Raw genomic sequence first — 144,179 nt, 5'->3', positions numbered from 1 at the left:
GGCGCCCTGGGGTCATCGCCCTCTCTTAACTCTTTTATTGACGAACAGCCCTTCCACAGGTGCTTGGGGAGGCAGGGCCCAGGGCCACACTTCACATAATCTTTGATCCTTTACTGCCTTTCCTTCTCACTGTCTACTTTTCCTTCTGTCTCTGGAATCTCAAAGTCCTGGATTCTTAGGAGGGGATGCAGATAAGAGGCAGAAGAGGTTGTGGGGTGGTTAGAGAGATAGAGGTGGGTGGGAGGCAGGAACATTTAGTGGAGTAGTTGGGAATCAGGAAACATGAGTTTTTGCCTTAGAATTGTGGTCTTAAACAAATCCACTGATGTCTCGGGGGCCCACTGGGGAAAAAAAAAAAAAGAGGATTTGAACTACAGTTCATTGATTTCTTGAGCAAACATTTTTGAGCATCTCCTGTGTGCCTGGGATCCAGGGAGGAGAAAGGGCCAGGTCCTGCCTTTAAGGAGCTCTCAGTACAGCTCAGAGGGTCTCAATCTGGGGTCTGTGTATCCCTTAAAGGTCAAGGAATGTCTTCATGGCACCCATAAAACCCTTGCATTTGCACCCTAAATTTTATGTACGTTTTCTGAGGGGAAGGGTAAGCTGTCTGCTTTCCTCAAGTTCTTATAGGAATCCATGAGCCCCCAAACAATTAAGAATCCCTGGCTCTCTTGCAATTCTTCCCAAACCTCTGTCATTTGTGTCCCTTCTATCTATCATCTTTGCTGTGTCTGCATGAACCTGTGCATAATTTAATTTTTCTCTAAAATAAAATTGAATGTATGCCAGAGTATATCTACTTTAACAACAGTATTTGTAAAATTGTGAGTGTGGGTTTGATTAGCAAGATTATATCTATATAACTATATATCATTTATATATCTATATCCATATCCATACCTATCAACTTTAAAATAAATATTAATCTATTAAAATAAAGAAGTGCTTCTTAGTACACCTCCCCCAAATACTCTCCATTACCACCCAACTATATTTCTCGCTAGCAGCATACTTGGGGGAACACTGGTCTGGTGGGTCCCCCCAAATTGGTCCAGCTCAAGGCTCATTAGGAGTTTTCCACCACCTTCTATTTACCCGTCCTCTGTAACCAGTCAAGGGGGGGGGGTATGAATGTTCCCCCTTCCCCCTTTGTCTGCCTTTGTGACCAGACATTGTCTGAGGCTGCTGTCAAACCCCAGACTTGTCCCCAGACCCAAGCTGCTAGCAGGGGACCCCGAGTTTCCACCTGGAGCATCCCCTCTCCACTGCCAGGGCCTGCGCCGCTGGCCTTGCCTGGCTGGCTTAGGCGTGAGTGACAGGGCTGGCGGAGCTGGCAGTGAGTGGAAGCAGACCTGACACCCGAGCTGTGTGCGGCGCGCTAATTACACTGATGTGGGGTCTGGGCCACGCGGCCCTGTTGCTCAGAGGAAGGATGCGATGCAGGCCCTGGGAGCGCGCGGCACTACAGAGGAAACCAGGGAACAGCAGCACCTAGGCGCATCCATAATTTATAAAATGCCAGCAGCAACAAAGGCAGAGAGGGACCAGAACCAGGAGAACAGAATAGCATAAAGCTTTTTAATGGTCTTTTCCCATTAATGTCAGATGGGTGACGGTTTTTCAAGTGGGTGGAAGGGTTCCTAGGGCCCCTCGGTTCAGTCACAGAAGCTAAATGCTACCATTTACCCCTCCTCTGCGAGCTTTGTGGAAGAGCTTAGCTGTCCTTAAACCAAGGGTAATAGTTGAGGTTCAAGTGGGCATCTGATCCTTCCCAAAAAGCTGCCTGCTCTTTTAAAGGCGTTTCTAGCAGAATTGAAACTGGATTTGTTCTCTTGCGATGTCTCTTGTACATATATCACCGGCAAATGCAGGGTTTCTAACATCTGCAGAAGACCCTACAGTGCAGATCCTAAGAGCACAGACTCTGGAGCAGGAACTCACAGGCTGTGAGAGCTTGGAAAACTACTTACTCTGTCTGTGCCTCAGTTTCTTCGCCTGTAAAATAGAGAAAATAAATTATTGAGATGATTTGGAGATAATGTCTGTAAACTTCCCTAACAGAATATGAGGTTGTTAGTGAGCACAAAGCTTTGAACATTTTCCAAGAGTTTCCAAATTCAGTCTTATTTCCCCCCCCTCCCAGCTATTCGCATTCTCCCAAAAGTAACCACTATGCTAAATTTATGTCTATTTTACTCATGCATTAAACCATTGTTGTTGCTATTTAAGTATCCTTAAATAGCCCATGGTTTTAAGATTTGTCCATGTTGCTACATGTAGTTCTGGTTCATTTATGACTCTGTTGTACAGCATCCCGTAGCTAATTCTTTCATATATAACAATTAGGCCATTACAATTCTATTGCTTTACTCATGCCTCTTGCTCTGTCTGAATTTACCCCCACTCTTTCTTTTATGGACTTTTCACCTGGCTTTCTAGTAAAGAGACCATACCATGGCCTTGGAAGTGTCTTTCCCACTGGACCAACATGTCTTGGGTATAAGAAGTAGAAACAAAAAGTCCTTGACCAATACTTTCTTCCCACACACTTTCTGTAGGCAAGTTTTCTCTAAGAGTTTCCCTTTGAATCCAGGAGCTCCTTAGAATCAAGGATGACTGTTAAGGCTAATGAGGCATCTTGCCTATAAGCAGCCTGAGTCACTGAATACCAGAACTGGAAAAGCGATCTTACATATTAAGCAGGGAAAAGATTAAGTGCTCTCAGTTATATTGAAAAATAGCAAATCACAAAGCTGCTGCACAAATGTTTCAAGATCAAAGGAAATGGAAGAGCTCCATCCACTGAACTAAAAAAGGTAAAGCAAACTAATAACAACAAAAAGAAATATCCAGGGTGGCAAAAGGAACAGAAATTGATGCTAAAGCAGGTATCCACTAGCCTCCGATTATTGATCTTTAATTTGGATGCCAAGCTGACTCATTCCAGTGTGTATTAGTTTTCTGGGCTGCTGTAACCAAGTACCACAGACTGGGTGGTTTAAACAACAGAAATTTATTGCCTCACAGTTATGGAGGCTAGAAGTCCAAGGTCAAGGTGTCAACAAAGTTGGCTCCTTCTTAGTGCTGTGAGGATGGGTTCTAGGCCTCTCTCCTAGATCCTGGTGGTTTTCTGGCAGTCTTTGGCATTCCTTGGTTTGGAGATGTATCGCTCCCATCTCTGACTTCATTTTGGTGTTCTCTCTATGTACATGTAACTGCATCCAGATTTCTTTTTTTCATTAAGGACACAGTCATCTTAACTTGATCATCAGCAAAGACCCTATTTCCAAATGAGGTCACATTCACAGGGACCTAGGGGTTAGGACTTGAACATCTTTCTGGAGGACACACTTCAAGCAGGAACACAGTGTAAATTGTGTTCTTTTGATACTTTCCCAAACCAAATGTTCCCATCCAGTCCATGTTGGAGACTGCATGGGCCCTGTAGTCAAGGAGTTTACAGGCTATACAGACAATATTACTACAGCAGGACCATGCACAAGTATACCTCCAATAAGAAAATCAGATCTGTGAGAGCAATTTTGCAAAATCAATTAAGTTTGAAGATATGCATATCTTACCACCCAGCCTAGAGTCATGAGCAGACATGCACTAGGATGCTTCCTGCATCACTATTTAGATTCACAAAACCCAGGAAACAACCTAAAGCTCCAGCAGTAGGAGAATGGATAATCTATTATGGGGTTTTGTACAACAGATTAAATCAATGCACCAAAGCAGCATGTAGCAACACAGATAAAGTCAAAAATATATAGTATCGGTTAAGGATACTTACATAGCAGAATTAACTTTTTAATTCACATTAAGATAGTGGTTACTTCATAAGGGGTAGAAGGAAATGGGATGGGAGGTGGGTTCAAAGGTCATGTTCAGTGTAATATTTGGGTCTGGAACAAGTATATTAAAATATTAAGATTTATTTATTTGTATAATAGGTCTTTGGTTTTATTATATATTCGCTATGCTTTTCTCTAAGATTGAAATATTTGCTTGGTGGGATGAGAAGAGATAAACCAAAGAACTTATATGCATAGTCCATGGACACAGGCAATAGGGTAGTGAAGACCTGGGGTGGGGGGTAGGAGTTGGGAGGAGGGGCGTAAAGGGGAGGAAAATGGGGAATATCTGTAATACTATCAACAATAAAAATATATCTAAAAAAGAAATGTTTGCCGAAACCGGTTTGGCTCAGTGGATAGAGCGTCGGCCTGTGGACTGAAAGGTCCCAGGTTCGATTCCGGTCAAGGGCACGTACCTTGGTTGCGGGCTCATCCCCAGTAGGAGGTGTGCAGGAGGCAGCTGATCGATGTTTCTCTCTCATCGATGTTTCTAGCTCTCTATCTCTCTCCCTTCCTCTCTGTAAAATATCAATAAACTATATTAAAAAAAAGAAATATTTACTAATGAACTGTGTTAAGGAAAGCACTTTAGAAATCTATTAACTTTTTAAAAGTTTTTGCTTTTTAAAAGGTTCCACCTACATATGTCCACACAAAAAGTTGTACATGATTATTCATAACAGCATTATTCATAATAGCTAGAAAGTGAAATCAACTAATAAATGGATAAACAAATTGTGTTAAACCCATAAATGGAACACTATTCAGCCATGAAAAAGAACGGAGTACTGATGATACATGCTGCAACGTGGATAAACTTTGAAAACATTGATAAGTGGGAGAAGCCAGACACAAAGGGCCATATAGTGTATTATTCCATTTATATGAAATGTCTAGAAGTTCAGATAGAAAGTGGATCAGTGGTTGCCAAGGGCTAGGGGGAGTGAGGAATAGGGATTGACAACTAATGAGTATGGCGTTTCTTTTGGGAATGATGAAGATGTTGTAAAATTAGGTAGTGGTGATTGTTGCACAACTTTAGTATGTTTTTCAAACATACTAAAAGCCACTGACTAGTAAAATTTAAAAGGGTGAGTTTTATGAATTATATCTCCATGAAAATTTTGTTAGAAAGGCTTCACCTGTATGAGCAGAGTTCCTTTGATAAACAGAACTTTTTAGTACTTGGAAGAACTGAGTGCAATAGCGGGCATCATCCATAACATTCAAATGTTAAGGATGGCTGTCTCTCAGAGGTGGGATAAGGGGTCATTTTTTTCTTTCTTCTTTTTCAAAAATGTCTACAATAAACATTTTCTAATTTTACTATAAATATATATTTTTTAAGAATTGTTTTCTAGGGTGTTTAACATAGCTGGAGAGCCCAGAAATTTAAGAGCAAAATGTAATATAACTCCGAAATTCATTGGCTGTTTCCTTTGTGCTACGCACCATATATGGCTGTGCATTGGTCACTGAGACAAAGGCAAACTCTGCTTTACAAAGGTAAAGGGATTCAAACACATTAAGAAACATGCTCAAGGGAAGATATATCATGCTTTTAGCGACTTAGAAGTGTAGGCAGAAATAATATCATTCTGAACTCATTAGTCAGTGAGAAAATGGGTATTCGTTAACCTGACAACAAAACAGAACCGAATAACTCCCTACATCATTTACATGTGTCTTTCCAAAAACACTTCTCTTGTGCAAAATAGGCTTCCTGTTTAAGAAGACTCATATTTGCCTATAGCTTTTTTGCTCAGCAACTATTTCTCTAGGATTGAGTTTAAATAAGAAAGGTTTTGACATTTCTTTTTGCACACAATTAAGTGACGACTGGGATGCATAAAGGACCATTGTAGTCTAGGATAACAGTGGCGTGTGTGAAGTTATTTTCCACTAAAGCATTAGGATTCTCAGCTTGCTGCATGTGCCCAGCACAAAGGAAAGTGGGTATTTGATAGCTTTCCAGTTCCTCTGTCTAGGGATTCAGCCAAATGGAATCATCCAGACTCAGAACATACTTTGGGGTCTGAATTTTCTATTTCCGCCGTCTTCACTAATCAAATGAGCAGGTAAGGGAGGTGTGGAGCTCAGATGCTCCATCCATCAATGTCCCAGGCTGAATTTGGGAATTTCAAACTCTAATTTGGAGGAAGGGGAAAGATTGACTAGAAAGGTGGCAACAGCATGTTCTGCTGTAGTGCATGAAGATTTGTCTATATGTTTAAGCCTAGCAAGGGGATGGAGAATGAAGAGGCAGGTAGAAATCGTAGCCAAAAAAGGAGAGTTGCTGGAGAGGAAAGTCACACTGCAGACTCTTGGTCTGAATGACTGTTATTCAAGGCTCAACCATATGAGGTCTTGCTCCAGGATTTGAATCTCTTGGGGGCTATAGTAAATGCCCACTCCCTATTCCCTGTTCTGGCACCTCAGTTTTCCTTGGGGGTCATCCACTCCTTCTCTCTCTCTCTCTCTCTCTCTCTCTTTTAAATATATTTCTTTATTGATTTCAGAGAGGAAGGGAGAAGGAGAGAGATAGAAACATCAACGATGAGAGAGAATCATTGATCGGCTGCCTTCTGCACACCCCCTACTGGGATCAAGCCCGCAACCCAGGCATGTGCCCTTGGCCAGAATCGAACCTGGGACCCTTCAGTCCGCAGGCTGACTCTCTATCTACTGAGCCAAGCATCCACTCCTTCTCTTGATGGGACTATCAATCAAGGTGTCTTCTCTCTACTGGTCAAAGGTAAGTTTGTGACCCAAAATGGGCACATTGTACCCCAAGAGCACTACCCTTAAGAGATAGTTCTTATTAGTTCCTGCCATGTAGATGCCTCAAGATGCATTGGTTTCTGTTCTTTCTCGTTCTTTAGCTTTGTGTGCTTGTGTGAGCTCCTTCATAGCCTTTTGATAACCTCGCTCTACCCCAATGGAAAAATCTAAACATAAAATGTCCCCCTGGCATTTAGTCATAACCCCCAAATAAAATGGATAAGCACTTGCCAAGGCTGGCTTTTGTAAAAATAGTGATCCTTGAATTTCCCTTCACACGCACGTCTCTCTCCTCATCTGCTGGGCTCAGATGCCAGCTGTACGCTGCCATGGTCCGAGGAAGGACCTCTGGGTCTCCCCTGGCAGATGCCGCCACTGTTTTAGCCTGAGGGCCCTGCAGGCAGCCTCTGGCAACATTTTTAATTCAACATCAAACTTCAACTTGAAATTTGAAAAAGAGGGGAGAAATGACAAGATGTCAATGTCTTGGAACCTAGCAAGCAGGGCTTGTAAATGTACCCAGTCTGCCTTGCTCTGAGCTGGGACGCTTTTTGTTCTTTGTGGCCACTGAAAGGGACTGTACCCCGTTAAAAGGACCCTAAAGGATGCTAAGAGAGCTCCAAGGGGAGGCTGTGTCTCAAGAAGAGATTTCTAGTCTGTTCAGAGAGCCTTTTAAACAAAGGCAGGTGAAAAGCTGTCCAGGATATATTTTGACTTAGCGCTCAGATCCCCAACTACAGAGTTCAGGGGGTTAATGCTACCCAACTAAAGGGGTCCATCTTCCTGTGCACAGCAGAGCCCAATAAGGCACGAACAGGAGCTTGCAGCAAAGAAAGTAAGGTTTTATTTTGAGGAAGTGGCCCACACCCAAGTCAGGTGACCCAGGTCTCCCCAATGGCTTCCAGGAGACGGTTATAAAGGGAAAAGTCATTAATCATGCTGCCTAAGGGATTTAGGGTTGTGTCAGGGTCATGGTTTCTACTGATTGGTTGGTGCTAGGGCAGGGGGTCAATGGTCATTGCATCTGGTCCTGATGCCAGCCATAGTGTTGCTTCATCTGGTTTCGAGCCTTCTCTGGGCCTGGAGCTGAAACATGGCTGAGGCCTAGGTGTCATCTCTAGTTTGACCAGAACTCTGTTTCTGGGGTCCACAGACCTGAGGCTTTGTTCCTAATATTATTTGATGGCGATCAGAACCTCATTGTCCTGAGGGCTTAGTGATTAAGTAAGGGAGAAGGAGGCAGGCGAGCCAGGGTACTGGGTGAGGCAAGTTTAAATCAAAAGGAAAGAAAGGAGAAGAGGTCACCTTAAAGAAATGAAGCTTCTACATGGTTACACTAGTTCACCCAGCACAGTGATTGGCAAAATGTGAGCAGGAGTTCAGTATTAATCGCTTCCATCTGAACAGAACTTCACAGTGAATGGTTGTTTCGTGGTCTTATTGGACCCCTTCGCACCTCTGGGAAGAATACATTTTGCCCCTCAACTTACATATAAAGAAACCGAGGCTCAGAGATACTTAAGAGGTCCCAGCAGTAGACTCAGACTGAAACCTTGTTTTCAGACTTGAAGTCCATTGCATTTACCGCCACATACTTTAAAATGTGTGGGCACATGGGAACAATTTCGTGAATTCCTGACCTTCACTGCTCATTTGGTAGGTGATGAAAAAAACTTGCCTCTAGAATAGTGGTTCCCAACCTTTTTTTGGCCATGCCCCACCTAAGCATCTCTAAATTCTAAGGCTCCCCACTCCCCGTGACATATAATTCTTATTATTCAAAAAGTGAACTCCTATTTATGTGTTGGAAGCCTAAAAGGCCATTAACTTGGTCCAAACAAGCTTCTAAAAACATGGTATCCATGAAAGCAAAAAACAAAAAACAACAACAAAAGGACAGTTGAAGTACTGAGGAAGAAATCACTAAGAAATTGTTTTAAAAAAATAATAATATGAAGTGATATGAAAAAATAGCAAATAAAGTTTCAAAACATATACTAGAGAACTGAAATGCATAAATATGTCACAATATATATTTATATACTGTATATGAGGCCCCTAGAACCATAAGAAATGCAAAAAATTCACTGTTAGTAACTCATTCTCGAATTGCCCCCCTTAAAAATCAAATTGCCTCCCTGTGGGGCATGTGCCCATGTTGGGAACCACTGCTCTAGAACCAGGTATAAACTTGGGCATCACTTGGCTTCTGAAGGTGATAGACTAGCAACCCTGTTCATTGCATTGCTGGATAAAGATCTGATGTTCATTCAATTGTGCTATCCTACTGGCCTTCAGTGAAGATTTGGCAGGATTTTCAGGGACTGGAATTTTGGCAAGGGTTGTCTCTTGTTCTAAGTTTAGCTCTGTCCCCCTAGCACGTGCTTGACACAGTGTGACACTTTTTTTTTTTTTGTAAACAAACAAAATGAATGAATTTGAATCAGAGCTTTAGGGGAGGGACAACCTTCCTTCCTTAGCCCAGGCTACAAGTCTGATTCTCCATGTGGCTCACCTATGTCCCTCTCTGCTCCTCATCTCCTACCAGACTGACACCTTCTGCTGATTAGAACTTTGACCTAGAAATGAGTGGAATGGAGGGAAATGTAGGATAAAAGGCATGCTAAGAAGAGAGGGGTGGATAGTAAAATCCAAGATGCTACAAATAAAATTAATTCATTTGCTTCCCGATCTCCCAGAAAAGGAATGCATTTTCCCCTCGATTCTAGCTCTTTTGAACACTAAGTAGAAAAAGAAAAAATGAGAAATGGAGTTGGTTGTTGTCATTTCAAATACAAATGGGCATGTACATTTAGCCTTTATGGCCAGATGACTTCCACTTCCATTGCTCTGTATTTATTGGCTTTGACTTATTGATAGAACATCCTGGGGCCTGAAGTCCTCCTTCCCACAGAGCAAAGACACCATCAGCAATCCTTTCTCCTCTCAGCCCATGAATAATAATGCATATGATGATGGCCGTGTTATTATTATCATTTGGTATTTGGCCAACATCTTTCCCCGAAGTACTTAAAGCACTTTATAGGCATTGCCTTATTATTCCTCACAATACCTCCCTGGAGAGAGGGCGAGAACAGAGATTTGATTTCTGTTTCACTGAGAGGAGAAGCTGAGACCCAGAGCAATGAAGGGGCTGCTCCAAGGTCACCTGGAGAAACTGGGCTGAGGTTAGGAGGAGAAGCGAGGGCTTGTAATGGCTGTTTAAGGGCGCCTTCCCACCCGCCCCAAGGGAGAATGAATCCTTAGCTCATTCACTGAGTTGGAAGTGTAATAGGACATTAAAAGGGAAATTTTGGCCCTGGCACATTCTAAAGTGAGGTGCTGGAACAAGACACAAACATTTTCAAAGTAGGTGGCTGAGAAACCCCTCACTCACCTCGAGAGTGTAAAAGGGCCATTAGCTGGAGATGAGAGGATTTCTTTACCCCAAGGGGAGAGATGGGGGCTGTACTTTACCCCAGGCCTAAGGAAAAACACTTCAAGGAGACCACTCAGAGAGCTTAAAAGGAGTCCTTTGCTGCTCCTGGTGGACAGTGGACAGGGGTAAGCTGTGTCCGGGAACTCTAAGGAGCATGAGATTGGCTGGAGTGACCTCTGGTGCTGAATGAGAGGTTGAAACTTGGGAAATAATTGCTCTCCTAGAGTGTAATGAAGCAAAGAATCCAAGTGTTTCTTTCCCATGATCAGATATGACCATGTGTAAGAGAACGTCAGTGTGGGGCCACCTTAGATTCTGCCCGAAAGAACCAGCAGGGGAGGCAAGGGGACCTCGGTGGGAAAAAACTGGAAGTAAAATCTAAGATACTCAGAGACTGCGGGTGGAGACATGAGCAATTAGAACAGGAATTCATTCATTCGTGTCAAGGAAACTGAAGACCGTCTATATTTATGGGGGTCTCCAAAGAACCCAAGGAGAGAAAGTCAGCCTTCTACTTCTGCCAAGTCTAACATTAGCACGTTGAGTGAGAACTTTACCGTTCCTGTTACCTTTGCTTCCTCAGCCTGCCCAGCCCTGCAGGAGTTAGGGATGGGGGTGGAGAATTAGAAATATGTACAGAAGCCAATTAAATCCCATTTTTCCAACTTCAAGTCTAAGGGGGCAGGTACTGACAAAGCACTTTACATACATCATCTCATTTAATGTTCTCAGTTACCCTCAGACGTAGATTTCCCCTTTCTTTTCAGATGAGGAAACAAGCATGGGATGTAAAACAAACTTGCCTGTAGGCACACAGCTAGTTAAGTGGTGAAGCTAGAATTTTCCCCAGGTGGGTCTGACTCCAAAAACCTTGCTTCGGGGCCAGGATTTCCCCACCTTCAGAATCATGCTGTTGGGTGTTGCTTCAATGCCCAAAGTTCCTCCCAGTCACAGTGACACCTATTTAAACTTCTATCCTCTGCATGTCTATATCACAATCTGAAACCAACCCAAGTTGAATACCCTGAGCTCAGAACAGTGACTTGGTACATAGCTGACACTCAATAGGTAGCTCTTAATTGGCTGATTACACATATACAAGCGTCAGCCCGGCATCTACCATTTACTAGCTGTGTGATCTTGGGTAAATTATTTACCTCTCTGTGTCTCAGTTCATTCATCTGTGAAATGGATTAATAATGCTTCTGGAGGGCAGTGTTGAGGCTTGAATAAGCCTACCATCACTCTCCAAACCTTCAATAATTACTTGTTGAATGAATCACTAAGTCAAATGCAGGCTTGTGTTGTTCCTTATTCACACTTTTAAGCCTTATATTTCCAATCAGATTGGAGATTCCATACCGGTGGCGGTCAGCTCCCATCCTCTGTACAAGTAAGCGTTAGGCAGACAGTGCTGGATGGATACTAGAGCCTGTATGACATGTCTTTGCCATGGAACACTGCATGGTCTGGAAACTTTCCTATTGATGTAAAGAAGTGTATAGTCGGAGGGGAAGGGCGGAGGGGAGTGCATTTCAGGGAAGTGAAGTGAGGGCATGTGGCTAATACGGGGGCTCAAATTAAGTTGTTGGATGATTAAAAATATATGTTATGAGACAGTGCGTATCCTAAGTGGGTTATATAGAATCCCATTGAGTCCTCACACAACCCCATGAAGTAGACCCTATTATTGTATCATTTTGGTGTTATTTTTTGGCTTGAGGAAATTGAGGCCTTAAGTAACTTACCCAAGCTCACACAACTATCGTGGGGATGATGGTATCAAAACCCATTAACCTTTACTGGACCCAGGAAGTCTACCTTTAGTAATTTCTACTTCCCATCTCCCTTATACATAATTCCAGTGCTAACCTAGTGTGAGATTAATTGTTTACATGTCTTACCTATTATTTTGTAAGCATTTTGAGTTCAGAAACCATGTCCTCCTCATCTTTGTGTCTTTCCAGGGCCTTGCTCAGAGCACGTGCTTAATGCTTATTAAATAGCCCGTTGGCCAAATCTACATCCAAAATATGTATCAACCTGTCTGCTTCTCTCCACTGCACTGCAACTCCAGTTCATGTGGCTCACACCTCCCACGGGACACTGTAAACCAGCTTCCGACTATCTCTGCTCCCGTCCTTGGCCCCTCCAATCCCCACACTGCAGCTGCGGTGATCCTTTTATTCCATTTATAATGGAAATAATAATTTGAAAATATTAAACAATTGGGTCTCAAACAGCTCTTCTGCCATTGCAGCCTCTGGTAAGAGTGAGTGGTGATGTCAATCCTGGAGGAAGGAAAAAGTGATGCAGGGCGCCCACACCCGAGGAAGCGGGGAGCTGACCCCTTCCACTCCAGGGCGCTGGGGAGGGTTAGGAGTCAAACGCGGTGAAGCATGTGGCCATGTTGCCCCTGTCAGGTCAGTTGAGGAGAGACTATTACCTGGCTTTCTGATTGGTTCAGACTCTGGGAGGAGACCGCCTTACAGCATGCCATCTGGGCAAGTGTAGACCAGTTGCATCAGGGTGAAACTGATGGCATGACATGAGTCGAGTTAAATCACACAAAAACTCTGCTCTGGAGAGTATCCAGAATTTCCCCAGAGCTCTGTGGAGGGATGTAGCAGAGCTCTTTGGAAAGCTTTCTGACCATGGAAAAGCTGAGGCTGGCCCCCAAGCCCAGGGCTGAATGGGAGTCAAGGGCAGGCTGCAGGTGTGTGGCCCCAGCAAAGATCAGTGGGGCTGGGGTGTTGGAGGAGGGGGACACCACTAGGGAGAAAACAGGCACGCTCACCGGTTACCGTTTCCTGCAGCAGGGAAGTAATGAGAAAAGAGCAAGGGCCCGCTCCTGTTGTGGGGGCTGGAAAGGACTCTGCCACCCTCACAGGGACACACATGTAGGGCTAAGGACCTCCGCTGGCCAACTTCCCTTTCCCCTCAGGCCATCATGCAGAGGAAAAGGACCAACTCCTTCTGACATTTTCTGCAACTAAAACACAAACACTGAAAAGTCACGTTTTTGCTGGACTTAGGGACAGTGGGATCCATGCGGCAAAGTAGAGACTACATTTCCTTTACACATCTGAGTGCATTGAGTCAGGTTTCCAATTGCAGGTAATTCCCATGGCCTACAAGGCTCAGCATCATCTGGGCCATGTCACAGTCCCCCAACTCATCGCTGACCTTGCATCAATTCTTAGAGCATGAGAACCTCTCTTTCCAGCAGCTGTAGATGTTGGCGGCTACTGGTTCACATACTTATATTCTTGGAAGGCCTATCCTTGCCTGCAGAAAATGTCTTGGATGCCTAGGAGGTTCCAGCCCATCCCAGTGGTGGGTATTGGCTGACCAGTGAGGGAGGCATACCAGCCCGGCCCCTTGATCTGAGCAGGCCACCTCTGAGAGGCAATGTATCCGCAGAGCTCCCAGTGGCATCAGGTCTAGGCAGGCTCTCCTGAAACCCCGCCTTTGCCCAGCTCCTTCTCCTGCCCTGTCTTCCTTCTCTCCCTCTTCGGTGGCCCCCGCCCAAGTACAGGTTTCTTCTGAGGGCAATCCCGGAATAAATCACCTGCACGATAAATCCCACCTCAGCCTCTGTGTCTAGAGAACTGACCTAAGACAAGCCTCATGCACAGACACCGTGTTGGGCATGGGGGATGGAGGAGGGGAAACGAAGAAGAGAACAGAAGCTGCCACTGAGGCGGGGACCCCAGCAATGCCACCTTCCTCTCCCCCATCCTTCCCACCTGGATTCAGCACGCAGGTGCCACCGATGTGCCACTCAGAACCCCATCAATTATTGAAGCAGCTCTGGAAGGAGGGAACGTAAATGAAGATGAAAGATTCCAATGGAAGACAGGTCCCACTGCGTGGGGAGGACCTAAGCTATCATGTCTGGGAAAAAAGCATTTTAGTTTCCTGCCGTGAGAAAGCTCCAAATGCTTTGGCGGCTAGAGAAGCAGTTCTGACAAAGACAGGAGAGAGCAGGAGGGGCTGACGGGTCTTTTTCATCGCCCACTCACCCCGTTTTTGCTGATCAAGAAGCAGGTGCTGTAAATCTGCCAGCAAGGGGCTGAGATGGGAGCAACCCTCATCTCATCCTCCCTGTTGCTTTTAGGGGATGCAAAGGAGTGGGAAGCCAGCCAGACTCCAACTGTTAGGAAGGGGGCAGCCTCCAGAAGTGGGGGGACCTGGCCAGAGGGAGTCTAGCCCTGGTCCTCAGACAGGATAGAAACACTTGCATGAGATGTCAGGCCCTCCTGCATCCTCCTTAGAGCTATGTCAGGCACTTGCAGGTAAAGAATGAGAGGAACAAATTTAAGAATAAAATCAAAGCAGGAACACTTTACGAGTGTTTTCTATCTGAAACAACTCTCCCCTCTGTCTTTTGAGGTCTAAATGTCAAACAATGACAAGTATTTATTAAGAACTTATAATGATGTGGACACTGGAATAAATCCCAGCCCCAAACTGAGAAATGCTCAGATGTGGATTCAAACCAGCCCGGGAATCCAGGCATGCCAAGGACAGGACCTTGCATCATATGTGTGGGTGGGAGTCCAGATTTGTGATTCGGGCTCGATTGGGAAGCTGGGGAGATTGCTAACTTCTTGAGAGCTGGGGGCTTGGTCTGCCCTGTTCCTCACTGTCTCTCCAGTGTTTGGAATAGTGGCCTAGAAGGGGCTCACTCAGTAGAGGTTCCTGGGATGAAAGAATCAATGGGCAGATAAGTGTGCTGACTTCAGATTCAGTGGACAATCCAGTTCCTTTTCTTTCATGGGCAAGGTGTCTTGAGCCTTCTGAGCTTTAGAATCCTCAACTATAAAGCGAGAAAAAAACAGTATCCGCCTCCTAGGTTTGTTCTGAGGTTTGCACAAGCGATGATGTAAGCTCAGTGATTGACACAGAGGAAGTCCTGACCGATGGCAGGTACTGTCATTAGTAAGATTTGTATATTTCTTGTGGTAAATGAACAATAAAGTCAGGATTTTATGGCAATAAAACCCAAAATCCAAGGAGATCTGTGAATAAAAGAAAAACCACAACAGGGAAGCAAAATCCCAGTGTTCCTGACCAATTATTTAAAAAAGTGTCGGGGGGGGGGGGGCGGGGAGAGGCCATTCTTAGTTGTCAAGAAACCCAAAATTGTAACTTTGAAATAAAGGAGTCAGTAATGTATTACAAAATCCAATGTATCTATTTCAAAAGACTCCAAATTAAGTGATCATAAAAAGATCTTTGAGAAATACTATAAAGGGAAGAAAGCAAGTCTTCTAATTAGGTATTGTGTGAATTACATCTAATTCAAATCCAAATTTAATATAAATGTATTCACTTGTAAAAAAACCTGATGATGATTTAAAAGCATCCTATTCAGCTTTGATTTTAAAATGAAATACTTATCCCCGCACACAGATTTGATGTGATATGTCTAAGAGAGCCTATGAATATTCATAGCCAGTATACGATCTCCTTGTCCACATCCATATAACACACTTCATACCCAGGCTGAAAGATGCACCCTTTTCCCTCTGCAAAGAAAAACCATTAAAGCGGAATTGAAAATGGAAAAGCCAACAGTCCCTTACATGAAAGTTGCAGCATCCAGAGGGGCTGCCAGTCTAATAAATTGTTTGTTTAACCGGTTTGGGATGATAAGGTTGACAAGCCAACATGACGCTTAAAAAGGAAACCTGCCAAGGAGGCCGATATGCCTGGGGCTCCGCTGCCTCCGCTGCCTCCATCAGGCAGGACGAAATCCTCAGAAGCCCCACACGCTCTGCTGGAAGCAAAGGCACAGTTCGTTGACTGGTGTCAGTCAGGGATCTTGCCTAATGCCTTCTAACCGCAGACAATTCTGATCTTGGGACCTGGGAGGTTCTTTTCCACTTAATGCTGCATCTGGCTGCTCCATCTCTCCGAGGACCGCCAGGTGAAGACATCTCAAATGAGAGTTTGGGATCTTGACCGAGGATGCACACATTCACAGGTGTACTTCATTTTACTCACTAGCTGTGGTCCTCAAAATAGCTCACGTGGCCCTGACTGGTGTGGTTCAGTTGCTTGAACAATCTCCCATGCACCTAGAAGTTGTTGATTGATTCCCAGTCAGAGCTCATGTCTGGGTTGTGGGTTCGACTGCTAGTAGAGGGCGTGCGGGAGGCAACTGATTGATGGTTCTCTCTTATCGATGGTTCTCTCTCTCCCTCTCCCTTCCTCCTTCTCTCTCTCAAATCAATAAAAAAATATTTTAAAGTAATAGCTTGTGTGTTAAAAGTTGAATACTGTTTTCCAGGTATTATACAGTAAGAGAATCAATAGCAAATTCTGCTGTAAAATGCTTTTAGAAAGCTCCTTTCTCTTCTACAGTTATGGGGTGGAGTCTAGCAAACAAGGAGCACTCGGCAAATACTAGGGAGTGGTTTAGCAATGAAGTGCATGGCCTTTGGAGTCAGACATGCTACGCTGGAGTTCAGGTTCTACTGCGAAGTTGAGTAGCATTGTTTATCCTCACTAAGCCTCTGAATAGCGGAATCTTCATCTCTGTAATGGGGAAAATAATATCTGACCTCTAAAGGAGCTGAGAGGATGGAAAGAGCATGGGCACAGTGATACAGGAAGCCCTCACTAAATGTTAGCACTGGGTATCACAGATGCTCTTTGAAATGGGAGAGACGCCCTGCAGGTCCAGGCTGAGCCAAACCCGTGACTAACAGAGAATTGAAGATGGAGACCCTCCAGGCAGATTTGACTGCTCCTTCCCAGCCCCCAGCCTTTGCTTGAACCTCTATGAAAGCTCTTATTCCACGCTCCCCTGGTTGTCTGTCTTCCCATACACACCGAACTCTTAAAGGGTCTTTTTTAAAAAATATATATTTTATTGATTTTTTACAGAGAGGAGGGAGAGGGACAGAGAGTCAGAAACATTGATGAGAGAGAGACATCGATCAGCTGCCTCCTGCACGCCCCCTACTGGGGATGTGCCTGCAACCAAGGTACATGCCCTTGACTGGAATCGAACCTGGGACCCTTCAGTCCGCAGGCCGATGCTCTATCCACTGAGCCAAACCGGTTAGGGCTCTTCAAGGGTCTTAATGTTGTATCACTAGGGCCCAGCATAGTGCTTGGCACACGCTAAGTGTGGAATTGAATTAATTCAAATTGCAGCTTTAAATACACCAAGTGTGGTTTGGGGCATCAAGAAAAGGGAAAAGAAGACCCTGTATGGTAGGATTCTTTTATTGGTAACTACAGAAAGCCCCAATCTAAACTGGCTTACACACAGGTAACTGGGAAGTCCAGGAGTAGGACTGGCTCAACTGATGCCACCAGGAACTGATTTCTCTCCGTCTTCCTCTTAGAGCTGCTTTCTCTGGTTGACTCTACTCCAAACAGGCTTTTTGCCTCTAGCTAGCAAAATGGCTGCACAGCTCCACACCTAAAACTTTCCCAGATTCTAATCCTGCAGGAAAAGAATCAAGAGTATTTGTCCCAGCAGAAGTCTCATTGCAACTTTAATGTGGTCATGTGTCCATCTCTGAGACAATCATGATGTGATAAGTTGATTGGCTTAGACATGAGCTGTATACCCCTCCCTGAACTGGAGGTGAGAACAACTCCCCCTCAATCATGAACTGAGACTGGAGTTGGTGTGAGTTCTAAGGGTTGATACTTGTTTTAAATGTAGCTGGAATTTTGTTTTTGTTCATGTATGGCCAGGCCAACACATCAGGAGGTAATAGTCATTGAAAAGATAATTTGTCCCCGGCAGGTGTGGCTCAGTGGTTGAGCATTGACCTATGAACCAGTACACCAGTTTGACTCCCAGTCCGGGCACATACCCGGGTTTCGGGCTCCGTGTCCAGTAGGGGCATGTGGGAGGCAGCCGATCAGTGATTCTGTCTCATCACTGATGTTTCTATCTCTCCCTTTTTATTCCTTTCTGAAATCAATAAAAATACATTTAAAAAAAGAAAAGAAAAGATGATTTGTGACCCACAGTTCCCTAGAGGAGGGGACATGCCTCACTGTGCAGGGCCACATGGGAACACCAGGAGACAGGAGGCGAAACGTGGGTAAAAACCTTTATTGCTGTTTTCGCGGGAAGGAATGGGTGAGGAAGGATACAGAGATGAGCAGGTTTAGGATTGGATAATTTGAATAATTTCAGTGGGCTCTGGGTTACAGGGTTGGTCTCTAGTGATCTGGTACATGGCCCTGGGGTGATTAAGGTAGGGGGTAGTGTCCAGGACTTCAGGGGCCTGATAAAAGGGGGTAGATGGGGAATATGGACTCAGGATTGATTGGTTTGCATGTTAAAAGTGTACACACAGGCAAGTTGTTTGCTATTTCTAGGAATTAGATACTGCTGGGCCAGACTTTCCCCAGGTCCACAAGACCCCAAGATGTCAAAGCATCATAAAAAAATAGAAAATTAAAAACATGATTAATACAGTACTGCTTGGCAAAAAGCCACAGATATCGACTGCAAAGACCAACATCTAACCTAGGGATGTCATTCATTTAGCCATTCATTTATTCACTCATTCATTTATGTACTCGGTATTTGTTGAGCATCTCTGACATGCCACACACTGAACTAACTGCAAGGGACACAGAAGTGAACAGCCAGGCATGGTTCCTGTCCTAATAACCACAGCCATTGATCAGATCATTAAAATTCTTAAGAATGCTCAGTTCAGTCCTTCCAGGACTCTATCCCATATGATATGGGATCCAGTAATTCATTTATAAAGGCTTTAATCCACTTATTTATTTTACATTCTGGTGAGATGTTTGGCCTGGAAGTATATTCTGGGCCTCTGGAGGAAAGATTGGATACTCATAAATAAAAATCAGGACATGTATGGCATTTTGGAGATTACAAAATGCTTTAATCATTCTCATTTATTCCTCACACTATGCCCAATTCGACATTATTATCATCTCACTTTACAACTGGGGAAGCTGAGGTTTTAAAAGAGGGGAAGTGATTTATCTGAAGATTTATAATCAGCAGATGGCCAAGTCCAGTTCTCTTTCTTCTTTACTGGTACTTTCCAAACTGTGGGACCCCAGCAGCAGCACAGAATAGAGGATCCCAATAAATGACCTCACAGTGAGAAGTTTTTTCCATTTCATTTCTCCTTCAATCCTTTCGTTCTCTTAAGTATATCTTTAACACCTTTTACTTGCTAATCTCCCTCTCTCTCTCTCTCTCTCTCTCTCTCTCTCTCTCTCTCTCAACCAAGGAAGTACAGGACTCAGTCTAAGAACCTTTGGCAGGTAAACTAGATCTCGAATCTAATAACATTGTTTTGCTTTATTATCACAAATGATATTGTTTTTTTCCACTCATGCTTGAGATATTAAGTCTACTTTTGAAATAAATTTATTTTTGAATTAAAAAGTGTTGCTTTAGAACAAGCACTAAATAAGTAATAATATAGGTGGTTTGTTGGTATGTGCAAATCATGAAAACAGTATGCAAATGACTATAACCTGGGAGCACTGTGGAGACCACGCAAGTAGGAAGAGATTCCTGGAAGGGGTAGAAGGTTCCTCTCCTTCTCTCTTGCCCAGGGAGGATGAGGTCTAGGTCAGATCCTGTGCAAGTAGATGATGTGGTCACGAGCCTGTCAGATAGCAGTTCTCAAGTCAGAGTCCACAGACTGAGGCCAGTCCAACATATTGTTTTAAAATCCTTTGTCAGAGAAATATAAGGTCAATGTGTATGTCAGTGCAAGAATGCCAACTGTTATTTCTTAGGTAAGAATGACCTTTATTCTAGGATTATCTTCTGGGTTTTTTTGGTACAAGTGCATGGGTGCTAAAGTGCTCACTCTTAAAGGTGAGGGGATTAAGAGTACAAATTGGTAGTTACAAAAGAGTCACAGGGATGTAGAGTACAGCATAGGAAATATAATCAATAATCTATATATATAAAAGCCTAAGCAACTGAACAACCAAATGGTTGACAGGTTGCTATGACACTCACTGACCACCAGGGGACAGACGCTCAATGCACAGGATCTGGCTCCCTCCTGTCTGGATCGGGCCTGCAGGGATTGGGCAGAAACTGGCTATCCGACAACCCCCAAGGGGTCCCAGATTTCAAGAGAGCTCCTGGCCTCTAGTATTATAATAACTATGTATGGTGCCAGGTGGGTACAGGAAATATTGGGGGGAACACTTTGTATCTGACAGTCCAACAACTCTGCTGTGCACCTGAAACCAATACAAAATATTACTGAAAGTAAACTGTAAATGAAAAATAAATAAATAAATAAATAAATAAATAAATAAATACGTAAAGTCTCATTTTTTAGTGATTACTTGATGGGAGTAGATGGCCATTGTTTATTGGGTTATTCTAGTATCTTTACTTGGCAAAACAAATAGCTTGCAATATTAACAACCCCCTCCTCTCTTTCTTTCTAAGTATCACTGAACCTCTGTTCTAGGAGACTTCAATGGCAGGAAATAGCTCGCCTTCTATTGTTAGAGGAAAAAGGTATTGATAAACCCAGCATTATAACTGTAGTTACCAGCAATGCAAAGCAGCAAGCCATAAATCCTTCTTGAACCCAGCACTGCTGTTTATCATTGATGAGATCCTTCTTTCTCTCCAGTGTAACTAAATAAAGATGGGAGATTAGTGAAATAAGATAGCTGTTAAATTAAAGAGGGAAAAAGTTCAAGTTTCAAGGAGGTTGTTATGAAAACAAAGAAATATACAACCCCCCAAACTCCTAGGCCAATATGTAGCTCTCAGTGCTTCATAGACCATCTCACTTGAGCTGGGTGAGCTGACAGCCCATTAAAAATGACAGCTCCACCCTCTCCAGACTCTGACCATGGAAATGTAAACTGGTATGATCAGGCTAACTCTTTGACCTAACAATTCCTTTCCCACTCATTTGCCCAAGAAAATATCATCATTGGGCACAAAATATTAATTATAAGGATGCTCATCAAGAACATCACTTACAGTAGTGCAAAACTAGATACAACTTAAATATCCAAGAGATTGGGTAAATCATGGCACATTGCTACTCTAGAATACTATGTAAACACATTTAAAATGCTGTAAAGAATCACCCAATGCTGTGTAAAGATGTTACAGATCTACTGTGAAATGAGCAAAGCAAAAGAGTGAAACGTACAGAACGCTGGGCACAGTATAAACGGATTTTGATGGGAAAGGCTGGTAGACTACATCTGGATGGGGATGTCATAGGTGAGTCTCTTTCTTCTTTTAGTGCAAAGGCACTTTCTACAAATGTCCACAGTGAAAATGCACTTCTTCTACTTCAAGGAAAAAAAAAAGATTTCTCTAAATCAGGCTCCATTTAACCTGTTAAAATGGGTCGGCCACCACGCGCAGAAGCTCATAGGTGGGTATTTGTGGACCTGCGTTTTGCATTGCGGAAGTGCATCCCCTGGAACCAAAGAAAGACACTAAACCTCTCTGCAAACTCTTTGTAGATTCCCATCTGTGACTTCATAAATATTTGATGCAGTGGCCAGTCAACATCCCTGCATTAGTGGAACTTCTGCCCAGGAGCAACTGCACAGCTCTCAGCCACGAGACGGGAGTAAGTTAAAAAGCGTGTATTCATTAGTCACTTCAAAGGGTTTGGTTTTATTAGCTGGCAGTTTTGCAGGCTGGATTATTGGCTCTGCTGTCTACTGTGCTACGACCGGAAAACATACTACGGCGAGGGGGAGCCTGCTTCTTCCCTTCACAATGTTTTCTTTCCTTTGTGCTCACAGCCCAGGAGGCAAATGCGGCATGACTCACCCCCCTCCCTGCCCATTGGTTAAACAGCTGTGAATCTTGAGTTTAGGTCCTGCCCTGTAACTTCGATGCCAAACACCTGGAGTCTGGTGCCCCTGGATATAGTTTTGTAAAATGGGTGGAACACGTATTCTCTCTGTCCCTCCAAGATGACAATTGATAATTAAAAAGTCAGTTGCTAGGGACAAAATGGAGCAGGGCAGAGAAGGGACCTGAAATTAGCTGACATTAAACCCAGCCACAGGGGCTCTCGGAAAGGCCCGAGCAAACCCATTGCTCAGACATCAGTTTAGATGTCATCTCTCCCTGGAAGCCTTCCAGGATCCATCTCCACTGTCCCAGGCTGGTGCCCCTCCTCTGAGCTTCCGTAACTTCTGCGCTTTTCCCGAGAGAGCCCGGAGGCTGTCTTACGGTCACCCGCTGGCTTGCATCTCTCCCCACCAACCTGAGCTTCAGGAAGCCCACCCTGCCCACCACTGCCCAGGATTGTACCTGGCACGTAGAACAGTGTTGAATAAATATTTATTGACTAGAGTGAGTTTCTCTTGAAATTACTGCTGCAGAGGCCTTAGGCCATCAAATTAGAGAGTTTCTTCCATCCATTGCTTGATGCCCTTCCCCACCTAGCACTCCAAGCAAGCAGTTGTTCAGTCTGCTTACACACTTCTAATGACAGGGAGTTCACCTCCCTTCAAAACAGTCAGGGCTGCCCTAACCGGTTTGGCTCAGTGGATAGAGCGTCAGCCTGCGAACTGAAGGGTCCAGGTTCGATTCCGGTCAAGGGCATGTACCTTGGTTGCGGGCTGATGGATGTTTCTCTCTCATCGATGTTTCTAACTCTCTATCCCTCTCCCTTCCTCTCTCTAAAAAAATCAATAAAATATATTTTAAAAAACCAAAAATCCGTCAGGGCCTTGATCTCCCCTGAGGGTCAATAACCCCACCAAGGTGGCCACTGATAGCAGTTTAAGGCTCTCCCTTTAATACCAGAGGACCAGTCCTTAAACTCTAAGTTCTTGAACTCCAAAGGGGAACATGGAATCTCTTTGGAAGCATCATTTTTATTTGAAGATATGGAGGGAAAATACAAGGTGTCCCCCCAAAATGTATACGCATTTTTTTCTGATAGCTCAATTGATGTTTCTTTCTTTTTCAGATTGAACCCATTGGAATGAATGATTATTCAAGTGTGTATACATTTTGTGGACATGCTGTATATGAGAGAAAGAGAAAGAGAGAGGAGAGAAGTATATTCATGATGTTAAAGAAACAGTACGACTTGAAAAAAAAAATTGATCAGAATGTTTTTGGTCCAGAAAAGAACGTCATTAGTAAAGAACAAAAAGTTACAGGTGTTTCATCTGACCTATTCAAGTTGTGGATTTGCTGAGACTACTTTTGTTCCTTATTTTCATTGTTTCACTCAGTAACTACAGCTTCATTAAACAAAGAATTTTAATGCCTATTTGTGAATTGTATATCAGTCACATTTAGCAGAAGTGTGCTTACTTTCATTGTCTACAATTTAAAAAAATTGAAGCAAATCACCCTCTTGCATATGTTCTACTTTTTTTTCAGCCCTTACTTTGCTGAGGTCCATTTTAATATTTTGTGGTTCTGTTCCAATCTCAACTTGTTCTCATTCCCAATAACCTTTAGAATTAAAAGATAAAATGTAACCATATTTCAAAGGTTCCTAGTTTGCATATACTGCACTAAAAATGTAATTAAAGTAAATGTTAAAAGTAGTGAAAAATTAGCCCGGCTGGTGTGGCTCAGTAGTTGAATGTTGAACTATGAACTAGGAGGTCACGGTTTGATTCCCAGTCAGGGCACATGCTCGGGTTGCAGGCTCTCAATCCCCAGTATGGGGTGTGCAGGAGGCAACTGATCAATGATTCTCCCTTATCATTGATGTTTCTATCTCTCTCTCCCTCTCCCTTCCTCTTTCTGAAATCAATAAAAATATAAAAAAATATTGAAAAATTAAAATTATTTTTCCTATATAGTCTCAAAAATTGTTTTTATCCTAAAATATTCAAAAGTATCTATTAAAATTGAAGAGCAAAATAGAAATAAAAATGAATGAACATTAAAATTTAAACAAAAATATTCATGCCCTAACCGGTTTGGCTCAGTGGATAGAGCGTTGGCCTGCGGACTGAAGGGTCCCAGGTTTGATTCCAGTCAAGGGCATGTACCTTGGTTGCAGGCACATCCCCAGTAGGGGGTTTGCAAGAGGCAGCTGATCGATGTTTCTCTCTCATCAATGTTTCTAACTCTCTATTCCTCTCCCTTCCTCTATGTAAAAAATCAATTTTATATATATATATATATATATATATATATATATATATATATATATATTTAAACAAAAATATACAAATAAAGCTGTTAGTTTTAAAATTTTTGTTGTTGTTAATCCTCACCCAAGAATATTTTTTCCATTGATTTTTTTAGAGAGAGTGGAAGGGAGGGAGGGGAGCAAGAGAGAGAGAGAGAAACATAGATGTGAGAGAGACATATCACTTGGTTGCCTCCAGCACATGCTTCGGCCAGGACCAGGGATTAAATCTGTAAACCAGGTATATGCTCTTGACTGGGAATCTAATGTATGACGGTGCATGCATGGGCCAATGCTCTAACCACTGAGCTCGCCAACCAGGGCTAGTTTTTAAATTTAATTATATCTTATAAAATAGTTTTATACCCATAAAATGGTTTGCAATTCTTGCATTCAGTGTTCATTCATTGCTAGTGGAAAAACTGATACTATGCCTCATGCTTCAAACATGCTATGTCTAGCTTTAGCTGCTTTGGCTCAGTGGGTAGAGCATCGGCCTGTTAACTGAAGGGTCCCGGGTTTGAGTCTGGTCAAGGGCACATGTCCAGGTTGCGGGCTCAATTCCCAGGACGGGTGTGCAGGAGGCACCTGATCAATAATTCTCTCTCATCATTGATGTTTCTACCTCTCTCCCCTCTCCCTTCCTTTCTGAAATCCCTAAGAATTTATATTTTTTAAAAAGCATACTATGTCTAGACTATGTACAAAAAAGATTAAAAAATAATATTATTTAATATTGTAAAATGTCCTTTGACTGCCTGTGTAACTACTGCAAATACTGCAGTACTCTGAATACTTATAGGTCTACAAACTAGAACTCAAAGAAGGCAAGAAAATAGATGCTCAACACTCCTGGGAAATGATACTTTATTATGCAAGAATCTATAGCATTCATGACATTTGAGAGGAAGGATTTGACAAGTTAATTAATTTGTCTTTTCTCTTACCTAAATGCTTCCACAGCTCAAATTCTCCTCACACTCCTAAGCGGTGTCCTTCCATGAGGTTGGCAGCAAGACAACCAGAATTCTTTATCACATTTGGATAAAGTCACCTTTTGTTTGCAGGATGGAGGAGGAGGTGAGGAGAAGCATTTCTGAGGGGTGTTAGTGACCAGTGTAGATGTCTAGGGTTATGGCTGCTCTGTGTTAGCAATGGGCGCCTGAGCACAGAGGTTCTTTAATTAATTTACCTTTTCATTGTGTTAAATGGAATACAACTCAACGATTAAAAGTAAACAGATTACTGCCCTGGCCGATGTGTCTCAATTGGTTGAGTGTAGCCCCATGCACTGAGAGGTCGCTGGTTTGATTCCTGGTCAGATCACATGATGCCCAGGCAGGTGTGTAGGAGGCCACTAGTTGATTTGCAAATAATTCAGTAAAAAATAGCCCCACATATATGGAAACATGTACAATGAACATGTAACTACATGTTAACAAGTGGTGAATCTAGCTGAAGGACATTTGAGTGTTCTTTGTATCCTTTCTCCAACTTTCCTGTAGATTTAAAATATCCTATATAATAAAGAGGTAATATGCAAATTGACGATCACTCCAACACACAAGATGGCCGCCCTGTGTGGTCAAAGATGGCCACCCCCATGAGGACACAAGATGGCCACCACAAGATGGCCAGCAAGGGAGGGTAGTTGTGGGAGATCAGGTCAGCAGGAGAGGGCAGTTGAGGGGGACCACGCTGCAGGGGAGGGCAGTTGGGGTCAACCAGGCCTGCAGGGGAGGACAGTTGCGGGGGCGGGGGGGGGAACCAGGCCAGCAGGGGAGGGCAGTTAGGGGTGACCAGGACAGCAGAGGAAGGCAGTTAGGGGCAACCAGGCTGGCAAGGGAGGGCAGTTAGGCCATCAGGGGAGCAGTTAGGTGTCGATCAGGCTGGAAGGGGAGTGGTTAGGGGGTGATCAGGCTGGCAGGCAGAAGCAGTTAGGGGCAATCAGGCAGGCAGGCAGGCAGATGAGCAGTTGGGAGCCAGCAGTCCTGGATTGTAAGAGGGATGTCCAACTGCCCGTTTAGGCCCAATCCCACTGGGGTCCCAGATTGGAGAGGGTGCAGGCTGGGCTGAGGGACACACACCATCTCCCACTCCCCCATCCACTAATTTCGTGCACTGGGCCTCTAGTTTCATAATAAAGGACACGGACTGCAGGCAAGTGGTGACTCCAAGGCAGTCCATCCGCGGTAGCCAAGCTAGTGACCTAGGACCCGAGTGACCCGGCCTGGAAAGATGAGCTGTGCTATATCAGTCAGGATCCTTTGGCTTCAAGTAGCAGGATACCTGAGTCAATGCAGCCCAAACCGTAAGGCCACCTAATTATCTCATGTAACAAGAAGTCTAAAGGGAAGTGGCTCCGGGGTTGGTTAATTCGTCATCTCCGGGAGTTGCAGCCCTCCTCTATCCGTTTCTCTGTCATTCTCTCGGCTTTACTTCTTGGCTGCAAAATGGCTGCCACGGCTTCGAGTATCACCCCGAACAAAACTGAGAGGGAGGGATGGTTGTAGGTTGAGGCAGCCAACAGTGTTTGCCACAGGAGCCAATGAGAGTCACTTGCTCAGAAATCTGAGCCAAGAAACCTGGCCTGGGTTTGCTGTTAGCGGTCAAGCCGATGGGAAATGAGCAACAAGAAGTTGAGTTGAGGCCATGGCATACCAGCCAGGTACAAGCCGAGGTTAAGAGAAGAAAAACTCTACAGAGAGGGCGAGGGAGCCCTTTGGTAGAGAAAGGAGAACGGCATGCGTGTGCCAAGGTGGGTGAGCTTCCTTGAGGGTTTGAAACTGCTCCTTCAACTCCCTGGGTCCCTGATCTTTTCTGCTTGTGATTTCAGTTCCAGGCCACAGAGGATGTACCAGTTAGAACGCACTTGCCAATAGCAGGAAACAGAACTTTCCCTAGCACAAAAAAAGGAATTAGTTATAAATGGACGGGAATGCCTTAAACTACCCAAGGCAGGAAGTTTAGCCTGTCCTTGGGAAGTTCTAGAACCAGAAAGTGTGAGAACTAGGTGACATGTCTCTGCCTCATCTTCCATGTTTCTCTGTAGTCCAGTTCATTCTTGCCGCTTCAGTAAGATGTCGCTGCCTCCTGGTCCCATGTTACCACACATCTGCCCATACCTTCTCAATTTGCGTTAATGTTTTGGCCCCACAATAAACACATAGTCAGTCTCCCAGTCCTAGTTTCAAATTCCCAGAAGAATGAAAATAATAAAATAAAATAAAACAACAGCAACAAGAAAAAAAAATTGCCAGAAGAAAGAAGCTGAGAGACCCAGGTTGGGTCAGTTGTCCAATCTACCAACTCCGTAGGCTTCAGGTCACAACAGATGAGCATGGCTAGGAGAAAGGGGTCATTGACGCAAGGCTGGAAAGTTGCCTCAAAAGGTATCCATTAGATTGTTAAAACAGTGGTTTTCAAGATTGGGGCTGGGGGCCCTGGCTGGTAGCTCAGTTGTTAGAGCGTAGTCCTCATACACCAAGGATGCGGGTTTGATCTCAGTCAGGGCACATTACAAGAATCAACCAATGAATGCATAGATAAGTGGAACAACAAATCCATATTTCTCTCCCCCCCCCCCCCCGCAACCTTTCCCTCTCTCTAAAATCAATAATTTAAAAAAGATTGGGATGGGAAAGGTCAAATTCCCATTTTAGACATTTAGTGTCTAAACACATTTTTGGTTACCACAACTTAGGGAAGGGGTGCTACCTGTATCTAGTGGATAGAAACCAGGGATGTTGCTAAACATCCTAGAATGCCCCCACGGTGAAGAATTTTTTAGTACAAAATGTCAGTAGTGCGGAGACTGAGAAATCCTGTCTGCCTTTTGCTTCTAGTAACTGTGCTTCCAATCACATGGATCATCTTTACCCACAGAGCACAGAGCCAGACTCGGTAAGTCATGGGACTCAGTGAATCTATTTGTTGGGCAGAGAGTGAGTGTGAGGGTGTGTGGATGCTGGTCGCCTGGGCTCAATGTGTATTCTCAGGGAAGGAGCCCACTAGGGCAGGTGGTGGTGAAGCTCTGCCTTGGGTGGGGGAACTGTGAAACAAAAAGAGAGGATGGAATAAGCCGCAACAGATATAAGCAAAAAACAGAACTATACACACACACACACACACACACACACACACACACACACACACACACACAACTTGTTCTTGCAAGTGCTGAAAACACCAACAGCTGCCTAGCCGGTGCTTGCCCCCCTCCCCGCCACCCACACACACACCATAAGGGAGAGCTGTAAACTCTTAAGTCCCAAGCAGCTGCCGGCTATGACAGGAGTGTCCTTTTTTCCACACGAACTTGTCAGGCAGGAGGGTACAGGCTCCAGGCCATTGAGGTTCTTTTTGGCTTAGTCAATACAACATCTGCTTTTATTTTCCAAGGGGCATTGTGAGCCTGAAATATTTTTTTTAATAAAAAAATTTTTAAATATCTGTAAGTGGTTCAGAGCAGAGAAGGCTTCGGGAACAGGAGAGAAAGAGTTGGTAAAGCTGGCTATTTCCCTGAAATTCCTGATAGACCTGCGCCTGCTACTTGGCAAAGGGGAATAAGTTTCCTGGCATAAAGCCCAGGAATTAGATAACTCAGGATCTTTGCTGCCCTCTACCGATTATAATTAAGATGTGTTTAGACACTGATTTGAGAGAAAGAGAGAGACTTATCAGGAGATTGCTTCATTCCTTCATGTAGTTTTCGCATCACACGTTTACTGAGCTCACCCTCTGTGCAGATGCTGCTCGGCATTCAGTGCCGCGCTGAAAAACATAGACAAGGTCCCTGTTCTCATGGGACGGACATTCTAGCAAAGAGACAGACTATGTGTAAGTCAACAAAAAAGGAAAAATTTAAAGTTGTTCGAAGAGCTCTTGAAAACACTTAACAGGGTAATGTGGGAGAGGGGTATGTGGGAGAGGGGGCAATTTAAGGTAGGGAGGCCTGGAAGGTGACATATGAGCGGAGACTGGAAAGGTGAGACGAAGCCAGCTGTCCTGAAAGCGGGCCAAGGGCTTTTCAGGCCGATGGAGAAGTGGGTGTAAACTGTGGAGGCAGCAAAGTGCTTGGTGTGTCCCTGAAGCCAGTGGGGGAGCCGGGGTCAGTGTGGCTTGGTTGGTTGGAGTGTCGTCCTGTGCACCAAAGGGTGGCAGGTTCGATCCCAGTTGGAGTGCATATGGGAGGCAACCGATCAATATTTCTCTCAAAATCAACTAAAATAAATGAAAAGGTGCATGCATTAAATAAAGAAGTAAACCTCTAGAGGATCTTCATCTCCTGTGTGGATAATGGGAGGTAGGTCACAGGACAAGACCAGGAGACAGGCAGGGCTGTGTGGGAGTGGGGCTGGGCCAGGTGATGCTGAGCAAATGCACAGAAATGGATGGGCTCGAGGTGCCTCTGGGAGGTGCACCTTCAGGGCCCACTGATGGGTTGGATGTGGAAGACGGAGGAAAAGAGACAGCTCCTAAGGCTTCAAGCGCAAGAAAATCAGCTCTGACATGTGGTTGAGGAGAAGTGGCACCTGCAGGCCCCGTTCCTGGCTCCTGGCAGGCCAGCGGGTGAGGGCCATGCACCTGCGGGCTTTGCTCGCTTCCCTTCTGCGCAGCCTGGGTGATTGCCTCTGACAGGTCTCAGGGAGGCATCCCTCATAAAAGTGGCTGTAAAGCCTTTTGCTAATATGAAGCCTCCCATAAATGTCAGGGGCTGAGAATTACAGCCCCGCAGGCTCATAAAAGAGAGAGCGTGTCATGGCTTGAGGAAGCCACAGCGACTGTGAGGGCACCGAACTGCCTTTCCAAGCTGTATTTCAGTTCCAGGGAAGACGTGACCAGAGGAAGTGGAGTGCTAGCTGAGGCCAAAGTGGCTCAGAGCCTTTCTCGAAAGGCTCAGTGATCAAACGTGTCAGCACAGCTTCCCTTCACCTGGCCCAGGGCTTCTTCAAGGTGAAGGGAGACATATTCTGAGGATACCTGGCCTCAGGCAGCCCCTGAGTTTAGGGAATAAACAACATACTGTTTGCCACCTTTTGCAAGCCTTGACCCCACCTGTCAGCTAATTAGTACGCAGCACCCAGGTGTGCTCCCCTGCTCGCCATCTGTCTGGCAATCCTTTGATGCACCCCATATGTCTACCAGCCTTGACCCCAACTCCCTTTCTTTCTCCCCTTTTATTTCCCTCTCTCTTTAATACACATTCAACAGCTAAAATCCCCGGGATCCTATGATAAGCATGGCATTGTGCGGCGGTCCTGGAAACTGGGCTGGGGACAGAGAAATAGGATATGAAGACCCTACTCAGAAAAAGGTACTCATCTAGCGGATGCCAGCTGAATGAGTCACTTCTGGGAGCACATACACACTAGAAAAGCAGAACAATGACAAGTAACGGTGGCTTCATGCCGGGCACTGGCCACGACCATGGTCTCAGGTGGCCTCATGATAACCTCCAGAGGTGAGTACTATTGCCATTCTCATTTTCAGATGAGGAAACTGAGGCTCAAGGAGGTGGTGACTTTTGGAGGGTGACACAGCTTTCAAGCCAGGGCGGCCTGATCCCAATGCTGCCTGTGTGCATCTTTCTCTGGCCTCAGTGAAGATAACATGAGACTCCTAATCGCGGGGGGGATATTCTGCACGCTGCTCCCCCTTTCTGAGGCCATGCTGTCTCTGTTTTTCTAAGCGCGCTCTCTCTCTCTCTCTCTCTCTCTCTCTCTCTCTCTCTCTCTCTCACACACACACACACACACACACACACACACACACACACACACACCTTGATCCATGACCCCCATCCTGACCCTGATCCTCTGGACCTTAATGGCACTTCGACATTGAAACAAAACGATACCAACATTGTTACATGTTCATTGAGAAAGCATTTTCAGGGGCAAATGCCAATAACCCCAATAACTTCCAAGAAACTCCCATACATTTCTGGGTCAATTTTATTTTTTATTATTTATTTTACTGAATTTATTGGGATGACATTGGTTAATAACATTCTATAGGTTTCAAGTGTCAATTTTCTATATTATAATCTTTTAAAATTTTTGCTTTTAATTTTTTTATTTACTAAAATTATTTCTGACAGAATTCATTCTTCACTTAAATGTCAGGGTGAAGTTTTGAATCATCCAGCAGGTCTGTCTGCATTAAGTTTTACCGATTTTTACATTGTTTGTGTGAAGTTTCCTTTTTAAAAAAATCTTTATTGTTGAAAGTATTACAAATGTTCCCCTGTGACCCCTTTTAGCTTTCCCCTGCCCCTGCCCCTCTCTCAGGCTTCACCACACTATTGTCTGTGTCCATGGATGATGCATATATGCATACAAGTTCTTTGGTTGATCTCTTCCTACCCACCCACCCCTACCTTCCCTCTGAGATTTGCCGTTCTGTTCCATGCTTCTATGTCTCTGGATCTATTTTGTTCATCAGTTTATTTTGTTCGTTAGACTGTGTAAGGTTTCCTTAATGACTGTTATTTCAACCACATCTAACTTTCCTGGGTCAAATTTTGCAGATCTGCATTTGAAAAGTTGATCTTCAGTCCATTTTTAGTCAATACCACACTTTACCACATGCAATCATAGCCATTTTCAGTTTTAATTTGTGTTGATGATTTTCCCCCAAAAAATCCATTGTGAGTTGGACAGCAGACTAATAGTTTGTGTTTATTTCTCAGCTAACCAATGAGAAAATGGAGAGCATTTTATGCAAAAGAGAGGGCTATGTAAAGCACAGACAAAGACTTGTATGTGGAGAGATCAAGACAGCAAAAGGAGATCAAATAATAATAAGAAATTTCTATTTATCATAATGGTAACAGCTACTGTTTCTTGAACACTTACTATGAGTCCTTTTCTAAACACTCTATTTTTAAAAAAATGTTCTTATTGACTTCAGAAAGAAGGGAGAGGAAGATAGAAACATCAATGATGGGAGAGAATCATTGATTGGCTGCCTCCTGCAGACCGCCTACTGGGGATCAAGCCTATAGGCATGTCTTGACTGGAATCGAATCCCGGACCCTTCAGTCTGCACGCTGACGCTCTATCCACGGAGCCACACTGGCTAGGGCCTGTTCTAAACAATTTAAATGGGCTTATATTAATTTAACCCTCATAACAATTCTTTGCAGAGATATAATTATTATTTTCATTTTAAGATGGAGAAAGCGTGGCACAAAGATTGGGAAGAAATTGTCTCAAATCACATAGCTGATCAGAGGCAGATCCGGGATTCAAACCCAGGCAGTGGTGACAGAGAAGCTGTCTGTGTATACTGACTGCTCAGTTCTGGACACTGCAATGCCAGAACATCCTCTGGAACACAATAATGAGGTGAGTCAAATGTCCTTCCACCCGATGACTTTCTGCCACCTGAAATGCCCTCCACTGTGCCTGACACAATCATGCGCTTCCACTAGGGAGCCAGCCTGCCCCTCTGGGTCTCCTGGCCCTCTGCTGGGCTTCCAAGCATCTGAGGTAATGCCTGCCCGAATCTTATCACTTGTGCTTCCATTTTTGCTTCTTAGTCTTCCTCATTAGACCATAAGTTCCTCCAGGGTAGAAGTTGGGTGATATTATATTGTTTCCGTTTCTTAGTATAGGACCAATACAAATTAGAAAGGGCTATGAAAATTCTTGAGTGGATGACTGTGTCATTTCACTAATAGTGAATTCTACTAGTAGTGATTTGCTTTATTATTTGCTTTGGCCTAACAAGTTCTTCTGCATAAAGCGACTTATGGCCTTTCCTGGCAGTTCCCAAAACTTCCTAATTAAAAGCTCATGAGGTTTTGATGTTCTAATGCGAGTGACTGCAAGTGACTCAGTTTCCACATTCCTCCATTTCTATTTTGTTCTAAAAATCCTATAGTATCTGGTGATACAGAGCTTATTAACAAGGGAGTTTTGGATATGACACAGGATAAACTAAAGTCCAAAAGCAGAACAAGTCTCTCTAGAATATATGTCTGTGCTTGTAATTATAAACTTGTTCTATAATGTTAATAAGGAATCCCTATGTACTAACCCAAGCTGCTCAAGTCAAATTTTAATGTTGCCTAAATCTCCCCAGCCACTCCACACTCGATCCAATCAGTCACCTAGTTTTATTGATTCTACCTTTTAGCTCCTAAACTGTCCCCTCCACTCCAGTCTCACTGTTGTTTTCTTAGTTCAAGGTCTCATCATGGTCAATCTCAATAGCTTTCTACTGTCTCTCTAATTGAAAGCATCATTCTCTCCACAGTAAGAGAGATCATTTTAAAAAGCAAAGCTGATCCTGTCACTCCCCCACTTGAAATCCTTAAATAACTTCCTATCACCTACAAAATAAAATACAACCCCACCCACTTTTCTAGCCCCATCTCCTGCCACTCCCCTTATTGCATCCTTTCCTGGTCCTCATTTGCTTCCTCAGTTTCTACCTCCACAATGGATCTCTTTCCAAACACCATCACTCCTGTGTTTCTGCTTGAATTTCAAGCTGTATGGCATAAAGATTCAAAGTAAATGCAGTCATGTGGACTTGCCTGACTACCATTTAGGTGGCATGAGTTTAGGTGACTTGCTTACACTTTCTAATTCCCAGTTACTTCATCTGTAAAGTGGAGATAATTAGTAGTTCCATATATAATTGTCATGAGGAATTAAATGAGAAGTTCCATGTAAAATGTTTATATAGGCCAATCACCTAGTAAATTCTAGTCCTTGGTCTTGGCTAAGATCTGGTTTATCTTCTAGACTCTGTAACAGTGCCTTTTGTGTCTTCAGCAACTATGGCAGTTCCTGGTACAAAACTGGTGTGCATTAAATGTTTGCCAGATGGACAAGTAAATGGATTTGCCAAATGGACAAATTAATGATCTCTGAACCCAAAATTAGAACACTTGGTCTGATATGTTTGTATAATGGAGCAGAGTTCAAGTAATTTCTAAAATGGTGAGTTATTGCTATAGCAATAAAACATTTTTATCTCACCCCAACTCCTGAGACTGGTGTGGTGCTTAATGACATACTGCAGGTGTGGAGTTTTGTAAATTTTAAGAGACAGAGCTTTCAGACAAATTTAACTGAGGTTCTAGTCCTGTCTCTGCCACTAACTAGATATGTGGCTGTGAGGAAGCTAATAATCACACTCGCAGTGTTTCTATTTCCTCATCTGTGGGCAAAGAATGTTGGACCAGATGATCTTGAAGATTCCTTTCAGCTCTGCAATCAATTTCTTTTGTAACTTCTCAAAGTGGTAATTTGGGAAGATTGTGTATGAAAGATAGTATAAGAGACAATTGCATTATAATTAAGTACTAAATATTACCTTTACACAAGGGTTCCTGAGATATTGTTGTTTTAAATTTGAGAAACAGAAAAAATTTAATAGTATAATTTTAGATCTTGTATAAAATTAATAAATTTAAATTTAATAAGTATAAATTTAATCCTATATAATAAAAGCCTAATATGCTAAGTGTCCGACCATTTGACCATTCAACCAGTTGCTATGATGCATACTGATCACCAGGGGGCAGAAGCTCCAATCGGTAGGTTAGCTTGCTGCTGGGGTCTGGCCAATTGGGACTGAGCGAGACAGGCCAGACATGCCCTGGAGCCCTCCAGCAGTCCTTCCCCTGCCCCCATCGTGCACCGGTGGGGTCCCTCGGCCTGGCCTGTGCCCTTTTGCAATCCAGGACCCCTTGGGAGATGTCAGAGAGCTGGTTTGGGCCCAATCCCCCCAGGCCAGGCCAAGGGACCCTGCCAGTGCACAAATCTGTGCACTGAGCCTCTAATGAATTGTAAGAGACATACTTGTTAATAAAATAAGGAAAGAGAGAGTCCCACCCCCATTCAGTAAAAGAGTAGTGTTGACTTTACACAATGGATTTGGTTAACTGTTTATGTTAATAAACCAAGAGATTGTAAATGTTTTATTAGATATTTTGGGACAAATCCAAAGTTTCTGACAGTTAAACTAGTAAAATATAGTCATCTATGTTAATAAACCAAGAGATTGCAAATGTGTGATTGATTGTTCCAGAACAGGACAAATCAAAATTAGGGTAATCTTAGGGAATGTAATATCCTGTTAGATATAATCATATGGTATCCTATTAGGATAAGATTGTGGAAACAAAACATAGAAGGTCATCCTAGAGCAGTGTACTCTACTTTCTGGCACACAGATTCAAGGTGGCCCATGGAATTATCTTAAGGATCTGCAAATTTATGAGCTCATTAACTGAATCAGCCAATGGTGTCAATAATAAAAATTACTTCCTTCCTGTTTGTTTCCTATGGAGCAGAATAGAAAAGAACATATTTCTTTATTTCCTTCTGGCTAGAGGAGTAGGCTTAGCTATGTATGCAAGGAAGAGGTTCTTGGGTAAAGCAGAGAGTTTCCAATGCAAGGAAGGGTAGGCACAGATGGTCTAAGTGGAAGGTATTTCTCTATTTGGAATAGTAAATTATCAGGCTCGTGTGACCCAATGCCATTAAAAATTTAAATAAAAATAACTTACTGCCTTGTTCTGCTTTCAAGCATGTTGAGCTGCTTTCTCATGATTTTGTTTGCTTTGCAAGTTTGCCTACAGAGAGGAAAGGATATATGGTCCACCTGACAGTTGGAAATTTTTTTGGTAAATTAATAAACTAGCATTCTGGTTTATAGAGCTGGGTCTTTAGGTGCTCAGTTTAAAGTGAGTATCCTGGAATTTGGGTCCAGTCTTATTTATTAACAAAATCTATTTGGGGGACTGTAGAGCTAAGAGTGCAATTCTTAACCCCATGTATCTCCCAAGGTTGAGGGTTTCCTTTGAGAGTTTCTAGGTGCTCATATAGCTGAGCCTTTTCTAAGGACATCCCTGTGCACTGTTTGTCCTTATCAATGGGTGAGTATCTTGTCCAATCCTCTCATTTTGTAGATGGACAATAAGGCATACATCACAATATGGCAGTGGTTTCCACCCTTGCACTTAGCATCGTTGAGAACTAGCTATCTGGAAAATTAAAACATATTTAAAATCTCTTTACTTTTAAACAATTCTGGCTTCACTAAAGAGTTGCAAAGTTAGTACAGAGGTACTCTGCATCCAGCTTCCCTTAATGTGAACATAATTACACAACCATGACACATTCATCAAAACTAAGAGGCAATTTATTCACATTTTCTCAGGCTTTTACCCATCAGTGTCCTTTTTCTGTTCCAGAATACAATCCACAATACCACATTGCATTACATTGTCACATTTCAGTGGTTGCCTTAAACCTGTGACAGTTTAGCTGTCTTTACCTGTCTTCCATGACTCAGATGCTGACGAGTATTGAGCAGGCATGTTGTAGAATGTCCCTCAATTTGTGTTTGTTTCATGTTTCATCAGGTTTAGACTGAGGTTACGGGTTTTTGGAAAGAATGCCATAGAGGTGAAGAGCCCTTCTCATCACATCCTATCAGGGGTACATGTCATCGCTGAAGATGTCAACCCCAATCACTCGGTTAAGATGGTGTCCCCCAGGTTTCTCCACTGTACGTGTAAACTCTGCTAGGTAGGGTCACTGAGTTCAACCAGTGATATTGTGATTTATAGAAATATACACTTAGTGGGCCAGATTATTATGGTCTCTGAACACATAATAATCTGGCCACTCAGTATATATATATATATATATATATATATATATATATATAGAGAGAGAGAGAGAGAGAGAGAGAGAGAGAGAGAGAGAGAGAGAGAGAGTGGTCTCTGAACACATAATAATCTGGCCACTCAGTATATATATATATATATATATATATATATATATAGAGAGAGAGAGAGAGAGAGAGAGAGAGAGAGAGAGAGAGAGAGAGAGGCCCAGTGCATGAACTCATGAATGGGTGGGGTTCAGCCAGCCTGGCCATGGGGAGGGGACATGGGCAATTGGCCGGCCTGCCTGCTGGTCGAACTCCTGGTCGAGGGGACAATTTGCATATTAGCCTTTTATTATATAGGATATACACTGAGTGGCCAGATTATTATGCATTCAGAGATCATAATAATCTGGCCACTCAGTGTATACTTGGTAATTCAGATTGAGGAAAGAGTAAAGACAGGGAATATATAAAATGGAGTCATTTTAACCAAGCCACTAAAATTGTGAACATTATGAAGGTTGAGCCCTGAGGAAAGACTCCATTCTTATTCTACCTAGACCGGGAACTAAACTTTTTTGAACTCTCCAGTCCTGTGTCAATGCCTGTATTGGCGGCAAGAATGGCACCAGGTATTAGACCAGTGGGGTCAGGCTGGACCTTGGTTCAGCAACCTCAGTACTTGAGTTCTGGCTAGGAAAGAATTCAGAGCCAAGACTCAAACCACAAGGGGAAGTTTATTTAGAAAGCCACAGAGGTGGAATAAGAGAAGGAGGTAGAAGAAATGGGCCCAGGTAACAAGTTAAAGAGGCAAAAGAAGGGCCCTTGGAGTTTAGGAGAGATAAAGGTAAAGGTAACACCCTAGAGGAAAGAAGGGGGGGGGGCGGCGGGCAAGGCACAGGTGTGCTCCTGGGAGGGAGAGTTAGCTGGGTCCTCTTATAGGGCTTTTAAGGAGAGGCCCCAGGGGAGGATTGCAATAGAATATTCATCAGCTTTCTAGGTGGGTCCTTTCCAGGTTGTGGTCTACACTGATGTCAGTCATGGCATCCCTTGTTAGGTCTTGCAGCTTTTCTGGGCCTGGAGTTGAAATATAACTAGGCCTACATATATTTGATGCAGGTTGGAACCTCATTGTCCTGGGGGCTTAATGCTTAAGGGCTATCCACTGCCCCCCTTGGTTGTCCCCCCTCTAAAGGGGGTCTAACTCACATGACTAGCAACATGCCAGAGGAGGAAAGGTCGGGGGGCGGGGGGTCTGAACTGCATGACCAGCAATATGCTAGGGGAGGAAAAGTTACCCTGGGGGTGAGGTCCTTGTTTTCCCCGCTTTCTGCCCTGGTGACCCTCTGTACCTGGCCTTGTTCTGCTTATGTCTATCTAACTGCCTACCACAACTGGATGTACATCTGGACATATGTGAGTCCTTCAGAGGTTCCCTGAACCTCTCATATACATCCACCTGACATTCACTGCCCAGACCTCCAGGACATTTTCTGGACCACCTGGCATCCATCCGACTGATAACTGTCCTGAACCAATCCTAGGGCTAAGAATCAGGACGTACTTTTTACTATAAGAATGTTTAATTTTTCTTTCTTCTTTGGAGCACTTCTGGGTTTTTGCCCAGCTGTGTTCCCAGTATGCAAACTCCAAGACCCTTGAACAAATCTCTATTAATTTTTTTTTTTTTTTTTTTTTTTAGCAAAGCCCAATAGACTCTTTGAGTTTGCTTGATGAGATGACCAAAATATAGTTCTCATTTATAACTGGCTCACCCTGGAACTCTTGGAGTTTCCTAAGTGTTGAGAAGGAAACAAAGATGTCTTTTATTATGCGAAAATTCGTGCACTGCGGGGAGAAGGGTGGTCCCTCAGCCAGGCCTGCACCCTCTCACAATCTGGGACTCCTCAGGTAGGGTCCCTAGGCCTGGCCTGAGATCATGGCTTTCCCTCCCCTGGCTGCAGGCAGCTGGACCCACCCCCGCCGCTGCCACCGCTTGCCATCTGTGCAGCGCTGCCCCCCTCCCCTGCCACCAGTAGCCTCCCTCTGCAGGCGACAGGCTGGGGTGCGATGGCTTGGCAGCCTGGGCCTCCCTCTTTCTTTGCTGGGGGGCGGGGCCAGCCCTGCGTGGGGCCGTCTGCCTACCTGATTATCCCTAACCACTCTGCCTGCCTGCCTGATTGCCCCTAACCGCTTGCTTGGGGGCGGGGCCAGCCTGCGAGGGCCTTGGTGGTCTGGCTCTGGTCATTTCGGTCATGACGCCTCTGGCCTTTCATATATAGGATTGAGGAGTATTTTGGGAAACACACAGGGATGGAGGCTGGTTGCTAATGGGACTGACCATGTAATTAGAGGGTTGGAACTTTCAGTCCAATCCCAAAACCTTGAGAGAGGGGAGAGCAGCTGGAGGTTGAGCCAACAGCCAAGGATTTAATCAATTATGACTATGTGTCAAAGCCCCCATAAAAATCCAAGAGTATAGGGTTCAGAGAGCTTCTGGGTTGGTGAACACGTGGAAATACTGGGAAAGTGGCACCCTGGAGAGGGCATGGAATCTCTGTACCCCTTCTCACATACCATGTCTTATGCATCTGGTCCATCCGGCTGTTCCTGAGTTACATTCTTTTACAATAAACCAGTGATCTAGCAAGTAACATGTTTCTGTGAGTTCTGTGAACCATTTTAGCAAATGAATCAGACCCAAGGAGGGGCTTGTGGGAACCTCTGATTTATAACCAGTTGGTCAGACGTTCAGGTAACAGACTGGGTTTGCAAGTAGCATTCTGAGTTGGAGGGAGTTGTTGGGACCTCCCATCTGAGGTCAGTTGTTCAGAAGCACCCAGAGCCTAGGACTTGTGGCTGGTGTCCGAAGCATGTGTGTGTGTTGGGGTGGGGCGCAGGGCTATCTTGTAGGACTGATTCCTTAACCTATGGAATTTCATGCTATTATCCCAGAGTCGACATAAGGAACATCCAAACCTGTAGAAAATTTTTATGAGTTTATTGGAGCCAAACTGACAATTACCGGGAATGCATTGAGAAAAATGCTCCAGAGAATGGCAGTTTTGCCGTTTATTTCATACATTATAATCAAAGGAGGAGACCGAAGGAGGGTTACATGAAATCCCTTGGTGGTAGATTAGGGGGGCAGGAAAAAGCAAAGCAGGGGGACTTCTCTGGGATTGGGTTAAAAGCCAAATGGAGAGGCACATACTTCTTTTACATTGGTGGCTATAGGATAGCTAACAATGAGCATTTACAGCACATAGAGATGGTATGTGGGGATAATAAAGAGGGGTTCTGTAGTCTGTGCTCTGTTGGGAGGCTGTGCTCTAAGGGGTCTGGAAAAAGAGGGATTACTCTAATATTCTAAAGTTATGTTATTGTGGATGCAAGAAGACAATAGGTGGGCTCACGTTAGGTAAAGATGGGTCTTTGTCGAGAAAAATACCTGCCCAGGACAGGATACGCTCTGTGACTTGCTTTCAGTTAAGAGGTTTTCAGTTGAGACCATCCTATGTGGTTACTTCAGGTCTCTGAGATTGTAAGACCCACCATGCAGGCTTCTCCTGAGCTTGTCAGGTTTAGTATGTGACCCCAGGGTAGATAGTGTCAGAACTGAGTTGAATTCCTGGACACCCTTCTAGTACCTGAGAATTGCCTGTTGGTGTGGGGACCCTTGCCCCACTTCCCCCCACCCCCGCCCCATTCCCCCCGACACGGGGAATTAGATCTCAGGACTCCAATTTAAACTCAAGGAGAGGGAAATTAAGCTCTACCTTTTGGAGGAAGGAGCATCAAGGAATTCGTGGACATATGTTAAAACCACCATAGTATTTTATAGATTTTGGATGGGGATATTTTGTGCCTATGCAATACCCTGCTTTTCCTTGAGGTTTCACCTGCTAAATTTAGCATGCATCGGTAGACTTTGCCGCAGCAGTGATTATTGCGGTGTTTTAATGGTGGTTTTGTTTTCCTCATTCCTTCTACATTTATTTGAAACGATATTTTTAGTGGATATCTATTTGTACCCCAGTGTGTTTTGTGGCCTGGCTCCTCAACTTGGTCAACCTGGATAAGGCCTTCTCTTGAGAGTATCCTTTTCCCTTCCTTTTGTGGTCGTCAGATTTTCTGTAAGTTTTGGCATTTTAAAAAAATCACATGTACCATGGGTTTAAGACAGGCACTCAAAAATATTAGATGTTAAGCCTGGCCGGTGTGGCTCAGTGGTTGCGTGTTGAATTATGAACCAGGAGGTCACGCGGTTCAATTCCTGGTCAGGGCACATACCTAAATTGCAGACTCAATCCCCAGTGGGAGGCATGTAAGAGGCAGCCAATTAATGATTCTCTCTCATCACTGATGTTTCTATCCCTTTGTCCCTTTCTGAAATGAAGAAAAAAAATTTTTTTAATGGTAGTTGTTAAAATGAAAAGCCTGATTCTACATTTGAACCACTTCTCAGGAGTCTCTTCTAAAGAGTGACTTCATGGCCAAGATGATAGTAATTAGTAGCCTTAATCCAACACTGTTTTTCACCTCCCTTTGATATACCAAGTTTTAGGGCCTATAATTCAATTACCACCAATTGGGCAAGGATGATATTTGTTTTTCTGTTCTGTACAGCTATGCACGTTTTTAGTATCCCTAAGAGTTTTCAGGTTTTGCCTATAGGAAAATCCATTTGGTTTCTTAAAGGATACACTGAGTCCCTTTAATTCAGTTTTTACATTGATTCAATAAAATGGTTCACTGTAGGCACAGCTCAGATCATATATACATAGAATGTTTTGTATAGCTATTGAGTACAAAATATCTGACTTTCAAGGGCATGTTTACTAGTATGTGAGTAAACGATAGCAATGAAATAATAAAATGATTGTATACTAATCATATACATATGGTACATATCCTATATAATAAAACCCTAATATGCAAATCGACCAAATGGAGGAACCACTGGTGGAACGACTGGTGAAAGGACTGGTTGCTATGATGTGCACTGACCACCAGGGGGCAGATGCTCCCCCCATCCCAAGAGGGAGGCAACTGGTGGCGGCGATCGAGGGGTGGGGCTGGCCAGCAGGCAGTGCCAGGCCGCAGCCACGGCGGGTGCCAGCGGAGGCCCCCCATCGCCCCGCCTGCCGGTCGCCCTGCGGATGGCCCTTATCACCGGCCAGGCGTAGGGACCCTACCCTATATATTGGGAACAGTCTTTTAGATTTAAAAATTAAAACCTGGCAAGGCTACCCTAACACTGAAAAATAAAGGATGATGCAGCGATGACATGCATGGACTCTGGCTTGCACATTTTGTGGTCAGCCCTGATTCTGACACTTATAGCTGTGTGACAAATCCAATTATTTAACTTCCCTCTGCTTCAGTTTTCCACCCATATGATGGGGAAAGTGGTACTACTGCCTCAGAAGGATCATGTTATGTACTACTTTTTATAATCAGGGCAAAAAATGTACCTCCCATACAACAGCAAGATGCCTTTCACCTGTATGAAAAGTATGGTCACTGGTGCATGCAGCGTCCCGATTGAGAGAGGGATGTCCGACTGCCGGTTTAGGCCTGACATCCCCGGATTGCGAGAAGACACAGGCCAGGCTGAGGGACGCCCCCACTCCGGTGCACAGATTTCGTGCACCAAGCCTCTAGTATATGTAGATATACCTGCTCTATATATTTAAAAATAAAACAATAAGATATAAATATCTTAAAATATATATAGATATAAATAATACAATGAAAACCGAGGGCCTGGCGGGGCCTGGAGGAGGGGCCGGCACCTTGGCCAGGAAGGAGGTCCGACTGGAAACTATCAAATAAAAGACCTTGTATTAAATCTACAAGGAGTTTCTTCCATTCATTCAAACTGACATTCGTTTTCATCTTTTATATAAACACCATTGACTTGGTTTCTATAAAGTATTCATTTTGAATTTTTTTCCAGCAGTGGCGATTAGTTTGTCATGACCCATCTATACCAGTATTATTTTTGTAATAGTTACAAAACTGCAGGGCAGGACTTGGGGATGCACACCAATGTTGACAAAGGGATGTAACCTCCCACTCTTAGACTCCAGTTTGTTTGAATGTCACATATTTAGTGAAATTTCAACCATCCTTTCCTTTACCAATTAATCATGCTCAGAATTGTGTTCAGTTCTTATCACATATTATCATAATTGATTTTGAATATTGAACTGGGGTTCAATATAGCACGGTGTTTATTGAAATATAATGCACATATGCCCAGCTGGCGTGGCTCAGTGGTTGAGTGTTGACCTATGAACCAGGAGGTCACGGTTTGATTCCCGGTCAGGGCACATGCCTGGGTTTGGGGGCTCCATCCCCAGTGTGGTGCATGAAGGAGGCAGCCAATTAGTGATTCTCTCTCATCATTAATGTTTCTATCTCTTTCTCCTTCTCCCTTCTTCTCTGAAATTAATAAAAACATATTTTTAAAAATATATAATGCACATATAATAAAATTCATCCTTTAAATTATATAATTCAATGTGTTTTAGTACATTCACCAACTTTTGCAGTCATCACCACTGTCTAATTTTAGAACATTATCATCATCCAAAAAGAAGTCCCATAGGCATTAGCAATCACTCTCCCCATCTCCTGGAAAACACTGATCTACTCTGTCTCTAAGGATTTGCCTTATTCTGGACATTTCATAGAAATGGAATCATAATACAAAAAAAAAAAGAAGTGGAATCATATAATATATAGCCTTTTGTGTCTGGCTTCTTTCACTTGCATAATGTTTTCAAGGTTCAATATTACAGCATGTATCAGTATGTCATTCTTTTTTTTATGGCCAAATAATATTTCTTAGTATAGATATACCACATTTTAAATAGATTCTTAAGTTATTTGGACAGCTTGGGTTGATTCCACTTTTTGGCTATTATGCCTAATGCTGCAATGAACATTTGTGTGTGAGTTTTTGTGTGGATGTGTGTTTCCAATTTTCTTGCATCACGGTATTTAGAAATGGGGCGATGCTGGCACACTGCCTCGGGTTGAAGGCCAGGCTCTGCCATTCACAGGCTGTGTGAACTTGGACAAGCTACTTAACTTCTCTGTGCCTCAGTCTCATCTATAAACTGGCTATTCTAACTGTATATGAGGCCTAAAAGACACGGAAAGTACTTGGGGTGATGCCTGGTATATATAGTTAGGTCTGAGTAAATTTTATCTATTATTTTAATATTTTGAGCAACTTAATGATAGGGTTCATCTTCATTGTACCTTTGAAAACCCAGAACCTAAAGGTGTTTCTTTTCCTTTAATAAAAAAAGAAATAAATATTCAGAATTCCTTCTGGGTATCAGGATGTGCTAGTTTCAGACAAATGTATTTTGAAATTGAAGAACAGATGCTTGAAACTGTAAATTAGGAAGGGGCTTGCCTTCCCCAACTTACTTAATGCAGCACTTTATAGCACTCATCAGCCAGCAGCTAATTATTTAATACAACTTAGAAGATATTCATGTAGCTGGTAATATATTATTTAATAACATGGCTATAAACTGGTGATGCTTTAAAACTTCTCATTCTGAAAAGCTGGGAAATAGCTCATTTCCACACAAACTCTGTGGTTGGTTGTAGCTCTACTCAGATCGATTTTTGATTGGCTCACGCAAAGGAAATGGTCTCTGACCGAGCCAATATCGCCAGCGTGTGGTCAATATTCTCCACAATTGCCTTCCTGGAAGCCGGCGGACACGTGGCTACCGCAGGCTGGGCAGGACGTGGGAGGACCTAGTTCTGGTTACCGCGAGAGGGCGCTGGCGGTTCCTCGTCGCGTAAGTCTCATTTCCCATAAAGCCTCCGAGCGACCAATCAAGTGGCTGTCTCCATACCGCTTTCAAAGTCGGCGGGCCCTTCCACCAATAGTAAGGCAGATGCCGCCCTCAGCTCGAGGATTGATGGGAAGTTTCACCATTCATCTCATAGATCTCTGCTGTCTCCGCCTCTCTCGCTCGAGATTGATGACCTGCCTGACCAATAGAGCACGCCCGGTCGGCGGGTGGATGAACGCGGTCTTCTGTAATGGCGGAGCGTGGCGGGGACGGAGGGGACGGCGAGCGATTCAACCCGGGGGAGCTCAGGTAAAGGGCGCTGCTCTGTATTTCTCCTGGGCATGCTGGAGTCCCGCGGGTGGGCCTGCCGCGGGAATGCGGGGTGGAGGGCGGGCAGAGGCCCCGCGGCGGCCCGGGTCCAGGACCGCATGGGGCTGAAGAAGGGAGAAGAGGAAGGTGGCTTGAATGAGAGAGCCGGGCTGGGGCTGGGCCGCGGCCTCCTGTCCGTTTTCGGGGCGCTCCCAGCGGTTTTCGCGGGGCCCAGCGCCCCTGGCGGCTGCGGCCCCTTGGCCCGGCCGGACGTTCCCGCCTTGGGGCGACGCCTCGGCCGCATGCAGCCTCCGCCCCGGCCGACCTCAGCCCTGCGCCCGGCTGCGCGTCGCCGCGGGCCGCGTTGTCCCTCGGCCGTCCCTCCACTCCGCAGTGCACTCCCCGGAACCCCTCATTCCTCCTGGCTCAGCTTCTCCACGCCCCCGCGGGCCTCTGGGCTCTCCACGTTTGCCCCGTTCCTTCTTTCCCATATCGCTTGCTTTTCTTAACTGATTGTGGCCTTTCTTCCTTTCTCCAATTTTTTCATCCCGTATGGTATTTGTGACTAATAACAATAGCAGCGGCCGTTGTTCCGTCCTTGTATGTGTCAGTAAGCGCTTCCTTAGAGTTGTCTCCTTCGGTCCTCACATCCAACCTCGGAGTGGTTGCTTTTCTCATTTTGCAGGCAACAGACCAGAACCATCTTTAGTTAAGCCTCTTGCCCGTGGTGCAGGTGAGGAAACGGAGGCAGGCAGAAGTTGAGGCGGTAGAACAGGGTCGCGAAGGTGGAATTGTAGCTCCAGGAAGTGGCTTCTGACCTCAGGTAGTCGGGCCCCGAGCCTGCGGTCCCTATCACGCCTTTGCCCTTAAAGAGGTCAGTGACCTTTCGTCTTCTGGTGTCTCAAGGCCTGTGGGGTTCGTGATGAAGATTTTGTCAAGTAAAAGTGTCCTGGGAAAAAACCTTTAGTCAGGGAGAATAAAAAGAGGTACTAAGCTTTCTGGGTATTTGAGACTTTTTTTTTTTTCTGGATGGGGAAAATGTCATTTCAGATGTTCAGCTCCCATTCCGAATTGTGCCATTGTCAGCATCTGAAAAGGAAAAAGCAGGGGTTATGAGCAGTCTAGTAGAGCTCAAGATGAAATTGTGTCAGGAAATGGGGGTTGTTTTTCAAGGTTTTAGATTCCGAGTTGTCACACACAGAAATCCCTACTTTGGCAGGAGTAAAATCTTGTCTTACTTCAGAGAGGAATCTCAAATCCTTGAAACCCCTTGTATTCGCTTTGGTAATGAGTGATGAAGGTGCATTGCCAGTATCAGTGATAGGAAGGTTTATTGCTGGTTCTGATCTCAAGGTCACCTGAATTTATTTGGGAACATGCCTTTGCATTTCACAGAGTATAGTATCTTCAGCTTTACAATGAGTAGCCTTTTAGATTTTATTAACAAGACTGTAGACATTGATGCAAAACTGATTTGAGAAGGGCTTTAAATTAGGTGTTCCGTTGCAAATATTGTATGCCTAGCGCCTCTTGGGTTGGAAGTTGCTTCCAAAGCATGTTGTACAGACCATTATTTTAGCACTTTTCGTGGTTTAAGATAAATTGGCTGTTCATGCGGTCTTTCTGATGGCAGAAATTGGTGCTTAGTTTCCGTATATGTATCCTTTGTTTCATGAAGGTATCTTGTGGTGTGTCTGTCTATCCGTGTCTGGCAAATAAAGTATTCCGTGGCTCTGTGGTAATAAATGAATATAGGTGATTTAGAGGTGGTTTGCTTATTAGAACCAAATTTATTGTGTGCTATGTGACATTCACCGACCTAGGTGCTGGTAGTAGAGCCTTGAACCAGACCAAAATCCTTTGGAGCATCCATGCTAGTTAAGATTGATGTAAATTTTGAATTAAACTAGCCACATCAAATGAGTGGGAAGTGACTTATACAAGGTCACTGAGTAATTGGCAGTCTGGATTGGCCTCCCATAAGTCAGTAGCATCTTCCCATTTTGCTTCTCCTGTTAAAGTATTTGCAGTCTTGTCTTCACCAGTGCGGGATTGCACATCTAGATAGAGTACCTCTAGACGCAGTAGTCGGCAAACTGCGGCTCGCGAGCTGCGGTTTGCTGCTCTGTTGACTAATGAGTTTGCTGACCACTGGGATAGGGGCTTAATCACAGGGAACAACAACAGCCTGTAAGTATTGGAATCGAGAGTCTAGGTCAGTGGTCGGCAAAATGTGGCTCGCGAGTTGCAGTTTGCCGACCACTGCTCTAGAGAAATACATTTGTTCTTGTAAAAAAAAAATTGTTTCTATTTTTGCAAGTAGTCTTCTGTTTTCCAAAAAGGTTGAAAGTGGTAGGAATGCAAATAACCTGCAACAGACAAAATTTATTTGGAGATCCAAATGTTATTCATTCCTTTATGTTGAGGACTGTTAAGATAACTTTTATAGTTGTATTTGTATAGATCCTTTACCCAGGGCCTTAGTTTACCTATTAATACCTTATGACAAGGTACTTTCAGTCTAAATTTCCTTAATTGTAAAACAAGAATAAGATTACACTGGTGTTACCACTGACTAGTACCTAAAACAAGTTATTTTTCTGTGACATAGTTTCCTCTGTAAAAACGGTGCCAAACTTACCTCAATGTATTGCTGTGAGGATAAAAAGAGTTGGTGCAAATAATGTCCATGTAATCGTTCTTTGCATATAGGAAATACCCAGTGCTCACTGTCATTATTAAAACAATTTTTTCTTTTTTTTTAAAATATATTTTTATTGATTTCAGAGAGGAAGTGAGAGGGAGAGAGATAGAAATATCAGTGATGAGAGAGAATCATTGATTGGCTGCCTTCTGCATGCCACCCACTGGGGATCAAGCCCACAACCCAGGTATGTGCCCTTGACTGGAATTGAACCCAGGACCCTTTGGTCTACACTCTATCCGCTGAGCCAAACCAGCCAGGGCTTCTTTTTTTAAAAACATTATTTTTATTAACACTGTTGAAGATGTCCCCATTCCCTCCCCTCTTGCCCATCTCTACCCATTCCCTGCCCTCCCCCTTCTCTCTGGCCATCAAAACAATAACATTTGAGCACCCACCATCCTCTACACTGGAAAGCAGCAGTATACTAAGGGAAAACTACATATTAGTGGGTATAATACAAAAGTAAGCAAGTGAGAGGTTTCTTCTTAGCATCAATATATATAAAAGTCCAGCGACTGGAATGGTGGAACGACCAGAATGACCGGTGGCTATGATGTGCACTGTGGCAGCCAACCAGCCTGATCTGGGCCCCATAGACCCCCATAGGGGCGGGCCAGCTGGACCCCACCCATGCACGAATTTGTGCACCAGGCCTCTAGTTTATCATAATTTAAAACTCAAATTGGGTCCAGCCAGTGTGGCTTGTGGTTGAGTGTTAAACTATGAACCAGGAGGTCACGGTTCCATTCCCAGTCTGGTCACATGCAGCATGGGCTATGGGCTTGATCCCCAGTAAGGTGAGTGCAGGAGGCTGCCAATCGATGATTCTTATCATTGATGTTTATCTCTCTCTCTCCCTCTTCCTTCCTCTCTGAAATAAATAGAAATATATTTTAAGAAAACTCAAATTGGGTAATGAGCCAGAGAGGGTCTGGGAGAGGCTGAGGGTGGGAAAGGAGTTTGAGGAACTAAGACTGATAATTTAAAGGAGCCAGTTATATAATGATGATCTGGGGGAAAGCATTCCAGGCAGAGGAAACAATAAGGGCAGAGGCTTCAAGGTAAATGAACTTGAAGTATTTGATCAAAAAAGAAGGCTGGAGCCCTACTTGGTCTGGCTCAGTGGATAGGGCATAGGCCTGCGAACTGAAGGGTCCTGAATTCGATTCCGGCCAGGGGCACATACCTTGGTTGCAAGCTCCCAATCCTGGTCAGGTTGCATGCGGGAGGCAACCAATCAATGTGTCTCTCTTACATCAGTGTTTCTCTCTTTCCCTCTCCCTTCCACTCTCTCTAAAAATCAATGGAAAAATATCCTCAGGTGAGCATTAAAAAAAAAAAAAAAAAAAAAAAGGCTCAAGTCTGTAGACAGGTCAACAAGAGGCAGGTTATGTAGAGCCTGATAATAATTATAGTAATAGTAGCTACACTATTACTGACATTAATACCATTAAAACTTCCTAGTACTGTTACTATACTAATGTTATTGCAACAGTAATAAAAGCTATACTTAGCACTAATGTGCTAGATGTTGTTCCACATACTTTATTAGCTCATTTAATCCTCACTGCAGGTTCTGGTAAGTTGCCTGCAATGAAGCAGTGTGTGTGAAGAACTCGGCATAGGTACTATACATATCTGGCATCAGAAAATGGCAACTTTAAGATGCCGATGGAGGAAATTATGTGAATTCTGTCTCTATTTTAGTGGCAGACTTTTGAAAGACATTTAGTCAAATTGACAACAAAGTGCCTTTAAAAAAATGTTTTTATTGGTTTTTAGAGAAGAAAAGAAAGGAGAGAGAGAGAGAGAGAAACATTGATGTGAGAGATAAACATCCATCGGCTGCCCCCTACTGGCGATTGAGCCTGCAACCCTAGCTGGGAATCCACCTGGCAACCTTTTGGTGCATGGATTTGGCTGATCCAACTGAGCCACACCCGCTAGGGCCCAAGTGTCTTTTATTTTATAGGTAGAGCACAGTGCAAGGTTTTTGGGGGAATGAAAGTAGTGATAGTTAAAGTGGTTTAGTGTGTATTAAGTACTCTAACTGTTTCACAGAGATTATCTCATTGAACAGGGATATGAGATAGGTTTTATTTTTATTCCCCAGCTCATTTACATCTGAGTATACTTCAGACTCAGAATTATGTAACTAATTTGACTACAAAAGGCAGAGCCCTGATTTGACTTTTTCATCATTCTAGACTAGAGCCTAAATGTTTAACTTCAAGCTATAACTAGGAAGTGTGACTTTCCAAAGAAATAAGTACTGTTGATTTTTTTTTAAAGGGGAGAGGCAGATTCAAAGGAAACCTAAGATTAAGGTACATTATTAACTCAAGGCTGAAACAGAATATCTTTCCTTGATGGTTAACTTTGTTTCTGCACAAAAGGTTATTTTTTCAGTAATGGTAGCCATGTGTCTTTTAGGAATACATACAATTTGAGAAAGACTAATTATTCTGATATAATCCATACTCCTCTTTTCAGTCATTGTTTTTAACTTATACTTTGAGATAGGATCATTTGCAAATTTGGTTAAATACAGTTGGTATATGCATTCTGGATGTTTACAAACCCTAGTATTCTAGAAGGAAAATTGGTTCTTTATTAGGATTTTTTATGTCCGACTTGAACTGTGATATGGAAAATGTAGAAAAACTTCTAAGTGTAATTTTAAGCAGAGAGTTGAAGTGTGGGAAAGTTGGGAGGGCCTGGTGAGAAGAGAATATAAGAATGATTATCTTCAAATATACATAAAGAATATAATTGTAGCCCTAGCCCAGTGGTCGGCAAACCGCAGCTCGTGAGCTGCATGTGGCTCATGAGCCACAGTTTGCTGACCACTGCCCTAGCCGGTTTGGCTCAGTGGATAGATCATTGGCCTGGGGACGGACCAAAGGGTCCTGGGTAAGGTTATGGGTTTGATTCTGGTCAAGTGCATGTACTTGGTTGCAGCATGGTTAGAGGCTCTTTCCTGGCCTGGGCCCTGGTCAGGGCTCGTGCAAGAAGCAACCAATCAATGTGCTTCTCTCACATTGATGTTTCTGTCTTTCCCTCTCTCCTCTCTACTCTCCCTAAAAATCAATGGGAAAAATATCCTCCAGTGAGGATTAAAAAAAAAACCCAAAAGCAAAAACAACCCAGTGTAATTGCTAATTTTTTTCTTGAGCACAGAAATGTACATTTCATGAATAATGGAGAGATTTATAGTAGCTACTGGGAAGACTGATAGGTAGGTACTCAATTGACTATGGCAAATTATAGTAAAAACCAGAGGCCCGGTGCACGGATTCATGCACTGGTGGGGTCCTTCGGCCTGGCCTGCACTCTCTCACAATCCGGGACCCCTCAGGGGATGTCAGAGAGCCAGTTTCGGCCCAATCCCCGCAGGCCAGGCCAAGGGACCACACAAGTGAATGAATCTCTGCACCAGGCTGGTTTCAGCCTGATCTCTGCAGTCCAGGCCGAAGGACCCCACCGGTGCATGAATCCGTGCACCGGGTCTCTAGTATGCATATAAGATCTTTGGTTAATCTCTTCCCGCACTCCCTCCTCCCTCCTCCCCTCTGAGATTCATCAGTCTGTTCCATGTTTCCATGCCTGTGCATTGAGCATCTGCCCCCTGGTGGTCAGTGCGTATCATAGCTACCGGTCAAATGGTCACTTAGGCTTTTATATATATAGAAGATAATGTTTATAAGATTCTACATACCCTACTTGTGAGGTAGTGTAGGTACAATATCACCTATGTAGTTATTCATTGGTTCATTCAACAAATACTTATTGAGGCCTACTATGTGCAGACCTAACTATGTACAGGGGATGTAAGGATGAACAGGACAGACAGAATTCCTACTCTAAAGGAGCTTGCATACAGTGTTGGGTAGTGTTTAAGAGATACTTGCCTGCATTTGAATCCTGGCTTTTCCACTCAACCAGCTGTGTGGCCTTGGGCAAATTATTTGACTTCAACTTGCTTTAGTGTCCTCATGTATAAAATGAGGTTGATAATATATATCTCATAGGGTTGTTACGATGATTAAAGGACTTAAGAGCTTAGAGCTCTGCCTGACACATAGTAATTACTTTTAAGAGTGAATAATTTTAATTTTTTTAAAAAGCACTTGTGAGAGGGAGATAGATAATAACATGTAATACTATGTATCTGCTTATATACCATAGAGAAAATAAACCAGGGTGTTTTAGCTAGAGATTGAAGAGTTGGGTAGGGTGCAGTGTAGAGAAAGGCTTTCCGTTTAGGTAGAGAATACTAGTGATCTTGTAAGCCTGCTACCCTCTGCCCCTGTAAAAACTTTGTATTTGGAAGTAATTTCAAACTTACCAAAAGTTGCAAAAAATATAGTACACTTGGTATTAATATTTTACCTCTTCTGCCTTATTATTTGCCCGCATGCATGCTCTGTTACTCTGAACTGTTTGAGGGTAAGATACATATACCGTGGCCCTTTACTTTTAAATACTTAAATACGCATTTTCTAAGAATAGAAATATTTTGTCTAAATACAGTTACCAACTTCATAAATTTACAATGATACAGTATTTTAATCTATTGTTCGTATTCTAGTGTTGTCCATTAATCTTTAGGATAGGATTTGGTATAGAATTAATGTTTTGTTGTCATGTCTCTTTAGCTCCTTTACATTTCCACAGCCTGCCTTTGTCTTTTATGTATAATATCCACATTTCTGAAGAATATATCCTCTGCTTCCCCCTTTTAAATAGAACATTCCTTTTTTTGTGTTTGTCTACTATTTCATCATTATTAATTTGAGGGTATACATTCTTGCCTGAAATAGGTGATGTGTTCCTCTCATTCACATGATGTCCGTCTGTCCTTTTTAGATGATATTAATGTAGATCCACTGGTCAAGGTGTTGCATGATTTCCCTATTGCATAGTGTTTTTTCATCTCCCCTTGCAATCATAAGCAGCATGTGAGGAGACATTTTAAGATCATCTGGATATCTTCTTCATCCAGCTTTCCTTCTAGATTTGGTGTCCATTGCTCATTCTTACTGATTCACTTTTACTGTGATGGTTGCGAAATTATGCCTTTCCAACTTCACTTGTTCTTAAGGGCCTATTGAATTCGATGTAATTAGAGATCAGTAACTACATTTTTGTAATTTTGAGAAAGAAATTAATTCATTGTTTTCCCCACAGGATGGCTCAACAGCAGGCCTTGAGGTTTCGAGGCCCAGCTCCCCCACCAAATGCAGTGATGCGAGGCCCACCACCTCTCATGCGACCTCCTCCACCTTTTGGTATGATGCGAGGCCCTCCTCCACCACCTCGGCCCCCCTTTGGACGTCCTCCTTTTGATCCTAATATGCCACCAATGCCTCCTCCAGGAGGGATTCCTCCACCTATGGGCCCTCCACACCTTCAGGTAAAGAATATAGAGGTTGTCATTTCTTCATTGTTGTTAATGTTATATGTCAGTTTTGCCTTAAAAACTGCCTTCTTAGTTTCACTTTATAGGAAAATATAATCCATGTATTAACTTGTTGCTCCAAAAGCAGTGGTTTTGAATAGAAATTCAGAATGGGAATTTAGATAGAAAAATATGCTACATAGGAAACTAGGATTAAATAGAGTATTTCTTACCTGCCTTTATCTCTGAGAATTGTCTTTAGTAATCCATCTTCTTTACGGGAAATGAAGTTTGAATTTTAAATGTATAACTGTTTTAGTTAATGCTATTTATTTTTCTATTTTAGTATTTTAAAAATATATTTTTATTGATTTTAGAGAGAAAGGGAGAGAGAGAGAGCGCAACATCAATGATGAGAGAGAATCATTGATCGGCTGCCTCCTGCACACCCCGTACTGGGGATCGAGCCTACAACCCTGGGCATGTGCCCTGACTGAGAACCATGGCTGCCTAGTTCATAGGTCGATGCTCAATCATTGAGCCACTCCAGTCGGGCACTATTTATTTTTCAATGATACATTTTATCATTAAGTATACATACATATATATATATATTCTGAGCAATTCTTGCCACAAATGAAGCCTAGGATAAAATCTAGAACAAATGCATTTTGTAAGCACATTGTTTGAATTTTTTTCTTCCCTGGGGGACAGAGGGGGTTACTTTATAATTTTAGAAATAGAATTGTGGGATTTCTTTAAATAGAAAATTTTCTGATATTTTAACCTGAGGCACAGATCCCTCTCTAGTATATATAGACTCAATTACTGTCTGAAATGAGGTCATGAAGGTGGCCTCTCTCAGACATCTACTTTTGTGGTTGTACTGTTTTTGTTTGGGTATATATCTCTGTTTTCTTAGTTTATCCAGCCTATACTGTTCCAAAATCAAATAAATATAGTGATATCATCTATCTTCCATTAGTTTAGATAATCAAGAATGAACTCACTAAAAGTAGCAAAAGTTAATAAAGTACTACTGGAGTGATGTTAACTCTATTTAGATAGGGTCATATTTATGGAAGAGACACAGGTTTTAATACTTAATAATTTTATTGCCTTCTTAGTAATGAATAGCCCCTACCCCCTTAAACAAATTGTTAAAAAGTTTTATATTTTCTCTGAGATTAGAATAAGAAATAGATTTTTGACCTGTCTCTGGTATAACTTGTTACATATGAATTTATTCTAATTTGGGCCTTTAAGAGTTAAACCTACTTGCAGAATATTATAAAATGTAATGGACTGATGTAACCCTCTAATGGAAATATATCAGATGTTGTAATGGGATACTTTCCAATGTTGTGATGCTTTTCTTGGTCTTGATAGATAATTGGTGGTTTTACATTAAATCAAAGTGATATCCAGTTAATGTGCATTAGACATATTTGGGATAGATATTTTATAGAATGTGGGTCTGTGTGCTGATGCTTGAAAGACACTAAACTGATTATTTTTTTTTAAAATCTGAAGTATGGGAAAGAAAATGAAGTACAGTTTCACATTATTAGCATGGTGTTAGTTCCATTATCCAGATTAAGATGCTTTGGATAACTGAAATTTATTGTTGTATATTAAAGAGGATATCTTTTAATCCCCATTCAAAATCTGTTGTTGAAATGTTAGACCACTTGTCTGCTTTAGTAAGTAAGGTATAGTAGTTACAGTTGAATTGTGTGGCTCAGAATCTTAATGTTGTGTCAATAATCATTGAAAAATGATCGTGAAGGAATTATCAGAGATAGGATTGAATTAGTAATAGCGCTAGGAAATTAAAAAAAAATTGTAACATATACCGTTTAAATTCTTATTTTTCACTAAAAGTAAAATGGATAATTAATTTTACTATATCTTTTAAACTTAACTGATGTTCATGTCATTGGTGAGCTACTTATTGTTACTATTATTTGAAAAATAGAAAATGATGAATATTTTTCTAGCTAATATTTTTTTCTTATAGGAAAAAGGATTAGCTATATTTAATTTTTCTTTTTTAGTTGTTGCTATGTTACTTGTAAAATAATGTTTCTCCTTTGGTTGGTTCTTATTGAAGTGAGAGGTGGAGGCATTGGTGTGCCTGGTATTAAAAAAGATACAAAAGTCACTTACTTTCTTCTGAAAGTAATCTAGTGCCTAGTGTGTGAAATATGCAGTTAAAGTATAAATAATAAAGCAAAATTCACCCATAATGCTATTACCCAGAGATAACTACTAGATGTTGATGTATTTCTTTCCAATCTGTTTAGTAATCATCTTTGTTCCAGAGAAACTTTGCTCATGAATCCTAGAGGAGTGTATTTGAATGGACTGTAAAGCTAGTTTGGTTGCTCGTATAGTACTTCACTTTGGGGTAGAATTTAGTAATAATTTGAAAGGAAAAAAGATAAATATAAGTGACCATACTGTTCTTGTGAATTAACAGAGACCGCCTTTCATGCCTCCACCCATGGGAACCATGCCTCCTCCTCCGGGTATGATGTTTCCACCAGGAATGCCTCCTGTGACTGCCCCTGGTACTCCAGCACTGCCTCCTACTGAGGAGATATGGGTTGAAAATAAAACACCAGATGGGAAGGTAAATTAAAAAATATATTTAGGTTGTTAACTCCTTAGTGACAGAAGAGTAAAACTTAAAGAGTTCTGGCAGATTGAGATCAATGAGAATATTCTTGCCAATTAAGAATGAGCCTGGGGTAAGCAGGGCGTGGGGTACGGCTTGATGAAAGGCTTAGTGGATTGGACTTTCACGCTAGACTAGAATGCTTACATATCTGTTTACCTGTGATTCTGGAAGCTTGTATTTTAAATATGTATTATGGCTCCTCAAAACAACTCTAAGGTTTAGTATTCACTAGGAAGACTCACAGGACTCAGCATGTAGTTGTACCCACAGCTAAGACTAATTGCAGTGGAAGAATACAAAGCAAAACCAGCAAAGAGAAAAAGGTGATGGGACGGAGTCTATAGGAAATGAATCACAGGCTTCCAAGACTCCACTCTTTGGAAGCACATAGAATATGTATAGTTTCTCCAGCATGAAATTGTGACAACATACTTGAAGGGTTGCCTACCAGAGAAGCTCATCTAAGCTGGGGAGTCAAGGGATTTCATTGGGGACTGGCACCCTTTGCTTAGCACATACCAAAATTCCAGACTCCCAGAGGGAAAGCAGACATTTAGCATGAACTGCATTTTTGTGTAAACAATTTAGGCACAGTGAGCTGCTGTTCTTACCAGTTAGGGAATGGTGGTAACCCTCCCAAAATCCAAGTTCCCAGATGCCAGCCAAGGGTCAACTTTGCAAGCAGGGCTTTCTAAGGATAGCAGTATTAACTGCACAAAAATAATGTATGTGTTAAAAATATAGTGTGCTCATTATAGAAAATTGGAAGGGGAAAAGGGAGGGAAAAATTACCTATGGTAGCATAATAATGCGAGCAGCCAGTTTTGATATGTTTTCTCATATGTTTTATTTCCCCCAATAACTTAATTTTAAGGCAAAATATAGTTGCATTACCGGTTTTTAATGACAGTTGACAGATTCTATGATACCAGTGATTTTGCTTTCTCTGCAGGTTTATTATTATAATGCTCGGACACGTGAATCTGCCTGGAGCAAGCCAGATGGAGTTAAGGTTATTCAGCAGTCAGAACTGACACCTATGCTTGCAGCCCAGGCCCAGGTTCAGGCCCAGGCCCAGGCCCAAGCCCAAGCCCAAGCCCAAGCCCAGGCGCAGGCCCAGGCCCAGGCGCAGGCACAGGCTCAGGCTCAGGCCCAGGCCCAGGCTCAGGCCCAGGCTCAGGCTCAGGCGCAAGCGCAAGCACAGGCCCAGGCCCAGGCGCAAGCACAGGCTCAGGCTCAGGCCCAGGCCCAGGCACAAGTGCAAGCACAAGCAGTAGGAGCTTCCACCCCTACGACCAGTAGCCCAGCACCTGCAGTATCCACCTCAACATCATCATCCACCCCATCCTCTACCACTTCTACCACGACAACTGCCTCTTCGGTTTCGCAGACAGTATCAAGTGAGTACCAGTCAGCATGTGTTTTTATTTAGCAGCTAGGGAAATGGACAAGTAGGGACTGCATTCTAAAATGATCCTAGTGTTTCAGGTATTATCCTTGATGTTATTATAAAACATTTTTGACATAAGACTTTTGATTAAAGAAGAACAGAAATTTACATTAGTAGAAGAAATTATTTGCCCAGTTGCAATTCATGAAGCTAAACTGGGGAAGTGCAGTTAGCTATTCAACTTGGCTTACAGTAATGCTGGGTGCTGTGAGCTTTGCAAAATAAGTGGAAGTCTTGGTCCCTATCTTACAGAACGTCCAATTTTTCTAATTGAGGAGGCCAGCATAACGCATGTAAAATAGTGTGCAAAATTTACAGCAAAAATAGAAGGTGTAACAATTTGAGAAAACAGAGACAGGTCGGTGGATTGCATGGGTATTAAGGTTGATCATGAAGGATTTGTGGTAGAATTTGAGTAAGTTCAAAAGTAAGGAGAGGTCTCTTAAGTAGAGAGAAACAGCATAAAGTTAAGGAAATGAGTATAAGTGTAGTTTGGGGGATTGTTAAGGTACTCTTTTGAGGTGGGAAGGTTTATATTGGTTAATAAATTAAATAAGAGTGAGATCAGATTATGAAGAGTTTTAAGAACCAGGCAAATGGGTGAGTCAGGCAGGCAATAGGGAGCCTGTAGAAATGCAGTGTTCTGGGAGATTTTTCTGATGCTCATTTTTTGGGTAGTGTTGAAATTGGAAACTTACTAGGAACTTTTCAGTAATCTCATTTAGAGGTGAATAGATCCTATAATGGGACATAGGCAGATGAAATGAGGAGTTGAAAAAGAAGTGGTCAAAAGAGTAAGAGAATTTTCAGGTATAAAGTTACAGAGGCCCAAAGGTTAGATCTTTTCTAAAATATGAGAGGTGCTTAATAGCAGTTTTTAGGGATGAGAAAGAAGAATATATTGGTATGCTTAAAAGATTGTCATTAATATTTATACCACTACTTTTTATTTGTTGCTACTTATTCTACAGCTGAGATTGAGCCCCAGAATAGTTAAATAATGATTTTATTGTTTTGATTATTTATGGTAGTTATGAAAATACATGTCTCCACAAGGTTATTACAATTTGGATTATTTTGCTACATGGATAATAGACATGAGAATAAGAAAATAAAGTGTCCCTTTCCCCAACATTTTAGGGACTGGGGAATTATTAGTATATAGTACATTGTAAGGAATATGTATATGAGAGAAATTTAATAATAGAATCAAATTTGACTTTATTTTATTGATACAAGAAGTAACCTATAAGAATAAGGTAGGTGTAATGTGGAGGCAGTTTTTTTAAAGGCCCTACTTGATAATTTTTAGACAAAAGTGTACTTTATAGGAAGATAAATTCTCATATGGAAATATAACAGTGAATTCTGATATGGAAGTTAACAGCTAGCTGGTTGAGGGTCTTTGCCCTTTTATAGGCTAGTGCTTCTAAAACCTATGTGGCAAGGCAGAAAACTGCCTGCTTTTATGGGGTACCTGTGATGGTAATGGGAGAGGGGGATTAATAAAAGCAGTGTGGTTCTATGTGGAGGCTCTGCTGTTTTGTTTTCTGCCTTAGAAAGGAGAACTACTTTGTTTTAAGGATAATGGGTAGCCAAATACTTTATCCTATGTACATTCCATTTCTATATCAGGGTGGTCTTCAGGTCCATAGCTATCTTGTGATTATCAACTATTCTTTTCAGAACACTCCGATTTGTCATTTTTTGCACTCCCCTTCAGTGATTGGGAGGCCTTTATTCTAAGGACAGAATAGCAAAATCATGTTCTTTTTACTGCCTTGAAACATCAATTTTGATGTCTTTCTGAGTATTCCTGGTGTCTATTTTTATTTTACTAGATTCATTGTCATGCTAAAGTATTAAAATTTCTCCATCTGTTGCAGTCACTTATCTTTTTTAGTTGAGATCTGAGGCTGGATTAGTAATAAATTTTGAGACCTAGTGTTTCAGTTATTTTAGCAGATAGAATTAGTAGGAATTTATCTACTATAAAGTCCTAGCTGCCATTTTCCTAGTTTCCAATTAATTCTTTTATTGCCTTTATCCTTTTTCTCTCATAACTTACCGCCACTAATCAAATCAGAAAATCCTGTATCAGCAAGAGAAATGGGTTGAATTAAGTACTTTTTGCCATCTCCATTGGTATTCCTTCCACTTGAAATTTTATGCCTTTATAACATTTTATTTTCTGACTACAGTAATTTGTACAAAACTTTGATAATTATATCTATATACTATTACCGTAATATTTTTAAAAGATGTAATTCTGTGAACTGTAGTATAGATCTGGGAAAATGGAAATAAAAATTAAGGTATTTATAATTTGAACTCCAGTTGAATATAAACTCATTTTATCCTGTTCAAGTTTGTGAAAAATGCTGATAAATCCTACTTCTCAGAGAAGTTGGGAAGAATAACTAGATATATTTTCAGCCATTACAATAGATTACAAATGCTAAATGGTATGTGTATGGGACTGGGCAAATGTTGCATGTAATTTGTATTTTTCACAATGTTATAAAATTATATTAATATGATACTGTACCCTAAGGCTAGGTCTATGCTAGACCAACAATTCATTCCTGGGCCCCTGAAGATACTTGTTTGGCCCTGCTGTCTATTTAGCCAAGGTGAGTCCCTTATTAACAAGTATGAAATTGCTCACATCTTCCCAGCCTAAGTGAGTTTTTTCATTATTAGGTGCTGAAAAAAAGATACTGACAAATTTTGTTGTCAGTTGGAGTACCGGGTGATTTGTGTTAAACAGTGTGCTTTTCCTTAGAATAAAATATTAGGAAAGCACTGCTTTATTATATTTAATTTGATAAATTTATTCTTAGTTCAGTATAGGTAGAGTTTGACATTTTTCTTTATAACAAGAGAAAGATGAAGTATTTCTTAGCAGTGAATCACCAAAATGAATTTTTGTTTTGAAATTATATGGGTTATGAATAAATAACAAAAATGTTTTGTAATATTTGAGAACTGAAATTTTAAGAAATAGGAATTTTATTTTTAGGTCACAATTTGATTGTGAATGTAATTACTAGGGATAAAATGTTTTAATTTTGATATTTAAAAATAACATATTAGCCAAACCAAATTATCCTGAATTTCTCATTCTCTTGGTCTCTTATACTGGAAACCTGAGTTTTTTGTTTTTTATTTTCTTTTTTCTTTTAAAATAATTATAGAGAAACCCAAGTTGTTTTTTATTCCATTTGTTTCTATCCAGTCAGTCATTAGTTATTGCATTTCTTTTTCTCTCTGTTCTTTTTTGCTGGGACAATTCCAGATATGTTGAAATTGATTTTCCCACCTTTGTTATTTCTTTTCTTTTTCTTATGCATCTGCCAAGTTAATTCATCAAATGAACACTGATTATTCTTCAAAACAGAAACCTTAATTCAGCCTCCCCTGCCCCTTTTACATTCACGAAATCATACAAGTGATACGTGAATACATTCTTGTTAAAAATGCAAAGTCTAAAGAAGCATATGTAAAAAGTGAAAGGCATATATACACAGATGTAATGAGTTAATATATTTTGGTGTGCATTCTTCTAGATCATTTTTCTACATTTATATAAGTTCTTTCCTTCCCCTACCTAGTAAAATACATACTCCTTAGTCTTTTGTTCAAGGCCTTCTACTTTGTGCCTCTGGCCTACTTTTCCAGCCATAACTCACTAGTTCTGTTGGTATGCCTAGTGTTTTACTGGTTGACTGCTTGCCTTCTGTTTCATAAATAGTTCCTGGTTGTTTCCTAATCTTTGCTTTTATTTATTCCCACTACTTATTTTCTCTTCCCACTTTGTCATTTTCCTTGTTGAAATCCTAATCTATCAAGGTCTGCCATCACAGCATAAAATTTTCTATACCTCTCTGTTAAAAATGGTCTTTGGGTCTTGATTTACATGCCTATACATTTATCCCATTTCTCTTTGTATTTTAGTTACTTTTTATATTTCTTTTAACTATTTTCAAGCTTCTTGAAGACAGAGACCTTGTTACAAATTTCTTGCAGTGCATGGAATGGCCCTTAAATACTGACTGAATGAGTGAATGATGAATGAAGAGAGTAAAATGGCTTATGAAGGAGTGATACATATTTTTGTTTTATCTTTTATCAGCACCCACAACACAAGATCAGACCCCAAGTTCTGCTGTTTCAGTTGCTACGCCTACAGTTAGTGTTTCAACTCCTGCTCCTACAGCCACACCTGTGCAAAACGTTCCCCAGCCGCACCCCCAGACGTTACCTCCTGCTGTCCCTCATTCAGTACCTCAGCCAGCAGCAGCGATACCTGCTTTTCCACCAGTAATGGTACCTCCATTTCGTGTTCCCCTTCCTGGCATGCCAATTCCACTTCCAGGTAAACCAATAGATTATAACAATCTTTCCAGCTATGTTTTCATACTGTCAGTTAGTTTGTTCTCATGTGTCTGTTGCATTTGAAATTTGCCTTGAATCTCACCTGTTTGAAACGTTTTTGAACGATTCATGGCTAACTGCAATATTTTTTCTTCAGTTTTGATAAATGTCCTTTTTGTTGTTGTTTACATGTCTTAAAATCAGAGCCACATTTAAAGCTACACTCATTTTGGATAATGGCCTCAATGGATTAAAAAACAATTATCTTGTGTAAATATGTCCTAAATGCAGTATTTTTAAGGGATTGAGTCTATGAAGTTGAGAGAGCGTTAGTCATTGATAGGTAGGTAAAACAAGTTGAGTGATTTATTATATATTGTGCATGGTTCTGAGCACTTTACATGTAACTAATTTAATTTTCACAATCATGAGGTAGGTACACAGAGCTCATAAGTGATGGTGTTGGATTTGAGCCTGGGCATTTCAGATCAAAGTACCATGTTCTTAATAACTATGCTATATTGGAATGAAAATGTGAGTCACTTAACTGTAAAAAAAAGTATCTAAAATAGAAATCAGAAGTTTCCCTTGTAACAATTGTGAAGTAAAGTATAAACATTTAAACATTTAGATAATTATGGTGAATTCATGGTTCTGTGTTGTGTTTTTTTGTCTTAGGGGAAATCGTTACATCTAGAAAAGGAATGAAAAGATTGTGGAGTATAATTCTTGTATGAATTAAGCAGTGATAATGTTGGGCATCCTAATTTGAACGCATTTGCTGTTATCAAACACATTTAATTCTTAATCCGGATCTATTCTAGAATTATAGTTAAAAACTATGCTGTAGGTAAAGTTCACAGGGCTAATTTGTAGCAAAGATTAATAGAACATAGGGTTCTTGTCTCCCAATTTTACATTTTCCCCACTATCTGTCATTACCACTTTGTTGTACTAGCTTCTGTGTAAGAATAGGATTGTAATATAGCTGTTTCTTAGATTTATGCACATTTTAATTATCATTATTGCTCTATTGTTTTTTTCCTGTGACTACTTTGAAAAGAGCACTTTCAGAATTTCATCTTGCAAGAAAGAAACCAAAAACTTTCAAGAATTGATGGTGTGTGTTGTTTTTGTTTTTTTTTGGTACTTTTTACATGTTAACATAGTGTTAGATAATTAAATGCCCAGTATAATGTTTATAAAACCAAAAATGTTTTCTCTAATAGTAGGGATTACTTATTTTCTAAATTAAATTTAAAAGTAGCTGGATTAGTTTCTTCTTTGGACATACTTTTTGTAGAAAACTAACTGATAGAGAATAGCTTGATATTCTTGATAACATCTTGCAATCTTGGTCTTCTTTAGGGTCAAGGACAGTATTAAGACCAGATCCTGGATTCTGAGTGATGTCTGAGAGTTGGGGTTGTTGATTCTGTAGAGAGAAAATTGAGAGGTTGCATAACAACATTATTTGAAAGGCTATCATCTATGAGAGGACTTTCATTTTGCTTTAGGGCAGTGGCTCTCAACCTTTCTATTGCCGCGACCCTTTAATACAGTTCCTCATGTTGTGGTGACCCCCAACCATAAAATTATTTTCGTTGCTACTTCATAACTGTAATTTTGCTACTGTTATGAATCGTAATGTAAATATCTGTGTTTTCCGATGGTCTTAGGCTCTACAGCAGCGGTTCTCAACCTGTGGGTCGCGACCCACAGGTTGAGAACCGCTAGCAGGGTCGCCTAAGACCATCGGAAAACACAGATATTTACATTACGATTCATAACAGTAGCAAAATTACAGTTATGAAGTAGCAACGAAAATAATTTTATGGTTGGGGGCCACCACAACATGAGGAACTGTATTAAAGGGTCACGGCAATAGAAAGGTTGAGAGCCACTGTTTTAGAGGTTTTTAATAGGACCAGTGGGTGAAAGGTACAGAATAGCAAAATTCATTTCTATAGAAAGTGGAATTTTTGTCACAATAAAATTCTTTCAGTTATAGTTTCATTTTGATGTCATGGTCTTTCTTCTCTGACCCTACCCATCAAATGTTAGAACAGATGGTGACCATTTGACCAAATAAGGTGGTACCTATGAAGTTTTTAAGTAAAAGGCATTTAATAAATGGCAGACCCTAATGGCATTTTGTAGGTCAATTGGAAGAGAATTTGAGTTACTCTGTAAAATTTTGCCCAAGATAACAAGATTTTTTGGGGGAGGGAGCTAGTGTTATATAGAAAGTATTATTCATATTTATTTATATAACAAGGCATCTTTTATATTAATGTTCATACATTTTCTCATTTTTCTTTTAATTTGGTCCTCCAAGGTACTGTAGTGAAAAAGAAAAAGACTTACCTGGCCGGTGTGGCTCAGTGGTTGAGCATTGATCTATGAATCGGGTCACAATTCGATTTCTAGTCAGGGCACATGCCTGGAGAGCAGGCTCAATCCCCAGTAGGCGGTGTGCAGGAGGCTGCCACATTTCTGCCTCTCTCCCTTTCCCTTCCTCTCTGAAATCAGTAAAAATATATTTAAAAGAAAAGACTTGCTTTTCTCTTTTCCAAATCTTTGGTTTTATGTACAATGACATCTATCTCATTGTATATTATAGGAATTATATTAATTTGGCATTAAGGTGAAAAGGAGGGATTTGGATGTAATTGATCTTGGAGCTTTAAATGCTGCTGAAATAGCAATGTAGTTCTAAGGGGGATGGTTAAGGAAGGGGATAGTCAAACAAGAAGAAGAAAAAGAGGGGAAGACTTAGGTAAAATAATGGCATAAGAGGTGGAAATGGGCATGGTAAATTGGATTAGGATTTTTATCTCTAAAACTAAAATCTTATTTGGAATTTTAAAAAACTTACTGTCAGTGACACGAGAATTATCCAAAATGCTAAATGGAATTTTTAAATTTCCTAATACAACATAATTTGAGGATAGAGTTGTATCTAAGTTGAACAGATGCTCCCTTTATTTTGTTTTACTTTATTTTTTATGGACTAAAAAATGATTGATTTTCTTTTTTTTTTTAGAGAGAGAGAGAGAGGGAAGGGAAAGAGAAACAGTAATAGAGAGAGGGAAACATCAATTTGTTGTTCCACCCATCCATATATGTGTTCATTGGTTGGTTCTTGTATGTATCCTGACTGGGGATTGAATCCACAACCTTGGTATATTGGGACGATGCTCTAACTGAGCTACCCAGCCAATGCTTCCTTTTAAAAGAAGGTTAAATATTTAGATGTGGGGTTATTTTATGTCTTCATGATATGCATGTAATAATCACCCAAAGAGAAAACCTTTTAGCATGAGAAGAAACACGTGACCTTTCAGTGTAGTTTATATGTTGATAGTCAAATACAAGAGTGTTATATTGCCCTGATTGATATTTAACAATGACAGTTATGCCTAAATACAAATACAAAGAGATTTTATTTTCTTCTGTTTAAGTCATATAGTTAAAATTATTTTGGGGGGGTTGGTTTTGGAGAACAGTTTTTGTTTGTTTGTTTGTTTGTTTTTAATATATTTTATTGATTTTTTACAGAGAGGAAGGAAGAGGGATAGATAGTCAGAAACATCGATGAGAGAGAAACATCGATCAGCTGCCTCTTGCACACCTCCTACTGGGGATGTGCCCGCAACCAAGTTACATGCCCTTGACCGGAATTGAACCTGGGACCCTTCAGTCCGCAGGCCGATGCTCTATCCACTGAGCCAAACCGGTTTTGGCGTTGGAGAACAGTTTTTGAGAATAAGTTTATGTACACAGTAGGGCAAAAGTAGGTTTACAGTTGTGAGAATGTGAAAGTTTATTCTTGTATTATTATTTATTTGTATTACAACTGTAAATCTGCATTTGTCCCCCACCCTGTATTTTGGGATTTGAATTTCTAGTGCTGACTTAATAAGTTCAGTGGTCCTGCAGATGGCAGCATTTATACTAATTTAAACTTAATACATGTAACTTTTTTACCAAATGAATTTTTCCATTGCTTTCTTTAAGCAGAAAATAAAACTATACATATAACTTTACTCAGCATGCTTTTATAATCAGTGCTTTTGTTGTAGTCTCAGTTAATAGAAATTTTAGCTTTAATGTACTTTATTTAAAATAGTAATAAAGAAAAAGCACTTTTTAAAAAATTGGCAGTATTTTTGTGTGTGTGTGCGTGAACATAGGTACATAATATACAAATCCAGGGGTTTAATTTTTGTCTCTGAATTAGGAGAAATTTCTTTTCCAGTACTTTAGTGGGGAAAGAAAATAGTTCGTTATTTTAAATGGTATTGGTACCAAATTAGATTTAGTTTTTTTTAGCCAAAACAAATAGAAAATAAAATTAAATTCCCTATCCTTTTACTTTATCCTTTAGCTTTTTCCTTTAAAATATTTTTAATTCACTCTTAATTTTGAATGTCCTCAATTAGCCTTAGTTTTTCAGCTTTTCTTTTCATTCCCTTTTTATATCACCATTGTAATGCATCATGAGTCTTCATTCTTCTAATAACTACATAATTTCCATTCTTTAATACAAGTGCTACATCTTTAGCTGGCTTAAACGATAGAGGTTTCTGAAGCAAAATGGCCCATATAGTCATTAATGAGATGAAAGGGCTGTGTTTTCCTTAATGTGTTAGCCTGCCTTCACAGTGTTTCAAGCCCATGGCATTGAATAGGGCAGGCACTGAACATGGATATTTTGTCATTAGTTGAACGCTACCCTACTCTTCATCTTTGCCCTTTTATTTACAGTGGAATATTTGAATTCATCTCATATCCTTTTTTCTTCCTTTCCTTCCCACCTTTTTTGTCCTATCTTATCTTTTTCTATTCCTGCATGGTTATGCTCCAGGCCTCAGCTTGTGCATGTAGTTCCCACATAGAAGCAGCAGAGAAAGTGTCTTGTCAGTGTCATGCTGCATCTGCCTGTCACTGGTATCTAAGCAACAGCAGCATGGGTTTGATGTCCTGTGAGAAAAGGTCCCAGTGAGAACCTGTTATGTATATGTAATGAAGGGGCTTTCCTTTGTTGAATTTAAACTCTCTAGACTCCTTCACATATTATCACAGCTGGTTGATAAAAAGGTAATTGATGCTATAATTTAGAATTATCATTGAATTTGGCGCCACTTCCCACAAAATGTCAAACAAAAAGAAATTTTATTCCATTCTTGGAAATAGCATTCTAAATTGTAGTGGTAAATTATTTTCCTGAATCCCAGTGGTAGCCGACATACAATGGCAGCTTTCCAACATATGCTTGCTTATCCATTTTACAGGTGTAGCAATGATGCAAATAGTCAGCTGCCCGTATGTAAAGACAGTCGCTACCACCAAGACCGGTAATTTTTAAAACCATCTTAGTTTGTTTTGTCTGTAAGTTGGCATGGTAGTGAATGTTGTTGTTTATCCTTTTATTTATTTATTTTTGCCCAAGTGAGTGGATTTTTTTATATTTTTCTTTTTAATGAGCAGTATAAATGCAGTTGTCATATTTGGCCAACACTTGATTTTCCCAATTGCCTGTAGTATTAGCTTCTTTGGTTCACAAAAGCAAATAAGGTCAGATCACTTAATTTGTATAATAAGTGTAAACAACTTCATTCTCATATTCATAACATTTAATTTTATTTTTTGATGTGTGTTTTTAAGTTAAATATAAAAAAATCATTTCCATGTGTAAAGTGATGTGATTATGCTTGCATGCTAGTGAGTATTTGTGTGTGTGTGTGCGTGTGAATATTTGTGTGTATTGTATAAATTTACATTTTAAAGTTATTGAAGATAACTACCCAAAACCTAAATTCTAGTATAGGACTTGAGGATTTTTCTATTTTAATTCACATATTCTTAATAATATTATTTATGTAATATCAACTTTTTTAGCTATCTTGTAAAAATACAAATTCTGGCTTACCTTTTAAAACTTTTTTTTTTTTTTAAGGAAAACCCTAAACTGACACAGTTTATAGGGATATTTGACTTAACCACTTAATATTTAAAGTAGATTTGATAATAAACTCAGTAATTTACTTTAAGCTGAGAATTTTATTCATACCCTTTTAGATACCTTAGAATTAGAAAATAATTTTGTCTCAGGACATATACTCAGTAAATATGCTCATTGCATTTATTTTATTACAATTTGAGAAGTCCTTATAAAATATATTTCTGTTAATAAGTAGAGAATGTACCATGATTTTTATAATTTGTTATGTTGAGAGTTTATCAGAGGTGTGACTCAAATTTCTGACTGTTCTTAAGGTACTTCTTGGGTTGAATATATACATCTAATTGAATTTAGCCATTAGAAATGAACCAGGGAAGTAGATTTAAGTAATTAAGTCACATTTTATGTGATTTTTTTTTAATTCCAACTGGCTCATTCTTTATTAATATTTAATAGATTTAGCTCATATTTTAAAGTTTTATTTTGAATTGCAATTTGATACTTGGGTCTAACTTTTTATTCTTCTTCTTTTAGGTGTGTTGCCAGGAATGGCCCCTCCTATTGTACCCATGATACATCCCCAGGTTGCTATTGCAGCTTCACCTGCTACCCTAGCTGGAGCAACAGCTGTTTCTGAGTGGACTGAATATAAAACAGCTGATGGGAAGACATATTATTATAATAATAGAACATTAGAATCAACCTGGGAAAAACCCCAAGAACTGAAAGAAAAAGGTATAGTTTAATGACTTGGTGAGACATAATATAAACTATGATATTATAAATAGAAGGCTATTTGAAATTCTTAGTTAATTCCTTTCTAACACATTTGAGGAGTTTTCTAGTGGGATTATTTATTCTTACTGAATAAACATCTATTTTACTTAAAAAACCAGTTCATCTACTACATGTTTGTTCCATCATTTTTCCATCTGGAGAAATTAAATTATACCTACATATACAAATACATATTTTTACTATTATCAAGAATTGCATAATTCTGTTGTATAATTATTGATATCATTATTAAGATTGATAGTACTGATCAGGAAGGAATATTTGTATTGTATATATTCTGAAATATGGTAAAAAATTTAGGCCCTTGAAGTCTTGGATGAAGAAAACTCATAATTTTCTATACCGCAAGTTTGTTTCTGTTCCTAAGTATCTTAATATTTTGTCCCTTTTAGCAAAATGAATACTACAAATGATATATGAACGAACTGAAAGACTTTATATCTCTCTGAAATCAGTACTTCTTTTTAGTGACAGTTTCCTGATTGGCATAGCAAGGTATTTGAAGTTGAGCATTATAATAGATTCAAATTAATGATATTATAAGGAAGAACATTTTATCTTTATGGTTAGTAACTTCTAGTTATGGAATATCTTAACTGCTTAGTTTCTGAAAGCTTTTGGAAAATTACATCAAAACCATGGTGTGACATTATCTTAACTTTTTAAATAGAAAAGTTAGAAGAGAAGATTAAAGAGCCAATTAAAGAACCTTCTGAAGAACCTTTGCCAATGGAAACGGAGGAGGAGGATCCTAAAGAAGAGCCAATAAAAGAGATAAAGGAGGTAAAGGGCCGCAACCTGTTAGCATGGCAGCCGACATTGATTGTTGGGTACAAGTTACTTGTAACTGAAGAGTCATTTGAAATAGTTTTAGATAATTGTTATACATTTGATTTAAGAAATTTTAGTGTTCCTTGAAGTTTCTAATTCAGTTTTTCCTTTGAAAGTTTCATTAAACTACTTCTTATAGTAAATTAAGGCCTATAGAAAGGGCCTTAGACCAGAGCTCGGACCTGATATCCAACCTCCTGACTTCCAGACTGGTACGTGTTAAAGTTAGGAGTACAAATTCATATTTGAGGAATGTTCATTATATTTCATCTGTCCTGGCATGGAATGGTCTCCATACAGCATTAAAAGAGCTCTGGTTTTTGGAAACTTCCTTTATTTGGTGAGGGAACAATGGTAGTCATGTTTTATTAGTAAGGAAGTTAGCAAAAAGAAGGAAATGACCTTAAATGAAGAGTTCTTTAATTTTGTATACTGTATTCCCCATTACTGCTTCTAGCAGATGGTTAGTTAATCTGTAAGATAGGACCATCTGTTGTTGCTAGGATCTGCTCTACTGGAATTTGCCTGTGTCTAGAGGGCCAGGATTTAGAACATTGTTAAACACTAGAGGCCTGGTGCATGAATTCGTGCATGGGTGGGGTCTCTCTGGGTGGCCTGCAGGGATCTGGCCCAAACCCACAGTCCAACGCTAGCTGCTGCTCCTGCTCATCCCGGCCCCACTGTGCCTGCCGTGATTGATCAGGAGAGGCTCGCGCTGCCACAGTAGCGCTCGCCAACCATGAGCCCTGTGTCTGGCACCCTCCCAAGGGGAGTGGCCTGTGGGATCAGGCTGAAACCAGCTCTCTGACATCCCCCAAGGGGTCTTGGATTGCGAGGGCGCAGGCCAGGCTGAGGGACCCCACCAGTGGGCCGGGGAGGCACCATGGGAGGGCTCTAGGGCGTGTTTGGCCCATCTTGCTCAGTCCTGATTGTCCAGACCCCAGCAGCAAGCTAACCTACCAGTCAGAGCATCTGCCCCATGGTGGTCAGTGCATGTCATAGTGACTGGTCGACCAGTTGACTGTCTGCCCCCTGGTGGTCAGTGCAGTGAGTAGTTGAGCAGCCTTAGCATAACATTAGCATATTACACTTTGATTGGTTGTTCGGTTGTTCTGCCGTTTGGTCTATTTGCATATTACCCTTTTATTATATAGGATTTCTACTTAGAGTCTCCCCTTCCTGTGCTAGTAGCAAACCTCCTGTTGGTTGCACTTTGAGGTATTTGTAGATACTTGTATTTGTGGAACATTCTAGTAAACTTTTATGATATTGATAAAATGGGAGTAATAACATTTCCCATAGGAACCCAAAGAAGAAGAGATGACCGAAGAAGAAAAGGCTGCCCAGAAGGCAAAGCCAGTAGCTACTACCCCTATTCCTGGTACTCCATGGTATGTACTTGGTTTAATTAGAAAGTATTTATTTATTTATTTATTTATTTATTAAAATAGATTTTTATTGATTTCAGAGAGGAAGGAAGAGGGAGGAGAGAGATAGAAACATCAGTGATGAGAGAGAATCATTGATCAGCTGCCTCCTGCACGCCCCACACTGGGAATCGAACCTGAAACCCGAGCTTTTGCCCTGACCAGGAATCAAACCATGACTTCTTGGTTCATAGGTTGGCACTCAACCGCTGAGCCACGCCAGCCGGGCTGTTTATTTATTTGCCATACTTTTTTGTTACATGGTTTATCCTATAGAAAGAAAAAGTATATGTCAAATATATATTTTTATCTGCTGAATATTTTGGTTTTTGTTTGTTGTAAAACTCAGTCGCTGTGGTGTCTTCCTTCATGGTGCTTTCTGTTAATGTTTATTGTTCTTAATTATAGACTTGAACCCACTGTGAGATTCTAAATCTACTGTGTAGGGTTTAAAATTTTTTAAATTTGCTTTTGTATCTATACCTACATTTGATTATGTTTCTAGAACTATGCAAAATTGTGTCTTTTTATTTAATTGTTGAATAGTCTACTTTTTCTTTTGTTTGGTTTGGTTTTCTCTTTTTATATTTTTTAATCCTCACCTGAGGATATTTTTTCCATTGATTTTTTTTTTTTTTTTCTTAAGAGAGAGTGGAAGGGAGAGGGAGAAACAGAGAAACACCCAATGTAAGAGAGACACATTGATTGATTGCCTCCCGCATGCCCCGACCAGGGCTGGGAGCCTGCAACTGAGGTACATGCCCTTGACCGGAATCGAACTTGGGACCTTTCAGTCCGAAGGCTGATGCTCTATCCACTGAGCAAAACCAGCTAGAGCTGGTTCTCCCTTTTCTTTATCTCCCCACATCAGTGCTTTCTCTCCTGTTCCTGCTGCAACTTAATCCATATATAGTCCCACATTGCAATAAGCTGGCTAATAATCTGTAGCTTCCCCTCCAACTTGTTTATTTTGCTTTTTCCTCCTTGTTTTTGTTTGGCCCATCTTGCTCAGTCCTGATTGTCCAGACCCCAGCAGCAACATGTTTGTTCTATATAGTCCTACAGTTTGGATTTTGTATTTGCATCTATATGCTATTAGTGTTCTCCATTTCTGAATTTTCTACAAACTAGCCAGCAGATACAGAGATGTGATCAGATTCAGGTTTGATCCTTTTGGCAAGACTGGTTCATAAGTGATGATGTGCCTTTCCCTCAGGGTGCATCTAGGTATTTCTTTGTGTGATGTTACCAGTCACTGCTGATTATTTGTTGCCTAGATCAGTGGTTTTCAATGAGGAGTAACTTTGCCACTCCCTTCTCCCCATCCCCCCATCAGTGGATGTTTGGTAATGTCTAGAATCATATTTGCTTGTCATAACTTGGAAGGCATCAATAGCATCTACTAGTAACATCTAGTGGGTAGAGGCCAGGGATACTTCTTAAACACCCTGCCATGCACAGGACAGCTCCCTACAAGAAGGAATTATTTCGCCCAAAATGCCAGTAGTGCTGAATTGCAAAACCTGGCCTAGATCCATTAAATCAATAAGTGGTGGTAATGTGTTTCTATTATTCTTTTTCCAGGCATTAACTGGAATACTTAAGAAATGCTTCTTAACAAATTGCATAGGAAAGAAAGGATATACCAATTTTCAGAATAATGAGTTGGTTGGAGTATTACAAATTCATAGATTTAAATATATTTTATGGGGGGGGCAGGTAAAGGCATGTACTGGGGGTAGGGGAGGCCGGGGGGAGGTCAATGGGGAAAAAAATAAATAAATAAATATATTTTATGTTTCTATCTATTGCAGTTATTATCCTTCTTGATGTACAGTTTCTTCTTTGGTTAGGTGAAGCCGCTCAAGATTGTCTCTTGAGGTTTTTTTGTTTAGTTTTGTTACAACACTGTCTTTGATACCTTCCTTGCTTCCTTACAAGATGTTCTTGGCTTATCTCATATATTTCCTGTCTCATCTAGATTTAGCCATTTCTCCAAGGAGCACTAATTCCTGATTTTGTGGGAAGTGGCATTTATAGGCCTCTGTGGGATTTAGAGATGTTACTTTACTGAATTAGTCATTATTTTGTGACCTCTTTGGTAGACACAGATGGAAGATACATATATTTATTTATATATATTTTTATTGATTTCTTAGGGAGGGAGGGAGGGAGGAAAAAAGGGAGAGAGGGAGAAACATTGATGTGAGAGGGAAACATTGACTGGTTGCCTCCTGTACGTGCCCTGACCCGGGATTGAATCTGCACCCTGGTTTGAACCCATACCCTGGTTTATATGCCTTGACTGGGAATCGAACCTGTGACCTTTTGAAGCATTCCATTCCCTTTCCCACCCACCAAAAAGCCAACTATATGTTTTTCGTGCTTTTACAACCCATCTGAATATAGGTATTCTCTACTTTTTTAAAGTTCATCTTATGCATTTCGCCTTTAGAAAAGACCTACATTAGTACCTGTTTTCACTAACTAAAAGAAATCCAAAGAGGATTTTCGTTTTTTAAGAAAAAAGGCGAAAAGCAAAAATAGTGTTCAGTGTTTGTTTTCCAGCAGCTGGAATGGCCTCACCAAGTTCTTTCCCTGGAAAATACAGTCAGCATCTCAGCAACAAGCTGCCGTAGCTTTCAACTGTGTGTCTGTGAGCATCTGTAGGATTTGTTTTATGCATCTGTTAGCAAGATGTGTCCTAAGGTGTCAGAAAAGACACCCTCATAGGGGTGTGCCACAGCATAAAACTGGATGTAATTAAGGGTTTTGCTTCTGGCAAACAAAATAAAGACATTGTGCGTATCTTGAATTTTGGGTCTGGGAATGCTCAAAAATTTTTCCATAAATTCACTGACCTTTAATATTAATGTCTTTTGCCACACTTGGAGAGTTGTGGTTTTTTTTGGCCATTGTGCCTTCAAATTTTTTCTGCCCAGTATCCTCTGCATTTGGGATCCCAATGCACTGTATATTAGGCATTTTGACATAATCACCCCGGTCTTCAGATGGGATAATTATTTGTCTATCTTCTGGTTGACCGAGCATTTCCTCTATTACCACCATCCAGAGAAATTTAATTTCAGTTGTATTTTTCATTTCTTTTTTTTTTACATTTTCTATTTCTGTGCTGAGAACGCCTATCTTTTTATTCAAGTTTGTCATAAAACCTAATTATTTTAATTGCTGCTTGAAAGCCTTTGTCTGATTATTTCAACAATAGAGACTTTGTCTGATAATTTCAACATCTAGGTCACCTTGGGTTTGGCAGCTGTTGATTAACTTGATTGGCCAAAAAGACCTGGTTTCTATTGGAGTTTCAGCTGCCTGTGCTACTGTCATCATGCCACTGTGTGACTAGGAGCCACCCTCAGGGCAGAGGTTTGAGGGAGGAGAAATGGGAGGTGTATATCCTTGCAGTTATTTCTCTAAATTTGGACTCCTATATACTTTTTTTTAACTTTACAGGGTCCTCATGTAACTGATGTTTTTTTCCTATTTTGTCTGAGTTTCTGGTTGTAATTAATAGGAACAGTGAGCTGCAGTGGGCTACAGTGCCATAGCTCAGTCAGTACTTCCCTTTATTTTTTATGCTAGATGTAATCAGATATAAAGGCTTCATAGTAGGTTACATTTGAGTAATTCTGGTTTGGTAAGAAATATTAAGAAGTATTATGTAAAGCTATGGTCCTGTGGTATGTTGGTTAGCTTTAGAATGCTTAATTGCATTATTGTTGCCATGAAACACATCCTTTGTGATAGTTTAAAATGTAGCATTCTCAATTTGAGTGTGCCAGACCAAGTGTCTGAGCATTTTAAACTGATCACAAATTGCTTTGCTTTTCCTGGTTTTCTCAGTATATGAAACTGCTGTTTTAACCTTAGTCAGCTCTCTTCTAAAAGCCATATTTGGTTCCCTATAAGTAACTATTAGTAATATAAACATGTCCTTCCCCTCCACCACCACCATCCATTTTGCCAGGATGACAGTGAAAGACCTACCTATAATATGTGTTCCATAACCCAAGGTAATTATGTTTGAATCACTTCTTAGGTGTGTTGTTTGGACTGGTGACGAGCGGGTCTTCTTTTATAATCCTACCACCCGTCTTTCTATGTGGGACCGACCTGATGATCTCATTGGAAGAGCGGATGTTGACAAAATTATTCAGGAGCCCCCTCATAAAAGAGGAATGGAAGAATTGAGAAAGCTAAGTAAGTTTTAATTTAGGAATTTATCCCAGAATCTTAACATTGTTTTAATATTTCAACAGAAAATGTTGAGGATGTTTAGAAAATCTTTCTGTTTTCAAGGAACATAAGAAACTTTAGAAGTGGAAATTAGATTGCTATGCTAGTTTGAGTTCAGTGATAGAGATATAAAAAATAGAGAATTTGAGTTAAATTATTTTTTTGTAAAATATTTATATGTAATTTTTTCCTTCTTGTTCTTGTCAAGATTTCATTTAGTACAGGTTGTATTGGTACCACTGATGTTGTTCCATATTTGCTAGTAATACTAAAATGATCTTCAGTGAGCCTTTTAAAAAGCACCTTTTGTGACTAGTAATATATTTTCTGAAATAATCAAAACTCTATTTTTAAAACATGTTTACTAAATTTTTGTAGAATACAAAAACAAGATTTTGTGAACATACAAGAGGTTATTAGTCTTTTTAAGTAGGTGAAATTTAGGGAAGGGTAAGCCTTATGCCTGAGAATATAGAGACACGAAAACCTTATTAAGAGATTATCTTTAATCTACCTCATATTTAGGTAGCATTTTAGTATATATAATGACAAATATTTGTAAATAATTTTTGTTGCATATTTTTTATCAGTAGTTTGCTCTTGTATTGATGTAATTGTGTTTGTATAGAATCCTCCCATGTCGTGTAGAAGCATGATAAATGAATCACTTAATACATACTTCAGATGAAGCAAATGCTAATATATGTCATTTATGATGATGGAGAAATCTTCATAGATTGTGTATGTGTGGTAATAACATTTTCTGCTTATAAGGGATTTCTAAATCAGTCAAACTCGGCCTACCTGGTGCTAAAAATACTAGGCACCAGCTTTTCTCCTTCAGCAATATCTGTTGCATAGCTATGATATTGATAATACTTTATCACCATAGTGTTGAATCATGCCAAGAAAGTTTTTGAATCTGTTTTCAAATATGCAATCCATTTATTTAATAAACTAGAGGCCCGATGCATGAAATTTGTGCAGGGGCCTTGGCCCTGGTCCCCGCCTGCCACAGCCAGGGGCCTCTGCCGCCTCTGCCTCAGCCCACCCCCGCCCCCTGCGGCTTTGTCCAGAAGGAAGGACATCCAGTCTAATTAGCATATTATGCTTTTCTTATTATAGATATGTGCATCAAAGAATCATTTCAAAATGAAGTGAATATTTAATGTAAAAGGGGGGATTAATAGAGGAGGTATAGAATTACCATTCTTTGTTTAGTGTTTTACAAAGGAGTGCATGTCATGGGATGGATATTTTATATAAACAGTAATTTTATAAAAGTAGGTTGTGTAATATATGCATATAACTATTTTTCTTAATATTTGAAATACTTTTGCCAGGGCACCCAACCCCGACTATGCTGTCCATCCAAAAGTGGCAGTTCTCTATGAGTGCAAGTAAGTGGTCAATTGCAGCTTCTTTGTAATAACTGTTAGAGCGAGTATTGTGGTAGTGGTTAGCAGGAGTCACACTTAAATATTTCAGTTTTTGCTTGCTTATTTGTATTCTGACAGAAGTTAATTAAATTTTACCCTACAGTTAAGGAAGAACAAGAATTAATGGAAGAACTTAATGAAGATGAACCAGTTAAAGCCAAAAAACGCAAGTAAGTAATATTTACAGTTTATGTAAATCAGGTAGATTGTAGCTTTTAAAAGTTGATTAGGCCACATTGAGTTTGTGATTGGAGACAGATAATGTGTATGTTGTCAGGAGACAGAAGTGATGATTGTGTCTTAAGCCAAAAGGTTTTGCTGTAGAATGTAGAAATGGTGTGTGTCCTTCTGTTATTAGATTTACAAAAGATTTGGTTATTTAAATACACATTATGAAGCCAAATGACATTTTAGGAATTAGTTGGTAAGTTATTTTCAGATATTCATTAGGCCTGTGTTTTATAAAAAATAAACTTCCTCCCTAAAATAGACCCCAACAGATACCATTCCAGGAATCTCATAAATGCAGACTCAGACTTCTCTCTCTTTTTACATACTTGTCATTTCCCTAGTCCTGGAGTCTATAGTCCTTTTACCTGGTAAAGAGGGAACCCATGAGCTTAGAAAGTGTCTGAGAAGAAGAGAGTGCTAATAAGTAGAAATATTAGCTTGGCCAATGCTCTGGCATTAGATAAAATGAGTGTTACTAATTAGAAGGAGTAGAAGGGTGGGGTAGTGGGTGTTTGTGTGTGGGTGGGGGGGGGGATGGGACCATTAGCAGCAAAAAGGAAAATTTGAGGGCATTAGGGACTAGTTCAGGGGTCCTCAAAATTTTTAAACAGGGGGCCAGTTCACTGTCCCTCAGACCGTTGGAGGGCCGGACTATAGTTTAAAAAAACAACTATGAACAAATTCCTATGTGCACTGTGGGCCCGGGACGAGTCGGCTGCTAAGCAGGACAGGCAGCGGCTCCTGGCGGGCCGCATGTGGCCCGCGGGCCGTAATTTGAGGACGCCTGGACTAGTTTATCGTAGTCCTTATCTGAAAAGGACAGATTGAATGCAGCCAAATTATGGCAAAAAACAAAACATTAAGACAACCCCTATCAAGGGCATGTGTGTGTTGCTGTTTTGTTTTTTTTAAAATGTCTTTTGGCAACAACATTAAAGAAATTAAAATATTAAAGAGAGTCACTCATAATCAACCATACATTTTTCAGTTGACTTTTTAGTTCTTAACCAAATGTATAAGTATTTTCATTAGTTGTAATTAACTAATTTTGTATTTTTTTAAATCTAGAGTAAGATATTTGTTTTCTTAGTTATTATAAATGACTGTATTCTGTTTTATGTACCATAATTTTGGATATTCCTGCAATGTTAAACTTTTAGGTTGTTTTTAATTGTTTGTTCTTATAGACAACTCTGTAAGGTTTTTAACTGCTTTTATCAGGAGAATGTCAAAGAAGTCCTTTATGTGGATTGCCCGAGCTTCTCTATTTAGGTACAAAGCTAAAAGCCTCTTTTTCCTGGCTTAGTTTCTCTTTATTTCTTTTATTGAGATAGATAGTGATAGTTTGTATTGTGACATTTTCATTTAGTAATTCTCTAAAGGTTGTTTTCGTTATATTTCTTGGATTTCCTTTAACTCTATTTAAATAGTTCATAAATAAGTTATTATAAGAGGGTATATTGTTTAGCAAATTGCTTTTACCTGTTTGTTTTGTGCATATCTTATTAGGTCACAGACTATCTCGATAAGTTCCTACAGGTCACGGATTATGTCTTCTGTTTCTTTTGATTCATTCCCTAAGTTGTTAATTACCTCTCCCTTCCCATATTTGAGGGTTAGTCTTAGTTTCATTTAAATTTCCTGGGCTACCTTCACTTTGAATTTTCTGATGTTCTGTTTTCCTAATTCCCTTAAGTTTCTGTAGGGAATCTGAACCATTTTTATATTTAGCAGATCATATTTAAGAAGGAAGATCTGTTCAAACACACCCAACTACTATAGAATTACTTAATTTTTTTTTATTATTCACATGAACGGGCCTTCTTCATAGTGCAGATGTTTTGAGAGGTGACTGGATTTCATGTTCACAATCTCCCTTGAGTACCATACAGCAGCAGGGTTATCCTTAGCCCTGAGGTGCATTTTTGGAGGAAAAAGTAGTTTAGTCATTGATGAACAGTTGTAATTCCACCTAACTACTCCTGGGCCTATGTTGCTCTCTGGGACCTGTTCTTCAACTTAAATCTCAACTTATCACCCAGAAAGTGAGTAAAAAAAAAATGTCAGGTAGGTAAGGTATACATCTCACATATCCACTTGGCCAAGTTTGCAGATATTTTAATTTTATTTTCAAAGTAAATATTCGCGATTACTAAGACTTATACTAACTTTTATTAGATTTAAAAAATATTTTATGCATTTATAATATAAAACAGTTTAGAAAATGCTATTTTTTCTATATCATTTCAAGAACTAAAAGTTATATTCTGTGCTGTTTAATTCTAAACGTAGAGTTTGACTGCAATGTGAGATAAGTGGTTTTTTGTTTTTTAAGTAAGGTAGTTCATTTTGTATATCAACTAGTCAGGGAGAGCAAAAGTATATATATTCTCTTACAATGTAGCCATTGTAACATTAGAAGCTTATTGTAACTTTATTATTAAAATGAAAGTTGCTTGTCCCTTAGAATTCATTAGATACCCTCAGTATAATTTGTTTTTGCCAAAAATATGCTCCTCAGTCGTGAGTCTTGAACATTCCATTTATTTTAAGGTTTTAGTAAGATTTCTTATTAATATTTTGTCAGTTGATGCCTTATCTTTTATTTTTTATAGGAGAGACGATAATAAAGACATTGATTCAGACAAAGAAGCTGCAATGGAAGCTGAAATTAAAGCTGCCCGAGAAAGGGCCATTGTCCCTCTGGAGGCCCGAATGAAGCAGTTCAAGGACATGCTGCTAGAAAGAGGGGTCAGAAAACAATCTTTGGGGGAGATATTTCTGTTTTGTATAAGTAATATAAATATGTCTTGCTAAAAGGTCAAATCTAAGGTTAGTGCTCATGTTGTGGGGGGGGGAGAAGGGAAGCCTATCAAATTACTGTATCTTTTCACTCATCCATTTTCTTGGCTAATTATATAATGTTTAACTTAATGCCACTTACTGTCCTTTTAAGTACAATTGATATTTAACATTTATTGGGTCATTAAATTTTGGTGAGTAATTTAAGACGAGTATTAACATTGCAGAATGGCGGACTACTCAGGATAGGTAAGGTATATACGATTCTTCCTTTAATATCTTCATAATGGTTTTTGGTTAAAGGAGAACTGGTACTTTATGATCTTATTATTAACGAACCTTAATTGAGAAGGGATTTCTTTTGGTTATATTCACAGACTCATTTGAATAACTAAAATTGTGCAGTTTTAAATTACAATGTTCACAAGATTGGAGCAAACATGGGAAATTAAAATACAGATCTTCAAGGCTTTTTCTGAAGTACTGATTTTAAAATGTCACACAGTAGTGGCTATGTTAATGAATAATTAGGTGTGTCTTATTTTTATATAATACAGAAATGTTCAGAGCCAATTAGTGTGGAAATTTGCTATTACTCACCTCCCACTGCTTGTCATTTATTAGTGATGGAAAATTCAGGGTGCTTTTTATTATGTCTCCTTTTTAAGCAGATGTCCTGTAGATTTCAAGCAAAATTATATGACCTTTATGTTTTTAGAGCCAACTTACTTATGAAGGGCAATACATTTTTTATGTTAAAGGTGTCTGCTTTTTCAACATGGGAGAAGGAGTTGCACAAGATAGTTTTTGATCCTCGGTACTTACTTCTCAACCCTAAAGAACGAAAACAGGTAAAAGGAAAATAACATTATTTTAAAAATGTATTATCACTTACAAGTATAAATTTTAAATTGTAAGGAATAATGTATCATCTTTTTTCTTTCCTTTTCCTAAGACAGTGCTTTAAAAAACTACAGTCTCATATCTTAGAACACAGTCATCCTTTCTCTGTGTGGACATTTCTACCTCAGAAGTACTTGAATATTTTTACCCTAATGGATGTAGCTATTGCCTCATGAACATTTTATCCTTATGCCTCATACAAACTGAGGTTATATCTAAGAAGGTTTCAAAATTCATTTCAAATGCATTTATTAATTTATTAGCTAAATGATGCAAATTTGGAGTAGAAAAATAGCAAACTATAGATGAAGAAAAGGGAAAAAAATGACCACTTAAAGTTCTACCTAACAGGCAGGATCAGCATTGAACACTGGTTTATAGCCTTCCTGGCTGATATGTACTAATATGCGCGCGCGCGCCAGTGTGTCTTCTGAACAGAAAATACTTGGAGGCATGTTTCTGTCTTAAACACACTATACCCATCAAGTTCACATCTGAGTGGCATCTCTTAAAATGGACGCTTCATTGCCATTTAATCCTGTGATGATTTAGTAACACATATCATCTCAGGGTGATTGCTTCTTCCTCTAAAGTATTGCATACTTCCAATTTCTATAATTTCTGAATTACCTGGATTACCCCAACACTGATCTCTCTAAAGTGGTGAGTATATTGAACCACTGGCTGTAAGTGCTCTGTTGAGCTAAAAGATTTCATTTGATAACAGTAGTGCCATCTTTCATATTTATAACTTAATGGTTGGAATAATTCTATACACATTTTGTATCATTCTGCATGTAGGTCTAGTTGTAGACTTTTTTTAAATTTAATAAATCTTTATTGTTCAGATTATTACAATTGTTCCTCTTTTTTCCCCCATAGCTCCCCTCCACCTGGTTCCCACCCCACCCTCTGCCCTTACCCCCCACACACACTGTCTTCATCCATAGGTGTACGATTTTTGTCCAATCTCTTCCTGCACCTCCCAAACCCCTTTCCCCCCGAGAATTGTCAGTCCACTCCCTTTCTATGCCCCTGATTCTATTATATTCACCAGTTTATTCTGTTCATCAGATTTGATTTTTAGATTCACTTGTTGATAGATATGTATTTGTTGTTCATAATTTTTATCTTTACCTTTTTCCTCTTCTTCCTCTTCTTAAAGAATACCTTTCAGCATTTCATATAATACTGGTTTGGTGGTGATGAACTCCTTTAGCTTTTTCTTATCTGTGAAGCTCTTTATCTGCCCTTCACTTCTGAATGATAGCTTTGCTGGGTAGAGTAATCTTGGTTGTAGGTTCTTGCTATTCATCACTTTGAATATTTCTTGCCACTCCTGTCTGGCCTGCATAGTTTCTGTTGAGAAATCAGCTGACAGTCGTGTGGGTGCTCCCTTGTAGGTAACTAACTGTTTTTCTCTTGCTGCTTTTAATATTCTCTCTTTGTCTTTTGCTCTTGGCATTTTAATTATGATGTGTCTTGGTGTGGTCCTTTTTGGATTCCTTTTGTTTGTGGTTCTCTGCGCTTCCTAGACTTACAAGTCTATTTCTTTCACCAGGTGGGGGAAGTTTTTGGTCATTATTTCTTCAAATAGGTTTTCAGTATCTTGCTCTCTCTCTCTTCTTCTGGCACCCCCATAATTCTGATGTTGGTACGCTTGAAGTTGTCCCAGAGGCTCCTTACACTATCTTCATATTTTTGGATTCTTTTTTCTTTTTGCTTTTCCAGTTGGGTGTTTTTTGCTTCTTTGTATTTCAAATCTTTGACTTGATTCTTGCGATCCTCTAGTCTGCTGTTGGATCTCTGTATATTATTTTTTATTTCAGTCAGTGTATGCTTAATTTCTAGTTGGTCCTTTTTCATATCCTCGAGGGTCTCGCTAAATTTATCAGCCTTTTCTAGAAAATTCTTGAAAAACCTTATAACTGTGGTTTTGAACTCTATATCCAGTCTTTGCTTTCCTCCATTTCTTTCATTTGTGACCTTTTTTCTTTGTCTCCGCATTTTGGCTGCTTCCCTGAGTTGATAGAGTGGCTTTGTGTGCTAGGTGTCCTATAGGGCCCAGTGGCTCAGCCTCCCCAGTTACCTGAGGTGGACACTCTTGGTGCACCCCTTTGTGGGCTGTGTGCACAGTCTTGTAGTTAAGCCTTGATTGTTGTTGTTATCACTGGGAGGAATTGACCTCCAGGCCAATTGGCTGTGAGGATCAGCTGTTTCTACGCTGGGAGAACTTATGTGCTGGAGATATCCTTATGAGATAAGACTTGCAAAAGCCTCTGTGCTCAGCTTGGATGGGGCGGAGTCTCAAGGTGGAGCAGACAGCATTGGTTTCCCGTCAGCCCTGCCCTAAGAGGCCCCTGTGTCTCAGTGTCCCATGGTAATCGCTGCAAGCACCTCTGAGAGAAAGCTGCCCTCGAGTTCCGCCTGCTGACAGACAGTCCGGTTCTCCCCGAATGAGTCTGGGTCCCCAGAGTCTCGCCCAGAACTGGAATTCAGAGCAGTTGGGAGCTTTTGTCTCCCTCCCGCTTGAGAAAGCCAGCTGTGCACTCAGTTGCCAGTCCTCTCTGTGCACACACGCGTCTCAGTACCTCTGCCTCCTGCAGCTCCTCTGAGTCTCAGTGTGCTTTTCTCTTTCCTTCTAGCTGTAGAATTTCCACTCAGCCAGCCTTCCTGTGGTTCTGGATGATGTCTGTTTTGTCTTTTAGTTGTAGTTTGAAATTGTTGTGCAATGCAGCAGTTTAGGTGTTTACCTATGCTGCCATCTTGGTTTCACCTAGTTGCAGACTTTTTATGAAAAGAGGAAATTTAGAGTGTGCCAGACATATTTTAGTGCTTATAATAAAGACATAGCTTTCTAAATATATTTGTATCATCTGCATTTCAAGCACAGTAGTCTTTAAAAAAACTAAACAAAACAAAAACAATCGATTAGTGTGATGGTCTCATTCCCACCTGAGTTATGGCCCTATCAAAACCATAATTCTTAAATTTGTAAATCAACCTTAATTCTTTACTTGAGACCCAATGTACATTTCAAATCTATCAGCAAATCTACCTCCATAAGCTCATCTAACTCCAACTCACTAACACCCTAATCCAAGCCACCACCATGGTCAACTTTCATCATCTGTGTAACCCCTCATTGAGCTCCTTGCTGCCTTCCATTTTTGCTCCTCCAAAGTCAAGTTTTTTTCCCTACACAGCAGCCAGGCTACTTTTGAAGTTAAGGCAGTATTGTTTTGCTTAAAATCCATTTTGTTTAGGATAAAATGAAACTTTATTATGGCCTATAATCATCTACATATACTTATGCCTGCACATTTCTTGAAGTTCTTTTCTTAAATTTATTCATTCTAGCCACATTGGCCTTGATATGCCTTGAACAAGCCAGTCAGGTACATTCTGGTACTTTTTATTCCCTCTGCCTGGGAATTTTTTACTCCAGATTTTTCATGCAGGTACTTGTCTAAATGCCTTCTGATCAACCTATCTCCTTGCCTTCTTTACTATCGTCATAGCATTTATAGCTCTTATTGTCTAAAATTATCATCTGTCTCTTGCTTCTGCAGAATATAAATTTTGTGAGATGAGGAATGTTGTCTTGTGCATTGCTCTAAATGTAGTTCCTAGAACAATGCTTAACCGAAATATCCTTGAAAACTTCAAAATTTTTATGACTTAAAACTTTATAGCACTGATTGTGAGAGTTTCTGAGTGAGTGAAATTACAAGTACATATTCTCATGTTTGGAAATATTTTGTAAGTTGATGGTGTTACCTCTTTACTGGAGTTACACTTAAGAAGAGTAAAAGTATTAAGCATTCTTTTTTTTTTACTCCTCACCCAAGGATATATTCTTATCAATTTTAGAGAGAGAGGAAGGGAGAGAGAAACAGAGAAACTTGGATGTGAGAGAGAAACACTGATTAGTTGTCTCCTGCATGCGCCCTTGTGGAGATCGAATCCACAACCCAGGCATGTCCCTGACTGGGAATCAAACCCACAATCTTTTCAGTGCACGGAATCGTGCTTCAACCAGCTGAGCCACCTGGCCAGGGCAAGCACTATTCTATTTTAAGTAAAAACTCTTTTTAGAATTCTTTTCTTACAACTGGAATGTAAGAAATGAGAGAAAGAAGAAGTTAACATTTGAATTTAATATATATATTTTTCAGTTCTTTTGTGTGAAATATTCTCTTGGGAGTATAAAATCAACGAGTAGCCATTTAAGTGCTAGATTATATACTTGCATGTGATAACTTCATATCTCAAATTTGTGCTTTGATTTGAAAAACCTAACAATTTCATTAAAAATGCTTCAGTGTAGAATTACATCTCTTTCAGTTTTGTCTTTTTTAGTTATCTGTAGATATACACACACACACACACACACACACACACACACACACACATATCATTGTGAAAGACGTGTTTTATGTAATTATTACCATAAATTTTAACTTATGATTTTCCTTATTTAATCTTATTTTTTATTGAATTTATTGGGGTGACATTAGTTAAAAAAAAATACAGGTTTCAAGTGTACAACTCAACAAAACATCATCTGCACACTGCATCGTGCGCCCATCCACCCCAAGCAAAGTGTCTTTCCATCCATTTCCCCCCACCTTGATCAGGCACAGTTTTGTTTTGACAGATTAAAATGTGTGACATTTTTAGAAAATAACCAGACCATTTCTGTACAGGATGTTAAGCTCTGGTTTAGGGAGAAGTTATGCTAACATTTCAAAATTTAAAATAAAAGTATTTTCATATAGTGTATATTGCTCCGAGTTGTATGAGTGACAGTGTTATAGTATGTTAATACATTATCAGTATAATTACTCATGATTGTCAACTGTCCATCTAGGCCACTGTTTACTGAATCAGTATCAAATTATAAATTGTATTATATTGATGTAAGAATCAAATAATGGAGATCTGTTGAAAAGGGAAAACTATTCCCCTATACACTGAATACTTGGACATCAAATGTGTACATTTTTTCCCTGAACCATTCAGTTCTCCAGCACCAGCGTGGTGTCCTGCAATTAAATTGAATTCTGACACTGTCTACGAGGCGTTAGCATCAGATCTCACAGATTAGATCTCAGTCCTATAAGACTCCAGTCGCAAGTAGTAGGTCTCTTTATCTTGGCTGCATTTCAAGGGTTCCCGCGACCCTCTCTTCAGGTTTATTAATTTGCCATAACAACTCACAGAACTCAGGGAAATGCTTCCTTCTTTTGATTGGATTTTTCTTAGTTAATCCTCACCCTGAGGATATTTTTCCATTGATTTTAGGTAGAGTGGGAGGGAGGGAGAAGGGCAGGGGGGAGAGAGAGAGAGAGATTGATTTCTTTTGATTATATTGCCCTAGGACAGCGGCAAACTCATTAGTCAACAGAGCGGCAAACCACGGCTCACGAGCCGCATGTGGCTCGTGAGCCGCAGTTTGCCAACCACTGCCCTAGGAGTAAGCACTTGCCTTAGGTAATAAGCACTTGCCTTTTACTGAAGTTCAGTAGTGGCAGTGCCCCCAGATAACGTAAACTTGGTGAGGGGGGAACCTAGTGATTCTACCACCTCCTAAATAGCCTTATTGTGGCGGTACCCCCACTCTCACTTCCATGTGTGTCTGGTACCACTAATTCCTGAGCTGTTGAGGATTCTCTTAAAAAAAAAAAAAAAAAAGTTCCTTTTTCCTCCCTTGCTGCTTGAAGATCAGCCTCATCATGAAAGACAAAGTATCTGAACCAAGAAGTTCATGCATGACAGACTACTTCAGCAGTAACAAATGGCCATTGACATCTTTCACCTGGGGAAGACAACGGTACCCAAGAGAAATCCAGGAGAAATTAGCCAAAATGTGTAAGGACACACCAGATGTCATCTATGTGTGTGGATTTAGAACCCATTTTGGTGGTGGCAAGACAACTGGCTTTGTCATGATTTATGATTCCTTGAATTATGCAAAGAAAAATGAACCCAAACATAGACTTGTAAGACATGGACTGTATGAGAAGAACAACTCAGGAGAACAGAAAGTAATGCAAGAATGGATACAAGACACTGGGGGGGAAGAGGGGGGGCAAGTAAAGGCATGTACGGGGAGGCCGGGGGGAGGTCAATGGGGAAAAAAAAGGAGACATATGTACTACTATTGGTAATACTTCAAACAATTTAAAAAAAATAAAAATAAAAATAATAACAAAAAACAGAAAGGAGTAAATAAGATTAAAAAAAAAGAAAGTAATGCAAGAACAGAATGAAGTCAGGGGGACAGCAAAGGCCAATGTTGGTGCTGCAAAAAGTGAGCTGGAGATGGGACAAGAAGGAGCAAAGATTATTCAGTGGCTTTATCTGTGGTGATTGTGTACTTTTTTCATGAGAGGATTAATAAACTAAGAACTTAAAAAAAATATTTCCTGTTTTTCTTTTGAGTATCTAGTGATTTTAATCAAAGTTGGTAAATTCTTGGTCTTTAAGAGATTGTTTTTCATTAATTCCTTTGTTTTCTTGACTGCTGGTTTTAGGGTCCGCTTTGCCAAATCCCTTACCACTTGTCCATCTTTTCATCTTCCAGAGTTTTTTCCATTTTCCTGTTCTTGTGACTTTAAAAAAGGAATTCCTCTACTGTCATTTAATAGTATTTGTCGAAGGCAGGAAATAGATGTGTATATTCAGTTTATACTTGACTATACGTTATTAAGTGGGGAAAAATATTATACAATAGATGTAAGGCATGGTTATTTTGGTGAAAATTATATCTTAAAGAGAAGCACAGAAATAAAATTAAACTATGGATTCCATACTGTTAATGTTTTATCTAGAAGGGATTTGGGAGGATTGTTATTTCTCTTAAACATTTCTAAATTGCTTGAAATTTTTTAATAAACATGTATTCAATTTGTAATCAGGGAAAATTAAGATTAAAGGGGCTTTTAACTTTTTTCTATTCTGGAAGCCTAAGCAGAGGGCTGTATGCTTCTGTAATACTGTCATGTCAGCTGAAGCTTTAAAATGAGATTTGCTAGAGATAATCTGCATATACTTGATCATCTATATTTTCTTATTATAGATTGGACTTAGATAGGGACTTAGTGTGTTTGTTTTTTTAAATAGATTCCATAGTTTGTAGTTAAATTACCTATATGAAAGACTAACTTGTCAAATTGGTTTATTTTTGTGATAGGTTTTTGATCAGTATGTAAAGACCAGGGCGGAGGAAGAACGCAGGGAAAAGAAAAACAAAATAATGCAAGCCAAGGAGGATTTCAAAAAAATGATGGAAGAAGCAAAATTTAATCCAAGGTATGTGGTTCATTACTGTCAACTATCAAAATATGTGTGTTTTCTCTTAAGATCAGCTAAAAAATTTTAAATACATAAATGGTCATTTGGAGATTTGAATATAGAAAGCTTATTTGATCATTGGTTTCTATCTTTCTAATGTTCATTCCTAATGTATTTCCTTGAGGAATCCCTGGAGCGCTCTGAGAGGCATTGGTTTTCAGAAGGGCACTTTTGTTTTACATGTTTTCCTGTGGGAACAAGTTTTCTTCTATAAAAACTGGTAAACCATAGAAAAGATGTCCCTGTCTTCTTAGTTTTACATACAATAAATTGCAGAGCAGGGACATTATTTTGATTGAAGTGGTGAAGGGACCTTTCAGTTTTCTAAGTATCTAAATTATGGTTTTGTCCTATGTCTTCAACTAATTATTAATATGTATTTAATATATGTAATGGGCTGAAGAAAATGAGACATTTTAAACTTATGTCCCTAGCATTATAATAGCATCAAGTATTGGTTATTTTTTTGTGCTTAAAGATTCGTGTGTGTGTGTGTGTGTGTGTGTGTGTGTGTGTGTATGTGTATGTATGTATAAAGTGCTTGTGTGTGTGTGTAAGTATACACACAACACACACATATTATCTCATTAAATCTTTAAAACAACCAATATGATTTAGGTACCCATATCATACCTATTTTACAGATAAGGAAAGTAAGACATAAGCAAGTTAGGTAACTTGCCTAAGTGAATGTGGGATTTCAACTAGATTCCAGTGTTACACCAAAGAGTCCAGGCAGGGACAATTACTTTCTTATTTATGCCTTAGATGTGGTGGTAGGTGGTGTGAACACCTCAGAACATGGAGCATTTCTGAAACTCTAGGGCAGATTAAGAGAGTCTCAGTTAAGTGGCACTTTTTTTTTTCCTTCTAATTTTATTATTTATTTATTTATTTATTTAAATTTTATTGTTTAAGGTATTACAAATAGTAGTACATATGTCTCTTTTTTTTTTCCCCCTCACTGACCTCCGCCCGGCCTCCCCTACCCCCCCAGTACTTGCCCTCGTCCCCTGCCCCAGTGTCTTGAGTCTGTTGGTTGTGCTTATATGTAAGTGGCACTTTTTATAAAAGTTCATCTTGTTTAAACAGTTATTTTTGTCAGTGGAGTGGTGTTGTTTGAGAAAGTACACTTGGGATTACAATTTTATATGTGAAATATGAAGAGAACACTCCTGTGGCATTAACACAAATGTCAGAAATAAAGCCAGTAGAGGAGTTGTGGCTGTGAAGCATGCATACTCTTCAGGGGTGGTAGAGCTTCAGACTCTCCAGTGGGGCTCTGGCTTTTTCTTAATCCAAAGGGTGAGTTCGTGGCTCACAGTAGTTGAGACTGGGTTGTAAAGAACATTTTTGGAGGCAGTTGAGGAAATTTGAACATGGACTGTTAACACAGGATAATTAGAGAATTAGTAATTTTCTTGAGTATTGTGGTTAGGGAGCAAAAGGATTTACTCAAGAGATGTATGCTGAAATATTTATAGATGGAGTCCCGTAGTATCTATAGCTTATTTTCAAATGATTCAGCAAAACATAACTACTTATTAAAACCCTTTATGGATCCTGGGAATAATTGAGACTCCAAACGTGTTTTCCTTTTGTGGGTTTGATGAATGAAGTCTTGCTTTATCTCAGTACCCTCCTGATGTTCTTTAGGAGCAGATAGAATTGTTATTGATTGGAATTAACTTTCAGAAAATAAAGCCATCAGGCACATAACTAGACATTTTAGCACTTGGCTAATTTTGCTGTATTGCTATATCATTACATTTAATGCTAGCACAAAGATTAGGACCAATTTTGATGAAGTAGCAGAAAATGAGGAATACTGTCCACTGACCTAAGTTTCTCTTTGATTTGGAAAAAAGACTAGTGCCACAGAATTCTTTAGTAGAGTCTGTAGATACAAAGCCTGGAGTTTGTTCCAAGGGAAAGAATGACGGGAGAATTACTTAACTTTAGTGCCTATCTCTTCTATGTCTCTTTTCTTTATAAATAGAGATTTCAGGTCACCTCTTGTTCATTGTAATTTTCCCAATCCCTTACCACCAACCACTCCACCCCTCTCCTTTTCAAAAAACCCCACAAAAAAAAACAAAAACTCTTACTCATATATCACTGCCTCTGAAATGGCTGTCACTGGCTAACTGCTTTTCCTTTATCCAAATCAACAGCAGTTTTTCTACCTCTTCAATTGTCTGTTAGAAAGTAGTGCTTTTTAGAGTTAAGAGATGAGTCAAATAAAAACATTTCCATGGGAACTTAATGCTAAAACTTCATTTTAGTCTGTTCTGATAAAACATATTAATTATTTTACTTATAAGCAATATAAATAAGTTAAAATAATTGAGTTTTCATTTTTACATGTTAATTTTACATATTTAAAAAGGTTTATTTTTTAATCATAGTATTGCTTTTTCTAAAATTATAAAGCAAGATGCTTGATTTATCATGAAGAGAAAAATATATTTAATGGATAACACGCTATGCCTTTTCTGGGATACACTTTTATTTTACCTTAGAATTTCATTATGGTCATGTATCCATTGTTCAAACCAGGTTTATAATATATCCTTTTGTTAAATATGTTGAATTAATGACATTACATATTGTAATATCAGTTCCATATAAAAGATTATCAAAATCTGACTTTGGTTAGCAATGCTTAAAAATAGCAAATAGCAAATGTTAGCTCTGAGTGGTGTAAATCTTCAGTTGATGTTTCAGATTCTGAAGTTAACCAGCCAGTTTTTTCTTTATAATTAAAGTCTGTAATCTTTGTTTATTGCTTTATTTTTTTCCCCTCTAAAAACATTCTAAATATGGGAATGTTTATTATAAGCAAATTCTTATATAAGGTAAAAGCTTCAAATACTAAAATATATCCAAATACATGAAAGCTTTAAAAATACTTTTTATCATGGAGAAACTTATTTTTTATACCTACCTTCATTAGCGCTCATTCACTTCATCTTTGTATTTAGCCTGCTTGGTGTTTGCTTAGCTTTTTGGATCAATCCATTTTTGGTTTTCATTAAATTTGGGAAGTCTTGGTCAGTATTTTTTCTGCCCCGATTCACTTTTTTCTCTTTTAAGGTTCTAATTATACATATATCAAAGTGTTATAATCTCACATGCTTCTGAGACTGTTCTCCCCCTCCCTCCAATATTTTTTCTATACTATCCTCTTCTGATGAGATAATTGTTACTGCTCTAACTTCTAGTTATTGACTATTATCTCTACTCTCATGTTAAGCCCATTAAGTTAACTTTTCCTGTCAGTTTCTTTTTTATATTTTCCATATCTCTCTGCTCAGACTCCCTGTTTGTTCATTGACCATGTTTTCAACTCTTTGAACCTCCTTTTAATTCTTTCAGTATAATTAGTTTGTCTAAAACATCTGGGTATCTTGGGTTTGGCTTCTGTTGGCTTTTAAGTATTTTTCTATGGATCACATACAAAGAAATGTATATTTAGTGATTTTTTTTTTAACTTAATCCTCACTTGAGGATATGTTTATCGAGTTTAGAGAGAGGGGAAGAGGAATGGGGGTGGGGACAGAGGAGGGGGAAAAGAAACATTTATCTGTTACCTGCTGTATACGCCCCAACTGGGAATCAAATCAGCGGGGGCTGTTTAGTGATTTTTAATTGAATATTGGAAATTGTGAATAACGGGTAGAGGCTCGAGTGGGTTATTTTTCTCTGAAGAATATGAATTCTTGTTTTAGCAGGCAGTTCAATTATTGGTGCATCACAGAAATTTTAGGTTTGATTTTATGCTTTGTTAGTGTGTATCTCAGAAACTGAAAAATAGTTTTCTTAACCTTCCAACTTTGTCTCCCTTGTGAATTTTTTTTTTTTTTTTTTTTTAGAGTGGAAGGGATGGAAGAAGGGGGAGGGGGGGGAGGGGGGAGAGAGAGAGAGAGAGAGAGAGAGCGCACTTCTCAGTCTCTAGCCTCTCTCTTTTGCTCTTAACCACGTAGCAGCTTGGTACAGGAGTGGTCTTTTTCTGCTCTGTACAGCTTGGCCTTGGCTGGGGACTCATGGGGAATCCTATGTGATGTTCTTTTGGGGCACCCTCTCTGTGGCTTCTTTCTCTGGCATTTAGCACCCAAACTCTGATCTTTGCTGTTTCTACCATTGTACTCTGCTTGAACACTAGCTCTTAGTACCTTGGAAATTGACCCAAGGCAGAGGGCAATGGGGCTTACCTCAGCTTTATTCTACCTGTTGTCCAGTGCGTGAAATCAGTTGCCTTGTGTATTTTGTCCTGTTTTATAGTTGCTTATGGAAGAAGAGCTAATTCAATAAAAGGTATTCCATCATGGCTAGAAGCAGGACTTGGCCTCCTCTTAACTAGGTTAAGTCTCTTGAAGCCCACACATTCTTTGCTTTCTGATGTGTGGATCTTTCTACCACCATTCTGATAGTAAACAGATCTCTAACCACATTTTCACCCTTTAGCCCTTTGTACTCCTTTCTGTAGCTCACTGTTCAGTGTTTAAGCAGATATTGGGACTCAGTGTCTCTTTGGCACACATTCTTGCTGGAAAAATGGTATCTTCTGCTATTCCTTTCTACAAGCAGAAATAGCTCTGTCAAAGTTAGCACACTTGCCATTTTGTTACAGAGCAACTTTTAGTGAATTTGCAGCCAAGCATGCTAAAGATTCAAGATTCAAAGCAATTGAAAAGATGAAAGATCGAGAAGCCTTGTTTAATGAATTTGTGGCAGCTGCAAGAAAAAAAGAGAAAGAAGATTCGAAGACCAGAGGTGAGAAGGTAAGATGGTTTTCGTTCCAGTGGTGTGATTGATGGGAGTGCGAATAGGGAGGGACTAAGCTGGTGCTGTGTTTCTTGTCTCATTCATGAGCATAAGTAGTAATAGGACCCACATTTACTGTTTAGCCTTTTAAATTGACTTTGATAATTATTTATATGTGTATATTCTATCACTTTCCATAATGCTTATTTTAGTAGCTTCACTAAACTACAAAGGGTTGCTTTAAATTTTATTAATACTGAGATGCCAGGTAAACCCAGAACTGGTTGTTAGGCTTATCTGTTCACTGGCCAGCTAAGTGCCTGCTAAGATTCCAAGATTCTTTATAGGTGGTAACATTTAAGTTTCAGAGCCTTCTTCATCTTTTTTGCCCTCTAAAAGCATTTTAGTGACTTTCTAATCTTTTAGTAAACATGTCTTACATATAAATTATTGCTTATCAGAATTAAAGGTCAGCTATTAAAGATTAATGAATTTCAAATGTCATTTGATAGCAGTGTCGGGAGTGGAGAGGAGCTCACCACTGGGGAGGCCGACGGGTAGGGAGATGGCACCAGTGGTGTGTGAGCCATCAAAACAAGCAGCCACTGCTCTTAGTGTCCCTGTATGCTTTGTGCATGGAGGGAAAACCTCTGAAGCCTAATCATTCTTGACCTTTAGAATTGCCTCTTGTTCCAGGAAGTTAAAACACTACAAATTCTATTAAATGTTGTTAGGGAGGTAATACCACTCTTGTTGGGAAGAAGTATCTTTCATTGAAAATAGCAATGGTATTAGATGAAATAACTTTTTTTTCAGAAATAATCTGAAATTTCCTGATTTATTTGGTTTCAAAAGTATATTTTTCCAAAATTATTTCAGTATTAATATTTTTTTGTAAAGCCATTATGCTTTGCAGAGAAAATGCAAAATTAGATTCTACTTAAACATTTTATGTGTTGTGTTAGAAATATGTTAATGAATTGTTTGCTACTTTTGACTTTTAGTTATAACTTATTTGATTAAGGAAAATCAAGTAAATAGATGATTGATATTGTATGATTTATATGATTGCTTTTATACAAACTGAATGTTTTTCTCTCTGCATTTGTAACTAATATTTTTTCCCTAAACACTTTTTTATGTAACTATTTTATGTATTCTGTTTTATAACAAGTGGTAGACTTTACAGTTTTTTGTTGTGTGACCTGTCAATCAGTTCAGTCTGACAGTTGTCAATCACTGATACGCTAGTATTATGAGATTCTCTAGTGAGGAAAGAATTGGTATCTCTCTGTGTGGTGACTTTAGCCTCCCGCAGTTCCGGTACTTTACATTTTTTTAGTCTTTTTCCTTATAAAGTGATTACAGTTGTGCCCAGAATGTGTTAATTAAAATAAGAAATTAAATAGACATTACTTCTAAATAACCCTAATATATTCAGCTTTATTTTCTTGTGGTTGTAAAATTTTAATTCTTAAATTATAGGTTTGGTTCTGTACCATTACTAAATTTTAAAATAAAGTAAAACTTTCTCAGCTAGCTTAAAGAATGCATAATCAATTACTCACTAGGCCATGAAAGCAGAAATCTTTAAAGTAAGGGTTTAAATATAGTATTATTAAATTCACATTCTGAGAAGTGGTTGGTTAATGAAGTTTTATCACATTCTTCATGACTTCCACTGTAGATTCTTATAAAGTATATTGTTTATACAGTTTTTTAAAATCACATTTTAACTGTGTAATTGAAGAGTAAGATCAGTACCAGTATCATGCTGATATGTTGGAATTTTTCTTTGTTCTTTGGATTCTCTAATCCAGTGGTTGGCAAACTCATTAGTCAACAGAGCGGCAAACCGCAGCTCGCAAGCTGCATGTGGCTCGCGAGCCGCAGTTTGCCAACCACTGCTCTAATCGAATCAGTAGCTGCATAGTAAAAATTTAAAGGTAACTACTTGCTGAGCCAAAAGCCTGTGAAGGACATTGACTTTTGGTGAAATACTGTTATCTCCTTCAGTAGGCATTTTCAAGCTGAAGGTTACAATTATTTTCATGTAGCCTTCACTGGTAAATTTCAATTTTATTAAAAAATGCCCTCAAACTGTGTTTTTATTAGGTGCACTCCCCCGCCCCAGTAGCTACCCTCACATTTTTATTTATTATAATTTATTTATTACTGTAGCCAATTTTTATAAAATTGTGGTTCAAATAATTTACTTTTTGGAACAACACATTTGAAGTTATACATAATGGAGTTAAGTCTTTTTATGAAATTTGCATTTTCTCTCTTTTCTATTTCAAATTTCCTGCTGAACAATTTAAATATTTTTATTACAGTACATCGTAAGGCTAAAAAAGACTATTTTTCCCTATTAAACAGCTTAGATGGGCAGGCACTTTCATATTTGGAAATAAAGTTTACTTTGGCTATATATCACACATTTAGAAAACTTTGATGATTTTGACTTTATAGGCTTTGTTTTTAATATTTGAAAATGATTTTAAGTTCATGTAAATTCCTGTGGCTTAGAAAGATTCCTGTTTGCTACAGCTTGCATGTCTTTATTTAGCATGAATTTTACAAATTTTGCCTTCTAGTTATAACATGCATTTAGGAATTTGGTGTTTATCATCTCAGATACAAAGTAGACAAGATGAACAGTAAATTTATGTTATATCACTACATCAAGTGGTTTCTTTATCACTGTCTGCAAATGCTGGGTTTATGATCCAAACAAAGCCAAGAGCCACTACTGAAATCCACAGCTGATTAGTTCTTGACTTTTTTTAAATTCTCTAATGTAGAAACGGTTTCTTATAATTTTACAAGTGTTTTCCAGAAAGGACATAAACCTCCCTTTCAATCCTTTAATAGGAGAAATGAGATTATAGGAGGAAATGAGAAGGTTGGAATAGGCAGAAAGAATGATTATTTATTTTGTGCCCACACGTTTAAAATTCTGATTCCATTCCTAATTTATCATTCCCTTGGTCAGGAGGGAAGACAGCATGCTTAATCTCTATGAGGAGAAGAGGTTCTTGACATGGTCAAAATCCTCTGCTGAAAGCACTTTGGCTATCTTGATATCTTTCCTGGGAGGAGCACAAAATAATTTAGATGAGCCTAATTTTAAAACAGATCCTCAAAGGATCATAAAATAAATGTCTCATTTATCTCTTTTCCTATTTAATATATGTAAGTATATATATAAATACAGTTTGAGATAGGGTTTCTAAGTATTGCATATTTTGATACTATAATACCTTTGATATAATATTACTAACTTGGTACTTCAGTTGTTAAGTATGTTACTTTGTTGACACATATTCTGAGTTGTATAATGGTGAAGGCATGCATGTTTAATGGCTAAAAAGTACAAAAAATCTGAATGCAGTTTTTTTTAGTAATGATTATAGAATTTCTATGTTGGTCATAATTAATTATTTTTCTTATATATAAGGTTAAAAAATACCTTGCCCTTTTTTAAAAAACATAAAAATTGAACTTATTTTTTTGTTTTTAGATATTTGATAGTTTCAGGTTTGTAATAAATAAGACTTGCTATTTGTGCTCAACTGTTTCTAAATCCTTCTATTAGTTTTAACAAACAAAAATTTTATTCATCTACTTTTTAAAATAAAGCATTCTTACCAGCTTTATGTTAAAGTATTTTACTATAGTTTATAAGCTGATTCTTTGCTAAAAGTAAATTCAAATTCACATTCCTTAATTCAAATTCACATTCCTTATGAAAGATAGAAGTTCTGAGATCAAATATTATAAACAACATAAAAAGTTTTTCTCTATATTTGAATAATTTTATTAGAGAACATGATTTATCTTGAATTTGGTATATTTAAAATGATAGCCTATATGTGTGTTGATTTTTATATTTCATGGAAGAGTAATTCTGATATCCTCTTTTTACTAAAACTTACTGTATCCTGAGTAAGTGCATTTAAAAAGTTAGTCTTATTTTTAAGGTAAATGAACTTTTTTTTTTTAGTTGTAAAATTTAGATATGAGGAATTTCTCATTTTTTTCCTTCATCTTGTTTTGAAATGTAGATTAAATCGGATTTCTTTGAATTATTATCTAATCATCACCTGGACAGTCAGTCTCGATGGAGCAAAGTAAAAGACAAAGTAGAAAGCGATCCACGTTACAAAGCAGTGGACAGTTCATCAATGAGAGAAGACCTTTTCAAACAGTATATTGAAAAAATAGCCAAGGTAACCATTGGGCTGCTTACCCTTTAACCATCCTATATAATAAAGAGGGAATATGCAAATTGACTGTCACCCCACCACAAAGATGGCTGCACCTGCAGCGGAGGCTGAGTTCCCGTAATGAGCCTTAATGAGCAATCAGCAGGGACCTGAGGCTGCACCCACTCCCCCTACCCCCGTGGGGCTTGACAGGGTACCTCAGACCGCACCCCCCACCCTGGGGCCAGGCCAGGGACCTCAGGCCACGCCCCCCATTCCAGCGGGGCTTGATGGGGGACCTCAAGGTGCGCCCCCCCCCCCCCCCCCGCCCCGGTGCTGGGCCGGGGTACCTCAGGCTGCTCCCCCCACCCCGGCGACAGGCCAGGGGACCTCAGGCGGTGCCCCCCCCGCCCTGGTGCCAGGCCAGGGGGACCTGAGGCTGTGCCCCTCCTCCCATCCCACTCGGCAGGGCTTGACAAGGGTGGGACCAGCCGGGTCTGGATCTAGCCCAAGTGGGTTGGTGGGGTGGTCCGGCCAGGTCTGGGTCTCGTGCGATTTTGAGGAGCACGTGGGTGGGCGGGAACTTGACTCTGGGTCCTGTGGTGTGCCCCAGACTCTGACAGGAGGAAGATTTTCATATACATTTTACTAATTTTCTTTCATCTCTGACAAATCTATTATAGAGAAAGGGAAAATAGCAATATTAAAATATTTCCTCTAATTAATCCCTTTTTAATGTGCACAAATTTTGTGCACCGGGCCACTAGTGGAATAATAAAATCCTTAATTGCATTATAATGGTATTCGCTGCTGTTTGGGGGTTTGGCATTTTTCTTGTTGATATTCTTAATATAAGAATCTAGTAGTTGATTTGGAAATGGGGTACAGTGTTTAGATATACAGTATTCTTGGTAGGTTTAAAATTTTGTATTTGAAAAACTTAGTTATTTTGTGGAAACATTTTGATACAGTTGATAAAAAGGATAATGTAATTTTACTTTTACAGAATTTAGACTCAGAAAAAGAAAAGGAGCTTGAAAGGCAAGCCCGCATTGAGGCTAGCCTTAGGGAACGAGAAAGAGAGGTTCAGAAGGCTCGGTCCGAACAAACGAAAGAAATAGATCGAGAGAGAGAGCAGCACAAACGGGAAGAAGCTATCCAGAACTTCAAGGCACTTCTGTCTGACATGGTATTTATTGCTTCACTATTTTTGCAGTAAAGTACTGGATGTTAGAAATCCATTACATTACCTCATAGTGAGCATTTTAATATTCTTTAAATTGACTGTGACGGATACAATTTGGTAAGTTATTTATAAACTGTTTTATAAATATATTAGCCCTGTTGGAACAGGCAAACCCTAGTATTTAACTTTTGCAGAAGTGAGATCATTTATTTATATGAAAATTCATAATCTTTTAGTGTCAAAGCTTTATTTTTATTGGTCTTGATAAGTCATCTTAAAGTCACACTTACAGGCCATAGTAAGAAACAAGTGTGCTGAACAGAATTTACCTCTTAAAAAAATTTTTTTTTTTTAATTTTAGAGGAGGGAGAAAGAGAGAGAAAAAGAGATAGACATTGATCGGTTGCCTCGTGTACATACCCAGACCAGGGATGGAACCCACAACTGGAATGCGTGCCCTGACTGAGAATCGAACCCAGGACCTTCCACTGCTTGGGACAAGGCTCCAACCAATTGAGCCATCCTGGCCAGGGCATAATTTACCTTTTATTTTTATTATTTTTTCAATTTTTTTTTTTATTTTTTTTATTTTTTATTTTTTATTTATTTTTTTTTTTTTTCAGAGAGGAAGGGAGAGGGAGAGAGAGGGAGAAACATCTCCGATGAGAGAGAGTCATTGGTCAGCTGCCCCTACACGCCTCCCACTGGGGATCGAGCTCGAAACCCAGGCATGTGCCCTGACTGGGAATCAAACTGTGACCTCCCGATTCAACCATTGAGGCCATATCACCAGGCTAATTTACCCTTTTTGTTGATGATTTAGAGTCATCATTGTATGACCAGTTATTGTCCCTATATATGGTATGAGACGTAAGACTTGGAGGGGTGCTGACTCCAGGAGATACCCTGGAACTTTCTTGAAAATACTTCTGCATTACCCAGGGTTGTTGAGATAAGTGGAGTATGAGGTCCCTGCAGAGAATACCCCAGACCACTCTGCTGTTCTATTGGTTTTTTCCCCTTTGTCGCCATCTTTCCTGCTGTTTCTGTCAGTGGGGCTCTTCAGATCACTCCTGTCTTGTCTTCAGATTTCTTCCCTTTGTATTTGAAAAACTTCTGCTGATCAGTTTTTAGTTTCCTTTGTCTCTTCTCTGCACAGAGTCATTTCCTCATTTCTCTCCCTGCTTCTGTTTCCCCCCAATTCATCTTGATTGCAACAACAGAAATCTTTGTAAAAGGCAAATCTGATTTTGTGACTCTTCCCTGTGCTTGCAGAAGGTCAAGGTCTTCCTCAAATTCAGTCTCCTTAGCATAATATAAAAGACTGTTCATTCCTTGACTGCCTTCCCCCTCCATATTACCTTACCTGCTTTGGTTTCCTCTCTTGTCCCCTAATTAGGCTCTAGCCTTGCTGAACTTAACCTTTAATGAACCATACTTACATTTAACAAATCCTGCCATTGCTCATTCCATCCTTCCACCTAGGGTGCTTTCGAACTTCCCACCATGGTGACAGATCTCCTCATTCTTCAAGAACACACTCAGAAATACCTGTCTGAGGCTGATCCAGCCCCTCTGGGCACATCTGATCTTACTGTTGCTTTTATTACTGTGCTCAGCATAGACTTCTGCAGCGCTCCCTACATGTTACTGCAGTTGTTGGCTTTCATGCCTGTCTTCCCTAAAAAGAGTGAGCCCGTTAAAGGGATAGCATCTTATTTATTTTGTATTCCCGGTGGCAAGCATAGTGTTTACCTGACACAAATTTAGATGCCTTGATAAATGTTGGTTAAATAAGTGTTTTTTGTATTTTTTTTCCTTACCTTTCTGTCTTTTCAGCCTCCAAATTTCTTAGCATTGGCAGCAGTGTGACTTAACTGCTAATGCCATTACCAGCATTGAAGCATACCTTTCTGCTGGTTGGTGAACCAGCGAGCCCTGTCTGGTGGTCTGTTTTCAAGTCTTCTTAACCAAGTTAATTCTTGCTTATTCTTGGAAGTGTCACTTCCAGTATGCAGTTGATAAATCCAAATTTTAGCTCAAGATTTGTTGAGTGTTTTTTGTTGTTTTTTTCCTTGAGCTGCTACAATAAAGCAATGTATTTCCTAATTTATTCATCCATCTCTTCTACTAGAAGTTGGTAAGATGTTAAGTAGAATACCTAAGTACTACTAAAGTGATTACAGACCATGGTTGGTGGGAGATAGCTTCTCTTCTTCCTTCTCCACTTCTAAACCAAATTTGACAGCTTAAGTGAGGTCTGAGAGGTAAGTTTTCTGGCCCAAAGAAGCAGATTTTCAGTGACTTACTAAGGTGATGTCACCATCAGCTTTTATTTTTCAAATGTATGATTCCTAAACAAAGGAGCCTTTCTTGTTGAAGTGTGAACAGGTGGGTCTGGTGTTAGATACAGATCTCTGTTTCAGGTTCGTTCTTCAGATGTGTCCTGGTCAGACACTCGGAGGACCCTCCGGAAAGATCACCGCTGGGAGTCTGGATCCTTGTTGGAGAGAGAGGAGAAAGAGAAGCTTTTTAATGAACACATTGAAGCACTTACCAAAAAGAAGAGGGAGCACTTTAGGCAACTTCTGGATGAAACTTCTGCAGTAAGAGTTAATTTTCCTATTCTAATCTGCATGGATCTTTGTTAATCCCAAAGTATGATTTTTAGTGTCATGGTCTTTAGATCCATTACTGGAATTCATAGGCTATGACACTTCTGTGCAGTTTTCTTTCTTTTTTTTTTTTCTTTCTTTGCAGTTTTCAAGTTCATATCTGCTCCTGTGGCTGTTCAGAATTCCTTAGCTGTGTGTGATCATTGGTCCCTCCTGATAATTGATTTGATAAATTCCTTCTTTTGCCCCATTTTCAATTTGGCACCATAGCCCCCTTGTTTGGCAGTGTTTACACTCTTCTGTCCAGGTTTTGCTCCTGTTGGCCTGCTCTGTAGGTAATGGTTTCTTCAGAAGTTAGGTATTGCGCCTGGAGATAGAGGGTTTGCAGGTGATTGTCTTAGGCCACTTGGGAAATGTGTCCATGAAAATAACTCTTGTGGCATGAAAGCTGATTCCCTGTCCCTGACTAGTCCAGTTATGCTTGGGAGCTCGCAGGGCAGTGAGTAGTGCTATGTGCCATACATGCTGCAGTCTGACCCCTCAGTAAAAGTGAGCCGTATTTATGTTTTTATTCCCTTGTCTTTTTAAAGATTACCTTAACATCCACATGGAAAGAAGTAAAAAAAATCATCAAGGAAGACCCTCGGTGCATTAAGTTCTCCTCCAGTGACAGGGTAAGAGGATTTTGAGCTTTTTAAGTGTATGAGGAATTTTAAGTTCATATTTTTTTCTTGCATGAATATATTAACAAGACAGCACAATGGAAACTTTAAAAAAAATCCTTGGAGTTAAAGCTATGTTTTGGGATTTAGAGATTTAACAAAGCCATAGGGTTTTGGGTGTTGTTTTTTGTGGTTTTTTTTTTATTCCCCCCTGAGGGAATCCTTCAGTCCATTACATCGTGATCTCTAGTTCTTACATGCTTCTGAAACTCGGATGGAGGAATTGCGGATGTGGGAAGTTTGTAAGCTGAACCTTGCTCTGGTGCTCTCTAACTCCTGTTTAGGAACAAACTCAGTTGGGGTCTAAAATAGTGAACAATGTCAAGAAAAGTGTTTAAAAAAAAAATCGATAAGCTCAGCTGATGTAGCTCAGCAGTTGAGCATCTACCCAGGAACCAAAAGGCCACCGGTTCCATTCCTGGTCAGGACACATGCACAGATTGTGGGCTCAATCCCCTATGGGCATGCAGGAGGCAGCCAATCGATGATGTTTCTCTCTCATCGATGTTTCTTTTTCTCTTTCCCTCTCCCTTCTTCTCTTCTCTAAAAAAATCAATAAAAACCATCTTGGAGTTCCACTAAATAAACATAAAAGAAAGAAAGAAAGAAAAGTGTGGTTTACTGCAGTCCATTTTATACCTTGGACTTTTATTTGTATTTTCTTCCCACCATTCATTCTCCTTTCCTAGTTTGTTTCTTTAGTAGAGTCCAGAAACCCACAGATCCAATATTCTTTTTTTCCAAACCCTGTTAGGTTATGTTTGGGATGTTTGGATCACAAAATATACGGGGCTGGGTTAGAGTGGTAGACTGATAGCTGAGAGATCCAGTGTCAGTTTCTAACTTTTCTGATTGTTTAGAATTGATGATAAAGTCTTTTTTTTTTTTTTTTTTTTTAGCCCAAAAAGTTTATACCTATCATAACAATTACTAGAAAAGCTAAGTGCTCAGTATAACTAAAGTTCTGAGTGTTATGGTTGGTGTATTCATAAATTATACCACGTAAATGTTTTTGTACTTGAAGATATAAATACATTCTACAGGAAATACACATTTCTTTATTTCTTAAAAGTGTCTGTCTACCACTTGAGGTTCTTGTGAAGATTAAAAGGAATAGCCTCATAAACCCTCAGCACAGTGTAGCATATAGCAAGCCCTCAAGTTTTACCTGTCACTAATATATGGTTCTGCAATCTTGCTTTCTTTTTGTCTTAAAATGCACATGGCAGTTTTTCTATTTTTTTTTTTTTAAATATATATTTTATTGATTTTTTACAGAGAGGAAGGGAGAGGGAGAGAGAGTTAGAAACATCGATGAGAGAGAAACATCGATCAGCTGCCTCCTGCACACTCCCCACTGGGGATGTGCCCGCAACCAAGGTACATGCCCTTGACCGGAATCGAACCTGGGACCTTTCAGTCCGCAGGCCGACGCTCTATCCACTGAGCCAAACCGGTTTTGGCCAGTTTTTCTATTTTAATGAATGTTACAGGAACACAAATAAATGTACTTGACCGCCTTTTTCTTCAGAATTTTCTGGTTTACAATGTGACTTACACGTTTCTAGTTTTATAAATGACATTAATTTTGTAATAAGTGGACTTTTGTTTTTCTTCTTTCTAATCTTACTTTCTTTTTTCAGAAAAAACAAAGAGAGTTCGAAGAATACATCAGAGACAAATACATCACTGCCAAAGCCGACTTCAGGACGCTTCTGAAAGAGACCAAATTTATAACATATAGGTGTGTGCAATGGAATGTTTCATGTCAGCAGTTCCTGTCTTTACTAGTTCTTACTCGAATGGCCAAGGCATACTTTGCATTCACACACATATTGACATTATTAACTTCTAAGGATAAGAAGAAGCCAACTTTTATCAAAGACCAGAGACAGCCAACCCATCTCTACCTTACTTTTTTTTTTTTTAAGAAAGGGCCCAGATGCCAATTCTTATTTTGTGTTACCCACCCATCCAGTTTTTTAAACAGACTTCTGTTTTTACTTCACTGCTTTTTTAGAAGTGCCCCAACTTTAAACAATCCTTCACTGTCAGTTGTCTTTACCTCCTCTGAAGACTACTCAGTGTTGCTGAACACTTGGAAGCTTGAAATCATCCAAGCTCAGCAAAAACATTTTTTCCTCAGAGGAAATCAGTTTGCTGGATAGTTTTAAATAAAGATTTTAAATGATAAACTCGGAACTTTAAAACAGGATTTCACTGTAGCATGCCCAGTTGACCCCACCCCAGCAGGAGAACAAGTTGACATTGGTTAGTAGTCTGTGCAGGAAACCGTTGTTGGTTCATGCTCCAGCTTTTCCTTTAAGAGAAAAAATTGAAGCATTTAATGAAGGGTGTGTGCACGGGAGGCTAGGTAGTGCTGAGGGTGTGGTTTTTAGGTACTTTGTCATTGGATTTTTTGGTCAGGATCCTTAATGTTTTGCATCAGCTTGGGCTTTTAAATTAGATGTGAAGTAAGACTTCTTTCTACATTTTTGTAGTTAATTTAGTGAAAGATGTGAAAGTGAAAGCTTGTGAAAGATGCTGGGATTGGCAGCCCCGCAGACTGAAGTCCTCTGTTCATCCACAGAACAGGTACAGCACGGGCAAGATTCACCCACCCACCCTCAGCCCTGGTCTGGAGGGACCACCAGTAGGGGTGGGAGGGTAATTCAGCTTCTGAGGCCCTTTCACTCCCTGGAGTCTTTGCTGAGGCAACTTACAAAGGTGACCACTGCAGTGAAATTTTTCTTAAAAAAAAATTTATAAAGTGGAAACACAATTAGGAACTAGATGGACATTTCCAGCTCATATCTGAAAGGCCTGTGAACAGCAGTCAGTCATTCTTGGACTTCTTTTCTTATTTCAGATCAAAAAAACTAATCCAGGAATCTGATCAGCACCTGAAAGACGTAGAAAAAATTTTGCAGAATGACAAACGGTATCTAGTACTAGACTGTGTGCCAGAGGAGAGGCGGAAACTGATCGTGGCGTATGTGGATGACCTGGACCGCCGGGGCCCTCCGCCCCCTCCCACAGCATCGGAGCCCACCCGACGATCAACAAAATAACCCTGCATACTCTTCCACGGGGGTATCTATTACTTCAAAATGCTTGCATGAGCCAATTTTCAGGTTTTTTACATGTATGTGCATTAGTCAAACTATTGCAAAACCATCTGACGAACAGAAGGAGAAGCATTCGTGAACAGTTGCTGAACAGAGAACACTTTGGAAATATTTATGCTTTTCTTTGTGTGGCATGACTGACATACATACTCAAATATAGGCTGTCTCTAGTAAATCTAAAATCTTGAAGCTAAAAATCATCCTTTTATGAGGTGTGGAAGTCAGTGACTTTTGGTGACGTTCTTTCTAGCAGTGTTATACATGCAAGACATAAGAGCATTTGTGGTTTGAACTTGCAAGATACAAACACCACAGACTCCCAAAAAACGTAGGTTGGGGTTTGTTTTGATTTTGTTTTCCAAAGCGGGTAAAAGAGAAAACACTGAAAATGGAATTCTTATCTTCCAGAGGTTAAGATTATTATAATGGACATACTTTTACCTTTGTCTCTAAAGAACACTTTAGTTTTATTTGTTCACTTACGAGCTTTGATTATCCCCTCTGAATTATAGGCCAAGTCTTGTTTAGCCTAAGAGAAGATCTATTTAGGAATTTCTTCTCAGGTATGGCGCCACGGTCATAACTAATATGTTGGCCAGAATAGAACTGGTTAAACACATTCACCATTAAGTGATCTTTATCAATATTCTGGATTAGACAACAGATTACCTTTTTGGGTGTTCCCTGTAAACTGTACTCCTGTTTGAATGTTAAACTTTTGTTTCTAAAGTTTAATTTTAAGATGTTGAATGTTCAGTTTATGTATTTGAACTACAATAAACCAACCCTTTTTCTATATGTGGATTGTATATGATTGTTACATAATTTATAAAAAATTTTTTTAAACTTGCTCTTAAAAGCAGCAGCAAATGTAATTTGGTACAAAAAAAGGTTGACTTTAAGTCTTGGGATATCACATAGTTTTGAAAGGCTTGAATATAATAAATTATTTACAGTATAAAAGGGATGGGATTTGTAAAGAACCATTTTGGTGCTCAGTCTCTTAGCAATATCTTACCGCTTTATAGCAAGAAGCTGCTTTTTGTGTTCTTGTTTTTGCCTTTTATATGAAAGGATTTGATAGTTAATGCTTCCGGCGTCCTTTCAGTGTGTCAAGCACACCATGCATGGAGCTTTGCCTTGGATGCCTCCCAATTGCTCTGCGTAGCTTGACCACCCAGTTTAAAAAGATCCTTCTGTTCCGTTCCTTCATAGGTTCCTAGTGTCAGGGTACCACATAAATAAAATGTCTAGAAAAGTGTGTCAATAGGGTAATTATTTTGTCTGTTAATCTTACACATACTGTGATTGTAGCAAAACCTAAAAAGAGGGCGTACCAACAGTCTGCATGTATATGTTCTGTGCGCTGCACAGCACACACGTAGACACATTGTCATCGGGGCTACTTAGTTCGCAGCCACAAAACGTGCATGAACCCGGCATGTAGTGGCTGGGATTATTTCACTAAGGTCTTAACTTGTAAAATGGCTAATTAACAGGACTTTTTCATCTTTTTCCTCCTCTTTTTTTGAAGTTCATTTTTATAAATTTATTGAGTGATTTTTAAGTTCTGTGAGGAGTGAAACGGAAGTGTTTGACAAAAGGAACACAACTAGGATAGAAATATGACTGTCCTGCAAAGGTGGAACTTGTGCAGTGTTTTTTCATTTCCAATTCCACAGAGCATTTTTCTGTTTCTCACAATAGGGAGGGTGAAGAAAATGGTCTGGTGATATTTCATTTTCTACTTTTGTGGTACAGTATTTGGGATTAAGTGTTCATCCAAGTAGCAAATCAGACTCTTCTATGCAGATTTCTTTAAGGAATCAAGTCAGGACTCTGTGTGTTCAGTACTTAATGAAAGGGTTGTTGTAATTACAGTTTCAATATCTGCAACTGGATTTGCTGCTTATCAGCAAATTCTTTAAAAGGTAATGATTCAATTTACCCTGAGAACCGTGTTAAGGTCTGACCTCCCCCTAAAACCCATTGTGCCAAATAATGATTTTTGAAAGGAGCATTCAAGACAAAGACTTTAATTCTCCAAACTATCTGAAGTGAAACAATGCCTTTTATTTTTGTATGTTAAAATATTCAACACTGGAATCTTACATCCTACATTTATTATATATAATGTACATAAAAATCTTCAAATAGTTCATCACAGACAATCTTAAAGGTAATCCCAGTGTATAACTATCTTATCACAAAAACAATATTTTGGATACTTAGGTTAAATTGTAATTTGATCATGTGAGCCTTAGTATAAAATTTGTAATGAACCAAGTAAAAAGAAAACAGCCCTATCTTCTGTGTTAAAATAAACCATGACCATTTGTACCAACAAAAAACAAAAAATCCAGACAGAACATTTTTCAAAAAATAAAAATTCCATCCACAGCATATTTTTTTGTATTTCAAATTCTTCATTGCTTGCCCTAAAGACAGTTTCCCCCACTGAGGGGATCCTTCAGTGAGAATACCCCTGAGTCCATTACAGAGTAATCAACAACCATGGATAAACGTCTGTGTTTCATAGAGGAAGAAATGCATCATAATCATGTCTTTTGGGGTGTGCTTTAACTTGCTGTGAAATGAACAGTCAAGTTATACTGTATGTTGGGGAACACAAAGTTTAATTTTACGGCTTTTCTACATTGCCCTTGTGTGTGTGTTTTTCTTGTTACTCTTGATCATCTTTATAACTTAAAAACAGGCATTTAAAAAATATATTTTTACTGATTTCAGAGAAGGGAGAGGGAGAGATAGAAACATCAGTGATGAGAGAATCATTGATCTGCCTCCTGCACGCCCTCTACTGGGGATCAAGCCGGCAACCCCAGTATATGCCCTCTTGGCCCAGCACTCTGAGGCATTTTAAATGTTGAGCAGGGTTCAAGTTCAATGTTATAGGTACATTTAATGCCATTTAACAAGAAAGTTTGTCTCTATCCTGCTTTTATAATATTTGATTACTGCCTTCAGTAATTAATAACTATATCACTAGACGTAGCTTACATAGTTTTATCTTGAGAGAAAGGAGAAATTGGGAGGAACAGATTGATTTCAACTTGCAGAAGAGTAACTGTCTCCTGTATTTGGGAAGAATCGATAATTGGGAAGAGAAAGGGGTAGTTTTTTAAAGTTTCTCCATATCAGAATATAGAATGTCATAACTAAGCTGCTAAAATCCATAGACTTAGAAACTGAAGACTCACCGAGGTGGCATTACAAAGATCAACAAAAGCAGGTTTTAGTGTAAGGTGAAGTTTGAATTTACTTAAACTTGGCTATGATTTGAAATGAGCCCAAAATCGAAATAAGTGATGTTCTTTAATCTACAACTTCAGTTGTTTTCATCAAGTAAATGTACTTATTTTAAGCAAATGAAGGTAACTCATTGAAATATATTCATTAACATGTTAAAGAAAAAAATTTCATTACATGGATGTGGATTTTGAGCTTTGGTTATGTGACAGGGGAAGTGAGGGCCAGCAGGCTCAGGAGGAAACTAAAGGAAAGGCTTCATCGTTAGACCAGTTGCACTCCAGCCGGCAAATGGCTGGTCCCTAAGAGAATCCAGTGACACAGCCCCTGTGAACCAGGACCACAGAGCTGGGCTTTTAGTCCCTGTAGTAGAAACACACACAACACAATCCTTTGGGCAGCCAGGCATTAATTCTGAAACATAATTACTGCTGCTACTGTGGCGTCCTACTTACCCAATTGCACATTTTGAAAATGCAGACTGTGAAGCAATTTTTGTAATTCCTAAATGTAATAATTTTATGTTTTATATGGTAAAGTCAGCCATATGGATCAGCAGCAGTACAAGTGAATACAGTAATTGCAAGTTAGTTTTGCTTTGAGACTTATTTAGCACAGTCTCCTGTCTCTTGATCTTCATGCTCCCAGGGGATAGGGTCATTGTCTTGTTCACAAGGGTTTGTGTCCCTCTCATGCCAGAACTGCTCTACATCGGGGAGGATGGGCATCTCTGCCTTCTGGCTTCTCTCTCTTCTGGAGGCAGGAGAGCCAGTTTTCTCTTTCTCTGGTATGGATATTGGGGACTCTGGAGAGGGAATATTGTCAGGAAGGGCCTCCGAGTCCCCAGCTGGAGGTTCCTGAGACTCTGCAGCAGCTGCGTGCTTTTTGGTTATCATCCATTTCCATAAGCCTTTCAAGCTTTCCTTGAACTCCCCTGACATCACTAGAAAAATGAGAGGATTTGATGATGAGATGGAAAACATCAGGACTTGAGACAGGGCGATAAACCCCTGTGGTGGGGCCGGGCTGCCAGCCTTCAGGTGCCACATCCACAGCCAGGCTACCCATTCAGGGAGCCACAGGACAGCTGAGGTGATGGCCATGCTGAGCAACATCACCGTCAGCTGCTTGGAGCGCATCTGGTTCCTAAGATGTCGGGTCTTAGTTCCTCGTCTCTGACATTGGCCATAAGCCCTCCAGAAATAAAAGCTGGCAAAGAATAACGGCAGGCAAAATACCAGGAGAGGGTAGAGCTTACCAAAGATGGACATGAACACTTCGGCCACCGCGGGCACATCCACGAGGCACATTTCCACACCTGCGTGAAGCCTGGTGGTGCTGAAGAAGCATTCTGGCAGGGGTAGCAGGCCAGCCACGGCCCAGATGGCCGCCAGCACCGACCAGATGGTGCAGCTGTGGATACTGACTTGCTTGGCTGGGTCCCTTGCATACATGAAGCAGACTTTGGCCATTGCGACGGTTGTCAGGCTCTTGGCTGCCATGCACGTGTGGATGAACCAGTCAGAGGATTTGCAGACAAACCAGCCCAGATCCCAAACACCTCTGGCGTATGCGGTAGCTCGGACAGGCGCAGAAAACAGCAGGAGAGAGAGATCCGCCAGGCTGAGATTCAGAATCAGGGAGTGGATCAGGGATGGCTTTCCCTTGCAAGCTCTGTGAAGGAGGATGCCAAGCACACACAGGTTCCCCACGAAGCCCACCAGGCAGACGGCCACCAGGAGAGCCGGGACGATGGTCCTCCAGTCCTTGGAGTCAGAGGGCAGGTACCCTCCGGCAAAGTGGAGGTGAGCAAAGGACACGTTCATGGTGCTGGAGTTGGAGTCTGCAAAGGTGGCCGCAGGCATCACCTTTCCCATCCAGCGCCTCCTTGCAGAAGTTAGCTTCTCTGTGTCTTTTTGCCTTGGCTCTTCTACATAGGAAATAAATACGCCGCCGGCACTGTCCAATGACACCTCTGGACCCTCCCCTTGCTTGTCTTCTGAGAGCAGAATGTGGGAGAAGGTTGGCTAAGCTGCATGGAATGTACGTGGACTGGGCTGAATGGCAGGCAGCAGGGCGCATGGTGGCTGCTCATTGGCAAGTCCAATATCAAAGTGTCACTCCATGGAGAAAACCCCATATACCCATAAATGATAAATGAGGAGAACATACATGGAAGTGGGGTGGGTTCCTGGGGGGTCACTAGAGCCAGTCAAGGCAATTATTTTCAACCAGCTGTTCCTAAAATCCTGACCGCGGCCTGTTATTCAGTAAACACGACATCTGAACTACCAGGTCCTTGAAACCAGAGCACGAAAGCACGCACCGGAATCACCTGGAGAGCTTGACCCTGCGGATCAGGTGCGGGTTAGAGCAGAGTTCTTTGCTCTTAGAATGCTGAGCAGCCTTCTGAGACTGTGATTGGAAAACAAACAAACAAAAAAAAGGAACCAGGGAGAGATTGTGGCTTAGAAGGACCAAGCCAGAGGGCAGTACTAGGCAGGGAGAAAGGAGTCAGAATGCTGAGACTCAAAATTTGTTGCCTCTGATGCCTGATTTCAGTGCCCTAGCAATAGGGACACACCCCTCCCTTTTCATCCCCCTCCCCCTCCCACACACACATGCCTCCACTGGGTCCCAGGCTGCTGTTCCTGACAGGGACACCACCCATAGTGGGAATGCCAAGGGGTACCCCTGCAAACTCAAAAGTATTATTAATAAAAAGGGGAAATCGGAGCCACAGACATTTAAAAAATCAATTTAAGTTACAAGGGACTTCAGCCAGCTTAATCTTTAAAAGAACCCCGACCAAGCAAATTGGTGGCCAAGTTTTTAAGTGGCTTCTGATAAAAGCAGCGCTAAGTGTGAACCGCTTTACCAGGTCTGGGCAAAGCTTACCCTGGAGCTGGGTTCCAGGGAAAGGTGAGCGACACAGGCAAACCTCAGAGATATATGGGGTTCCGGTCCAGGCCACCGCAATAAAGTACCGCAGCAAAGCAAGCCTTCATCTTTTTTGCTGGTGGATGGTCTTGATTTCAATTTGTAAAACGTGCAACATCTGCCCTGGTCTGTGTGGCTCAGTTCGATTCCTGGTCAGGGCACATGCCTGGGTTGTGGGCTTAATCCCCAGCAGGCAGCGTGCAGGAGGCAGCCCATCCATGTTTCCCTCTCACACTGATGTTTCTCTGCCTCTCCCTCTTTTTCTTAAGTCAATAAAAACCTTTTAAAAAGTAACATCTGTGGAGCATAACAAAGGAGGTATGCCTGTAATAATCATATATCGAGTGAGTTCTAAGTGCCCACCTCCGTGCGAAGTGTTCCACGCATTGAATTCCCCCGGCATCTGGAGAGGGTCCTGTTAGCACCCCTTCTAAAGACGATGACGTTGAAGCAGAGAGAGGCGAAACAACTGGCCCTGGCGCTGAAGGTCACAGGGCTAGGAGGTGACAGAGCTGGGAGAGGGCCCCGTGGGTCTGATCCAGGGTTGGCGTCGGTCAGCCGTCTGCTATCCTGCCCACTGAGGACAGCGTGGACTGTGACTGTAAGCACTGCAGGTGGAATTGCTCTATTTCAGTTCGGTGAGCATATGGTGAGCCCTTGGGCGCCGAATACAAAGCTGCGAGCCCCTTCCTCCTCTGTGCCACGCCCGACGCCGGCCCTGGGAACCCAGTGTGGTACCGCGTCCGTTCCCTTGAGGACCTACAATCTCGTTGGAGAGATGACCAACCGAGAAGGTTCCAGGACAATGCCACCAGAGTCCTGGCTGCTGGTGCCTGGCAGAGGGGCACCTGGAGCACACCGACAGCTGGCGGGGAGAGCCAGGCAAAGGCTTCCTTGGAGCATGAAATGGGAGCTGAGATCCCGCCATGCGCCCACCTGCTCATCTCCCCCGGCGCCCTTTTGGGCTCATCACCGCTGGGTCCTCAGGATCCCTGCATTCATCACTCGCAGAACACAGCTGCTTCTCATCCGAGACGTCCGCAGGGCTTGCTCCAGGTCTTTGGGGGTTGACCTTTGAACCGTGCAGGTGAAGCTGGGAGAGGGGCGGGGCGGGGCGGTCGGCGGGGCCTGGCTGACCAGCTGCGGGCCCTCGGCGTGGTGGGCACGCGCCTCCGGCCACGTGGGCCGCGCTCAGGGAGCCTCGGTTTGCGGTCGCGCTGCCCTCCCTCACGCCCACTCGCGAGCTGACAAAAGGCCGCCTTGCACGGCTGCAGTTTCCTTCTCCGCCGGCCTTGCTCCGCCGAGGCGGCCTTTCCCCGTGCTCTTCATTGGACGACGTTACCTTGTTTTCGGGGACTATCTTGCTGCGGCGCCTTCCTGAGCGGCGTCTCCCTGGCAGTCCTCGTCCGGTGCCTTGGAGTGTGGTTTCGGGCTGCAGGTGCGAGACAGCCCATCTCTCAGGTGAGTGTGGAGTGGGTCTGGCTGCGTCTGAAAGGCTCCTCCTACAAGACAGTCCCCTCGGTCCCCACCCCCTTTCTGCTGTTGGGTCGGTAGCTCTTTTTTTTTTTTTTTTTTTTTTTTATTGTTTGAAGTATTACAAATAGTACATATGTCTCCTTTTTTTTCCCCATTGACCTCCCCCCGGCCTCCCCTACCCCCCAGTACATGCCTTTACCTGCCCCCCGCCTCCCCCGTGTCTTGTATCCATTGGTTATGCTTATATGCATGTGTACAAGTCCTTTGGTTGATCTCTTACAGCCCCTCCCCCCCCCAACCTCCCCTGCCTTCCCGCTGTATTTGACAGTCTTGGGTCGGTAGCTCTTAAGGCCACTTGTAGGGAAGATGATGGAGGAGGATGGATTGTGCTGTTCGTTACAGAGCTCAGCGAGTCAGGAAACATGGGTGATGATTTCGTCCTGTATTTAACACCGGGGCCATTTACTATGTGGTTGAGTATGTTCCCAGACTCCGTGGCCATCCTGTGTACTTCAGATGCCACGGGTGGGGCTCAGGGGATCTGAACCCCGTCCCTGAAGGATGAGACTGAGAGCTGGAAGGGGATGTTTGGCGTGTCCGGTGGAACCTTGTTTTCCAGCTGTGGCAGATGCTCAGGAGGTGTGAGTGGCTGTCCTGGGTCACTGGCTCCTTGGTAGCAGGGACCAGCTGGGCTCTGCGCGTCTGGACCGCCAGCGTGGCGTTTTTTGTTCTTCATGTGGATTTGCACCCTTTTCCTGCGGGTTTTTGCCTTGGTAGTAACGTATGTGTTGACTTTGAGGAGGATAAAATCTGGACGTAGGTGTGAAGGCCCCTTGGAAAGCCAGAGGATGATAAGAACACGAGTAGGTAGCTGCATGGTGCCCGCTTATGTAGAATTTGCAACTTTCTTGAAAAAAGAAATCACGGTTCTATCAAAACACAGCTGTGGTCTATACTGTGATGCATTTCCTTTTTACCCCCCCCCCCCTCTCTTTAAATATGGGCCCCGAATGGTTAAAACCATGCTTTGGACATAAAAGCCCATCCCTGGCTATGCTGTCTTGTTTTTGTGGGCCGCCGTTTGCTGTGGGTCCTTACTGAGTGACATGTGCCATCATTTAGAGAAAAACGTAGGTTTTTTTAAAAAAAATCAAAATTCCATTGGCTCGATCACCTTGTGGAATACTGTTTTCCGTTCTTTTAAAAAGCATCTTTATTGAGATATAATTCACATACCAGCATACAATTTTCCCATTTAAAGGTCCAGTTCAGTGGTTCGGGTTCTTAATCTTTTCACATTGTTGCCCATCCTGAGCGGCGGGTGACGTAATCCTCTCGCCAGTGCTGCTTCTATGCGGTGCCCGCCAAGTCCGGCAGGTGGCGCGGCATCTGCCCGTGTTTCCAGCCTCCAGGACGGGAAGAGTCTGCGGAAGAAGACCCGCAGGCAGGCGGGCTCAGTGTGAGTCCCTCGCGAACCTGCTGTCGTGGCGGCCCGTTAGGAAAGGAGAGTATATGGCCCTCCCGGAGTCCCGACTTTGCCTTCCTTTCTAAAATGGGAGAGGCAGCCCCTGCCGGCTATAGGGTTGCCTTTCATGTTTATTCTTAGGAGGGGAAAAAAAGTAAATTGTTTTCAATCATTCCCCCTCCCCCCGCCCCCAACAAGATACCATACTCTGACTCTGGGAAAGAAGTTTGGTTGGAAGGGAGGGAAGGCCACAAATATTTCAACCTGTGTACAAAACGTTTGTTGATTGGCTTTTCTGCCGAGTGCATTAAAACAAACAAAAAAATTAAGACTTTTCAATTCCTCATTACAAATCCTTGTTGGAAGTTGAGGAAATTCTGAATTGTTTCTTCTAAAACTACCTTATGCATGATTTTACCTCTTCAGTCAGTAGTAGCAATTCAGAATTGAAATATGCAAGTTTGAGATATTCTCACAAAGCATGTGTATATGTTTACCCTCATAAAACATTTTTAAAATTAGGCAGAGGAGGTGATAATGCCATCATTTTGTAGAAGAAACCCAAGCACCCAGAGGTGTAGACTTGCTGGGAGTTACAAGGCTGACCAGCTGCCGGACTGATCTAGACCCTGGGTTTCTGCTCTGGTTCCAGGGCTTCCCCAGGTCAGCCTCCCATTGGCAGTTGTGCTCAGATGTCCTGTGGTAGTCTCTATTGCTGCTGTAATAAGTACCAGGAAGTCAGCAGCTTACAGTCCTGGGGAAGAAAAGCCCTAAAATCAAGGTGTCGGCCGGGCTGCATTCCTTCTGGAGGCTTTAGGGGAGAATCCACTTCCCTGCCTTTTCCAGCTTTCGGAGGCTGTGCCCACTCCTGACTCACAGCCCCTTCTCCACCTGCAAAGCCAGCAGCACAGCATCTTCTCCTCCCCCCACCTCTGCTTCCCTCTTCACTTCTCCCACTCTGACCCTAGTGCCTCTCTCTTATAAAGGACCCTTGTGACTACATTGGGCCACAGGATAATCTCCACATCTCAAAATCCTTATCTCAATCATATCTGCCAAGTCCCCTTTGCCCCGTAAGGCAAATATTCACAGGTTCCAGGATTAGGGCGTAGATCTCTTGCAGGGGGTAGGGGAGGGGACTGTTATACTGTCTCCCACATATTCTAAAAAAGTTTAGTGGTAGTAAATTTGGGAAATGCTGCACTAAACAAAGTAGGATAGGACTTCTCTGTACTTAAAGAATAATAATTACTATAGCTTACATTTGTTGAGACTTTAGTATTGCAAAAGCACTTTGCTAAATTTTACACCTGTTAATCTCATTTTGTTCTCAAGACAATAGCGAGGTGTTCTGTTTCCATTTATCAAATGAAAAAAACTGAAATTAAGTAACTTTCTCAAGGTCCTACCACAAATAAGTGGCAAAACTGGGTTCAAACTTGGATTTCTCTGATGCTGGAGTCTGAGTCTTGGAGATTTGTGATATTAACATTCTGATAGGTAAGGCAGGGGGTTTAGGATGCAGAATTTTCCAGATTAATTTAGCCAGGATCATAGCATCCTACCCGGCTAGTGTTCTTCAGAAAACTTTATGAATGATAAACTCGGTGGCCTTTATAGCAATGTTCTCCAGTAGAACTTGCTGTGATGATGGGAATGTCCGTAGCTGCACTGTCCAATCGGGTAGCCACGAGCCACACATGGCTACTGAGCACTTCAACTGGGGTTAGGACAACTGAAGGACTGAATTTTAAATTTTACTTTTTAATTATCTAAATTGAAATACTCACATTGGACAACACAACTCTTTATTCTTCCACATCTAATGTTCTAGTCTAGCCCAGGCCCATGTGGCTACTTTACTTTTGAGCCCAGTACTGTATTTGATAACTAATAATTTGAAGAATGGTTATTGAAAGCTTTAGAAAATACTTCTAAAAAGGAGGTGCCTTTGTGGTGGGAGATGATGTAAAACAGGAGTCACTAGTGGGAGATTGTAGACCGTTGAGTCCTAGACTTTGATGGAACTGTGTGGGGTGTTGGTTAGAACCTGGTAAACACCATTGAGGATAGATGTTCCATTTAAAGAACTGTTCAATCATTTAACAAGAATCTATGAAGCTGTTCTAGAAATTGTGGGAAAGTCAAGGAAGTGGGACTAAGGACCTGTCAAGTCTTTGAAGCCACTATTTGGGGGAAATAACATGTGCTTTGGTGAAAAGATCATCCATAATGCTACATAAGACTATTCCCTGGGAAACGGAAAAGCAAGTAGCAGGTTAATGACTGTTAATGGCCAATAGTGTCCACACATGTATTCAATCTGAGGCCAAAGCTCAATACCGGCATCAGGTAAATGGGGTGCCTGTGTGTTTGAAGCAGTGTTGGGTGGAATCATGGTCCTGTTTTCTGAGACCCTGCCCATCACTTATTGCTGAGGCCCTCAAGGTGCCTCCCTGAAACTCTAGGACAGTGGTCGGCAAACTCATTAGTCAACAGAGCCAAATATCAACAGTACAACGATTGAAATTTCTTTTGAGAGCCACATTTTTTAAACTTAAACTTCTTCTAACACCACTTCTTCAAAATAAACTCGCCCAGGCCGTGGTATTTTGTGGAAGAGCCACACTCAAGGGGCCAAAGAACTGCATGTGGCTTGCGAGCCGCAGTTTGCCGACCACAGCTCTAGGATATACAAATCACAGAGGAATCAAGAAGAGAGTTTCAAAGCTCAGGAATGGCTGCACGGGAAAGGGGAGATGGGATACCTCTCAGATATCTCTATCTGTGTATTTTCAAATACTCTTTATACATGTCTATGATTTTGAAAAGCTCCCTCTAGATGCAATTGTAAATTTGCTTTTTCTTTTCATATGCTGTCATAAGGAACTCTTCCGTGTTGTCAATAGATCTACATCTTTAAAGCAGCTGTTGAGGGTTCTCTTGTATATTTGCAGGGACAGGGAGGGTTGTCCTTAGGCAGCCATGTCACTGTCTAAGCCAGGCCATTGCCATTGCCTTGGGTATATTCTTTAACAATTACTGTTTAGAAAAAGCCATCCTTGCCTATGCACTCCAAATGACACCGGGGATAATTGGCATTAAATCTTGCTGCAGTATTTTGTATTTGTGTTATGTGGGCACAGGGATTCCATGGATAATTGGATTGTATTAAGTCCTTGCGTGCTTCATGTGACTATTTCAAGGTCTGTCCCCAGTCAGTTCTGAGCATTTCCTTGCAGGAAGTAACTGAGTCAAGTAACATGACTAAGTGAGTGATAGGTCTGGAATTTGAACCCAGGCTGTCTGGCTTTGACTCTTGGCTCCAAAGCGTTGACCTGCTTCCAAACTAGGCTTTCTTTCCAACAACTGTAATGCTACTTAATGAGTTATCATTGGGAGGTATGGGACTAGCCCTGGTGCGCGGTGAGAATGTATAATGGACATGGTCTGTGTTTCTGATGTGGTTATTTCTCATGTTATGGACCAGAATCCAGACATCTCCTCATTGGGATCTTATAATAAGCTCTGCTTACTATAAAAAAATAATTTAATATTGGGTAGATACCCTTCCATTTACCTCTCTATGTGTATTTACAAAAATTACATACATTATGTAATTTTGAATGGGATCCTACTAGATTCCATCACAAATGAATGCACTCACTTTTTTTTTTAAATATATTTTATTGATATTTTTACAGAGAGGAAGGGAGAGGGATAGAGAGTTAGAAACATTGATGAGAGAGAAACATCGATCAGCTGCCTCCTGCACGCCCCCCACTGGGGATGTGCCTGCAACCAAGGTACATGCCCTTGACCGGAATCAAACCCGGGACCCTTCAGTCCGCAGGCCGACGCTCTATCCACTGAGCCACATCGGTCAGGGCTGCACTCACTTTCTTGCTGTGCAGTATGTGTATTGCAGTGGCCTAAGAGACTGCTAGGTTTGGGCTGTGTGGAGGTGGCCTACAGGGAAGATGAGGCAGAGCGCTGCTCGAAGTGAAGTCAATAAATGTTATAAAATCCCTAATAATAACTTGCCCTTAGAATTAATATTTGATCTATTTCCTGGAATCAGACAAGTCCTAAATTTTATTTTTGTCCTTCTTAAACAGTTTTTGTTTGCCATAAGGCCTCCACTAAGGCCAAATAGTTTTTATTTCATTTTGACACGCTTAATAATATCTGTTGCTATTTCCATTGTGTTATGTTTGAGACCTATACTTCTGGCCACCACCTGCAATTTTATTTTTCCAGTTCTCATCCATTTTTATTTTTAATTAAAAAAATTTTTTTTATTGATTTCAGACAGGAAGGGAGAGGGAGAGATAGATAGGAACATCAGTGGTGAGAGAGAATCACTGATTGGCTGCCTCCTACATGCCCCCTACTGGGGATCAAGCCCGCAAACCCAGCATGTGCCCTTCACCGGAATCGAACCTGGGACCCTTGAGTCCACTGGCCAACGCATATCCACTGAGCTAAGCTGGCTAGGGCTCTCCTCCATTTTTAACAATATGTTCATGCAATCGCACAATTGCACAACTCTGAGACTCCAGGTGAGAGGGAAGAATTGCTTAGCAGGCAGCGCCCCCTGGTGACGACTCAGAATACCAGTTGTTCTGATGAAGTGTGGTGTTCCAAAGGCAGTTTGTGGGTGCCCGTGACTCACAAGCAAAAATACAGGTTGAATGAAGATTAGGAACTTTTGTTGAATAGGACGTGGATAAATATACTTTTAATTAGGAAAGGATATTTGAGTATAGATAGAGGAAAATGAACACAGAGATTAAACAATGGTTTAGAATGCCTGTGAGGGGTGAATCTAAAGAATGTGGATCAAGGACCAGCAGCTTGGGCACTGCTGGGGAGCTTGTCAGAAATGCAGAGCCTCCAGGCACCCCAGACCTCCTGAACCAGGACCTGCATTTAACAAGAACCTCAAATGATTCACCTGCGCGGTAGAGGCAGAAACGCTGGTGTGCAGCTTAGTAGAGCGGAAGTGTTTGCCTCATGGACTTAAGACTTAGAACTGGGTGAGGATCCCAGCTCTTCCACTTACTGGCTGTGTGAACTTGACCAAGTAACATTTCTGTGCCTCAGTTTTCTCATCTGTAATCGAGGAATAATATCAGTGGATCCCTCAGGGGATTAGTGCAAGGCACGTGTCACCACCATCCTCGCGGACATTAATGAGGGCTTGCCACATGCCAGACACTGCTCTCAGCAGTTTTATTAATTCATTAAGGGGATAATGAAGGCTACATGCCGGGCACATGGTAAACGCTCTTCCAATGAAAAAAATGATGGGCTGTGATGATGATCATCACTATAAAATACGGGCTTTGAGCGAGTTGAATGGAATGGAATGCCTCCAGTGAACAACTGAAGGCTGTAGGGTTGGCAAGTGGAAGTGGGGATGCTGAGACCTGCCGGGAGTTTTGAGGGCTGAGTTCGGAACCCTTGACCTACTCTTTTGATGGGCGATGCAAAAACAATTATTTAAGATAAAACCCGTTTTCAGAGAGCTTGCTTAACCTTGTCAACAGCAGGAAGAGGTTTAAAACAGTGGCTCTCAGACATTTTGGTCTGAGGACGCCTTTACACGCTTAAAACATTATTGAGGACCCCATAGAGCTTTTGTTTATGTTGGTTCTATCAATATTTACCTTTTTTGAAACCAAACCTGTGAAAAATGTAACATATTAGTTTATTTTAAAACTAGAGGCTTGGTGCATGGATTCATGGACATTGAGAAGAAATTAATTAGAAGAAATATTTTAGAGGCCGGGGAGGGATGGTGGGAGGGCTCTAGGACATGTCTGGCCCATCTCGCCCAGTCCCGATTGGCTGGACCCCAGCAGCAAGCTAACCTACCTGTTGGAGCGTCTGCCCCCTGGTGGTCAGTGCGTGTCATAGCCACCGGTCTAATGGTCGCACGGCCGGACACTTAGCATATTAGGCTTTTATATATATAGATAACAATAATCAACCCATTACAGGTTACCTTAAATAATCGTTTCATAAGAGATAACTACACTTTTTAAAACAAAAATAATTAGTGAGAAGAGTGGTATGACTCTATGTTTGTGCAGATCTCTCTAGTGCCTGGCTCAGTATCTGCTTGTTCATTCAGCCTGAAGCCTCACTCGTCAGGTAGCCAATAGAAAACCCCACCGTACACTCATGAGAGAACGAGAGCAAGAAAGGAAAGTGTGTTTTAGTATCATTAGAAAATAGTTTCGGTCTTGTGGGCCCCCTGAGAGGGCCTCAGGGACTCCCAGGACACTGGTGGTTTAAAGGTTTAAGGACACTCTTTGTAAGCAAATATGTGTAGTTGAAGACAAACTATTATTACATTAAGTAGCTGCTTAAAGGGACCGAGCTTTGGGGGATCCCAAGATGTACTTGATATGCACGAAGCAGAATTTCTATAAGAATTTTACTCTCCATTTTTGCTCATTTGGATCAGTCTTACCCACCTGTAGGTTTTGTTGTATTTCCATAGGAGTGTTTGATTAGGTGCACTTGGCAATTACCGTTTGATTTCCAGTTCAGCTGCAAAAAATTGGGCATTTTGCATTCTTTGGCTGTTGCTGCTGCTAGTTGGGAACGGGGTGATTAAGTTGCAGGTGCGATCAAAGAATTGCTTGGCTTTTGAGTCCTATTTTACCTACTGGAGAGAAGACAATTGTGGTAAAAAATAAAGCAGCCATCTCTTTAATTGAATGTAGGTCTTTCGAAATAGAGCTGTCGGAGTGTGTGAAGGGGGAGTGGCTCTAAAACCTTTGCATGCAGGTAGGGATGTCCTGGGAGGCGTTGGTTTCCCTCAGCTGGAGGGTGGCACTTTGCAGGAGCCCAGTGACAAAGAGCCTCTTGTCTTGTTCTGGGCTCCCGTGATGGCTCGTGTGAGCGCCATGGGTGACAGAAGTTCAGCTCATGGAAAGTTCAGGACCAAATTAATATGCTTGAATCATATTCAGAAATATGGTGAAAAATGATTTTATAAGCTATTTTGGGGAAAAAAAATAAAGCTTTGTTATGTAAATGAAACACTTCTGAATTCTCTTCACAAGTAAATTGAAAGCATAATAGGAGAAATCTGTATTTGATGTTGGGCATTCCTGTTCACTTTTTAAGTCATGGTCTGTTAAAGTCAAGTTCAGTTTGCGTTTCTTGCATACGTATCATCTGAAGCTGGGAGGGGGTCAGGAATCTGGGGAAAGCGAATTTTGGTTTTGAGTGGCTGACCTTTTTGCAGGTGGTAACAGGCTGGAGTAATTTGGTAGTTGTGTGCAGTTGCGTGGAACTGCCAGCAGAGGGCGATAAAATAAAGTATGTGCCTTGTAGATGGTATAAAATGTGGTGTGACCTGTGTGCATTCAAATAGGGAGATGGTATGGGTAGTGGAGACCTTCGTGAACTGGAGAGGGTTTCCAGGTCTGAAAGCATCAGCTTGCACTCCGTTCTAGCTGATGGCTATTTGTGGAAGAAAGCCCCAGTGTTGCCTAGTGCTCTGATTTTTTTTTTTTTTCAAGAGAAGAAAGCATTCCAGATTCTCTGTGAAATGCTCTGATTTGAAATATTGCTTGATTTCTTTTAAAGCATCCTTCAGCGCCCCACCCCTGCCACATTATTTAAATTTGGCCTGTGGTGTTCCAACACCCATAGAACCCCAGGATTATAAATGACCAAGACTTACTTGTTTTTATAGAAGGAAATTTCTGTAGTATTTCTTTAAAAGGGAGGAGAGTTGTCTAGCTGGTATGGCTCAGTGGTTGAGTGTTGACCTATGAACCAGGAGATCACAGTTTGATTCCTGGTCAGGGCACATGCCCGGATTGGGGGCTGGATCCCCAGAAAGCGGCATGCAGGAGGCAGCCGATCAAGGATTCTCTCTCATTATTGATGTTTCTATCTCTCTGTCCCTCTCCCTTCCTCCCTGAAATCAATAAAAAATATTTAAAAAATAAATAAAAGGAGAATAGAATATTAAAACAAAGGTGGAGTGGCTTTAATATTTCAAGGGAAAGTCATGCAGTCTCCCTGGCGATTAACATTTCAAGGTGATAATACATTTTTGTTTTGAAATCCTGAGGTAGGAGTTGACCTGCCTGGTAGACAAGAATTCCTCTTCAAGCTACAGCTTAGATTTTGAGTACTTACAATAAGTATTTGTTATCAGTGTTCACGGTGAGCCCATCGCTGGGGAATGACACACCCTCCAGGTTTTGGGGAATGTTTGACTTCTCCACATTCTGCCTTGTTTCCCCCTGAGTGACGCAGGGGCAAAGCGAAGGTTGATCTTGCCAGAGACATGGCAACAGCCCACGGAGTGGCAGGTGCTTTGGGAAGAGACGGGGTAGGAGGTCAGATCCTGGAGGGGGTGGTAATGGGCCTTAAATAAGAGGAGGGCGGCCCTCTGCAGGGGCAGGCGGCGGAGGTGACAGATGGGTGCAGACACAGGGGCGGTTTTCCCCATTTCGCGGTGGCAGCGCCTGTGTTTTGCTTGGGGCCTGTAAGTAGCAGGGACAGGGGGGGGAAGGCCGAGAATTAGGATAAACCCGGTTCCTCTGGAACAGCAGAATTGCTGGTCTGGTTAGAAGCCTGTTTGAAATCAGGGGTGCTGACTGACAATGATACCTGTCCCCCGTCCAGGCTCTGCGGGTGTGGGCACAGAGGATGTGGATGTGGGGCTACTGAGGCCTGGGGGTTTGCCAGGTCTGGCAACCGGCGAGCACAGACGTGTTGAAAACAGGAAAGGCTGCTCTCCATGTTCCCCCATCGTTGACTCGTCTGGGGTTTCTTGCAAATAATCTGAAGCTGGTGCAGATGAGTTGAATATGGACTTAAGATCTCAGTGACATGCCCATATCCACCGACAGCTGGCTGATTCGCTTCCCATGCCTGTCTGAGGGGGAACCTATGACCAGCACAACACGTTAGTCCTGGGCCCGGGGCCGGGGCAGGATGGACTGTCTGGCATCACTCGCACCACACAGCATCATCGGCCACACCCTGACCTCTCCCTCCCGACTCAGGACAGTGACCACGAAAGAGAAAACAATTCCCTGGCAGGGCCAGTGCCTGAACCCACTCTCCCTTCTGGGGCCTGGAGATTCAATGGCTGCAAAGCCCTGCCACTGCCTCAGCGGGGTCCTTTCGTGGGAAGGAGCCAGGCTTATTGCCTGCTGGTGGTGCCTGGTGGTCAGCCCACAGGTGAAGTTTCTCTGGAGGGGGTGCCCAGCTGACAGTCCTAGTAAGAGCCCCCCGGGGAGGTGACCGCTGGAACGGCCTGGCCCTGACGTGGGGAAAGCAGCTCCCTGGCCCCTGAGGCCCTGAGCCCCACCAGCCGCTTCACCAGACCCTCTCCCTCTTTAATTCAACATGGGTGTTTCCCCTTCGTTTTAAAATCCATTTTTAGATTTGTACAAGTGCATGAATGAATTCTAAAACATTAGATACGAAAGAGCTGTACTTTCCTTGGACGTCTCTCTGTAATTGCACTCCTCCCCTGCTTTCCCCAGAGATGGCCGCAGAAAGCAGAGCCGTGTGTCTCTTTGCAGATGGCTGGCTCTTCCCACAGGATGACTCAGGACCAGGTCTGGCTGCACAGGCTAGGGATGCCGTCCCCGATGCAAACAGCCCAGGGCTGGCCTGGTGGCTCCCTGGTGTCCATCAGGGATCCAGGCACCAGTGCGCCATCCTCTCCACCTTCACGGTCACCTCCTGGCCCAATACTTCCAACTTCCTGTCCATTAAGTAATTTTACCACGAACCTTGCTTCTAGTTTTGAATGTAACTGTCTATTTTACATCCACATCTTGGTCGCCGGTGGAACAGGATTTGTGTTAGTCACAGAGAAGACCTTCGTGTACCGAGGGCCAAGACTGAGCGTGAACGTTTATTGAGCACTTACCATGTGCTTGGCATGCTCACGCCCACAGATCTTTCCCTGTGTCGTCGTTGCCTTTCTCGAGAGCTAGGCACTATCCTCTCACTTCAAAAATGGAGGAACGGACACACGCTTGAGGTTAGGTAAGTTGGCCAGGGCTGCACAGGTAGGACATGGTAGGGCTGGGGTTCGGACCAGGCTAAGTCTGTTATCCATCCGGAAATATTGCCTATGCCTGTGGTAGTTTAACATTTTAAACACCGACCATTGCTGAGTCCCTCCATATGCAAAGCACTCTGATAACAAGATGTGTGGATTGGGAGTAGGGGCAGAGATCAAAGAGTGAATGGAGAGGGGCTACAGAGTTCTTATGTGCAGCCCAGTCATTGCCTTCAGGGCCCAACTCCGACTTCTCTCTTTTTTTTTTTAATGTATTTTATTGATTTTTTACAGAGAGGAAGGGAGAGGGATAGAGAGTTAGAAACATCGATGAGAGAGAAACATCGATCAGCTGCCTCCTGCACACCCCCCACTGGGGATGTGCCCACAACCAAGGTACATGCCCTTGACCGGAATCGAACCCGGGACCCTTCAGTCCGCAGGCCGACGCTCTGTCCACGGAGCCAAACCTGTCAGGGCCAACTCCGACTTCTTGCTATAGCCCCTATCAATAGTGACCTTGTATTCTGTAGTGAACACAGTGTGCTGTGGGGATGCTGGGGTGGGAGGGTCCCTTGCCGTGGGCAGAGGTGGCCTGGGGCAAGGCCTGGAGAACCCTAGTTGAAGCCACCATCTGCAAGAGCCTCCTAACTCACCCCCTCCTGCCTTTGTCCCTCTTGGCACTCAGAGTGATCTTTTAAAAATGAAATCAGCCCTAGCTGGTGTTGCTCAGTGGATAGAGCATCAGCATGTGGCCTGAGGGTCCCAGGTTCGATTCCGGTGAAGGGCACATGCTCGGGTTTTAAGGCTCAATCCCCAGTAGGGGGCGTGCAGGAGGCAGCGGATCAATGATTCCCTCTCATCATTGGTGTTTCTATCTCTCTCCCCTCCCTTCTGTCTGAAATCAATAAAAATATATTTTAAAAAAAGAAAGAAAATCAGCTCTGGCCTGTGTGGCTCAATTGGTTGAGTGTTGTCCCATGCACAGAGAGGTCGCTGGTTCGATTCTGGTCAGGGTACAAGCCTGGTGGCCCGATCTATCCCCAGTAAGGAGGCAGCCGATTGATGTTTCTATCTCTTTCTCTCCCTTCCTCCCTCTCTCTCTCTAAAAAAAATCAGATAGTGTCACTGCCCTCTAACTACACTGATCTTCTTGCTAGAATGTGCCCAGGCAGGCTCCTACTTTCTGATCTCCACCTTTGTTCTCTCTCTAGAATGCTCTTCCCGGAGATCCGCTCGGGGCAGGTTTGGGTTCACCTTCAGGTTGGGTACATGTTCTCTCAGGGCGGTGTTCCCTCCCACGCTCCTGCTATCCCAGGCCAGTCACTCAGCCGCTCTCCCATGACCTCCGCCAGTCCCCTCGGGGTGCTCACTTGGGAGCTCTCGTGCATCATGCGTGTGTTTGCGGTGCGTTGGGCCTGCCTGGCAGAGCCCTTGTTCACGGTGGCATCCCTGCCAGGAACAGGGTCTGGCACCATAGAGGAGGTTGTGTGAATGGTGAATGCATGGGCTCTGGCCGATCGAGGTTTAGTTTACTTGCAAGCTGGTTCCTTGGAGTCTGCCTTTTCCTTTGTGGCATAGAGGGAAATGATTATATAGTAAACAACGGTTATGTGGCTAAACTTGTGCTAACTGCTTGACCTCTATAATCTCCTTCCAAGCGCACCATGATCCCACGAGGAAACTGTTGTTCCCATTCTGCAGATGGGGAAACTGAGGTAACTGGCATAGTCAGGACTTGAGCCTAGATCTGAGTTTCCAAAGCTCACGCCCTACCCACTGCCGAGAACTCAGTGTTTCTAGCAGTTTCCTATCTGAGACTCTAGGCAGCCGGGTTCTTTAGAGATCCGCATGCAAACAGTAGCCTCGATAAAAGCCAGGAGGGTGGACAGGCTGAGTGTGTCGTCATGGAAACACCTGGGAAACACTCGGCACAACATTGTTCCACCTTTGGCAGAATGAAATGACTCCCTTCTCCCTGGTGTTTGGATCCCGGTCAGTCAGCTTTTTTTACTTTTTTAAAGAAAAAGCAAGCAGAGCCGTCCTCCATTTTCTTGGTTCCTTCATAGTGGGTGGCACAGCTCCCAGGTTGCCCTTTTTTGCCACTAAATTAATTTTTTTAGGCTGGCCTGGCTTGGCAGGAGATCACACATGTTATGTCCGTGTATTCAGAAAGTGGGTAATTCATTTGTTAAATGAATACTGCAATTATTAATTTCAGTTTATCCTGCTTATTGGGAACAGCTGTTCATTAACATTTATTTAACTGCAAATTTTAGAGCCAAACTAATTACCTCCAGCACACAGCGCTGTGGTATCCTGTACAGAGAGAGAATCCTCTCCCTGCCCCCATGCCAGAATAGAAAAATGGCCCCTCTCCAGGGTGCTATTCTGCAGGTGGCCAGGTGGGGGCTCCCCTCGATTGGAGCTTAGATCACATGCTGCAAACTGTCCTCAGGACCAAAAAATGCTACCAAGCACTCCAAGGCCAGAGAGGCAGAGTGTCCCCAGGGGCCAGGCAGGCAGTGACAATGAATGAAATGGGATGGTCTAAGGACTCACACAGCCTTATTGGTCTGTGTTTGTTTCTGTTCTTTTGATCGACATATTGTTTAGAGAAATCTTTCTTTACAGTAGAAAGGTCTGCTTCAAGCATGGTGCCAAATGGACATTGACCCTCAGCCTGGAATTCTAGGAGACAGCAAACTGGAGAGTGTGTGATGGAGGTGAGGTGGGGGCAGGGACGCTGCCTTCCAGAGGGGCCAGTGGCGATTGGGAATGTGGGCCCCAAACGGTCAGCTCTTCTAATTTTTCAAGAGAAACCAGATATATGGGTTTTTATATGAAATCTCCCAAATCTTAAACATTAGCTCAAATGTTAAAAGAATACATAGTATATCATAAAAGAAGACATCTGTGGGCTACCCATTGGGCTTCTGGATTAAAGGTTTCCCAAGATCTGTGTTCTCTGTGGGTTTCAGTTCCTGTGAGGTCTGTAGCTAACTTTTATGATCCACACTTTAATATGAATTCAAACTATGCAAGAAACACGAATCCAGTAGGGAGTGTTGAAATAGTAATTTTCACGTAGGAGCCATTTTGCTTTGGACCTCTCTTCTCTCTCTCTCATAAAGAGATCTCCAGTTTCAGTGGGCGTGAGGGTTACCCGGGGCCCTTGTCAAAAAGCAGATGCCCAGGCCGCTGAGATTCTGACCGTGTGTGTTTGGCCTCTGGCGGTAGGCACACCTGTGGTTCCGATGCTGAGGCTCTATGGCGCACACTGTGAGAATCTGTGCTGGATCTTGCGTTTTGTACTTAGTGTCTGTTTCCATCACCTTCTATGTTCCCATCCATGACCTCCATCACAGGGACCAGAGGTGAAAAACCACCTTCTCCTGCTTTTTGGTTAATAGGATTCTGGATGACAGTTAGGCTCTGGCAAGGACATAACCTTGATATTTTTAAGGTAGAAGGGATGCAAAGAGACCGTTCCTCCCCCCTCCCCCTTCCCCGGAGCTTTTTGTGCTGCAAATATATGTGAAATGTTGGCAACAGCCGAACTCATGTTCACTGCTTATTCTTAGTGTTATGGGCTGAGGAAGCGGTGGCTTCGGCAGTGTGGTAGCCATGGAAACAGCATCTCACTGACATCTCACTGGCAGTAATAGTTCCGGCCCTCCGAATTGTGGCTGTGGGAGTTTATAATCTAGAAGTCAGAACCTGCTTCAGTCAGTATAGGTGAGGTTCTGCTGGGGTAACAACCTTCAGATCTTGAGTGGTTTATAACAACAAAGTTTCATTTCCTGTGTGTGATACTTCCCCACTGTGGATTGCCGAGGGGCTGAGCTTCGTGTGTCTTTGCTCTAGGGTCTGGACTGCTGGGACAGCCATCAACCCAATCTTTGCTGGGTGCCATGACAGAGGGAAGAGATGTGGAAGGCCATCATGCTGGCACTTACATGCTCTGACCCGGAAGCAATACATGTTATTTACTCTAAAAAATCAATGGTCAGAACTAGTCACAAGTGCCACCTAACCACAAAAGGGTTAGAAAGTGCTCCCAGAAGATGGAGAGCTGGGAATACTTGGTGAATAGTACTTATGACACCCACAGGAGCCTGGAGGCAGCCTTTTAAATTCCATTCAGCTAACTCTTCCAGTGATTTTGCAGGCATATAAGCCCTGAATTAAATCCCATCCTTCTCAAGATATCTACAGTGGGTTTTGTTTCCTACACTAAACTCTGACCAGTAACTAAACATTACCTTAGACCTATTCAATCTCTTTCTCTCTCTCTCTACACACACATACACATAATCTTGAAAATGCTTAATCCCATAGTATTCTCATACATGGAGACCTCGCCTTAACATTGTCCATTAGTTAAATGCTATTGTCTATGTTCATGTAACTATGGGGTGTATGCCACCCGCATTTCCAGACACCTTCCACTCTATCCAAGACACCTTCCATGACATCGCTCTGCAGAGATGTCCCACTCTCCTGGCCAGCCAGCACAGTATGATAGTTAGAGGATGGCTGCTGGAGCTGGGATGACTGTGTCTGAATCCCAGCTCTTCCATTTCCTGGTATTATGACCCAGGCAAATTTCTTAACCTCTCCATGTCTCATTTTTTCTCATACAATACCTGGAGTTAATACTTTCTATCTAATAGAAAGTATTAGAGAATGGAGACTGGTGTATGCTCAGTAAACTTTAGCCAATTACACACCATCCAATGGTTAAAAAATGTGAGACATATAAAGTACAATAAATGTTGTTTTTTTTTTGGTGGCACACAGACCTAACATAGGTAGCATTGAACTCATACAGGTATAAGCTCTTTCAATTCTTTTTATCTTTTAAAGACAAAATCCTGGTTAGTTGCTAGTATGTCTGTTACCAGCTCTTTTAGAATCACTAACAGGAGTTGCACAAATAACTGAAGTTTAAAAAACCCTGATCCTGCCTGGATGGTGTGGCTCAGTGGTTGAGTATTGACCTATGAACTAAGAGGTCACAGTTCAATTTCTGGTCAGGGCACATGCCCTGGTTGTGGGCTCAATCAACAGCAGGGGGCATGCAGGAGGCAGCCAATGATTCTCATCATTGATGTTTCTCTCCCTCTCCCTTCTGAAATTAAAAAAAATCCTATCTAATAAAGAGGGAATATACTAATTGACCGTCACACCCTCACAAAGATGGCGGCACCCACAGCCAATAAAGAGGGAATATGCTAATTGACAGCCACGCCCTCAAATATGGCAGTACCCAAGATGGCGGCACCCAGGCGGGTCTGGCCGTTCCGCACACCTGCCTTCGAAGTCCCCCAGTCCTCTCAGCCCCCCAGCCGCCCAGGGCTGGCCTGAGGCACAGGCAAGCCTCAGATGGCAGCTGCCCAGCTGCCCAGGGCCACCTGAGGCTCAGGTAACCAGGGCCAGCCAAGGCTTGCGCTGCCGGCAGTGGCAGCAGCAGAAGTGTGATGGGGGCATCGCATTCCCCTGATCGCCAGGTTGCCTCCCACCCCTGAGGGCTCCCGGACTGTGAGAGGGGGCAGGCTGGGCTGAGGGACCCCCCCTCCAGTGCATGCACTGGGCCTCTAGTATATATACAGTATATTTAAAAATAAATAAAAAACTCTGTTCCAGTCCATTAGCAGACTCCTGTAATCACTCAGTTTGCAAGCTGGTCTATAAAATTATGTAGCAACTTCAAGGAAGAATTATTCATACCCATCCAAAGTAGCAAAGAGGCTCAAGAGAGTGAATGTTGTCCCGGCTGGTTTGGCTCAGTGGATAGAGCTTTGTCCTGTGGACTGAGTGGTCCCAGATTTGATTCCAGTCAAGGGCACATGCCCAGGTTGTGAGCTCTGTCCCCATTAGGGAGCATGCGGGAGGCAGCCAATCAATGCTTCTCTCTCATCATTGATGTTTCTATCTCTCTCTCCCTTACACACACACACACACACACACACACACACACACACACACATATGTAGTAAAGTGAATGTTGATCTAGAAGCACCTTTCTGAGGCTGATTTCTAGATTAATAGGTCTTGCTGAATTTTTCTAGTTTGCTCCTAGACACATCCTAACCAACCAATTAAATGAACCCTCCCCATTTCCCTCAAAGCTCAGCTCTCTTTCCTGTCTTCCTTCTTTCTGTGAATGGAGCCACCATCTTGCCGAGCGAGTTTCATATTCCGACTTATTGGGAATGGTTGCCTGGAAGGAAAGATTCCTGAACTCTGAGAAGAATTGAATGGAGGTCAGTCATTATTGTCTGCCCAGGGCTCAGGGTGAGCAAGAATTGGTCAACTTGGTCAATTCTTCAGCTACAACTAATCTGGAAGTTCTGTCCCTTTTCTCTGACTTTATTTCCTCTGTTACATCTCCCTGAGCTGTATTTCTTCCCTTTCCCAGTAATCCAATTTCTACTCCCCTCAAAGACCCAATGAAAACCCTATCTTTCTTTTTTTTTTTTTTAAGACATTTTTTAAAAAGCAGTTTTAGGTGTACAATAAGGTTGAGAGGAAGGTACAGAGATTTCCCACATACCCTCTGTCCTAACATAGGCTTGGCCTCCCCATTATTAATATTACTCACCAGAAAGGTACATTTCTCACCAAGGACGAATGTACATTGGCACATCACATTCACTCAATTCTGTTGTACATTTTGTGGGTTCGGACAAAGTATATGCCATGTATCCATCAGTTTATCACAGAGCGTTCACTGCCTTAACAATCCTCTGCCTGTTTACACATCCCACCTTCCCCACAGCCACTGATATTTTTATCATATTCATAGTTTTGCCTTTTCCAGAATGTTATATTGTTGGAATTATACAGTATGACCTTCTAAAAAAGTAGCCTTTTGGGATTGGTTTCTCTCACTTAATAACATGTATTTAATGTTTCTCCATGTTTTTTTCAGGTCTGTATAGCTCATTTCTCTCAGTTCCAAGTACTATCCCATTGTCTGGATGTAGCAGTTGATCTGTTCATTCACCTACTGAAAGACATCTTGGTTGCTTCCACGATGTCTTTGGTTGGCAATTATGATTAAACATCATGTGTAGGTTTTGTGTGGATAGAAGTTTTCAACTCCTTTGGGTAAATGCCAAGGTGCATGATTGCTGGATCCCAGGGTAAAAACATGTTTACTTTTGTAATAAACTGTCTTTGAAACTTTAGAAACTGTCTTCCAAAGTGGCTGTGCCAGTTTGCATCCCCTCCAGCAATAATGAGAGTTCCTGTTGCTCCGTATCCTCATTAGCATTTGTTGTTGTTGGGGGTTGTTATTTTAGACATTTGTAGTGAGCCCCATTTTTCTTGACCCAAATAATGAGTCTTAGTCATTTTTGTTTCCCACACAATGTTGAGTCCACAATAATTGCTAAATAAATGCTGAATGGATGAAAGAATATGCCTTCTCTCGTTGCACTGAGCATCCTAGATGTTTTGAAAAGCTATTTATGCAGTTTTCTTGTCTTCAAAAGTAGGTTGGGTATTATGGAGGGCAAGGATGAGCCATTATTCTTATTTGTATAATCTTCATTATCTTGTTCATAGAGGCTTAAACAAGTGTTTGACTTGAGAATTTGTGTGCTTTAGATTGTGGGCATGCCAGGGGTGGGTCTGTGGACAGAGTCTGAGTCGGTTTCCCAGCCTGTGGTTAACAATGATGTTCAGAGACCTTTGCATTTTCTAGGAAGGAGTGGGGTTACGTAAGGCAAGCTTGATGACTGCCAGACAAATACCCTCCTTCCCACCTGCCCCATCCACTCTCCGCCCAGGTACCTATTCACAGTCGTTGGGTCTCAGCTTGTTTGTCACACCTCCTTACCCCAGTAGCTTACTCTTCTGATAGTACTGGTAACTTTCACCACTTTGCATTTCTTAATACAACCACTCTTTTCCTTCCACTCCCCGAGGTCCCTGACTGCCTTTGCTCTTCATTGCATCCCAGAACTCAGCACGGTTTCTGACATATAGCTGGCACTGAATGGATATTGTTTGGATGAAGGAATGACTACCCAGCATGTTAACTTTTAACTACATTTTAATTAGTTAATCCCCATTGCCTAGCATTACCACTATCAAAACTTGGATTACAACTTTAGGACGGGTGAAAGATTTGGCATGGGGGAAATCCTATATAATAAAAGGGTAATATGCAAATCAACCAAACAGCGGAACGACCGGTCACTATGACGCGAACTGACCACCAGGGGGCAGACGCTCAATGCAGGAGCTGCTCCCTGGTGGTCAGTGTGCTCCCACAGGGCTCATGACTGGTGAGTATAGGGGCGGTGGCAGGACCCTCTCCAGCCTCCGTGGCAGCGCTAAGGACGTGCAACTGAAGGTTTAGGCCCGCTCCCCGTGGGCCTTCAGTCAGACATCCCCTGAGGACTCCTGGACTGCGAGAGGGTGCAGGCCTGGCTGAGGGACACTCCCCACCCCCAGTGCATGAATCCCTTGCACCAGGCCTCTAGTTTCTTTTTTTTTTTTAATTTAATAAATCTTTATTTTTCAGATTATTACAATTGTTCCTCTTTTTCCCCCCATAGCTCCCCTCCACCCGGTTCCCACCCCACGCTCTGCCCTTACCCCCACCCCCCGACTGTCCTCATCTATAGGTATACGATTTTTGTCCAGTCTCTTCCCGCACCCCCACACCCCTTTCCCCCAAGAATTGTCAGTCCACTCCCTTTCTATGCCCCTGATTCTATATATTCACCAGTTTATTCTGTTCATCAGATTTTTTTATTCACTTGATTTTTAGATTCACTTGTTGATAGATATGTATTTGTTGTTCATAATTTTTATCTTTACCTTTTTCCTCTTCTTCCTCTTCTTAAAGAATACCTTTCAGCATTTCATATAATACTGGTTTGGTGGTGATGAACTCCTTTAGCTTTTTCTTATCTGTGAAGCTTTTTATCTGCCCTTCAATTCTGAATGATAGCTTTGCTGGGTAGAGTAATCTTGGTTGTAGGTTCTTGCTATTCATCACTTTGAATATTTCTTGCCACTGCCATCTGGCCTGCATAGTTTCTGTTGAGAAATATTCTGATAGTCATATGGATGCTCTCTTCTAGGTAACTAACTGTTTTTCTCTTGCTGCTTTTAAAATTCTCTCTTTGTCTTTTGCTCTTGGCATTTTAATTATGATGTGTCTTGGTGTGGTCCTTTTTGGATTCCTTTTGTTTGGGGTTCTCTGCACTTCCTGGACTTGTAAGTCTATTTCTTTCACCAGGTGGGGGAAGTTTTCGGTCATTATTTCTTCAAATAGGTTTTCAGTATCTTGCTCTCTCTCTTCTTCTGGCATCCCCATAATTCTGATGTTGGTACGCTTGAAGTTGTCCCAGAGGCTCCTTACATTATCTTCATATTTTTGGATTCTTTTTGCTTTTCTAGTTGAGTGTTTTTTGCTTCTTTGTATTTCAAATCTTTGACTTGATTCTTGCAATCCTCTAGTCTGCTGTTAGATCTCTGTATAATATTTTTTATTTCAGTCAGTGTATGCTTAATTTCTAGTTGGTCCTTTTTCATATCCTTGAAGGTCTTGCTAAATTTATCAGCCTTTTCTAGAAAATTCTTGAAAAACCTTATAACTGTGGTTTTGAACTCTATATCCAGTCATTTGTTTTCCTCCATTTCTTTCATTTGTGACCTGTTTCTTTGTCTCCACATTTTGGCTGCTTCCCTGAGTTGATAGAGTGGCTTTGTGTGCTAGGTGTCCTATAGGGCCCCGTGGCTCATCCTCCCCAGTTAACCTGAGGTGGACACTCTTGGTGCATCCCTTTGTGGGCTGTGTGCACAGTCTTGTTGTAGTTAAGCCTTGATTGTTGTTGTTATCACTGGGAGGAATTGACCTCCAGGCCAATTGGCTGTGAGGATCAGCTGTGTCTATGCTGGGAGAACTTATGTGCTGGAGACACCCTTATAAGACAAGACTTGCAAAAGCCTCTGTGCTCAGCTTGGATGGGGCAGAGTCTCAGGGTGGAGCAGACAGCATTGGTTTCCTGTCAGCCCTGCCCTAATAGGCCCCTGGGTCTCAGTGTCCCTCGGTACTTGCTGCAAGCACCTCTGAGAGAAAGCTGCCCTCGAGTTCCGCCCACTGCCAGACAGTCCAGTTTCTCCCCGAATGAATCTAGGTCCCCAGAATCTCGCCCAGAACTGGAGTTCAGTGCAGTCGGGAGCTTTTGTCTCCCTCCCGCTTGAGAAAGCCAGCCGCGTACTCAGTTGCCAGTCCTCTTGGTGCGCGCGCCTCAGTACCTCTGCCTCCTGCAGCTCCTCTGAGTCTCAGTGTGCTTTTCTCTTTCCTTCTAGTTGTAGAATTTCCACTCAGCCAGCCTTCCTGTGGTTCTAGATGATGTCCGTTTTGTCTTTTAGTTGTAGTTCTTCTCTAGTTTCTAAATAATGGTGTACTCTACATTACAGTAACCTTAAACCCAATACTAAATTTTCTATTAATGTCACTAAATTTTACCAAATACCAACTATGGTTTCTTTCTTTAATTTCTTTTACTGGGATGGCCCTTCTGAGCCTTCCAAGGCTTCAGGTTCATCATTTGCAAACCATCATGCACCTCAATTGGGAGGAAGGATCAAGCAATACAAAGTCAGCTTAGGAAAAAACAAAACAAAACGAAGTCAGCTAAGGACTGCCAGAGGTAACACAACACACATCTTTAAGAGAATAATCCTCTTCTTCCACAATATCTGCATGTGTCAGGACCACCGTTTCCAAGGTCCGATTTCACTTTTGATTTGAGCTCTCAGCCATCGACTAATATGACTTGAACTTATGGTGAGAATTCTGCCCTTTAACAAAAAAAATCCCCACTGTACACAGCAGAGAGATGCAAAGATTTAATGGCCACATCAGGCTTCATTTTCTGCGGTTACACTTGGCTAATGGTTAGACTTCAGCTGTAGTTTTGAATCAAACGATGCGCAAGCATACCCGTATCCTTTTTAAATGACAAGGTTTGAGCCTGTGCATTAACCTCAGGAGGACCGAGGTCTGTCTTTCCTCTACCTGAGACTGGAGGTGGGTCATCAAGAGGGAAGAACCTCCTGTGCAGGAGCTGGCTGGTGGGGCAGGGAAATCTGGACAGTGGAAGGGAGGCCCTGGCATCACAGCAGCAGTTCTGCTGGCGATGGTCCTGCGTCCAGGCTGACAGTGATGTCAAGGGTAGCTCCCCCGTGGCCTTGTATCCTTAGCTGTCCTTCCTCAGAGGCATTGGCCTCTCTGCTCACGGCCTGTCGTTCCGCCCTCTCCCCAGGATCCCTCATCATGAACTCATCTAAAATGAGTCTATTTTTATCATCTGCCTGTATCATCCCTGGTGGCCAGAGCAGTAGCTGCTAAAAATACTGCCAATTATAGCAATAATAATAGCTGCCATGTCTTGGCCATCTGCTACGTTCTAGTAGGTTGCTAGAGGATTTCTGTGTGTTCTGTGTTTTATTCTTCACCACCATCCTATTGTCATAAATATTTCTCGTTTGGGGGAGAGTTGTCCTTGTGCATATCATCATGTGACTCTCCCTTGTGTCGGGGGCTCCAGGCAGTGCCCAACATCCGGGGTTCCACAGCGTCCCTCTCCCTGCCTCCAGCAGGCAGGTCAGCAGGGAGGCACTCATGTTAGATTATTTGAGTGTGAGCAAGAGACAGAGGGCAGAGATGGGGCAGTGGGCTGTGTGCTCCTGCCAGCAGCACTGTAGACAGACTGACTGCCCCATCGTTAGAGCACGGGGTGGGGTGGCGGGGCTCCCACTGACCCTCCAGCTGTGCACATCTGTGCTTCTGTTGATTCTTCCTGCTTGCAATCAAGCACGCTGTCACACCGATGAGCTGAGTACCGTTGTTATCCCTATTTTACAGAGATGATACAAACTTATGTAAACTAAGTAACATGAGCACGGTCACGTACGAGTATAGTGCCGGGCTGGGACTCAGATGCCGGAATCTGATCCTTCCATGGGCTGTCCACAACCAGGCGAAGGGACTCGGGCCTCTGCTTGCCTGGTCCGTCAGACGTGGTCACAGCACCTGAGAAAGACGACAGAACGGCCTGCTCTTCAGAAAGGACATGACTAAGTCTTTTCCTACATCTGGCAAGATAAGAGCTGCCTTGATTGTCTTTACCTGGGTTCATCTATTAGATGTCCCCCCTCTTTCTTTTACTCCTCTTTTCCCCTTTTGATGCACCAAAGGATTGAAAACCCACGAGTGGTTTTAGTTTATTTATTATTTTTAAAAATACATTTTTATTCTATTTATTTATTTATTTATTTATTTATTTATTTATTTAAAAATATGTTTTTGTTGATTTTAGAGAAGAAAGGATAGGGAGAGAGAGATAGAAATATCAATGATGAGAGAGAATCATGGATTGGCTGCCTCCTGTATGCACCCCACTGGGGATGGAGCCTGAAACCTGGGCAGTTGCCCTGCCCAGGAATTGAACCAGGACCTCCTGGTTCATAGGTCGATGCTCAACCACTGAGCTACACCGGTCAGGCTCATATATGATTTTAAATATATATATATTTTATTGATTTTTTACAGAGAGGAAGGGAAAGGGATAGAGAGTTAGAAACATCAGTGAGAAAGAAACATCTATCAGTTGCCTCCTGCACACCCCCTACTGGGGATGAGCCCACAACCAAGGTACATGCCCTTGACCGGAATTGAACCTGGGACCCTTCAGTCCACAGGCCGACGCTCTATCCACTGAGCCAAACCGGATAGGGCTGTTTTTATTGATTTTAGATAGAGAGGAAGGGAGAGGGGGAGAGAGAGAGAGAGAAACATTAGTGGCCTCCAGGCAGTGCCCAACCTCTGGGGTGCTGTTGTTATCCATATTTTATAGGAGAAAACTATTCGACGGGATCAAACCCACAACCTGGGGATGTGCCCTGACCAGGCATCAAACCGGCGACCTTTTGGTGCACGGGACGATGCTCAACCAACTGAGCCACACCAGTCAGGGCAACCAGGAGTGATTTTAAATTAAACACTAATTATTTTCTTCCTCAGAATTTAAGGCTCCAATTAAGAGAACAAAAACACAACTGCATAAAACTTCATCACACGTGCCCCAAGACAAGAAGCCGCCATAAGACAGTGACGCACTGGAAACAAATCACATGCATTTATCAGTAAATGGGGTCGTATATGCTAATGGGTTCGGTTTGGGAACGAGAGGCCTGGCTGCATCAGGCTGCTTAAAAGCACAGCTTTTTACCAGGAGCAGTGAAGGACACACTCGCAGTGCCTGTGCCTGCTGCGGGGCCCACAGGAGCAGCTGCACGTGGGAATGAATGTACTTGGGGAATGAGTTCTGCAGAGCTAGGGCTGTGAAGGGCAGGGGCTGATGGAGACTCCCAGAAAGGAGGCGACGCTGCCCCAGGCCCGGCAGGGGAACCTGAGACCACCCCTTCTCAGGCTGTCTCTAGCATGCTGGCCCTGGAGCCCTTTGAGAAACTGTCCACGCTGTAGACTTTCATCGCAGAAAAATCCACATGACTTTAGGTGGTTCATAGACTACCCGGAGCTCGTTGGCAGCAATTTCCTAAAGCAGAGTCAGTTCTGATCCGGCCGGGGAATAAAGGAAGTTTGCGAGCACCGAGCCTATCATTTTAATGACTTCAACTGTTGTAAATACAAAAGTTGATTGCAACTTTTGGGAGGAGGCACATGTTAGAATTCATAAGCCTACAAATGATTTCCTTCCACCATCTTCTCTCCTCCTCCGCCTCCCATCAAAAAAAATAATGTGTTTGAGTTTTGCCACTTAGAAATGCCGTCCAGTAACGTGGTTGTTAAGGGCTCCATGCCACATTGCCAGGGGACAGTGAGCAAGGTCCAAACTCTGCTGTGCCACCTACCTGCACTCTTTGTTAGCCTCGTGTTTTTAAATCTGGAAAGCAGGGTTACAGAGCATTCATGGCACGGTGCGAGGAGCACATGAGATAAAAAATGAAGAGCTGTACACATAGTGTCTGCCATGAATAAGGATTCAGATAATATTATCTGTCAATTCTGCCCTCATGACTAAGGTTCTTAATATTTTGGAATTGTATCAGATGAATCTCTAGCGTATTCTCCTTATTTAAAAAATTGTTGCCCTAGCCGGTTTGGCTCAGTGGTTAGAGGAGTCAGCCTGTGGACTGAAGGGTCTCGGGTTCAATTCCGGTCAGGGGCACATGCCTGGGTTGTGGTCTCAATCCCCAGTAGGGGGTGTGCAGGAGGCAGCTGATCAATGATTCTCTCTCATCATTGATGTTTCTATCTTGCTCTCCCCTCTCCTTTCCTCTCTGAAATCAATAAAAATATTTAAAAATAAAAAATAAAAAATTGTTATTTATTGATTTTAGAGAGACAGAGAGGGGTGGAGTGTGGGGGGGGGAGGAGAGAGAGAGAAACATCAACTTGTTGTTCCACCTGACATTTATGCACTCATTGGTTGATTCTTGTGTAAGTGACCTAATCACCTGAAAGCTAATTGAGAATTTCAAGATCATGGGTTATCAAGTGACAAGACTGTAGTTAGAAGCATGTGGTTGGAGTGCTCTTGGCCACTTGGGGAAATGGGTGTTACAGGGATTCCACAAATGCTAAATAAAGTTTATGGAACAGAATAATTACTGCAACTGTAACCTCAATATCCTGTATTCGTACAGATTGGTCTTTTCCCTGCTAAGGAAACTTTTATTACATTACTGTCAAACAAATAGGTTCAGTGGATCCCGTTTACAAAAGCAAGCTGAGAAACTTCCTAAAATTATAATGTGCACTTGTCCTCGAATTGGTCTCATGGTCCTTGAGAATTAAAAGGAGCCTCAGGAATATTCCTCAATACCTAGTTTGAGAAATTTATTCATATTCACATAAGACTTATGGAAAAGACCATATTTCCCACATTTGGGAGACGCTTCCTATCTTTTTAATTCCAAAGACAAAACTTATTTACCTATTTTTTTTAACCTAAGCAGGCTTCCTAAGCGCAGATTATGTGTAGATATGTATGTATGTCCATGTATATGTATCCATGTGTATATTTACCTGTGTATGTACGTATCTTTGTGTATACTAGTATGTATCCATCCATGTGTATGTATCTCTCTGTGTACCTATCTATGTCTATATGTATGTATCTCTGCATGTGTGTTTCTGCATCTGAATTCTTTCCCCATCATGTTAAAACTGAGAAAGGACACTTAAGAAATAAAGACACAAGAAGTCCATTCATTATCAGGATGCTTAAGAGTTCAAACTTGAAATCTAAAGAAGAAAAAACTTTCCCTTGTGGCAAGGCCTCTCTTGGTGGTAAAGTAATGGGAATGAACAAGAGTCCTTTTCTGAGGTATCAACTCCTACCTTGACCAGAGACCCTATATATCCTATTAGATAAAACCTGGAATTCGTTTCCTGTAAGGGCTGAAATACTTTCAGATTTTTCTCTGAACTGTGGGGTTACAAAGGGCCCATGCATCCCAGGGAAAGGTATGCTTGTAGAGCAAGCATGTCAAACTCAAAGGCTAACACGGGCCAAATAAATGCGGCATGCGGCTCATGGGCCGCGAGTTTGACATGCTTGTAGAGAGAACAGGAAGGCTCAGAGGAAGAGGTGTCATTGATATCTCCAGCACTAGGGCCAGAAACCAGTCTGGTGCAAAGGTGGTGCTGAAGGTGGACCTCTCTTGAGCCAGGTTGTTTGAGGATAGAAGTGACCTTTGAGGGGAGTTGCCAGGAGTTGCTCCCTTACGTGGTGGCTGTGGTGGGCCTTAGGCCTATTCTGTTATGAACTTTCAATATCCCATCATCTGAGGATAATACTATCAATACCATAAAGAGTGGTGATAGTTATTCTGATGGGATCTGACACATAACTGATGCTTATTGAGCAGGTAATATTGTTATTACTGATATCTGGTTAACTATTACTCTTAGATGGATAGCACATGGTGGGTTTGCAGAGAGCTACTTTTACTAAAGTAATTGAAGATATTAATTACTCTAGTGTACTTTTATTTCATAGGCAGCATACAAGCAAAGCCAATAAAAATTATCTTAGATCGCTGTGAATTCTAGAATAATGGGGTTGGAATGGATATTTTATTTTTTATTCCACTAGAGCCACCGTTCTATAAATCTGTTCCTCACCTCAAGACACCTAGTGTTCTTGCGTTTATCTTGGTTCATGGCTGGGATGTCAGGCAGCCCGCCTGGAGCTGGGTATGGAGGCCTAAATTCAGAATCTGCCTACCCATTAGGCCCAGAAAGATGGATGACTTCAGTCACCTGAAAGTGTTATTGGAAAACAGGTGCACTAACCTATCCAGAGAGTGGGAGGGAGGGAGAGGGTGCATGCCCTGCAGAGGGAGGGAGGACACAGCTTCACCGGGGGGTGTGATGGATCGGTTAGCACCTGTAAGCAAAGATCTGAGCCCCAGGCTCTTCTGGCTGTTGGGAACCCCACCCAGATGTACAACAACTCACTCCATCGCTGTTCAACCGAAGTCCGTGCCATTTGTACATTTGTTGGGATTTTATGAGACATTTTACAGCCGTCCCCTGCCTCTGCTTGGGGAAATAACATCATATTCGCCAGCCTTCTTTCTTGTTCCATTTTTGTGAGATGCTTCCTGCAAAAATAGCTTTTATGTGGCCCGAAGCACTTGGCTACTGCTGCTTTCTACTAACCAACACAGGCCGGCCTCACTGAGCAGGAGGCCTTGGCTCTGGATGTATAGAAGGAAACGTGTATTTGAAGGCATTTTGAGGCCCTTTGTGCTAAGAGCAGAATGGCTGGGCCTGAGTGTTCTGGGTGACCAAGAAGATACTCATTGAGGCCACCTTTGTGTTCTGCCACTTTCCATGGGTAGTTAAGATATGGGTTTGGGAGTAATATATATTGAGATTCATGCCTGCCTTTCTGTCTTCCCAATTCTGTCTTGGGCAAGTTAGGGAACCTCTCTGAACTTTTATCCCCCATCTGTAAAGTGGGGTGACAACAGCTCTCCGAGGGCTACTCTGAGGGCACTTAAAATATTTAGCAGGCCTGGCACAGGGTTAGGCTTTAATAAATGACATTTATTATAATTCTCAGTCTTTCATCTCTGCCTCCTTTCCTTCTTGTCTCAGCTGGTAGTTTGAGTGTTTTCCTTGTCACATATATATTTTTTCTCTGCATGCATCACTCTCTGAAATGATCTGGTTTATTGATTTATGTGTTGTCTGTTGTGTCTCTCCCACAATGAAGCGAACTCCATGCAGCAAGCCTATGCGTCAGCTCACACAGTGTGCATGCAGTGGGAGCACACAGTAGGCTCTTCATATATAGTATTTATCAACTCACTCTCATCTATTTCAGCCGTTACCCTTCTCTGTCTTCTCCATGATTCCTACATAAAGAGCCCTTTTATTTTAAGGGTCTAGTTAAGGATGAGAAGGAAAAGGTGATTGTTTCTGTGGATTGGCTGATGGAGTCTCGGGTTAGAACTTATTAGGGAATGAGGATGAAGACTAGTAGGGCTTTCTTTCCCCCTCAAAGACCGGTATGGACATATTCATTAGGATTCTAGTTTCGAGGCCCATAAAGTCGCCTGAGCAAGCTTCAGCAAAAAGCATCACCCATAAGGACTCAGGGATGTGTTTTGGAATCTAAGGGCACAGATGTCACCGGGTCTCCGGAGTGGACTGGAACCAGGACCCCTTCACAGTCATCTGCCGTTTCTCTCTGCAGATCGACTTTGCCGCCCTGAAATACAGTGTTTCTCAAACTGTCTGTGCTCAAACACAGTAACAATGCTTATACCCAAGTGAAATGAAGGCTGCTTTTTAGTATGAGAATCCAGAGTCATAGAATTACTCTGCCAAAGTGCTCTAAGGGCTCCTAAGTGCTTTTAATTTTTGTGCGTACCTCCCCACGGACTGGTATCGCCGCTGGTAAGTAGGTAGGCTGTGGCTCACATAGCAACAGTAGAACACTGCCCCCAGCTCTTAGGTTTGCCCCGTCTACCAGAAACCAGACCAAGCTGACCTGTGGTCTCTGAGCCTCCGAGTGTGGCTCAGGCTTGGCTCAAGGGGCTTGCACTATGGCCACCAGGCAGGAGCAAAGAGTGAAAACAGGGCGCCCACCCTAGTAGGTGGCCCCACCCCAGACTTACTGAATCAGAGCCTCTGGGGACGGGCCCAGCGTTATGTTTTAACGAGCTCCAGGCCGTGCTGATGCACAGTGGAGTTTGAAACACCACTGAGAAGGACACTTCATAGTAGAATTACCAGGGAGTTCTTTCTTAACCAACAGACGGTGACTTTGCTTATTTGAGAAGAAGGAATGCATCGGAGTAATTTTTCAAGGAGGTGGTAATAGTATTCCCACCCATCGGTGAAGAATGTGGGAAGAACGGAATATTGCTAGCAATGAGCTAATTACATTTTAAAGAAAAAGGAAAGTATGCAGGTTCTTGGCTCATTTGCATTTTGAATTCAAAGGCTCTCTCTCTATGAATGTAAAACAAATCAAGTTAATTATGCCATTGTTTTCCCCACTGTAGATTAGGGACCTTACATTCATCAGTGACACTGTACAGTTTAAAGTCTATTAATTTGATCACTTCTGGGGTAGAGGAGAAACTTGTTCTTTTTTGTTTGTTAATCCTCACCCAAGGATATTTTTCCATTGATTTTAAGAGAGTAGAAGGGAGGTGTAGAGAAAGAGAGAGAAACATGGATGTGAGAAACTCATATTGATTGGTTGCTTCCCACACATGCCCCGGAGCCAGGGATTGAGCCCGCAATGGAGGTATGCGCCCTTGACCAGAATCGAACCAGGGGCCCTTCAGTCTGTGGGCCAACGCTCCAACCACTGAGCCAAACCGGCCAGGGGGATAAACTTGTTTGTTGGCAGCCTTTGCTGCCTTCATTCATGCAAACAGCATTTATTGACCCTTCGGACAGAAAAGGTACTTGAAAGAAAATAGGAATGTGGGAGGATTTCAAGGATTTTTTGCAGGCAGTTTAAAGTGTATGGATTTGAAAGGAATGAAGACTCATAAATGAGAAGTTAGAAATGGAGACCGCACATCTAAAAATATATAGGTCTTTTGGCAAATTTCTTTCCCTGTCACAAACATACACTTAGAGAACATTCACAAAGCTCATCAGTATTGCCAGGGATCAGCTCCTAGAATCCATGATGTCCAGCAGGCATAAAGAGGTTTTATTTCACTGGCGACTTTGATTGATAGGCAGCTTGGGTCCTGTTTTGTGGGGCGGGGGGGGGGGGCAGACATGTCTGTCTTCATTAACCTGGATTGCCATTACAAAATACCGTGGACTGGGTGGCTTAAACAACAGGAATTTATTTCTCACAGTTCTGGAGACTGGAAGTCCAAGATCAAGGTGCCAGCAGGGTTGGTGACCGGTGAGAGCTCTCTCCTTGGTTTGCAGGAGGCCACCTTCTCCCCGTGTCCTCACGTGGCCTTTTCTTGGTGTGTGTAGGTGGAGATAGAGGAAGCAAGCTCTTTGATGCCTCTTTCATAAAGGCACTAATCCCATCATGAGGGCCATGCCACACTCCTGACCTCAATTAACCCTAATAACCTCCCAAATGCTCCATCTCCAGATGCCATCCCTGCGGGGGTGTGTGTGGGGGGGTAGGGCTTCAACATATAAATTTTGGGGGGCAGTTTAAAGTCTATTAATTTGATCACTTCTGGGGTAGAGGAGAAACTTGAGGCTAGGTGAGAGAAACGCCTGTGTTCGATTGGTGATGTCTGTGATGGGTGCAGAAACAGTGTGTTAGGTAATTGTCATCCCTATCCTGATTTCATTAATTTTGTCAGGTGAAATAATTTCAGTTATATGAGAGAACCAGCTCACACCGTTTTAAGCAAAAAAGGAATATTATTACTTTATGTAACTGGATAGCCTGGGCCAAGACCTTTTGGCCTCTTTTGATCTTGGGCTCAAATGATACAAGACGGGGTTCCTTCCTCAGCACCAGGGACCGTGATGGTGCTGGCGATGGTAATGTAGGTCTCACATACTCCGCCCTTCACGTGGCCAGGCACTGTTTTCAGCACTTTACATTTACTAATTCATTGAATCCTCATAATGGTTGAGCGTCTATGAGGTGGGTGGTATTATTGTTTTCACTTACAGATGAGAGTGAGGCATAGGGAGATTAATAACTTGTTCAGGACTGTGCAAGTAATAGAGCCTCTGTGATCTTTCCAGACTCCAAGCTCTAAACCTGGGGTTGGCAAACTGGGGCCTACTGGCCAAATTCTGCCCCCACCTACTTTTGAAAATATGGTTTTATTGGGACACTATTTCATTCATTTGTGTATTTCAATGGATGTTTTCACATTGCAGCGACACAGTTGAGCAGTTACAACAGAGACTGGACAGTCTGCAAAGTCTAAATTATTTGCTATCTGGCCCTTTATAGGGAAGGTTGACTGACGTCTGCTCTAAACCAGATCTTTGCCAACACCTGTTAGCGTCAGTCCTTCTAATCTCACTCATTTTGTGATTGGATAGTGGTATTTACATTTCCCTGATTACTAAGTAGAGCACATTTTTTTATGTTCATTGACTTTTCTGGATATCTTCTTTTGTGAGTTGCCTTAAGTCCATTACTTACTTTCTACTGGATTTCTATTTTTTGTTTGTTTTTTAAAGA

The 144,179-nt window shown here is 41.5% G+C and overlaps 2 protein-coding genes across 9 annotated transcripts; one reads left to right on the top strand and one right to left on the bottom strand.

Annotated features, from left to right (window-relative positions):
• Positions 1–44,895: 44,895 nt before the first annotated feature.
• TCERG1 (transcription elongation regulator 1) lies at positions 44,896–105,058 on the top strand. Of its 8 annotated transcripts, XR_013960966.1 has the most exons (24): positions 44,908–45,004; positions 52,902–53,127; positions 55,595–55,747; positions 56,748–57,195; positions 61,381–61,623; positions 62,686–62,742; positions 66,920–66,982; positions 68,125–68,325; positions 69,059–69,171; positions 70,522–70,610; positions 74,704–74,864; positions 76,244–76,300; positions 76,443–76,509; positions 79,186–79,321; positions 80,134–80,223; positions 87,474–87,592; positions 92,268–92,418; positions 96,469–96,633; positions 97,616–97,798; positions 100,222–100,401; positions 101,001–101,084; positions 102,776–102,876; positions 103,634–103,727; positions 104,002–105,058. XR_013960966.1 is itself a non-coding variant. In XM_080675715.1 (23 exons), exons 1-23 carry the CDS (start codon positions 44,946–44,948, stop codon positions 104,201–104,203), a joined length of 3,348 nt encoding a protein of 1,115 aa, XP_080531841.1. In that variant the 5' UTR covers positions 44,908–44,945; the 3' UTR covers positions 104,204–105,058. The 8 variants fall into 8 exon arrangements, 6 of the variants coding, with proteins under 6 accessions (XP_080531845.1, XP_080531842.1, XP_080531841.1 ...); XR_013960965.1 differs by lacking the exon at positions 62,686–62,742 and having other exon boundaries at positions 44,903–45,004; XM_080675715.1 differs by lacking the exon at positions 103,634–103,727.
• Positions 105,059–108,132: 3,074 nt separating this feature from the next.
• GPR151 (G protein-coupled receptor 151) lies at positions 108,133–109,404 on the bottom strand (the record flags this gene model as incomplete). The annotated part of the gene is made up of 1 exon (XM_080672253.1): positions 108,133–109,404. The coding sequence occupies one exon, from the start codon at positions 109,402–109,404 to the stop codon at positions 108,133–108,135; it is 1,272 nt and encodes a 423-aa protein (XP_080528379.1).
• Positions 109,405–144,179: the final 34,775 nt, after the last annotated feature.

This window comes from Plecotus auritus (assembly GCF_963455305.1).
Source record: "Plecotus auritus genome assembly, chromosome: 6".
Taxonomy (NCBI): Eukaryota; Metazoa; Chordata; class Mammalia; order Chiroptera; family Vespertilionidae; genus Plecotus; species Plecotus auritus.
This window is presented reverse-complemented; position numbering and strand designations above follow the sequence as displayed.

Excerpts from the sequence above, each read along its gene's own strand:
- TCERG1 (XM_080675715.1), top strand. The coding sequence starts at position 44,946 with ATGGCGGAGCGTGGCGGGGACGGAGGGGACGGCGAGCGATTCAACCCG. Across the intron at positions 53,128-55,594 it reads TGGGCCCTCCACACCTTCAG|AGACCGCCTTTCATGCCTCC; the intron begins GTAAAGAATATA and ends GTGAATTAACAG. Across the intron at positions 96,634-97,615 it reads ATATTGAAAAAATAGCCAAG|AATTTAGACTCAGAAAAAGA; the intron begins GTAACCATTGGG and ends TTACTTTTACAG.